General features: G+C 45.6%; 1 protein-coding gene across 1 annotated transcript; it reads left to right on the top strand.

The window, feature by feature from the left end:
* The first annotated feature begins 54,200 nt into the window (after positions 1-54,200).
* On the top strand, positions 54,201-130,120 carry TNC (tenascin C). Its single transcript, XM_066562851.1, has 24 exons — positions 54,201-54,229; positions 79,639-80,232; positions 81,184-82,404; positions 83,683-83,946; positions 84,954-85,069; positions 85,150-85,306; positions 85,880-86,149; positions 87,191-87,376; positions 88,130-88,219; positions 89,875-90,138; positions 99,183-99,455; positions 101,713-101,985; positions 109,380-109,652; positions 114,051-114,173; positions 115,367-115,510; positions 116,695-116,814; positions 117,847-117,990; positions 119,594-119,724; positions 120,652-120,784; positions 122,775-122,926; positions 124,728-124,824; positions 126,129-126,290; positions 128,247-128,410; positions 130,010-130,120. The coding sequence occupies exons 2-24, from the start codon at positions 79,770-79,772 to the stop codon at positions 130,118-130,120; spliced, it is 5,331 nt and encodes a 1,776-aa protein (XP_066418948.1). The 5' UTR covers positions 54,201-54,229; positions 79,639-79,769.
* The last annotated feature ends 13,556 nt before the right edge of the window (positions 130,121-143,676 follow it).

The raw sequence follows: 143,676 nt of genomic DNA, 5'->3' as shown, positions 1-143,676 counted from the left end.
TTCCTGAACTCCACACAGATCCTGGCCTGTGTCCCAGAATCCCAGAATGGTTTGGGCTGGGAGGGACCTTGAAGCTCATCCCATCCCACCCCTGCCATGGCAGGGACACCTCCCACTGTCCCAGGTGCTCCCAGCCCTGTCCAGCCTGGCCTTGGGCACTGCCAGGGATCCAGGGGCAGCCCCAGCTGCTCTGGGCACCCTGTGCCAGGGCCTGCCCACCCTCAAAGGGAACAATTCCTTCCAATATCCCATCCATCCCTGCTCTCTGGCAGTTTGAAGCCATTCCATATAAGCAAATCTCCCATCTATGTGTGATTCTTGTCACTTGAGGGACCCCATGGAAACCCCAGCTGAAAGTGGTTGGTAGGGACACAGAAGTGTCTGATGACATTTGTGATCTTGCAAAGGTTAATGTGGTAATTATTTTAGGAGCTGCCAAAAGGAACAGGTTTGCACCATCTCTGCTACTGCCTTTGGGAATAAATTCCACCCTTCTGACACTTCAAGCCTGGGTTTGAGCTTTGTCTAAACACAGATTTTTGCCCTTTTGTTAAATCCTTTAACAACTTTTGCTGAACTCCCTCGAGGCTGTGTCTGATGTGCAGTAATCTACTGATGCTGAGCATGACCATGGATGGTTACAGTGCAGCTCTGTGGGAGATTTTTCTTCTATGCATTCTTTGGCTTAATTCACAGGGCATGTCTTGGGGAAGATTTTAATTTCCACTGAATAGGAGGCATTCTCTCAATGCTTTTCACTGTGCTAAAAATCCTTGAGCTTTAATATCATGTTTAGCTTCTGCTTTTAACACTGAACAATATTTTGATTTGGGAGAACTTGTTGACCTCTGAGGGGAAAATGTGCAACTGTTGAACTCGGCCACATTTGCTGAATATGCTCAAATTATATGAGGGATTATAAAGCCCTTGAAGAGAAAAATGGCAGGGGTCTCTAGAAGGGCTATTTCCTTTCTCCCCCCTGGCAAAATAGAAATAGATCTTTCTGAAGAGAAGCAGAGTCTGTCTCTATGGCTTTATGGCTGGTTTTCAGTGCCTGCTGAAGTCACCTGAGTATGAATTGGCCTCTGTCTAGGAGCTGAGCAGCCCTGCTGAGGTGGCAGCAAGCCTGGGGCTTGGAGGGGCATGGAAAAGGCTCTGCAGGGTAATATTAGTAGGCTCAGGTCTAGCCAGCCTTAAACTTAGAATTATAGAATTACAAAATTGTTTGGGTTGGAAGGCACCTAAAGATCATCTCGTTCATTGGCAGGGACATTTTCCAATGGACCAGGGTGCTCCAAGCACCACCCAACATCCAGGTTGAGAATGGGCAGGAGCCTGTAGCAGCTTGGAAAGAGTTTAATGAGCCTGCAGAGAATGCAGAGGGTGAGCACTCGTCCTGTGTGTGGGATAAAATCCCAGAGCTTCTCTGGGTGACTCTGCTGAGCCCCAGCACTGAGAGATGCCCAAGACACAGTCAGAGAGCTCCAAGCAATCCTTCCACTGCAGCCTGCTGGGAATGAAAGAGGGAGGAAAGTGGATCCCAGGTTTCAGCAATCCATTAGTGAGGAAGTGTCACATAATTCAGGCTTAGGGTTTTAGCTCGAATTTTAACTGCCTGTGTCGTCAGCTCTGGGGTTGCTCTCTGGAAGAGTGATTTAAGTGGTATTTTTTCAGGCAGCTGCTTGTGAGGAGCTGATTCCCCTGCAAAGGTGAAAATATGAACCTGGCAAACCCCAAATATCAGACTCTGCTGTAGACAACTGGGGTACCACTGATTTTGCTCTGTTCATCCAATGTAAGTAAATGTTCCTGGCTCCTGCAAGCTCAGGGAGGAATGCCACTGGCTAACAGCTGCCTAATGTTTGGCTGATAAATTCATTTAAACAGAATCCCAAATGGCAAAGCTTGTAAATGTTGGGTTCACATTTTTGATTCACGTGTAAAGAGTGGGGGCGGAGGAGAAGCTGTTGTTTTCTGCTCTTCTCGTCTGCTTTTAACCTCAAAACCACTTGGCATGGAAAAACAATTCCACAAAGACTCTGGAAATAGCAAATCTGAATAAGCAGAATATTTCGCAAGTGAGATAGCCCAGCACGGTCTCAGCAACAGCGCTGGGAGAGGAGGAACATCAGCAGTCACCTCCGAGGAACGAGGCATTAATCTGGGAGCAGAGAACAAAGAGGAAACTCAAGCAGACACCTAAACGTGACTCATTACTGCCATTTGTCTCAATTAACACACCGGGACAATGGCCTGATTATCTCGGGAGCACTGGGTCATGTTATAGCCACCCGCGAGTGTCAAGGAGGAATTAGCCCCTTGTCCCCGAGTAGGATATAATGCCCTCCTTACAGCAGCTGAGGTATCATCGGCCAAGAGAGGCAAAATAAATCCTGGGGAGGAGAAGTGGTTAATTGATCAGAGCAGAGGAAATCCTGGAGAGGAGAAATGGTTAATTGATAAGAACAGAGGAAATCCTGGAGAGGAGAAATGGTTAATTGATTAGAGCAGAGGAACAAGGGGCTCCCAGTCCAACCTCCGGCTTTGCAATGACTCACTGGAGCCTCTGCTGCCCAAAAGGACACAAATTCCATCTGCCCCCGCCCAGGGCTGCCCTTGGCTCCCCTGAACAGTGTCCCAGTCATCACTGGGCATGTGGGGATGTTCCTGGGAGGATTCTGAATTTCTGATTTCCAGCTGCAAACCCCACAGATGAGTTTGGTGTCTGCCCTAAAGGGCAATGAAAGGAGATGGAGTGAGACACAAAGAACATGAGAGAGGGGAGGGAGGGCTCAGCCAGGAAGGCAACGAGAGCCTGACCTTTTGGGGTTTTCTCTTTGTTTCACAGGGATTGATACAAGGATGCTGAATGGGTGCTGGGTGAGAAAAAATGTTTCTCTTAATGAGCCATTGATGTTGCACTACTATTGTAAAATGCAGGCAACCCCAACGAGGGGAGAGAATGATGAGGAGGACTCCATCTTATCAGAAGGCTAATTTATTACTTTATTATACTATATTATATTAAAGAATATTATACTATACTAAAGAATACAGATAGGATCCAGACAGAAGGTTTAACAAGATACTAATTAAAAACTTCTAACTCTTTCCAGAGTCCTGACACAGCTTGGCCCTGATTGGCCAAAGAGTGAAAACAACTCCCAGCAGAATGCAATGGAACAATCACCTGTGGGTGAACAATCTCCAAACACATTCCACATGAGCACAACACAGGAGAAGCAAATGAGATGAGAATTGTTTTCCTTTTCTCTGAGGCTCCTCAGCTTCCCAGGAGAAAAACCCTGGGTGAAGGAATCATGTTCAGGGAATGTGAATGCCACATACTACAATATTTAATGTTGTTGACTTGTGATCTTTATAAAAAACTTTTTCATTTCCAATTCCTGTTCTGTCTCCTAGAAACTGGAAAGGCAGGGATTTATGAGCTTGACTGGTTTTCTGTTTAGCAGAAATCGATTTTATTTTTCTGCATGGAGGCAATTCTCAAGCTGAGAAATGAGATGCTGCTCCCCTGGCTCACTTGCATAGATAGGAAAATGGGTGAATGTATTTCAGCTGAGATCACCAGTGCTTTGGGGAAGGATTTTATTGATGGAACAGATTTGCAGGGACAGCAAGGTGGCAGAAAGTCTTTGTTTTAATACTTAATGAAGGTGGGCAGTTATTTATAGTATTGCTTCTCTAGTGGAGACATTTAAAGAGTGTGGTTTATTCTCTTTCTGTATCTGTCCTCTGGCTGTTTTGGATTTCAAGAGCTAGCAGAACCTTGAATTCTGACTTGTGTTACATGATGAAGTGTTTTGAATTACAAGCTGGTCACTGGTGTTGGCACTGAAGTGATTTATCTCAAAGGCTGGGCTGCTTGCTGGATGTGTGGTGCAGCTCCAAGGCTTGAGGGGAGTTGGGATGTTGCAGGGAGGAGCAGCTCTCCTGCAGCCCAGTTCTACCAAAGGACGGTGAACATGAATGGAAATACTAAAAAGTGAACACAGAATTTACACTTCACTGCTTGTTCCCACACAGCCTTTTTCATATGTAAATTACATAAGAACAGACTTGGGAGTAAAGATTTGTTGTTGGCCTTTCTGCCAATTCTGTGCCTCACCTTGAACCTCTCTAGTTCTGTCTTCTGATGAGCAATGGTTACTCTGCCCCTCAGCTCTCAAACCTGCTCAAAGACACAAGATGGTTTGAAACTGAAAGAAGACAGGTTTAGATTGGATATTGAGAAGAAATTCTTTACTCAGGAGGAGGTGAGGCCCTGGCACAGGGTGCCCAGAGCAGCTGTGGCTGCCCCTGGATCCCTGGCAGTGCCCAAGGCCAGGCTGGGCAGGGCTGGGAGCACCTGGGACAGTGGGAGGTGTCCCTGCCATGGCAGGGCTGGGATGGGATGAGCTTTGAGGTTCCTTCCAATCTTTACCATTCTGTGATTTTAAGTGCATATGACAAAATCCAAAATATTTACATGTGTGAATGAAGGAATGAATGAAGAATATTTATTGACACATTTGTGATCCACCAAGCTCAGTCTGGTTTTCAGATTCTCCCCTCTTCGTTTTTGTGTAGGAAATGACTGAGTTGGTTACAGGCCATGTTGCTGCCATGGATAGGGAGCTGCATTTTGTTCTCAGTACTTTCTTTGTCATAGTTTAGGCAGTCACAATACAAAGCAATACTCCATTTTCAGAAGGTTCAAAACTGTTTTCATTCTAGCCTGCATGCTTTTTATACATTCTTACAAACCCATCAGTTTACACTTTACTCATTGATTAGAAAAGACAAAGTGCTCATTGGAACAGGCAGTTGCAAGTTTCTCTTATTTCTCCTTCTTTCTTCCTTGGTTTCTGTGTCAACGACCTTGGTAGGAAATTCTTTCTGTGTGGGAGCATCAGGGGGTAGGATGGTCGGGACAGATGGAGATGAGAGATCTCTGGAGCCAGGGCTGGAACTTGGGGTTTATTGCAAAGGGCCTGGGGGCAGGGCCCTGCTGGGAGCTGCCAGGCACAGCTCAGAGCAGGCCTGAGAGAAGAGAGGGGGAGAGAGGATGAGAGGGTAAAAAAGGTAAGAGAGTAAAAGGGGTAAGAGAGCAAGGTTCCCATTACAATACCATAAATCTTCTTCTGTGTTGAATAGTCTGATTCTCACCAACCAATCCAGTACAATATACAAATTTTATAGCATTTACATAAAGTTTATAAGAATCATTCCATTACCATCCTGTGTTACATTTTAAACCCTACAAACTCCTCTTTGGGCCCCTTCTGCCAAGCTGGCAGGGTCTGCTCTGACCCTTGGAGCTGTCTGCAAGCAGAGGGTGTTGTTCCATCAAAAGGGGATCACCTTCAGCTGGCCACACCATTGTTTTCCAGTTGTTCAGTAACTGAGGGATCTCAAAGCTTGCTTTCATTTCAATCTCACTTATAGTTTCCATATTCTCAAAATCTTTTTCCAGGCAATCATATTTATAAGGCTTTCCTGTTTCACCTTCCCCAACATTTCAGGGGTGAACGTGGATCCTCTAATCAAGCTTCTCTCTGGCTCTCAGAAGTTTCTGTAAAACCTCTCCCACATTTCTTCACCACTCCCCTGCCAAGAAGTGCAGTGGGTAAGGAGGGGAAGCAGAGCAGCTGTGCTGGCCAGGACAGGCAGTGCAGGTGAAGCTGCTGTGCCCTGCAGGTTCCAGGTGTGCTCAGCCTCCTCTGGGCTCCCTCAGGTTAATCCTGGACACCTCTGCTGCTTTTCCTGCTGGGAACAGGGGAATTTCATCCCTTGCTGCCCAAACCTAAGGTAGCTTTCAGAATGAAATGGAGATGTTAGCAGGTAATCCAAAGGAAGGGGGCACAAAATGCTCCGATTTCCTCGGTATTTCCCTCGAATGAAGGAGCCCTTTATTCCAGCCTATTTTTAAAGGAAATAAGGAAGTTCCAGTATGTTTGCATTTTCCAGGGGGATGTCTCTGTGTGGTCGTGCATGAATATGGTACCTTGCCTGTACAAACAGGTAATGGCCATCCCAGTTTAGGCATAATTTTGAGTTTAGCTTTTGATAGTAACGTGACCAAAAAGTATGAGGTAGGTAGTGTATGGATGAAAGGTAATGATTTCCTGTGAGACAGTAATGTCTTTAACAGAAAAACATCTCAGGAGGGAGCAGGATCACTGCAGATACTTGATAGCTTTTGCAGGGATTTGTGTTATTAATGCAAACACCACAGAGTCTTCCTTGGAATAATAATTTAATTGTTGAAATTGTGTGTTGTGTAGAAAATAATTATGGGTGCAACAATGCTGAGCAGTTCTAGAAAATACTGGGTAATTTACTCTTAAGGGCAGGGAGATGTTTAACTTCCAAGTGTGACAAAAGGTGGCAAAGCCTAAACAAATTTGCAGGGAATGTGATTGTAACAAAAAGCCAGGGCATGGCAAAGCTGAAGGGGTTAGAACTGTTATAAATGATCAACCAGAAAGCCAAATTAATAAATGCAAAAGATTTTATTTTAGCAACCAAAATACAGCCCTCAAAAACCCACAGCCAAAGGAACAGCGTGGAGCCCGGGATCGGCGCTGGGTGAACCTGGATCCGACCTCTGTAGCATCGGATCCCCCTCTGCTCATGAATGCCATTCCAGGGCTGGTTTATACAGATTTTTATGCCTGAGGCAGAGGTGCCCCCATTTCTTTTGTAACCCTGCATATGTATGAAGTTTCTTTTTACTGCACAGGGTTGGACAATTGCTGTTTCTGAATAGTGGCAGGTGCTGATCATGTCAGGGGAAGTCATGTCTTCAGATCTAAGTTTCTCAATGACTTTGGTTGTCTTGATTGATGGTATCTACAAAGGGATGATCACCCTTGGGTGTTCCCTGATGGTTCCAGGGGAAGCCCATCTCAGGGCCAGCCACGTTCTTTTATTAGTAAATTAGGCATTCTTCTCCTGCTGCCATCAGGAGTTCCATAATTCCAATGTGGTAATCTGTCTCTGGGTTGTTCATGGTCAGAGGCTCGTTGGAGGTTAAGTTCATTTTACAATTTTTATTTTATACATTTTCCCCTTAAGCATTAATTACTTTATATCACAGAACTCAATCATTTAGGTTGGAAAAGTGCTCTGAGGTCATCGAGTGCAACCATCAACCCACCCCTGCCAATCCAAGAGAATCAGAGAGGCACAGGATGATTTGGGTCAAAAGGGACCTTGAAGCTCTTCCCATCCCAGCCCTGCCATGGCAGGGACACCTCCCACTGTCCCAGGTGCTCCCAGCCCCATCCAGCCTGGCCTTGGGCACTGCCAGGGATCCAGGGGCAGCCCCAGCTGCTCTGGGCACCCTGTGCCAGGGCCTGCCCACCCTCATGATGTGAGGGATGTAAATGGTACCTGAGTTTGAGGCCACTGCTCTGGAGAGCAGGGCATGGTGAAACTCTGCTCTCCCTGGCTGGATTTGTCAGATGCCCCTAGATTGTTCTGATTGTTTAAAGCACACTGGGCAGGACCAGGAAGATTGTGAGAAAATCGATTTCTGCTAAACAGAAAAGCAGTAAAGCTCATAAATCCCTGCCTTTGCAGTTTCTAGGAGACAGAACAGGAACTGGACATGAAACAATTTCTTATAAAGATCACAAGTCTTCCTGGTCTTGCCCAGTGTGCTTTGTGCAAGCAAAGGAGCTGCTGCCTGTGGCCTTTTCACCAAACACAGCTGTGGACCAACCCAAAAACCAGACAACTAAAAGGCTCCACAATCTGTCCTGAGGAGGTAAAAGACAGTATAAAATTAATTACCCTCTGAGTTTCCAAGGAAAAAACTCTCTCATGCTTAGCATCACTTAGATTTCTGGGTTTAGCAGGAAAGCTGTGGTTTCTTGCCTGCCTGCTCCAAGGACAAGTGAGCACTTTAGGGCTGTGTTCCCCAAAAGCTGCCCTGGCTTGCCTGGGCTGGTTCCTGCTCTCTGATTTTAAATAATCAGCTGAAGAGGAGGCAGTGCTGAGACCATCCAAGTTCCTGTCCTCTCTGCTCTGCTGGTTCATTCCCACCCAACCCCAAAGCTCCAGCTGGTTCTCCTGACATCAGTCACCACCTACCCCATTATCAACCTCACAGCCTGCCCCAGGTTCCCTCAGTCACTCTAATGGGAAAAGAGCTGAGAAATAGTAACAGAAACACTCTGGGGTGAATGAGTTCCCCTCTCTTCCCCAAAAATCTTCAAGAAGGAGCTGCTGTGGCCTTTGGGGGAGGTTGGGGAAGTCCTTGGTGTTCCCAGGGAGGCTCTGTGAGCACAGTTGGCCAAACAGAACTGTGCTTTGGATTGTCACTTCAGACTGTCTTTGACAGAAATGTGAGAAACGCAGCAGCCTTAGTGATGGGCGAGATTTGGGGAGAGATAATGCTCGACCATCTGCCAGGGTATTTTTCAATTCAGTATGCTGAAACAGTGGATTTTTGAGAAAAGTCCTCCATTAAAGTCTGTGGAAGAGGTTTTACAGTGATTTCTGAGAGCCAGAGGGAAGTTTGATCAGAGGATCCACATTCACCTCTGGAATTCACCTGGAATTTCCTACCAAGGTCATTGACACAGAAACCAAGAAAGAAAGAAGGAGAAATAAGAGAAACCTGCAACTGCCTGTTCCAATGAGCACTTTGTTTGTGACCAATGAGTAAAGTGCAAACTGATGAGTTTGTAAGAATGTATAAAAAGCGTGCAGGCTAGAATAAAAACAGTTTGAAGCCTTCTGAAAATGGAGTGTGTTGCTTTCTATTGTCTCCATCTCTACTACAACAAAAGTCCACTTTCGGCTGGGCTTAGCAGTTCTTGCTGTGGTAACAACCAAATTCTAAAATGTGAACCTTCCCCAGTAATATCTGTGCCTCAGGTGTTTGCTGACAGAGGTATTAATGGCCTGAGGGGTGAGCATGGATCTGTTTATGTTTTCAGTGAGGTTTTTTTGTGCAGCAGATGATGATGCACTTAAGCATTCATTTATTTTACTGTGGTGCAAACAACTGCAGTCAGAACTTGTTTATTTACAAACCAAAATGTTTAGAGAGAAAACGTTCCTGGGGAGGCACTCTAAATCCAGGCAGTGACAAAGAACCATGGATTTCAGCCTCCTCTTTTAATAGAAATAAGAAAATGAAACAACTCTGATCAGGTGGTGTGTCAGAGCTTGTTGCTGGATTTAGACATTGGGACCAACTTTGCTCTTGGGTACAAATAAGACTCATGTTTTCTTCCCTGCTAATGAAGAAAAATGATCAGTGTAACACAGCAATTAAGAGCACTGAATTTCCAGGGGAAGATGCTGTACAAATGGCTTCTGATTGCTTTTTGTGGTTTTTTTTTTTTTTTTTTTGTTTTGGTAATGAGCTGTTTCCCAGAGACTTTAATATATTTATTAAGTGACAAATGAGACTTGGTTCTTCTAAAGACAGTAAAATAAACTAAACCTGAAATCATAATAAAGCAGCTTGATAGCCTTCAGATGGGAAGCTTGCAGCAATTATGTTTTAGCCTCCTGAACCCAGATTTGTCCAAATGCAGGGATTTGCTGGGCAGTGTGAACTGCTGCCCTTGCTGCAGGCACACTCTGAAGACCTTCAGAGGAAAGACAGCTCCATTCCAGCAGCTGCTTTTTGAGCTTTAAAAAGGTACTTTAACACCAAACAAACCATCCAAGCCACCTCCAAACAAACAACCAATGAAAACCCAGACCCAAAGGGAAATTGTAAGAAAAACTTCTACTAATCTTCAGATGTGGAAATAGCCACAGTTGTTCTTTGTCCTCCTGCAATGGGATTTTCCAAGTGATCTGTTTTGCCTTATGATTTCTTCCTGTTGGCAGCAACATCTTCAAAAATTCCCCTTCAAATACATCCAGTGCTGCTGGTGTTAGCAGGAAGTGTCAGTGCTCAGATTCCCAGAGTCAGGCTGCAAACTCTGCTGGGATTCTCCAATAAACATTTAGCTCAGTTTGAAGCAGGGAGTTATTTTACCAAGAAAAGAAGGCTAAGGGGGTGATTGGGAGATTTTTAAAACCTTGGTAGATTTCCAAAGCTGTTCTTGGAAATGGAGGAATTTCAATTAAATATATCTGGAAGAGTTCTTTGTCCCTAACCAGAGCCAGTGGTGGAAGTCAGGGAAGGGAAGTGTCACAGGCTGGACTGGATGAAGTCACATTCAAGCCTTCCTCTTCTTGGAGAGATGAACTGTGGTAACTCAGTCCCATTTGGGAGGGTGACCAGGTCAGGTTCAACTCCTTATCTAAAAGTGGTGCAGCTCTGATAAGAAAGATTTACTGTCTTGCAGATTAAAATGTTCTCCTGACATGGGACGTTTAAGCAGTGAATTGAACCCACTTTAGCACAATTCTTGGTAGTGCAATATAATTTCTTAGTGATGTCTTGGGCTTATATGTCATTGTCTGAACAGGATGAAAATTGTCTGATTTCATTGTCTGAATGGAACTAAAATGGTTTGATTTCATCCTGATGGGGCATGAAATAAAAATCCCTTTGAAGCTGTACCTTTTCTCTAAGATGGATCATTAATTTCTTTTTTTTTTTTTTTTTTTTTTGGGGGGGGGGGTGGTTCAGTCAGCTTTTGAATGTTCTGGTGAAGCTGCAAGTTCCAGAACATGTTACAGAGCACAGGTGAAGTTGTGAGATGTGGTGATCAATGCAGGTCAGCCCCCAGCCCTTACTGGTGAGTGGGGTTGTTTTTCCCCAGCTGCTGATGCCCTGTGCAGGCTGCCCTAGAGCAGAGGCTGGACAGAGCTAAAGAATAAAGCAGGGATTTATTAAAAGCCTCCATGGATCCACCTTGGGCAGCACAAGAGCCCAGCCAGGGCTGCACCCAAGATGAACCAAAATGGTCCCAAAATGCACGAGCGCTCCCAGGGTCTCTCACTTTGATCAATGCTTCCCCATTTGCCTCTTGCAAATTGTCCAATTGCAGCTTTAGCCCCTGCAGTCCCACCCTGCTTGTTTTTCTCTCTCCAGCCCACGGTGTTTGTGCTCTTGGGCTGAGATTTGGGTCATTTGTCCTTGGTGCCCAGCTGGAGCAGGAATTGTTTTGTCTCCCTGCTCTGTGCACAGAGCTCAGCATCCCCTGATGTGAAGCCCAGACCCACACACTAAAGCATCACAGAATGTGAAAAATAGAAAAGCTAAACCTGAGGCATCACTGCAAGACCCTTTATTTGCTCTCACTGAAGTTCAGACAGTTTTTCTCTGTCCCTCTCAACCTGCTGAGGTCCCTCTGAGGGGCTGCTCAGCAGTGGGGTATCGGCCACTCCTCCCAGATTTGTGGCATCACTGAGCTGCTGAGAAGGCACCAACCTCTCATCCAAGCCATTGATAAATTAAATAAGCAATACTGGGCCCAGTATTGAACCCTGGGTGGCAGCAGCAGTGACAGGCCTCCAACCCCACCCTGTGCCACTGATTCCAACCCTCTGGGATCTGCTGTTCAGCCACTTCTCACTGTCCAAAATAACAGCTCTGACAGTCACTGCACTGGTGTCATTCTCAGACAATCACAGACTGTCCCGAGCTGGGAGGGACTGAAGGGATCCCCCAGCCCAGCCCCTGTCCCTGCCCAGCCCCCCCAGCAGCCCCAGCCTGGGCATCCCTGGCAGCGCTGCCCAAAGGCTCCTGGAGCTCTGGCAGCCTCGGGGCCGTGCCCATTCCCTGGGCAGCCTGGGCAGTGCCAGCACCCTCTGGGGGAAGAACCTTGCCCTGAGCTCAGCCTGAGCTGCCCTGGCCCAGCCCCAGCCGTGCCCTGGCTCCTGTCCCTGGCCCAGAGCTGCCCCTCGGGAGGAGCTGCAGATCACGGTGAGATGTTCCCCTGATTCAGACCTCGTGTTCCTCTTCCCTCTGTGTCAGGATTGCCTCACATTTCTGCTTTGGGCACAGATGGCAGACATGAATTTCCCTCCTCCCAAGGCCCCACTCACACTCCCAGAGACATTTCCATGTCCGTGGGATCCATGCCCTGTGCAGATGCAGCCCTGACTTGGTTTAGCCCCGATGCTCTCATGTGTTAAACATCCTGGTGTTGGCCTGGCTTTCACACTGAGTTGGACTCTCAGAAATTTGCAGTGACGTTCGTTGCCCTTGCAAATCATTCCTGTCTGCCTCCCATGGAAACATGGGCCAGAGCTCTGCTCGGCACTAGAATGGAGCAGAGCGTTTTGGGGAATTAATGCTGGACTACTTTGGTTTAGAGATTTGTAAGTTCTGAGGTATTTGGCAGAATATTCTCTGAGTGTTGCAACAGCCTAGTTGGTTTTAGCAGCGTTTTTATGAAATAGGAAAAATTTTCAAGTATCTTACAGAAAGGAAGTCAAAGGAAACTGAGTTTTTCTGCTCAAAATTTTTCTTCTAGACTACCCCAGTGAACAAGGTAGAAACAGGCTGTAAGGAGAAGGAAATTCAGAAGGAGCAGGATTCCTCCAGAAGGCAAAAATCATCAGGTCTGAGGCATGGTTTGGGGGAAAAGAGGACCTTTTAAATGTGTGGATCCAATTAAAATCACAATGGACTGTGCATCCCTTGCTGGAAAGTTGCACACACCTGACTAACAGTGGGCATGAAGGTGAATGATTAAGGCAAGACTCTTTTTTTTGTTTTAACAACCAATAATATTCCATTTAGGAGAAGAAGATATGTTGTGTAGGCACACCAGAGCTTTCCTGCATTTTCACTCCTCTGTAAAATCAAAACTGGCAGAAGTACTAGCAGCCACATGGGACAATATGAGATGATTGATGAAACTGTTGTAAAAATAGAGACAAAAACCTTATTTCAGAAAAGTTTTAGGATTGTCCCCCTCATAGCAAAACACAGCATTGGTTACAGTCGCTCTAAATGTCATTGCTGTTTAGAGCTCTTCCATGGGCTCAGCAGTGAAGGAAGATGAGTTCTGCTTTCCTGAGCTCTAATGGGGCCACTCTAATGGGCTCAACCAACAGCAGACAAACCTCAGGCTCCAGAAATGACAAAAAGTCACAGAAGGGGCAGCCTTTCAGTAGTCCTCACCAAAGTGACTTTGACAACCAGCCTTTTAATGGAAAACCTTACTGGAAGTCATTTTTTCTGTCTCAATGAAAAGAGAAATCAGGCTAAATGTGCACACTGCTGTACCCCTTGGGCTCAGGGTTTAATTTAGGAGTGCTAAAGATCTCTTTGTCTCTCTGTTTCCTGAAATCCATGTTTTCCTGCATGTCTTTGCTCCATTCCCTCCAGCAGTTTGTTCTGCCCAATTACCCTGAGTGTCAGAGCCCGAGCAGGTGGTGAGTGCTGCACAGAGCTGTGTTATCCATTCCCCTAACCAGGAGATGCTTCTGGTGGCATTAAGATTTCCACAAGGTTTGTTTTGCAATGTGCTCATTCTTTCAGAACTAACAGTTTCTCCCCAAAATGCTGATTTTTCTTTCTGTCAGCCCTTCAGTTCAAGTGTAATAGCAGCTTACAGGAAACTCAACCCAGTTTTCAGAGCCCTTCCAGAGGTTTTGCTGAGGCCTTTTGCACAATTTGCAGATTTTCATCTTTACATTGTAAATGACTTGGTTTGCTGCACTCAGCTGCTGAAGGCAGGTGGATGTTTACACCTCATTATAAACCTTCATGGTATATCTTAAAATCATGGCATGCCAGGCTGCTTTGGATTGGAAGGGACCTTAAAATTCATCTCATTCCACCCCTGCCATGGCAGGGACACCTCCCACTGTCCCAGGTGCTCCCAGCCCTGTCCAGCCTGGCCTTGGGCACTGCCAGGGACCCGGGGCAGCCCCAGCTGCTCTGGGCACCCTGTGCCAGGGCCTGCCCACCCTCTGAGTAAAGAATTTCTTGTTGACATCTGATCTAAACCTCTTATCTTTCAGATGAAAACCATTTTGCATCTTTGAGCAGCTTTGCAGTCCTGCTGCAGCTCAGCCTTGCAGCTGTGCAGGGTCAGAACCCAGGGAGAAAAGCCTGCAGCAGGTTCTGGATAAGGCACTTGGGCTCATGCCTGAAGCATGAGGCTGCTTTCTCTGGGAAATAAGGATTGGTGGCTGACCCCAGGGATTGTGCCTGATGTGGTTGTCTCTCCTTTTTTTTCCTCTGACTGTACAAGCCAACCTAAGTCTGTGCAGATTTTTGGGGTGTGAGGGGGTGGTGTGGGTTAACCCAACAGGCAATGAGCATCACACAGACATTCACTCCCTTCCCCTCTTTGGGATGGGGGAGAGAATTGGGGAAAAGAGCAAAACTTACATACTGTATTTGCAGGGATCCCTGTGGCAGGTAGGAATGATGAATCTGACTCCATGTTTTCAGAAAGCTAATTTATTACTTTATTAAAGAATACTATACTATACTAAAGAATACAGAAAGGATGCTTACAGAAGGCTAAAAAGATAATAATGAAAACTCCTGACTCTCTCCAGAGTCCTGACACAGCTTGGCCCTGATTGGCCAAAGAGTGAAAACAACTCCCAGCAGAATGCAATGGAACAATCACCTGTGGGTGAACAATCTCCAAACACATTCCACATGAGCACAGCACAGGAGAAGCAAATGAGATGAGAATTGTTTTCCTTTTCTCTGAGGCCTCTCAGCTTCCCAGGAGAAAAACCCTGGGCAAAGGGATTTTTTCAGAGAATGTGAATGCCACACTTACAGGGTGAGATAAGGGCAGTTTACCTGGACAGGAAAGGAAGAGAAAATCAAATAAATAAAATAATAATAACAAAAGAGTGCACAAACAATAAAAGAACACACCAAGCAAGTGACACTCTGCAATTGCTCCCTGCTCTCCTGAGGGATGCCCAGGGAGCAGGCTGGCACCCCCAGCAGCTGGCCCAGCTCTAGATGCTGAGCAGGGCAGATGGCATGGAACATCCCTGGGGTCAGCTGGGGTCAGTTTGGGTCAGTTCTGGTCAGTTTGGGTCAGTTCTGGTCAGTTTGTGTCATCTGGGGTCAGTTGGCCTGGCCGTGTCCCCTCCCAGCCCTGGCTCCTGTGGGAAGCTGAGGAGTGCTGGACTTGGTGTAAGCACTGCTGAGCAACAACTGGAACAGCAGTGAGTTATCAACATCATCCCATCCTCAGCCCAGAGCAGACTGCCATACCAGCTTCTAGGATGAAAATTGACTCTGCCCAGCAGAAGCCAGGAGAGTTTTGTGGTTGGTGTGGAACTCGTATGAGTAACACAACTACAACGGAAAGAATCACCTCTTTGCTGTCCTAAATTCAAACCAAATCCTGGCTTTTCATTTTGCTGAAATACATATTGTTTGTATTTGATTTGTATGTTCTTGGCATACTTGTGATATGCTGGGACCAAAAAAAAATAAAAATCCCAACCCTCAGACAAAACAACTTCTAACTGAAAGAGGATCTCCTCTCCTGCTAAGTGAGCCACTATTTAATTTTCTCAATTTGAAATTTGATTGATGTGTAAAAGGAGGTTACACAACAAACTATGTTCTTAATTTACAGATGAATCAACATCTTGTTAAGAAATAAACCTCATAAAAATCCAGCCAGCATATTGTTATCCACCAGCTTTTATTGTTTCTTTGCTAATACTGAAGAAGTGCCCAGACTGGGAACTCCAGAGAAGTTCACTGCCCTTTTCTAGATTTGAGGAGCAACATAAAAGTGGGACCTTCATGACAAGTGAATTTTCCTGCTCCTTTTTTTACCTGCTCAGTCTTGGATGTTGTCAAGGACACACTTTTCACACTTAGACTCTCATCTGAATAAAGAATTTTAAATGTGTACACATTGTCTTTTAGAATCCTGGTATGGTTAAATTAGGACAGATGATTCCTCTGCTCTCACAATACTGTAATGAGGAAATCTGAGAAAACTGATTTTGCACGCCCAAGAGAACTTGATTTTACAATTCCAGGCAGGAGAGGAAGGTTTTCTGTAGGACCTTGTGTGCCACTCTGTCACTCTGAACACAGGAATCTACTGCAGTTATTCCTTATGCTCCCACTCAGCTGCCAGCTTGCCCTGATCCACCTCAAATCTCTGAACTTTTTTAACTCCTCAAAGTTAAAATGTGATTAAATTTCTGCTCATTTCTGCTCCTCCATGACCACATTAATGAAGCTGGCAGTTCTCTCACTGCTAAGTTCAGGCACTTTCCACACAGAGGTTTTGCTTTCTCTTGTATGTCTGATTCAACAGCTGAAATTTGAGAGTGCTTTGACCTGCTGGGAAAAGGCTCAGGCGAAAGTGTCCCATTTTACCCAGAGGCTCTGTGGCAAATTCCTCTGCCTGGCTTAAAGACTTGGATGGAGTCTGGTCTAGCAGCTCATCTGGGGTGAGCTGTTCTCCCATTCCAAATGCTCCTCTTGATATGAAATATGATAAAAATATGGGAACAGCTTCCTGTCCCTGCTCCAATAAATATTTAGCCAGTGACACAAAGCAGAGCAAGTTCATGAGGAGAAGCTGAGAGGCTGCCAGCTGATAATTAGTGGCTGCTGTGGGAGCTTGGGCTCCAGGGTTCCCATCCTTGCTCCAAATCCAGCAGCTCTGGGTCTTGGTCCTGAGTCTCCTTCACCCTGAATGGCTTTGGCTGTCGGCCTTGAGTGGAAGAGGACAGCACAACTTGTCTCCTCGGATTTGTTGGAGATGGGATTCACCTGCACTGATGGCCTCTGAGAAATAAGCATCTCTTTTCAGTCCAGAAATTTTTTAAAAAAATAAAATTAAAAATAAAAGTTAAATAAAATAAAAAGTTAAATAAAATAAAATAAAAATAAAAGTTTCAGTTCAGAAATTAAAAAAAAAAATTAAAATAATTTTCAGTCCATATTTAAACGCTGGGTTTTTTTCATGCTCTACCTCTCTCTTGTAGTTTTTAATATCTCACTGATCTGCTGCTTGATAGAGTTGGTGTCCTCCTGCAAAACCTTATGAGAGGCCCCCTTTGTTACAGTGATAATTAATGGAGTGTTTGCATTACTCAATGATCCCAACTGGCTGGGCATAGGATCAAGAACCTGTCCTTATTTACTCAGTTCTTTGAGGGTTTTATTTATTTATTTATTTATTCTAAATGTGCAGGTTCTCACCTCAGCTGCAGCTCAAGACATGAATAGATTAGGGGTAAATGAGGTGTTGACATAAGTGGAATTGAAAAACTATAATTCAGACAGAAGTGGAATTTAAAGGGATATTTTTCAGCTTGTCCAGAAGTTTGTCTGCTTTTCTTGGTCTGAAATCAGGATATACACGCTCAAATTAAAAGAGCATCTCCTAATGTTGAAGACATTTTGCTTTGTGGCACCTCTGTAAGGCAGGATGGAGGTTGGGGGTTCCCAGGTGAGAAAGAGTGGCAGGAAACCACACAGGGTTTCTGGCTGGGGAGAAATTGTTGAATATACATTTTTAGCTAAGTACCTTATTTGTAACCCCTTCATTTCCACAGTGAGGTCTCTATTTGGGAGCAGAGCAATAAGTGAAGGTTCAGCACAGCTGAATCCTGTGCTGTTAATTGTCCTTCTCAGATGAAGTTTTCCACCCCTCCCAGAGTCATCTATTGATATTTCAAGTTGTTACTGGGTTTAGGGTTGGGTTTTCTTTGCTCTTTAATATTTTGTTAGCAATGGGGGTATCACTGAACTGACAACAAATATGAGGTGTGCTCAGCAAGAAAGATGTGACCAAGGCTGACATTAAAATCCCTTTTATTTCTATCCTTGGGCAAGAAGAGTGTGAAAGGTCTTCTTGTGTCTTCAGTGCAATGAAGTGAGAGATTCTGAGGTGCCCTTGAGGGAAAAACTCCATCCTGTGCATCCCAGCAGCATCCCTGGCTCAGGGCTGGGCCCAGGCAGGATGAGCCAGCAGGCCTGGGTGATGGATGGAGGCACAGTGTCTTGGTTTGGAAAGCCAGGTGTCTGCTAAGGAAGGCAGGAGCCTCCCCTGAAATGGAGAATGTAAACCCTCCCCTCCCCTCTGAATTGCTATAAATTTTAAATTAAGGGGCTCTCAGGCAAAAAATATGGGAGCAGGAATAACAGTTCTTTAATAGGGAAGAAAATAAAAAGATAAAATAAACAATGCAGTAAACCAAAACAACACTGCCAGAGTCAGAACCCAACCTGACACCCTGTGGGTCAGGGTGTTGGTGGCAGTCCCATTGGAATTGTGGCTCAGCCCTCCTGCAGTGTCAGGGCTGGTTCTGCTGGAGCAGGGATCCTGGAGAAAGGTGCAGTCTCTGCCTCTGAAGATCCAGGGGAAGAAGAGGCAGCTGCTGTTTCTCTGGGAATCCATGGAGAAGCCGTGCTGGTGTTCCAGAATCTCCAGATTATATCTGGGTAGCAATGCTTGGCTCCTCCCTCTGGGCTCACATCTCCCAATGGGATGCTGTAGTTCTTATCAGCCATGCAGTGACATTCAATAGCTGTTATCAGCAGATGTCTCCTCAGTTGTGGAACAGATAAGGAAAACGGCCCATTTAACAGAAGCCAACTGCCATACAGATGGTGAATAGAATACAATTTGCTTGGCAGTCCAGGACACACAGGAGCTTGCACCACAATGCTCTCACCAGATGCACACTCACGCGAAAACATCACTCAAGCGCTAAAGGAAACCTCAGCTCGTGCCCAAACTCCCCAGTTACGGTGTGACTGGAGCCCCAGCTGTGCTGGGGAGGATTTCCCTGCCTTGCCAGCCCTGGAAGCCAAGCTCCAGCTGAATTTCTGGGCCACAGCTGTCCCGTGTTGCTCCAGGAGTGCCAGGCGGAGGTGGAGGAGGAGGAGGAAGCCAGCGGAGCAAGGGGATCATCCAGAGCAGGGCTTGGCTAAACCCTGCAATGGGATTTGGCCTCTGGCCATGCAGCAGCTCGGGATGACCTTAAAAAGCAGTGGAAGTTGTGTTAGCATGTGCTGCTGGATGCTGACTCACGGGCTGGGAGCTGAGGGGGAAGGAGGATGTTGGGTTACTCATCACCAGCCAGGCCGGGCTGGCACGGGCTGTCCGTGCTCTCCTGCAGGATTCCACACATCCCCAGGGTGTTTCTGTTGAGAGGAATAGTGGATTTGTCTTTCCAAACAAGCTGTGGGACTGCTGGGAGATAAAACCAGCACCAGGAGATAAAAGAAACAATGGGAAGGATTCCACTGATTGATGAATGGAAGAAGATATTTGCTTTTACAAATAAACTTTAGGTTTGCTGGTAAATGAAATTAGACATTGACAGAATCAATGGGGAAGAAAAACCCCTAAATTCTGTATGAATTAAAAATTAAAAGGAGGGTTATACATTAGAGGGAAATCTTTGGTATCAGGTGTTCTGGGAAGTTTGTACATCTCAAGTACCTGAGCCAATGGGGAAAGAGAGAAGGGAAATGTGGCTGGGAAATTGGGATAAAAAGGAGGCTGCATCTTCCAAAAATTGGAGAGACCCCAGGGGAATGCCCCATGGCCTCTCCCTTTATTGGAATAAAGTAAAAGGACTCCTCTGTTTCCTTTTTGGACATAAACTTCTGATGTTTGTGGATTAATTTTCCTGACACTGTGGAAGAGGGAACCTTGGCAGGAGGCAGATTCAGCTGGAATCCAGATCAGGTTCTGGAGGTGCTGCTCGGTGTCGGAGGGGCAGTGTGGAGGTTGTTGTACCCACAGGAAGAGAAAGAGAGGAAGGAAAATAATCCAGTTTCAATGTGACTCAGCCAAAACTGGAGCTAGTTATGGATTCCTCCAGCAATTATTCCAATAAACAACAGCACTTGGGTTTGACCCTCAATGAAACAAATGACAGAATTGTCTCCAGGTACTTCTCCAGCAGCGCCAAGCCTTGACCCCACAGGAGTCATCAGAAGAGAGGGTGAGGACTGCATCAAAACTCATTAAATCATCAGAAAATCTTTCATATTTGTAGGCTTATCTCTGCTCTCAGAGCTCAAGGGCACTTGAATAAAATTCTCATGGCTAGGAGTGAAAAATGAATGAAAAATATTAATGAGGGAGCTTCATGGGCATTTCCATTTGTACAGAATTTTTGTGCTTTGGGGGAAAGACCCAAAATTAAAAAAAAAAAAAGCTCACATTTTAAATAAAGCTTCTAAAAGTGTGTGCTGGGTGTTTAGGGCATGGTTAAGGTTATGATTTAGGTGTGGGGCTCTCTGTAGGGACAGGCCAGGGCTGCCCCATGCCCTGCCCAGCCTTTGCAGCCTCCTCAGAGCAGGGCACTGCTGGGCCTGGGAGTTACCAGGGGGTGCCTTGGTGAAAAATGGGAGTTAAAAAGGGCCAAAATGTCAGCCAGGCAATGAGGGTGAGGAGAAAAGGGTGAGGAAACAGCTCTGCAAACACCCAGGTCAGCAAAGGAGGAGGAGGAGGAAGAGGAGCAGGGATTTTGCTGCAGCCCGGGGAGAGGAGCACAGCAGAGCAGGGACCCTGCAGGGAGCCCAGGCTGTAGCAGGGAAATATTTGGTGTTTCCTGACAGGAATTGTGGCCTCTGGAGGACCCACACTGGAAGAGGTGGGAAATGTAAGGAGGGAAGAGTGTCAGGGGGAGTCATGGACTGACCATCACCCTCCATCCCCTGGCTGCCTGCACTGTGCAGGGCCTGGGGGAGCAGAGGAGCCAGGAGTGAAGCTGAGCCTGTGAATACAGGGGTGGGGTAGGCAAAGACCTTTTAATTCCTCTTTCTCAACCTATTTTAATCAGCAATACATTATATTTTTTCAGCTATCTGTTTTGCCAATGGCTGCAGTTGCTAAGAGATCTCCCTGCCTTTATCTCAACCTACACATTTTCCATCTTGTGTTCTTCCCCTGCCCTGTTGAGGAGGGGGGGGATTTTTTTTCAGTCTCCTGCCATGTAACCAGAATCTCTTGAGGAAGAACTGATGCATCAGCATCTTCCTCAGAAGAGCCACCCCTGCCCACGGCCCTGGCAGCTGCTGGAGCCTGGGAGGTCTGTGGGAAGCACAGCTGGAAGCCTGGTGAGCACCACTACAAACACTCATTTCTGGAGGAGAATTTATTGTTACCTTGGGCTAATAGTTTTAAACCACATCATCTGAATCAGAGACACCTGCCCAGGTAATCACCATGGGGACACCAAAACAAACAGTAACCTTGACATGATCAGCCTGAGGAAAGTGAGGAGCTGGGTTGCAGTTTTGGAGGGGGTTTAAGATGATGCCTGTGTGGTTAAATATGAGCTTGTTCAGCACTGAAGTGACCAAAAGGCACAGGACGGTGCAGGGCTCTGTGCCTGAGCCAGCACAGCCAAATCTCTGCAGACCTCATTAGTTTGGACAAAAGCAGCAGGGATATCAAGATGATCAGAGAGATGGAGAACCTCTCCTGTGGGAAAAGGCTGAGATAATTGGGATTGTTCAGCCTGGAGAAGAGACCAGGGGTGACCTAATTGTGGCCTTCCCATGCCTTAAGGGAACCAAAAGAGAGAGAGAGAGATTGACAGCAGCCTGGAGTGACAGGAAAAGGGCAATGGCTTCAAACTGACAGAAGGCAGGGCTGGATGGGATATTGGGAATTAGGAATTGTTCCCTGTGAGGGTGGGCAGGCCCTGGCACAGGGTGCCCAGAGCAGCTGGGGCTGCCCCTGGATCCCTGGCAGTGCCCAAGGCCAGGCTGGACAGGGCTGGGAGCACCTGGGACAGTGGGAGGTGTCCCTGCCATGGCAGGGCTGGGATGGGATGAATTTTAAGGTCCTTTCCAACCTATGATTCCATGAAAAGTCCACAGCTGCAGAAGCTCTGCCTGACCTGAACACAGGCAGAACAAACTCCTGTCACTGTGACAACACACCCACCCTGAATCAGGCAAGGACAATTGTCACAGACCCATGGCTTAGGAAAGAAAAACAACACCAAACCCAACAAAAATAGAGAGAAAAGAGGAACACCCTGTCTTTAGAACTGCTGGATGCCAAGTTTAACCTGGTTTCAATGGGATCTCTCCTCCATCCATCTAACAAAGCAGGTGGGGGTTATTTTGCATGGGAGAAAATATGAGCTATAAAAAGGAATTAGAAGAATGTTTCTGATTCTACAGATGCTAAAAATCCTGCTCTGTGGTCCATGGGCTGCCCATGGATCACCAGTCCCTGAGCCTCCCTGGTGTCCTCCCTGCTCACTCTGGGCAGGGAGCAGCTCCCTAGCTCTGTGTGTACATACTTTTCCCCCAAACTCACTCAGGCAGCTGGCTGAGGTGCTTGAAAGGATCGTTTGGCTTAAAGAGGAAAACAGTAAGCAGGATTAAATTGGTATTAAAAGGAGTCTGGAGGAAGGAAAAGGGCACGGGCACCCATATATCTCACTCTGGGGTATCTGCACCAACAAGGGCAGGAAAGCAGCTGCTGGGATTGTTTTGGGGAGCTCTGGAGTGATGATGTTTCTGCAGGAAAATGTGCAGTTAGAGCCTGCTGGGGTAGGATCAGCAGAGCTCAGGCTCCACATGCAAAGCAGCTGAGCTCTGTCTGTCCCCATCGAGGGGGGAATACCAGGCCCTTGGACTGCTCCCACTGCTGGAAGCATCTGGAAGAATGATCGAATGATCACAGTTCAGGAATGCTCCCAAGAAACCACAACAAGGGAACCTGAGCAACTGCAGACATGGAAAGTCTGTGAAGCACAGACCGAGCTCCCTGTGGAGAAGCAAAGAAGAAAAGGGAGGTGAGGATGACCCAGAGAAGGAAAACCTCTGGGATTTCTGACACAGCTCCCTTGAGCAGCTGCTCATCTGGAGAATGTGGCACTGCCTGGTGGCATCAGTGCCAGGCTGGGCCAGGTCTGACTCCTCCAGGCCTCCCCTTGGTGTCCATGAGCTGAGCTGGGTGTGGATGCAGCGCTGGAATGGCTCTGGTGGCCTTCAAACACACATAGCAAGGACAATTGTCACAGACCCATGGCTTAGGAAAGAAAAACAACACCAAACCCAGCCAAAAATAGAGAGAAAAGAGGAACACCCTGCCTTTAGAGCTGCTGGATGCCAGTTTAACCTGGTTTCAATGGGATCTGTCCTCCATCCATCTGACAAAGCAGATGGGGGTTATTTTGCATGGGAGAAAATATGAGCTATAAAAAGGAATTAGAAGAATGTTTCTTATTCTACAGATGCTAAAAATCTTGCTCTGAGCATTGGTTATAATATTTCACTTATTTTTATTCTGAAATGATGCCCCAAACTGGTACAGTTGGTGCAGGAGGTCTATACAAAATAAAGCATTCTGTGGAAGTGTTTAAATCAGAGAAGAAAAAAAACAGGGATTTTTACACATAACAGGGATAGTGTATTTTTTCCAATATGTAACAGATAAAAGACAGACCAAACAACAAAAAGCAGCAGCATAAAAGATTTGCAGATATGATTTTAATACCAGCCTCACCGAGCTTTGATTATTGTTTTTCCAGTCAGACGCTCCTAATGGAAAATTACAGTGTAGCATCAAACAGTTCAGAGTAAATTAATGTGAAGAGTAATTCTGGGTAAAACACATGTTTGTAAAGCATGGTAACGATTAACAATTGTAAAAATTGTGGAAATGCTTTCCCTAATGCCTTTTGGCCTAGTACTGTAAGTTCCTCTGAAGGACAGAATCTTTCAGATGGATCATGGGGAAAAATTCTTATTTGGCACCAAATGTTGCTTTGGGTTATAAAATAGTAAACTCTGGGTTATAAAATAGTAAGCTCTGAGTAATAAAATAGCAAACTCTCCTTCCATGGAGAGTTATATTTCTACCACAGGTTTCTGTTGTCACAGTGGGGAAGAACTCTGATAACTCTGAAGGTATCATAAAACACTAATTAGCTTATTTAGATAGATCAATAGCTCTTGTATCATCAAAGGGGTTATCAGGGGCAGCCAAAGGTGATACAGAGACTCCATCATCAGAAGGCATGAAAAGACAATTTATTATTAGAAATCTACAGTTCTTATAGAAACAATGGCGGCCTCAGGCCTGTCGCCACATTTCCCTTCACAGAGAAAAGCAAGGCACAACTTCCCAAGAATATTCCTGGCATTCACATTCTCTGAACCTCAGAGAAAGAAAAAACAATTCTTATCTCATTTACTGCTCCTGTGTTGTTCCACATTGTGGAATGCATCGTGGAACATTGATTACCTGAAGGGAATTGGTGATTGGATTCTCTGTGAGTGTTTTGATTCCCTGACCAACTGGACCCAGGTGTGTGTGTCAGGACTGTCACTGACAGTCATGAGATTCTGGGCACTTCAGTGCAGTTGGGTGCTTGTGCAGATTCAGTTTAGATGTAATGTAATATAGCATAGAATAATATAGTATAATAAAGTAATTAATTAGCCTTCTGATATCCATGGAGTCCTCCTCATCATTTCTCCCTGCCAGGGAGGTTGCTTTGAATACTATAAAGACCTGATTGGCCTTTAGGAATCTCCTCTTACACTCTTGGTGAACTATGGATAGCACACTCTGGAGAACCATATCTATAAACAATGGTTACAGAAAGAGTGATAACAATTGTTTGAATTCTTTCCTCTAAGTTTCCTACAGCTTCTACTGAGCTCCCCAGGATTTTCCTGGGAGAACCATGTCTCTCTCTGTTCAGAGGATATGTAATTACTACAGCTCTTGAATGGAAAAAAATGAATATTTCATTCAAATATCCCACAGGTTTCAACAAGGGCTGTCCCAGCTTGGACAATATTCTTTCCCCAGCATTCCCAACTGCTCTGGGAGTTCCCCAGAGCAGTTCTGGGCCTGCAGGTCATCCTGGGTTCTGATAACCCCGCTGGCTTCCTGTCTGCAAACCCTGCAGGAGGCTCTGCTCCTGCTCACCAGCTCCTGCTGTGGCACTGAGCACTTCCCCAGCCCTGGCTACCTCCACAGCAGTGCCCTCAAAGCCTGATTCTTTTAGGGAAATGCATTCTGCACATTCCTGATTGTCTGACTCACAGCCCTGGTGCCAGCACTCCTCATTTCTATTTATTCACCACGGGAAACCTAAAGTGCAAATACATTGGATGAGAGCCTGGCTCCAGTGGAGTCAAGGACAGAATTCCCATTGATGTCTGTGGGCAGAGAACTTCACTTCTGTGCTTTTGGTTGTTCTTTCCCATTCCTGGCTGTGGGCTAAAGGGACATTTGAAAAGGCTCTGTTGCCCGGAGTGATGCTGAGTCCCAGTGGCGCTTCCAAACGCAGCCCCAGTGCACAAGAAGCATCTGTTTGCATCCTGGAGGCTTTGTAGCTTCTGAACTGAGGCAGACTCGAAGGAGGGCACAGCAAAGGTGGTTTTTTTCCACACACTCAGACTCTGAGTCTGTTTGAAGTTGTCCCTCAGGCGATAAAGGGGATTTGTGGCTGGTGCAGGTGTTGCTCAGCTTTTGGAAACACACAGAGTTCAATAACAAGGTTGGGATGGAGCTTTTGCCCACCTGTCCCACCAGGTCCAAACCTCAATTTTGATGGTTCCCTCAGAGCTGAAACAGCCCCTTGGTGGTGGAAGCAGCACAGAATCCCAGAATGGTTTGGGTTGGAAAGGACCTGAAAGATCCTCTCATTGCAACCCCCCCACCACGAACAGGGATCCATTTCAGCAGAATTAATGTGACTCTAATCTATGCTGCGGTACCTAATGTCCCTTCTTCTCTACAGAAGTGAAAAGAATGATTTTGGATTTTACACTAGTTAGGGAGAGAGACTTGGCTGTAGCCTTATTAACACATTGTAAGGGCTCACTTTGTGCTCCAACAAGTACAAATTCTGATAAAGAACATTTAAGGAATAAAAACCCCACAAAAATAATCCTAAAAAGCAACTAAACCCAGAGCAAACCATGCACTTAGGAGCATAAAATTTCCAGGGGAAAAAAAACCAAATAAATACCTCCAAGTACTTTGCATCTGAGTTGAGGAAAAGTCCGTTGGTTAAAAAAAATAATAAATAATACTGACAGCTCCCCAGTGCTCAATTAATCATTTGCTTTTAACAACAGCCACTCAGAGGCAGCCACAAAAGTGGAGCAGGAAAGCAGGAGAAATGAAATGGGCCTTTGTGCTGGGGCTGAACTTGGTGCCCTTGGCAGGACACGAACAGTTCATCTGGGGAGAGGAACCCACTGGCCCACTTGGCACCCTGCAGCTGCTGGCAGGGCTGAACAGGGCAGTAGGTGGTCTGGCACAGACCTCCTGGACGTGCTTTCTCACCAGGTCCTCTGCACTGCAGGCAGCAGAAACAGCTCCACAGAAAGGGCTGGGCCATAGGATTCGTAAATTGGTTCGTGGTACGTGGAGTTCTGTGTGAAACATGAATTCTGATAGAATATTACAGCTATTGGAGTTGTTTCATGCTGTCCCATAGATTTCCTTTGGAAACCTGTTTGTTTTGTCTCAGTGATCTACACTGTGACCGTGGTCACAAGGGTTTTCAGGATGAAGAAGAGACGAGAATGTTGACTCCATGATCAGAAGGCTTGATTTATTATTTTATGATATATGTTACATTAAGACTATACTAAAAAGAAATAGAAAGGAAAAGGTTTCTTCAGAAGCTAGCTAAGCTAAGAATAGACAAGAATGAATAACAAAGATCTGTGTCTCAGACAGAGCAAGAGCCAGCTCTGCCATGAGTGGTCAGTAAATCCAAACATCCACAGGAAACCAATCCCAGGTCTACCTGTTGCATGCCACAGCAGCAGATAACCATTGGTTACTTTTGGTTGCTGAAACTGCAGCTTCTCACAAGGAAAAATCCTAAGAAAGGATTTTTCATGAAAGATGTCTGCGACATCAAAAGATGTGTGCGACTACACAACCATTTTAGCAGAGAAATTGCAAGCAAAACACAATTGGTGCATTCAGAAATTATTAAAATTATCAGGTGAAATAATGTGGCTGAAACTTTCAGATGAAGTGGTGGAGAATCCCAGTGCTTCTCTTTGCCTTCGTGTCTGACTGTATTTTAGCTCCAAAGGTTGTGACATTTTTCACTTTCTTACTTCAAATCTACTGGGGAGTTGATTGTGCTGGTAGTTACAAGTGTCTTTTAATGTTTTGTTGTTTCATTTATTATTATTATTATTATTATTATTATTATTATTATTATTATTATTATTATTATTATTATTATTATTATTATTATTATTATTATTATTGCTGCAGGAATATATTCATCTTTATATAAAGGACGCCTGACCTGCACTAAACTCTTGGAAGAACATTCAGCTTTTAGTTGAGAAATTCAGATTTTAACTGGGGAATCAGATAGAAAAAGGAGGAAAGAAGAAGAAAATTCAGGACCTGTTGGCTCAATTTGACAAGGTTTTCTGTCAGTTTGATGTTATCTCTTAGAGCTCCTCTGTTCAGGGCTCGTGGAGGGGATGCCAGGCTGTGACTTCTGAGGTTGAGACAGGGACACATTATTTATTTTTATAATAACTCAGCAGAGTTATTTCTTAGCACTTTACTCAGCAAAAAGGAGACCCAGGGAGGAAGATTGTCTTCCACTGGTATTTATTCTGGTGTGCTTTTGTTCATTTTCCTCCAACAGCTTAAATTGGTGCCTTTTCCATGAAACACAGAGGATTTATATGTGCTGATGGCCTCAGAAATGGGGAACTCTTTATACAGGTGCAGTCCTATTTAGTTTGATCGAACTGTCCCAGTTTTTTATTTTAAAAATTTGGATTTACTTCAAAGTTGAGAAAAGCCCTTCCCTGCACATGAGGTACATAAACTTTCCTGTGACATAAAAAACCAGAATTTTAGATATCAAATGGGTTTTGGTGGGAAAAAGTGTCAATAACAACAAAGTTAAATGGGATTTTGAAGCTGTTTGAGATGCCCAAATTCAGTTCACATCCCACTTCAATACACTCAGACCTTAGTTTTCCTTTGTCTTGTACAATTAGTGGAGGCAAGTTGCTTTCTTCCATGAGGAATGTTGGGAGTTTACTCTCTTGGGAGCTGTCAGTGCAGGAAAGGGATTCCTAAAATATATATGAACAACAGCTTTCCATCCAGTCTGTTCTGTCTTCCAAATCAAGAAGCTGAACATGCTGCACAGCAAGATGGAAAAAATTAATTAGATTTCTCTTTGTTTTTAGTAGTGTGAGTGCAGAGTGCTTTTGTCTCACTGTTAAGCACAGTGTCTCCATGAAATCTGTCTTTAAACATTGAAGATTTCAGGAGTTCTATCAGCACATGCCAAGTCAAGTCAGCAGAGGGTTTTTGGGAGATGTTCCCACTCCCTTTCCAGGTAAGTGTGCCCACTTTGTTGGTTTGGAATCACCCAGTGTTTGCATCCACTCCCCATCACTGCCTCCTTTTCCATGTGAATTTCTGCCTGCCTGGTTTGTGTACAAGTTGATAACACACTTTTCCCGCTAAGAATCTGTTCCTCAAGAAGTAAAAAACCAAAAAAAAAAAAAAAAAAAAAGAAAAAGGAAAAGTTACTCTTTTCCAAACAATTGTCAAGAGCTCCTAAGCCTTCTGGAGCATCACACAAAAGCAGCTTAATCCTGCTCTCTCTGCAAATGTCACTTTGCCTTGATCCCTGTGAGCAGGAATTTGTTCAGTTGTTGCCCTGTGTCACCGCCTCGTGCCACAAATCACACGCAGGGAGCTGTCAGGGGTAACAAAAACACACCCAGGATGGAAAGGCTTAGTCCTGTCTGAGGGATGCAGGGTCATAATTCCAGGGCACTCCTTGGTTTGTCTCTGTTTGCTTCTGCTGGAGCCTTTGAGACTGAATTAGGTCATGGATCTGTAGGGGGGGTGGAATTTGCTGCGCAGAGCAGAAAAAAATTCGAGTTGAGTGTAGCTGGGGCTTGATGCCTTCATAAGGATTTACTGAAAGTGCTTTTGTAGTGTGACCTTGTCCAGAGAGGCAGAGGAGAAAGAGTTTGTGGCTGCCTGGCTGCTGGGGCAGAGAAGGGGACAGACCCCAGGGCTGCTCAGTCAGGGTGAAAGTTCTGCTGTTCAAGCTCATTTTCCTTTTATTTCCAGTCAAGTCTCTTGTGGCCATTCTGCTGAGTGCCCCCATGAGTCCCAGCTCACGTGAGGGCAGCCTGGAGGAGGCAAACACAGACCTGGCCAGGGTGAGCTCTGAGCTGGCACTGACATCCCAGGGCATGCAGGCCTGTCACCCTGATTTTTTAAGATTTTCTAAGCCTTCCGAAGTTTGCATTCTTGTAATGAACTTTTTTATACACATTATGTAAATAACTTCTTGTTTTGCATTCTTTTATGGAGGAGGAGAAATTTGATGGGCTGTTGGTTTGTCCAGTGTCATTGGAGAGGTGGCACTGTCACCCTCCAATCCACTGTCACTTTTGGAAATCTGTAAATGTTGGAGTCAGAAATTAAACATATTCTTTTATTCCTTAGAAAGTCCAGTGTCCACGTGGTTTTATTTTATGTCCCAGAGCAACACAGGCCAGGCTGTGTCAGACTGTCCCAGTGAGGATTTGCTGGGTTGCAACCTTTGGGTGGCCTTTGGAGGTAAATTGTTACAATCCTGGAATGGTTTGGGTTGGAAGGGACATTAAATCTCATCCCATCCCACCCCTGCCATGGCAGGGACACCTCCCACTGTCCCAGGTGCTCCCAGCCCTGCCCAGCCTGGCCTTGGGCACTGCCAGGGATCCAGGGGCAGCCCCAGCTGCTCTGGGCACCCTGTGCCAGGGCCTGCCCACCCTCCCAGGGAACAATTCCCAATTCCCAATATCCCATCCAGCCCTGCCTTCTGGCACTGGGAGCCATTCCCTGTGTGCTGTCCCTCCATCCCTTGTCCCCAGTCCCTCCAGCACCTCTGCTTGGAGGAAAGGCTGGGAGGGTTGGGATTGTTCAGCCTGGAGAGGCTTTGGGGTGACCTCATTGTGGCCTTAAGGAGCCTGCAGGAAAGATGGAGAGAGACTAAAGGACAAAACAGGACTAAAAACTTACCCCAGCCCTCAAGTGAATTTGTTGCAGACCTATTCTCCTAGAGTGAGAACTCTACTGAATGTAGGATCCCTCTGCTGCAGCTCTTTTATTTCAGAAATTGCTTTTCACAGGGGAATTCTCTTCACTTGTCAGTGCCTGGGTGACACCAGGTGTGTGGCAGTGGCAGCACACAGCCTCTGGAGGGGACACTTGGCACTGGATGGGGAGGGAGGTGCTGGAGCTGGCCAGGAAAGTGTGTTTGTGTAAGAGCTGAAATGAGAGATGTGGGACTCCAGGCAGCTCTTCAAAATGCAGTTTATTGTATCCAAAATGCAGTTTATTGTATCCAAGGTGTCACAGCAGCCCAGGGTCATGGGTGACAGAGCTGTGCCCACAGCTGTCAGCTCCAGCTGCAGGCAGGCCTGGAGACCCTTTGGGTTTGGTTACAATGCATTCTAGACTTTTCTTTTGGTCACAATGCATTCTATACTTTTCTTTGCTGAGCATCTTCATACAGTAGAACCAATCTATACCTTAACTATTATCTACAGCCTATCATAACTACTGTAATTACCATATTCACGTTACTGTTCTCCAATCACTCAAAGTTAGTACATTACAGTTCAAGCTAGGAGTTGTTTTTCAGTTTTCTTGCAGTGGAAAATTCTGAGACCTTTTTTCTACTTGCAACATTTGCTGCCTTGTCTGCCTGTGCTCTCTTTCTGCTTGGTAAAAACATCTTCTTGTTTGGGGTTGGTTTATCCTTTGCTCTAAGCCATAAAACCCCTTCTAACTAACACAGCCTTTGCCTCCTTGGTTATCCAGTGAGACTGGCTCAGCAATTCTTTTCTTCTAGATCAAAACTTGCTTCCATCTCTATTCCTTCATCAGACATTTAAAAATCTTTCTGCTAAGCACAGATATCTGTGAGACTTTCTTGTCAAACTTTCATCCTTCCCAACAGGTTTGTACATGGAATTATGGCTCATTAGCTGCCACTCAGTGAGTTTATTTTGGTGGTTTAACTTTTCCAGTGAAAGATACACAAAAGGTACAAGAGGAGCCTTCATTTCCATGTCCTGATGAAAGTGTTCTTCATTCCTGGGAGAGTAAGTGGTAAAGGAAGCACATATTTATGTGGGGGGAGATCCAGGTCTTCTAAGGCAGCTTTGACAAAATTGTCAGAGGGGATTTTTCTGTCCATGCTGCCCATTGAGGATTTGTAGAGAGCTTGACTCTTCTGTCAGAGTGGTGTGGATTCCTGCAAAGAATTAATAATGGCCAGATACACCTACTAGATGCAGCAGCACACCAGCACTGCGGGGAAAAAAAATAATTTGTTTTTCGACAGGATTAAAGGAAAACAGTTTGTTCTTTTTCTTATAAGGTAACAGCCAATTTACACTTTAAATAGACCTTTGGAGAGAAGGAATTCCCCATCTGGAGGGAAGATGTGGTGTGTGCATTCAGGTTTGCTGCTGTAAAAACAAGATGAGGAGGGTTCTAGCTGGTTTTTGCAGCTGAATCACTGAGCCAAGTGTTTTGAGCTGGGTGAGGCAAGGCTGATCAAGAATGGTCCATAATGTTCTTACAAGATTTTCTGAGGGCTTGCAAGTAGAAATTATTGTGTCATCACAGCAGAAGGGCAGCCTGGAGGTCAGCTCTGGTATGGGAAACCCCAGGCAGGTCCTTTAAAATAGCAAGGGCAACTCAAAATGATGAAATAATGAGGGAAGACCAGCTTGTTACTCAGCATGGCTTCCCCAAAATCAGCACAGGGCTGTGGCCCTAAATCCCAAAACATGAGCAGTGTATTTAGACTAGAGGATGTCGTATCCTTGAAAAGTTTCAATGCAAGCAGAGTTTTTTCCTACACAAACAATGTAGGAAAATAGAGACTATATAACTGTAACTATTTATAGATGTAAATAGTCTATAAATACAGGACTTATTAATTTGATTGTTCACACAAGTACAGACTGACATTTGCCCCACAATTCCACCTCTGCTCAGTTCCCAGCAGGGCTCTGAGCCGTGGGAAGGGCGACTTTGCCCTGGAGCGTTTGGAGCTGGAGCGTCAGTGCCTGGGACAGCAGCAGATGTTTCTGTGTGGATCCCCACACAGCCTGGGAGCACGGTGTGGCCACTTCATTTGTCTGTGTCCTGTGTGACATGGCAGCAGTGATTCCTCCCTCCCCACGAGGCCAGGACGTGCCTGCAGCCAGCAGAGCAGGACGAGCAGCATCTGGCACGCAGGGCGTGGGATGTTTGGAGAAGAGCAGCACAGGACACTTGAAAGCAAACAAAAGGTTGAAACAATCAGGCTCCAGGCAGCTCCAAGAAGAAGAAGAAGAAGGGCTGAGGCTGTGGAATCCCAGCCAGCACAATGTAAAACAAGAACTCTTTCACACTTCAGTCCCCCCAGCTCTGGGCTGTTGTGCCGGGCTAAGTGTGACTTGACTTTGATGTTCTCCAGACAGGCCCCATATTTGTCCATGTTTACATATTTTGACAGGAAAGGAACAGCTCTGCTTAACATCCCCTGGGCTTCCTCACAGCAGATTTAAACACTGCAGGGCAAATAACAAACCCTGCAGGTCCTGCAGAAACCAAACTGCCACGGGCAGGGGTGTGTGGGGAGGGAATTACTGAGGAGATTTGGGAGCTGTGGCCTCTCCTGCCTGAAGATGTTTGGAAAGCTCTCATTCCCTCCAAACAGGGAGAGGAAAGTCATGTAGAGGCTGTTCTGGGCCAGCCAGGGAGCTGCCTCCTCATCCTCACCCCTGAGAATGCCTGGGGAATTCTCCTCACAGGAGGGGCTGGGCATTGAGGAGTTATTCCAACACCCCCATGGCAGGGACATCTGGAATTCTGTGTGCAGTCAGTGGTGTCCTGCCTTCAACCCAGATGTGAATGTGTCACTGAATCCCAGGGCTGTGGAAAATGGGGGTTTATGGAGTTGATTCTTCCTTTTTGACACTGAACTTAATTCTGATTTGATACCTTGTATATAAGAACTGGGATGGAGCACATTTACTGAGCAATCTTGGTCTAATTTTGGCCTCAATTGCACTGGTTTTGTGCATTGCTTGTCTTACTGCAGGCCCTGCTTTAATCTGTTGTGTTATGGGCAGAGGACCTGAAAAGTTGGAAGAAATATAGGACAGATATCAGTGGATGAGGAAACTCAGGCACAAAGAATATGAATAATTTTTCTGTGTCTTGGGGGTTATCAGGGCATTTATTGCAAGACTGCCTTTCCAGATCCTTCTGAACTTTGATCATATTTAATATATTCTGGTTTATTGATCTGTTTTGCCTTTTGATTTAAGGAGGAAAAGCAACAAAGAAAGCACAAGTAAACCTGCAATGGATAAAATCTGTACACTGAAGATGTAGCATGCCCTCCTCTGAAGGATCTTTCATCTAAATCCTGAGAAGCTGGATTACCACTACAGGGAATAACACAGAAATACTTTTATCTGAAAGTCAAGGCAAGGCTAGGGATAGATACACATGAAAATGAGTGACCCCTTTTAGGGCAAAGCTTTTTCTTGGAGAAGCAGCAGATTTGGTTTAGGAAATTCCAGCACTACTCTTTGTCTTTTTGAGAACTCACTCTTTCCTTGATTTCTCTCCTTTTTTTTCCCCTCTCTGAATATTGTGAAACAGAACATTGTGTCACACTTTCAACTGGAATCCAACAAGCTGAAACTTTATTTACATTGAGGATCAATGAGAATAAATGCAGCAAGCCAAAACCTTCGTTAAATGGCAATTTCAGTGTCCAGCGAGCAGAAACACAAAGAAGCAGCAACTGGAGGAGCTGCTGAAATTACATGACTTAATTTATATTTAATAGCTGTATTTAAAAAAGAAATAATAATCCAGTCTTATCAGTAACTAGAAATATGAGACAAAAATGAGAAGGGTAGAGCCTTGTTGTCTGTAAATTGATATTTTAAGGAAAAAACTGGCTGCTGCTCCTGCAGTAGAGTCAGGGATGAGACCTCAGGTCTGTTTAATTTTCTGTGATGAAGATGAAATGAGAGCAGATTCAGAGCCTTCCTCTTCCCATCCCAAAGTTCCCTTCCATTTATAAATAATCCATTTGTAAATAACCCCTTGTAATAAAGGGGGAAAAAACCTAAAGCCCTGGGCCAAAAATTTAATCCAGAGTTGTGTTTGAGCTGTGCCTTTGGAGAAGCTCCAGCTGTGGCACTCAGAAGGGGTGACTGAGAACCCCCTGAATTCAGGAGAAGCTTTTTAACTAAACCACAAGAAAACCTCAGCAGCTGCAGCAAGACACAGCAGGTTCTGGAGCTCTCACAGGACACCAAGGAAAGAAGTGATGTGGTGAGGTCCTAAATGTAAAATATACACAAACCCTGATCTGCAGCTGAGGAAAATTGGCTGAACTCTCTTTGAGCACAGTTGAAGTGTGCTGCTTTATATTTCATGGAGTTCTGTGCATTTTGGCAGGGCAATAGTTTAGGCTCTCTGACACACTTAAGTGTGGATGGGTGGATGGAACAAAGTATGATTTCATTCAGCCAGTTGTAAATATTTATGAACACAGCCATCATTGGTAGGGAATGCACTGTTACTTGGCATTAATAATAATGGAAAGGGCAAACATGGCTGAGGCTCGCCAGGCACATTGGGGGCCAGTGAAATTCATGTACTTCCCCAGAGTAAATTCATGTACTTCCCCAGAGCTTTCCCCAGAATATTCAGTTTCTGATACTTTTCTGAAGCTCTGGACATCTGAGCAGCTCTGCAGTGATGCAGATGCTCATTTCAGACTGAGGATTACTCCTGTGTTGGTATCAGGATACTGAAGAAATACAGGAAGTGTTTGGGTTTGTTGAGGGCAGAAGTTTGATTTCAGTGATGTGTTTGTTCCCTGCTGGCTCTAATAATCCATAAGCTTTGTTCAGTCCTGTGTTGTGGCCCCAGTGAGCCAATGTGACACCAGTGCAGCAGATTTGCTGAGGTGGTTGTAGCTGAATGTGTGTCTGCAAGTCCAGGCTCTGACAGACACCATGAGTCATTAGGAAAAAGTAACTTTTAAAAGACGGGAAAGGATTGTTAGGTTGGTTTTCCTCCTTTTGGAAAAGCTGAAATGGTTTTTTTCCCCCAGTTATGTCCATTCCAAAGAACGTTTCCTTCCGGTTCTGCCTTGCCCAGAAGCCACATTCCAGTGCAGCCTTGGGAAGTGAGGAAGGGTTTGCTTTGGCTGAGGATGCTCCTGGGTGCTGGCAGATCTGGCTGCTCCTGTGCTGCCTTTTCTGTGTCACAGGGTGGGCACCAGGCAGAGGATTTTGGAAAGACAAGGAATAGATTTATGCACAATTCATTGTTCTTCAAGTACAACTTTCAAACTTAGCCCTGACTTATTGCAGGAAGGATTTTATGCTGTTTGATACACCAGGAAGAACAAGTTTTGTATCCCAGAATATTTATTCTTTCTCCTTTAGGAAAGTACCTCTACAAATATTCCCATCCTTCACTGTATGACTGCAACACTTTGATATCTTTCTGCAGGAAAAAGCTGCCACAGGAGGGGCTTTTTAACTAAGAAAACCTCAGCAGCTGCAGCAGACACAGCAGGTTCTGGAGCTCTCACAGGGCACCAAGGAAACAAGTGATGGGATGAGGTCCTAAAGTAAAATGTAAAATGCTTCTAACCTGAAGGAGAGGAAACCCAAACCAAACATCTGCCCTCACACAGCTCCAGCCAGGCACCTTTGGGGCTGGGTTTGTGGGCACAGCTCCATTTGCCAGGCTCTCCTGACTGTCCACCCTGCAGTTCCAGATGTGTTCAGCTCCTTGGTTTGGTGTCCCTTGGCTGCCAGAATTGCTTCTTGCCCTGAGAGCCCAGGAAGAATGTCACCCAAACCCTGTTGGGGAAGGTGAAACAGGAAAGCCTTATAAATGTGATTGTCTGGCAAAAGATTTTGAGAATATGGAAACTATAAGTGAGATTGAAATGAAAGCAAGCTTTGAGATCCCTCAGTTACTGAACAACTGGAAAACAATGGTGTGGCCAGCTGAAGGTGATCCCCTTTTGATGGAACAACACCCTCTGCTTGCAGACAGGCCCAAGGGTCAGAGCAGACCCTGCCAGCTTGGCAGAAGGGCCCAAAGAGGAGTTTGTAGGGTTTAAAATGTAACACAGGATGGTAATGGAATGATTCTTATAGGCTGCATGGAAATGCTATAGGATTTGTATCCTGTACTGGATTGGTTGGTGAGAATCAGAATATTCAACACAGAAGAAGATTTATGGTATTGTAATGGGAACCTCGCTCTCTTACCCTTTTGCTCTCTCACCCTCTCATCCTCTCTCCCCCTCTCTTCTCTCAGGCCTGCTCTGAGCTGTGCCTGGCAGCTCCCAGCAGGGCCCTGCCCCCAGGCCCTTTGCAATGAACCCCAAGTTCCAGCCCTGGCCCCAGAGATCTCTCATCTCTGTTTGTCCCCACCATCCTACCCCTGACGCTCCTACACCACCCCCCTGCCACCTTTTCCACAGCCACCCCTCACCTCCCAGCCTGTCCTGCAGCACCTTCCTGAGCTGATTCCTGGAAGTCTGGGCTCACTGGATAAAGGCTTGGCCAGAGCCTGGCCTGTGGACATTGGTGGTAAACATTCTCACGAAGGGCTCGCTGTCTGTCACAATAATTTGCTAATCTGTTTATAGCTGGGATTCCTACAAAATGAAATCAGTCCCCCACATAGCCTCTGCATCCAAATGTCTCCAAGAAGTGACTTGATGCCTTTGATGAGATCACTTTGCTTGCTGCTGCTTGGCCCCATGACATTGAGCAACATCCCACAGGATTTATCCTACTTTGGAACTCACAAGGTGCAGGAGCAATTAAATCCTACATCCTGTTTCCTTACTGCAAGGGAACTCTGAACTGAAGATGGCAAAATTGTCTGTCAGATTCTGGTTTGCAGTAAATGCTGGTCAGGCTGTAGATGGGAGCAAAGTCATGTTTGCCAATACATCTGAAATGTGAGTGAGAGTTATGGAATGGGAACCACTGGGAGAGGAAGGGACTGAGAGCAGCCCTGGAGAGGGAGCTGGGGGTGCTGGGGGTGAGAGCTGGAGCTGCCCCAGCCCTGAGCCCCTGCCCTGGGCTGAGCCCAGCGTGGGCAGCAGGGCAGGGGGGGATTGTGCCCTGTGCCCTGTGCTCAGGTGAGACCCCACCTGCAGAGCTGCCCCAGCCCTGGCCCAGCACAGGCAGGAGCTGGAGCTGCTGCAGAGATCCAGAGGAGGCACCAGGGGGATCAGAGGATGGAGCAGCTCTGCTGGGAGGAGAGGCTGGGACAGCTGGGATTGTTCACCTGCACAGGAGAAGCTTTGGGGGGACCTCAGTGTGGCCTTGCAGGGCCTGGAGGGGCTCCAGGAAAGATGGAGAGAGACTGTCCAAGGGCCTGGAGTGCCAGGACAAGGGGGAATGGCTGCAAACTGATATAGAGTAGATTTAGATTGGATATTGGGAAGGAATTCTTGGCTGTGAGGGGTCTGAGGCCCTGGCCCAGGGTGCCCAGAGCAGCTGGGGCTGCCCCTGGATCCCTGGCAGTGCCCAAGGCCAGGCTGGACAGGACCTGGTCTAGGGGAAGGTGTCCCTGCCCGGAGCAGGGGGTGGGATGGGATGACCTTAAGGGTCCCTTCCAACCCAAGCCTGTTATTTTGTGATTCATTACCCACCTAAACAGTGGAATGATTTCTGTTACAGAATCACAGAGCCTCCGTAGGCAGAGTGCCTGTGGATGTCATTTTGTGCCAGAACTTAGGGGATCTTCAACTGCTTTAAAAGGGCTCTGAACTCATCAGAGCCCACCTCTCCTCTCTGCCCTCACATTGGCCTGAAAAACAGAGAGTGGATAAACAAATATCATCAAAGGCAGGATTTCCAAGCTAGCTTCAAAATGGGAGGTTTGAATAGTGAAGACCTTTAAACAAGACCAGATTTTATTACTGGACAGTCACAGTCTCCTGCAGACCCTCAAAGGCAACTTGTTGAAGCCAAATCCCCAGCACCACCTCCTTATCACAGCCTTTATCTGTGTCTCTGCTGTGACAGCAGCATGGGAAGTTTTATCTACATTTTGCTGCATCCCAAAAATATTTTGGGGTGTGTGAACAGGACTCTTTTCATCAGAGATCACACTGCTGCAAGGCAAAGATGCCTTTTATTCCAGGGCAGGGCTCACCTGGGAGCTTCTAAAAAGGAGTTGATGTTACAGATCTCTAAAGAACTCACTAATTGTTAATATAAAAGGTTTCCATATTGCTGCAAATTTTTACACAACAAAGATTCTTAGAAAATTTCTGCTACTCCATTACTTATATTTATATATTTAAAATAATTTATTTTAAATATATAAATTATATATATTTATATAAAATAAATATAAATAATATATAAAATAATATAATATAATATAAATAATAATAAAATGCAAAGTATAAAATAAATATAACATTTATATATTTGTATATTTGTATATTTGTATATTTATATATTTATATATTTATATATTTATATATTTATATATTTATATATTTATATATTTATATTTTATATTTATATATTTATATTTTTCTCTCAGCTGATAAAAAGGGATGAGTTTTACAATCTGTTCAGAGCTTTTAAAAAAAGTCCATATTTACTAGCAGTCCCCAATTCATCTGTCAGGTTCCTTTCTTTTGTGCTTAAAGAAGTGCTCAGGACCTCGAGGGAAGGCAGCCCAGCCAGGCAGGAATGCTCATGGGAAGTGGAAAATCCCTGGAAGTCAGGCAGGGCTGTGCCCAGTGCAGAGCTGTCCTGCCTGCTCTGGCAGGGACCCACACAGAGCTTAAGGTGCAGCCTGAGCCCCTGGAAACAAGGGAAAGCCCAGCCCAAAAGTCACTCCCAAAAAATATTTCACTTGCTGGGAGTCTCTGGTATTTGGCAAGCACCTTGAGCTTTGATTTTTCTCTTTTTATTTGAAAGAGACAGACACTGCTATGGAGCCTTTGGGGATGGCTGTACTGCAGGGCAGTGCTGGGAGGGAAATTTAACCTTGGCTCAAGTGTAGACAAATAAACTCTCCAGTTCTGTGGTGCTCCAAGAGGGCTTGGAACACTCCTGGGATTCTGAAACACACCTGTGATGTGAGGCAAATGTTAGTAAACAATCTGTATAGAAACTTGATTTTCTGTGCCCTCACACCCACCCAAATCCAGACTAAAAGCAATTGGCATCAGCTGCTCTCACAATTTTTAAATTGCATTTTGCCTGGACATCAAACCATGTTACATCTTTTAAAGGGATTGAAGAGGCTGCAGCTGATTGCAAGGGCTCTGTATGGTCATGATGGTTTTGAACACCTTTACAAGCTGTTTCTAACTTTTTCTCTGGATCCCAAATTCAGGTTGAATGAGGAGACAAATGGCCGGGGGGACAGAAGGTGCCAAGGACCTGCTCCTGTACCTCTCATTTCCACTGCAGGCAGGAGGAACCAGAGGGGCTGGTGTGCACAAGGAGTGTAAAATGAAGAAGGAAAGATATTTCTCTGAGCAGATTTTGGCAGCAGTCTGGTGACAGCTGCACATCCTGGACAGGCTTGTCCAGGGCATGAGGGTCCAGGCATTGCTGGGAGAGCTGCTGGTCCTGAGGATGGCAGAGATGTTGAGCTGATTTCTAAAACCTCCTTCCCTCCTCAACCCTGCTGGTTAAGAGAAGAAGAAGAAGAGGAAGAAGAAGAAGAAGAAGAAGAAGAAGAAGAAGAAGAAGAAGAAGAGGAAGCAGAAGAAAGAAAAGAAGTCAAGTCCCAGATGGGAGGGATGGGGATGCCTTGTTCTTGGGGCTGAAATCCTCTTGTAAAGCTATGGAAAAAGGCTCTTTTCCCCTATAATGGATAAAACTATGGGAAGATGAAAGTGTTCAATTTGATATGGAGCAAAGGGCCTCCTTGCCAAACTAAGCAGATAATAAAGTAGTTCTGATCTATGAGAAGTTTGAACAGAGAGAGAGAGAAGAGTGGTGAGACCCTGTGCCCCCAGGGAGAATAAGACCTCTGAGTCTATTCCCAGAGATAAAGATGATTTTAGAGATAGATAATGAGAATGAATGTAGGCTTTTGCTCCTGGAAAATATTATTTCTATGGATAATGATGCTAGGATCTGGTGAGAGGGATAGTTAAGTCCTCTAATATGATATTCCATGATTATCCAGCATTGGGAAGTCACGCTAAGAGCCCAGTGGTTCTAATGGTGGTGTGCACTCAGACTTGCATGACCTTGGGGGTGTCAACTCATCTTTTTCCCACTCTGCAGAATGGAAATGGTTGGTTTTTCCCAAAAAAGAATTTACTTCAGGATGGGTCTGTGACCAAGAACTTTCATCCCTGGAAAAATAAGTCATCATCATATTTATGTAATCCTCAAAACCTCTGGTGCAATTTGCATTTTTCAAGGACAAGAATTGTTCAAATTATGCTCAGCCAGTCTCTGAGGAGAGCTGGGGTCCTGCTGTGGCCAGCCTGCTTTTCAAGCCAAACTGACAGGGGGCATTTGGAGAAAGCTTTGTAGAACAGGCCAGATTGTTGACATTTCTCCAAACAGACCTATTAACCTGTGCAGGAATTTGAGAACAGCCCACCCTGAGTCCTGAGGGTCCCTGAGCCACATTTTCAATGATCGCATTATTCATATTCCTGAGGTGAAAAAACACCCCAGCAAGGAACTCTGTCTGGCCTTGTGTTTCCTCCTTCTGCAGAGGAGGCTCCAGCTCTGCCTTTCTGATGTCAAATTTGACCACATTCAGAAAGTTTCTGTCTCCAGGTGGAATTCAGTCTATTGACACAGTTGGATTTTTACAGCGCGGTGAAACATTAACCACTTCCTCTCCTCCTCCCTAACTCTTGACCTGTCATTTAGGGGCAAAACTCATTTACACCAATCAAAACCTCAGTAATGACATGTTTTTTCAGCGAGGCTATTTTTGATTTACACCCCCTTAAGAGCAGAATTTGCTCCTGAGTGCTCTCCTTCCTCTCAGCCTCTTCCTGCCCAGTTAAAACATTGGAGTTATTGTAGCTCCCACATTAAATCCCAGCAACCTGGAGGTCAGGCAGTCCTAGACCACTGTGGTAAATCTATCAACTCACCCTGAAATAGATCTGCCTTTCATCAGATTCTTCTTTAATGAGGTAAGAGATTTAATTTCACGGTTAAAAAAGTAAAATGAAATAAAGGATATGTGATACATGAGCAACTCCATTAGAGCCCACAAGGAAATGGGAATTGCCAGACCAGGTCTAGACAGCAGCACAGGCAGCGTCTCTGAAATGGTTAATTATGGAACAAATGGCTCACTTTGAGTGCTGCCCTGAGAGAACTCCCTCAGTCCAGGGTCTGGAGAGAAAATTCCCATTGTAGTTAGTGCATCCTATTCATTCTCACCTTGGCAAAGTGCACTGAAAAAAAAATAAAGTGAAAGGACTGAAACCAGAAAGTTTTGGGTTTTCTTTCCTGGGTGTTTTTTATGCTTTCTTTTATTTTTTTTATACATAGTACAGAAAATATTAATTCCCTGGGTTGTTTTCAGAAAAGGAATCCTGAAAGACTCCTGTTGTTCCTCTCAGTATTGCCCTTACACCAACTGCATCCCTTGCAGCCAGCTCCTGGACAGGACATGAGTTAAGGTGGAAAACCCAGAACATTCTGTATGTTCCCTGCTCTCATTACTGGGATGTTTGCTTTTGTCTGTCAGTCGATGCAAAGAATGTAAAATAATCCTTTTCCTCTTTTACTGTGGGTTATTTTATTCATCTGTACCACAGCACTGGAACAGGCACAGGTGCCAAGAGTCACTTCCAAGATTATATTTTAACAACTTCCTTAAGTGTCCATTAGCCTGCAGATGCAAATTGCTTCACTGAGGCACTGCTTGTTACTCTCTCTGTACTTATTAAATCTAATTTCTGGATCTGAGACCCCCTTAATCCAAGTTTCTGCTGTCTGAGCCAGCTGCTGAAAGGAGTAAATTCTATTACACTGTCCTTCCTCAATTGTAATGTCTTTAAACAAACACAGCTCACAACTGAGAGCCCTAGGGAATAAAAAACCCATATTTTTTTCCCCAATTCCTTGTCTGGCTGCTTCCTTGAGGAGCTTCTTACTTTGATGTTTTCCGGTGTTGTAGGAGTGTGGCACCTCCACTAAACAGGACATGGGCTTGCTTATACCTGCTCACACTCTTGACTCATTAAAAACCTTTATTAAACCTCCTGAGTGGGAGTGTTGGAGTGAGCAATGTTGCGCTCACACTGCTGGCTCTGTGCTAGGGGCAGACTGGGAGCACCAAGGGTTAATCTGGCCCTGGAGGTGGGGAGCAGGGGTGGGAGGGGGCACAGGCAGGGAAGATCCCCTCTGGCTCTGGGGGATCCTCTCTGTGCTGCCCCAGCTGAGGAAGAGCAGGGGCTGAACAGGTCCTGTGCTCACTCAGGGGGGCTGAGCATCCTCTGCTCCCCAGGAAAATTTACTGTGGCTGCTCCAAGGATCTGAGATGCTCCAGCTCACTTCCTTATCATGTCCAGATTCCAGAGGTGGGCTCCTAAAGAGGAGGATGCTGCCTTCCCTTGGAAAAGGAAGCCCCCAACCCCATGTGCAGTTCTTTGAGCACACAATATCATTTTAATTGCCAAATGTTTTCCTCCTGGCTTGCCTTGGGATGGGATGGCAGGGGAGCACCAGTGGATGATTGGGAACAGGGATTTGTCTGCAGGATGAGTGGGAACAGGGATTTGACTGAACGGGTCCTGTTGTCACTTGGTGGGGCTGAGCATCCTCTGCTCCATTGACACTGGCATTGTGCCAGTGTCAAACCATGACAAGAGGAAAATTTACTGTGGCTGCTCCAAGGATCTGAGATGCTCCAGCTCACCTCCTTGTCATGTCCAGATTCCAGAGGTGGGCTCCTAAAGAGGAGGATGCTGCCTTCCCTTGGAAAAGGAAGCCCCCAACCCCATGTGCAGTTCTTTGAGCACACAATATCGTTTTAATTGCCAAATGTTTTCCTCCTGGCTTGCCTTGGGATGGCAGGAGAGCACCTGTGGATGATTGGGAACAGGGATTTGTCTGCAGGTAACTGGGCCAGGCAGGAGCAGAGTCCACACCACCCCCAACATCCCAGCCAGCCCAGTTGGGATCAGGATGGATTTTTCACACCTGTTTCTCCAAACTCAATCATAATAAAAAATTCCATGCGAGCCCAAAGAAGGCAACATTCCAGTAACATTTTGCTTTTACTGACTGAAGTTTCCCGTAAGATGGGCCTCTGGCTATGGTGTGGAAAATGTGTCCTCACTCACTTCCCCCAGCCCTCTGTGGAGACTCTGCAGGGCTTTGTCCCTGCCAGGGCTGGTCCTGAAGCCAGAGCCACCAGTGTCCCCAGCAGCAATTCTGCTCCAAAGGATTTCTACACCCTGGGTCACTGCATTGCACAGCAAACTGGGAGCAGCCTCTGCTCGTGTAGACAGAATGGGGAGGGGAAAAGGAAAATGAAATAAAATAAAACCAGAAGTCACAATGCTATCAGAGAAATATGTGTGAAGTCCCCAAGTGCTCCTGACCCTAGGCCAAAAGCCAATTTTGAAGTCCCAGATTCCTGATGTGCTGAATTCCCACCCAAATGCTCCTTTCCTTTGTAGTTTATTTTTATTTAGCAACACACAGTGAGATATAAACTTTTCTGTTGCCACGCTGAGGTTGTGGAAAACTCCAGTAGGAGGCCATGGGCTGAATTTGGCTATAATTGACTGGAATTCATGACATGGGAGTATCTTTTGTTGGCTTTACAGAATGGAATCACTTCCTAACTGTAATGAGCAATCTTGGACAGGATCATTTTGGGATAGTAAAGCCCTGGCTGTTACACAAGAGCTTCCAAAGCTCCTTGCACAACGGGCTCTGTAAAAGGCTTTTAGGAGAGAAATAAAATATTTGGAATTTGATACCTATGGAGGTTCTGACTTCTCTCTGTTCTCCAGACATCAGTCTCAGCCTTGTGGGAGGCACTGCCTTTGCCAGAATAAATGCAGTTTAAAACAACAGCAGTCCTAAAACCCTCATATGCAGACATTAGTCTTAAAAATTATTTTAGATGAAAAAACTTAACTGCAATCTCACAAATCAGGGCTGTTCTGGAGAGGAAAAATTAAATTAGAGATCTTATTCACAACAGCAGAATTTTTTTTAATAATTTTTCTGGGCTAAATAGATGAATGGGGATACAATTCAGCATCATAAAGTCACTCCAGTACAGATCCACATTTTAGTTGCATGCTTCCCATTTGTTCAGGAAAAAACCTCTTGATTTTACCCCTTTACAACAACAAGACTTTTCTGCTCTGTCTTGGTCATTTTGGAAACAAAGGTATTGTTAAATTGACAATATTGAGGTTTATTGGTGTGTAATATCAGCAGGGAAATTAAAAAAAGAGGAAATGTCAGTTCTTTTGTGACAGAGCTCGTGCATTCAGTCAACTTCAATGCTGTAAATGAAGTTTAGGAGGAGTATTTGTACAATACTATCATACCACTGGCACTCAAACAATGTGGGGATAAAAGGATTGTACTCAGAATAAAAGCAGCTTACATGATGTCTATTGTTGCACTGTCATAAAATCAACCTTGTTTTAATGTGCAGTGATTTGGATTATTCTCTCCTGGAGGTTTGCTTTATTTGCTGGCTCTGAAAAAAAGATAAACTTAAATGTGGGCTGAGAAAGATGGTTATGAGCAAGAAAAAAGTTTAAACTAAATTTGCTCTTGTGCTGTTGATGTTGAGAGAGCCCCAGATTTGTGAGGAGGTCACAGGGTGCTGCTGCTGGGGTTTGGAGAACACAGGGAAGGCAGCTGGTATAAGAAGGAGCCATTCCAGCCTTATCCTGGTTTAGTCTGGTGTATATTTTTCTCTTTCTGTGCTATTTGATGGACTCTGCTCTCAGTCTAAGCTGGATGTGAAGAACAAAAGGATTGTTCTGGGCTCAGTTACAACTTCCTTTTTTTTGCTCAATTCATGACAAATTCATGACAAATCCTCTGTCTCATTCTTTTTTTTTTTTTCTTCCCCTCAGAATTCTTGCTGGGCTGGATTTCCAAAGGCCCAGCAGTGACGTCAGCAGTGAGCTCACGCATCCCAACAAGTCTGGGATTACAGCTGTGTTTAATAAAACCTGAGTTAGCTATAGGGAATGTAAGTAAGCTAAATCCCATCTGCTTTGAGGTTTCCCTTTGGTCCCAGAAGAAGCCAAATGCAGGATATGAGCAGAGGTGTCCAGGCTCCTTCCGGAAATGCTGGGGGGAAAGGCAGGGAAAGAGGGGCTCCCTCTGCTCCTCTGCTCTGCCTTGGTGACCTCAGCTGCTGTGGAAGAGGCTTCACAGGGACTTCTGAGAGCCAGAGGGAAGTTTGATCAGAGGATCCACGCTCAGCCCTGGAAGAATTTCCTACCAAGGTCATTGACACAGAAACCAAGGAAGAAAGAAGGAGAAATAAGAGAAACCTGCAACTGCCTGTTCCAATGAGCACTTTGTTTGTGACCAATGAGTAAAGTGCAAACTGATGAGTTTGTAAGGATGTAGAAAAATCATGCAGGCTATAATAAAAGCAGGTTGGAACCTTCTGAAAATGGAGTGTGTTGCTTTGTATTGTGACTGTCTGGACTATGACAAGCTGTGAGCAGAGAGGGGAGGGCAGAAGGAGCTTCATCCAGCTCCCCTCACTGCTGGTTTTTGGCTCCTTTTTTCTACCTCTGTCAAGAGGGATTGAAGCTCTTGAGACAATATTTCCTGTTCAGACTTATTATTTCTTATCTATATTACAAGTGGGGAGTTCTACAGCATTCTACCAACAAGGAAGGGCTTTGGGACACTTGAGCACATCCAGAGGGGGCAGCGAGGCTGGAGAGGGGCTGGGAACACAAACCCTGTGAGGAAGCCCTGAGGGAGCTGGGGGTGCTCAGCCTGGAGCAAAGGAGACTCAGGGCTGCCCCCATCACTCTGCACAGCTCCTGAAAGGTGCCTGTGCTCAGCTGGGGCTGGGCTCTTTCTCCAGCAGCACTGACACAACCAGAGCACACAGCCTCGAGCTGCACCAAGGGAAATTCAGGTTGGGTATCAGGAAAAAGTTTTTTACAGAAGGAGTGATAAAGTTCTGGAATGGCTGCCCAGGGAGGTGGTGGAGTCCCCATCCCTGGGTGTGTTCAACAAAGCCTGGATGTGGCACTGGGTGCCAGGGTTGAGTGGAGGGGTTGGGGCTGGGTTGGACTCGATGGTCTTGAAGGTCTCTTCCAACCCAGTGATTCTGTGATTTCTGTGAACAAGCTACAAAATGGGTAACTAACTCTTGTTGCAAGGTCTTTTAAGGCTAAACTATCCAATTCAGAAATTGCACCTAAATTATTTTCACTTTTAACCCAATAACTAATCACTCAAAGTCTGCAATGCAGACTTTTCTGTCCAATTACAAAATACCACCCAAACCCATGGAGAAGAAGGAAGAAGAAGGTGAAGAAGAAGGTGAAGAAGAAGGACCAGCCTCTGCCCTAAAACCCCCATCTTGTCCCATATATTTTGCTATATTCTAAAACTTTAAACTCTAAATCTTCTACCCGGTGATATCACACACTTCTAATCAAACTCCACACCCACAATCCCAGTGCTATCAATCAATTTTGGAGCCTTCTCCATGGCCCCAGGTCAAATATAGCATTTTCTTGCAGGTTTGTGCCCTTCAGCACAGAGAGTTTAAAATTCTCAGCATCCAGGCCTCCAACACCTCACTGCCAGGGAAATGGAGTCAGAGCTCTGGAACACAAAGCAGCTCCTCTGCCCTTGCTGATTCCCCTGAAATCCCAGATAAATGGGGCAGCAGCAGGATCTGGGCTGTGCTCCCCTCCCTTCACACCTGGACATGAGCAGCTCCTCAGTCCCCACAGCTCTGAGGGCTCCTGTGAGGGACAGGGGATGATCATGAGCTGGATCTTGCCAGTATTTAGCAATTTGGATATGATATTTCAGATGGACAGGGGGAAATTCAGATAAGAAACAGAGGAGAGAGAGAAACTACTTCAAACTTTCCACTCAAAATCAAGATAAAGCTGGGAAATCCAGTGGAAATTCCCACAAGTCTGCTTTTCCTTGACCATAGTTTTGATGTGTTATCAAGCAGTCAGGAAATAATCAGGTAAATTAAGCCATAAAAACCTCCTTGTTGGTAATTGAGGAAGCCAAAATTATGTTTTAATTATATGCATCTGTTGTTCCAACCAGCCCCCTGCCCCTGCTCCTGGGGTTTTGCTCTTGAACAAGAGGTTCTACATCCAGAGTTTGGTTCTTCCTTGGAAAATTACAGGCCAGTTCCAAATTTCACAGAAAACTCCTGTGCCAGTGCTCACACAGCTCTGCTGCCTCCTCCTCTCTGCTCTCTCTGGGACCCCTTCACCTTCTGCTGCCTGCAGAGGTGAGAATTGCACAGCAAATTCCTGACTTCCCCTGGTGGCTTTATCTGCTGCATGGGGAGGTCAAATATCCCTTTTTTCCCTAATCTATGACCATGGTTTAATACTTTAAAACAAGTTTTTTTTTTTAAGATATGCTTTGAAGGCCAGAGACTTCAGTGTCTAAGGCCAAAACAAACAGGTTTTCAGTTCTTTGGGGGATTTTTCTTGTCTTCTCAGCCACACCTAGAGATTCTCAGCATTGCACAGATGGCTTTCTTCTGGGGGAGGTTTTTCTTTTTACTCAAAGGACAGACAGACAGACAAACAAACAGACAGGTCCCTTCTGCTCTTATTGGGAAGAATTGAATAGAAATCATGGGATCCCAGATTGGTTTGGGCTGGAGGGGACCAGGCTGCATAGAGCTCTGGCCTGGTAGAAGGCAGGGAGATGAAATAAAATGAGTTTTAAGGTCCCTCCCAACCCAAACCACTCTGGGATTCTGTGGATTCCCATCAGTTTTTCTATCAAATGGATGCTCAGGTGTGCTGACATCTGTTTGTGCTGTATATTTATCCACTCTCTGCCCTTCCCTAGCAGCAGGAATCCTCTTCCCTGTGGGGCACATGCTGGTTTTCATCATATTGGAACATTTTTCCTCTGGAATGGATAAGAGCTACAGATTTGCCTTGCTGCTTTCCTTACTTTAAGCTTCAGTAGGGAAACTGTGCCTGCAAGACATTTAGGGATATGTTTAACATGATTAGCTGCAATTTTGACACCAACAATCTTAAAAAAACCATGATTGCAGTAAAGTGCATGTAAGTATTTTGGGATGTGAGAAGCACTTGAGCATTTTTATGAAGCCAAGCACTTAGAGGGTACAAATTGCTGTGGCACAGGATAAAACCTTTCCAGCAGCTGAGTTGTTTTCCCTGTGCCATCTCTGGATTAAACACTCTTGGATTGATGCTAACAAGCTGATCAACTTTACACCAGCCCACAGAGTGAGCTTCACTTTCTCCCTCAGTCCTCAGGGGTTTGATGTTCTCTTCTTTGTCAGTTTTCATACCTTGGTGCATAGCCAAAGCCATATTCTGTCATATAAACTCTTAATAAATCTACTGCAAATATGATAAAAGCCAAAGAAGTCACTCTGTCTCACCAAGTCTGACACCAGCAGCTTGCATGGAAAATATTTATGTACCAGCATAGTCGTCATTGTCTATTTATTCTTTTTATTTTGATTTTCCTCGAGGGAGTTTTGCCCAGAGATTATCTTTGTAAATGTTTGTGATATCACTAACAACACATTTTTTTGTCTGGTGATTATCAGTGTGCTGATGCCTCTCTTGCAAAGGACTTTTATTTTTGGATCAGGGAAAAAGAGGATCAAGGTCAGGTCCCACTCTCAGGTGTCCTCAGCTTTGGGACGCTGATGTGACCGGAGAGCTGGAAATAAATTTATTAAACACCAATATTTGCTCAATTCCTGCTTGTTTGTCAATAAGCCTGTGGCTTCCCAGGTTGGCAGACACAGCCAGGACACTCTCAGCTCTTTGGAGAGTCTGTCCCAACCCCAGGCACTGCACAGCCCCTGTGGATCTGTCCCCAGCAGCTGCTTCCTATTTCTTCATTCAGGGAACAAATGCAGCCCTTGGGAAATGCCCTGATACAAACAAACAAAAAAATAAATACAAATAATAGAGGAAATTTCCTTCTCCTTTTTGGAGATCATCTCTTAAAAATTGCAAAATTGTCGAGTATTTTTTCTTTGTGTTTTTTTTTAGTGTTTGGTGTGATATTTAATGTATCATTGACTATTATGGGGCATTGCCTTTACAGTTTTTTATTTCTGCAGCAGTTGCAAACTTGCACCTTCAGTCTCTGCATCTTATTTAGCTCCGACTTCCCCAGGGTTAGCAATGAGCTTCTGCATTCTCTGATCCCAAACCTGTGGGCACCTTTTAACATGGGCTGCAATTGTCAGGATCGATCCCTCCCCAGATTAATTCAGCATGGTAGTCTGACCACTACTCATAGTATTTGGGAAAGCTCTATCAATATAGAATTATATCAATTATAATTATATAAATGAGGGTTTTCACTGGAAAAGTGGCCAAAATCAGCAGTGTTTAGAAGCCCTTTTGAATCATTAGGGAAGGGAGGGAGGGAGGGGAGAATTTTTTGAATCATGAGGGAAAGGAAAATTTTAGTGTAGAAATAACGTGAATTATTGTAAATAGATATTTAAAGCAATAACTGAGATGTTTTCTGGGGAAGTAACCTGAAGTGTCTTGTTTAATTGTGTTGAGTGGCTCTAAGGAAATGCTCTCATAAAAATCAGTTTACAAACAATTGTCAAAGAAGAAGCAGCAAATGATTTTCTGCAAATTCCTGGGAAACCAACAGAAAAGTAGCAGATAATGTGGTAATCCAAGAGCCAGTTTTAGCAGGATTGCTGGAATATTGCTCAATAAACCAGAATGAACTGAGCTGTATTTGGCTACAGTAGTAAAGGAATGAAGGCAATGCAGGTGGAAAGACAAAAGCATTTTGATCTTGGTGCTGTGCCAGGAAAACCTTGTGAATGTGGTCTGGAAAGACAGAAAATTTAGGGAAAGGATACTCAGTGAAAAAGGGTCAAAGGAATTGACCTGAAATCATCAATCTTAAGACTGGAGCACAGAAAGGATCTTAAAGTCTCCTTAAGGACCAGCCCTGTGATATCAGAGTGTCTCTTTAAACCTCGATGTTTCCTCTTTCTCTTGCAGCTAAAGGAGCTGTTTCCAGCAGGATGGATTCCCTGGGACTCACCTGGGGCTGTTCCCTGTTCCTGCTCTGTGCTCCCATCCCCGAGGCTGCTGAGCTCCAGGAGCTCCCAGGGATGCCCAGGCTGGGATTGCTGGGGTGCCAGGAACTGCACTGGGTGATCTTTGTGGGTCCCTTCCCACTCAGGATATTCTGTAATCCTATCCCAACATGAATTTTCTCTGTTAAATGCATTTCCTTCCAGCCACAAGCACTGAATGCTCCTGAAATTGTTCAAATCTTGTCATTTATGTTTCGGACGTTGCATTCCAGTGCTCACTGCATTCCCATCTCTGTGCTCCTGGAGCTGGCTGCGCTCTGTGCATGGCAAAAGATTCTCAGGCTCCACTAAGGCTGCTCTTAATTCACATTCAGGGCAGCTTTCACTCTCAAAAATGCTGCTACAAAGCAGATTATTCCCAGGGCTGAGTGAACCAGCACAGGTATTAAATTGGAACTAAATCTAATTACCTGTGTTGTAACAATATTGTCCCAAGGTAATAATGAGGAGCATTATTTTTGCATTTCACTAATATTTCCCCAAACAATTAGTTGCTCTCTTTTAGGCTTTCATAAATATCAAACTATTCCTAGATTTGTTTATAATTTATGACTTTCCGTAGATCTTTGAATTTCATCCTTAACACTGACTTGCAAGCCCATAAAACCACAGCAACAAACTCCAGCATATTCAGCTTGGTGTGTTCATTTAATTTCTCCCTGTTCCTTTCATTTAAAAAAAAAATCAATTTCTATCCACATTCATCTAATGAAAGAGGGCACCTCAGGGCACAGAATCCAGTGCTGGTCCTGCTCGTTAGAGATCACAACCTGGAGCTAACTTTCTGATTAAAATACATTTTCCCTGTTCTTTCATGTTATCATTTGTTTCTGACTCAGCCAATGGTTCAATGTTTGCCACAGACTGTGATTAAGGATGGGTGAGCCCAAAAAAGATAAAACAAGAACAAGCCTGAACTCTTACCTGGAACTTATCTCCTGTGGCATTTTTTTTTTAAAGTCAGGTAAGTGGGTGGTGAATTATTGGAGAAAAAATTAGTTTAACTTTTGATTCAGCAGCTGTTGGTGGAAAAAATGGCATTAGCAAAAGCTTCCAAAATAAACCCCACTAGTTTCTTCCCTCAGTTTGACTTTGTCTTGTGTAGACTTGTGTGTATGGACAGGGAAATAAAGTGTTTTGTCAAACAACTACTGGAATAAAAGACAGGAATTGGTTCATTGTAAGGAGAATTGTCATTTCCAGAGTCCCATCTCCCATGCAGGTTTTGGTCTTGAGCACACACTTCATTGAATTAGAAATCAGCCTTAAATCACAGAATATTCTGAGCTGGAGGTGACACTCAAGGATTGAGTCCAGCTCTGAAGTGAAGGATCCAAGAAGCTCAGGGTTATTTCACACCCTGAATTGAAGCAGAGCTGGCCCAGGCTGGCTGCAGGACCAGCTGGAGAAGATTCTGAGAATTGCACACAGAAATTGGAGACCTGCTGATGACTGTATCCAACAACCCCACTGCCTTTGGGGCTGCTGGAGATGCCCAGAACAAGAAGTTCTTCTAAGAAATCAGTGCTCAAGGAGGGTCCAATGCCTTTACCAGGAATTAAGTAACATTTCTGACCCTCTTTTCATCACAGGCTCATTTCTTCTCAGAGGGCATGACTGTTATGAAACACAGCATTTCACAAAATTAACGCAGAAATTGGAAATGGGTGTTGATATTCGGAAAAACTAAAATTTATGCCGTGCATAAAGACTACAATTTATGGGGAGTTTGGGGTGAGCTCAGTGATATAATCAGAATAAGAGGAGGCACACAGGGGGTCAATGTTATACAGAAAAGCCACAGCAAGGAAAATTTAGGTAGTTCAGTGGGCAAAAAAGCTCTGCATTTGATGGTCTCCTAAAATAGTCAGAATTTCAGCATCAGGGATTCCCCCATCCTTTTCTACATGTGTAGGATTGGTAGTGCTGTGGAGCAAAAAGGAAAAAAATCCTGAACCACACAATCATGGAATATCCTGAGCTGGAGGGACCCACCAGGATCCCCCAGCCCAGCCCCTGTCCCTGCCCAGAGCCCCAACAACCCCACCCTGGTGCCCCAGTGCTGGCAGGGAGGAACAGGAGCACAGCCTGGGGTTCAATCACTGCCTGTGGGGGACAGGGGCTGCCCTTGCTGAAAAGGGATGGGAAACTCAACTGGTGCTGCATGGACTGAGGGAATCAGAGCAGCACAGAATGTCCTGAGCTGGGAGGGACTGAAGGGATCCCCCAGCCCAGCCCCTGTCCCTGCCCAGCCCCTGTCCCAGCAACCCCAGCCTGGGCATCCCTGGCAGCGCTGCCCAAAGGCTCCTGGAGCTCTGGCAGCCTCGGGGCCGTGCCCATTCCCTGGGCAGCCTGGGCAGTGCCAGCACCCTCTGGGGGAAGAACCTTGCCCTGAGCTCCAGCCTGAGCCTGCCTGACACAGATTCACACCCTTCCCTCATAGAGCGATGTGCCCGTGGAGCCAGGGAAGGGCCAGCTGGGAGGGGGCGTGTTCAGAGAGGAATATCACCCAAAATTCCCAGGCAATCTGTTTTTATCCTTATGAGCATCTTTGCTCCTGAGGGGGATGCCAGGAGCAGAGGTTTGTGCTTTCACGGCCCTCAGACATGTTTGGGTAAATCTTGCTTTCTAAACCATCCAACAGAAGAGTGATTTCATCTTTTATCCTGCAAGACAGACCTGAAATTTCAAGATTAATCTTCCTCCTTCCTCCTCTGCCACAACCTCCCCAACAGCAGAACCCAAGGGAAACAGAAACCCAGAACACAGAGGGCTGGGGCACAGGATTTTAGTGTTAGGGGAGGGAAATCCATGCTAATGAGAATTCTTTAACTGTGATCTTCTCTTTTTTGCCACAAGCTTCAGGTTCCAGGGTACTGAGAGACAACAAAGAGCCCTGGAAAGGTCCCAGCTGAGCTCTCTGTGTGTCACTGATAGCCCCAGGATGGGAAGCAGGGAAGCCCTGAGCCTCACACAAGTGCCTGGGTTATCTGTACACACAGACAGCCATGTAATCTCCTTTTATCTGATCTGAGAAGAAAAGGGAATCCCTCTTGTGTTGTCCTCTTCGGGCTTTTATCTCTCCTATTTTAGTTTGGGGTTTTTTTTGTTTGTGTTTTTTTTACAAAGACTTAGGCAAGGACTCTGCTCACTTTTCTCATTAATTCCCCACACTTCTGCCTGCAGCTCTTCAGAGCAGGAGGGCAAAAGGATGAAAAAGAGATGACAGCTTGAAAAAATGGGAATATGCCAGATCCTCTCTTTGTAAATCTGAATTTTGCAGTTGATTCCAGTAGAGTAGGGTCTATTTACACTGACATTAAACCCATTAATTTCTGTAGAAGTCCCTGGAATTTAAACCCTCCTTGTGATTCCCCCGATTTCAAGTAAGCTCGCTCCTATTTCACAACGTTCAAATAATGGGGGTGAGGGGATTAAAACTCCTGATAACACACTCCGCTGATGCTGTAGGGAAAATATTCTGCTTTCTGAGTCATTTGCCCTGAGCTGACTTTCTTTTTGAATGGTTCAGGGGGTTTCCTTCTTTAGCCATAAATCGCATGCAAATTCTTTTTGTGTGTGTGTGTGTGTGTGCCTGTGGATGACAGCGTGAGTGTGTGAGTGTGTGCGCGCCAGAGAGAGACAGAGAGAGAGGCTGTTCCTTTAAAGCAAAACTGAAAAAAAAAATGCCTTCAGGCGTCCTATTACAGTGGAACGAGCCAAGGATCAGGATTTGCAGCTCAGCTATATAAACCCAGCAGAATCTGGCTGCTCTGACCAGTTTGCCTTGCTGTCAAAGCTCGCTGCCTTGCGCTCGCACACGGCACCGGACAACGCAACTTCGCCGAGTTTTGACAGGACGGCAACGAAAGTCAGGAGAGCCCAGCTGGCTTTGAACAGAGTATTTATTTCATGGAGGCTGCTCACAGCGGGATCTAAGCTCTGGCAGAGTCTCTAAGGTAAGTCTGCTTCCCCCCTGAATTAAAAAGTCCTCTCACACACGAGTTTGTGGCGACCCCGTGCCCCGGCATCGCCCTGGTGGCTGCGGCTGCCAGGTCAATGGGCAGGGATGCTGGTAGGGAATCACTGGGGATCGGAGCACGCCTGTCCCAAAATCTGTCTGCATTGTCCTGTGCAGGAATGTCAGAAATGTCTCAATGGGCAGGGATGCTGTTAGGGAATCATTTGGGATTGGAGCATGCCTGCCTCAAACTCTGTCTTGCAAATTGTCCTGTGCGATAATGTCAGAAATGTCTCGATGACATCCACCCGACCCAATGAATGAATGGAGCAGGAGCTGGCTGGGTGCTGGACATCCTCACAGAGCCCAGATTGACAGGCAGGGCAGGAAAGCAGATTTGGGATTTCCTCTTGGCTCCTGGAGTGCTGTAAATGTTTCCCCCAACCTCACCTCCCAAACCAGACTAAATCCACTCGCAGGTTTTAACCCTCCCAAGCACAACTCTTCTTGTGCTCCTGTCTGTGACCTGATGAGAGCTGGGCCTTTCCCACTGGTCATTGCTGTCCCCACACTTTTTTTCTTTGCACCAAAGCCTTTGTCACCTTCCTCCCTGCCCCCACTGGGCTCCAGTTTCTTTTCAAAGTTCTGTAATATTAACCTGCAGTGGGGAGCAAAGCACAAAGGAAGATCCAACTGGTATTTTATTACCTCTGCTTTGCTGGGTGGGTTCTGGGAGCGGGAGGGTGAAATTCTCCATCCTCATGGAAAAACAGAGGCACTTGCTCCCTGTCTCAGCTCCTTGCTCCCTGGTGCACTGAGATTTTCTGCATGACTGTGTCTGCGCTTACCAGCGAGGCACAAATTGGCTTAAAAAGGAGAAGCTGGCTGGGAGAAGGTGAACACACTCACACTTAGATTCATTTAGGAGCAAAACTCACTCACTCAAGACTTTGTGTTACACCACCTTTGCAGAGTTTTCCCTGCCTGATTTTGTGTCTGGCTACCAGGACAGAGAAGTTTTTGGCAGTTAATCTAAACTTCTGAAAAGTCTGTCTCATACTATGGAAAGGAATGTTCAGACTGAAATGATGGTGATGTGTGGTGCTGCACAGTGGAAATATAAAATTAAAAAGCAAAATAAAAACATTTATGAAAGTTTTTCTTCACGACAAAACAGAAAACAATGAGGTGGATGTGATTCTATGGTCTGGGTAACAGCCTTGCTGTCCAGCTCTTGGGTTTGGTTTTCTCTCCTGGTTTAATTTTTTAAGATCATATTAAATATTGGGAATTCATTTTACACACTTTCTGATTAATGTTCCATGTGGGGGTTGTTTTATTGTGCTGGGTTTGTGCATTTGCCTTTTAAAGCTGTGAAATCATGGAATGGTTTGGGTTGGATGGGACCATGGAGATCATCCAGCTCCAGCCATGGGCAGGGACACCTTCCACTAGACCAGGTTGCTCAGTTTAGGGGTGCTGGAGTCCAAAACTGAGGTGGACAATGGGGATTAGGGACCATCCTTTGAATCCTAGGGGAACTTGCAGAAATGTGATGGCTTTTGGGTTGTTGGGAACACAGGGGCAAACTGAATCTGAAGAAGTTTGACCAGATGAAAGTGTTTAGCCAAGAGAAGATAACTCGTCTGTCTGTCTGCAGCCCAGCTTCCCTGGCAGGGAATTTGGGGAGCAGCTGGAAGAGCTGTCAGGGTGCTCCCAGTGCAGCTCCTGTCCTGTGCTCAGGGGAGGATTTGCACCTGAGCTGAGCAGAGCAATGGGACAGGAGTGACCAGGGCTGTGCCTCCCATCACTGACCCAGTCACACTCTCCCAAATATCAAACCTGCATTCACATCCCATATTTTTTGCTCATTAATTTTATCCTCTGGCTGCTTTCAGCCTAGAGAAATTTCTTTACAAGTCCCAGCCCTTAATCCTGTCACTACAGTTACTTTATCAGTGTTTCCAAAGCTCTGGAAGAGCCAAAGGATCTGCTGCAAAGCCCCCAGCCTGCAGATGAGAATGTCAGGTCTCATCTGGAGGGAAAGCAGAAATTCTGCTACAGAAATCACTGATGGTGGTCATGGGCACATGGAAAAGACAAACAACCAGACCCAAATCTCCTGTTGAAATAGTGATGCTTAATGGTGTTAGAACTTCCTGGGAAAATCCCAAAGCACAGGCTAAAATGTGCTCCACAAATTCTGAGTAAGTGTTAGCTGGAGACTTTTTGAAAGCCATCCTCTTTTATTATCCCAGCTCTTTAAAACTGAATCATTTCTCCTCAGTATTCACTCAAACTTAACTATCATGTTGCTCTAACATAATTTCTAAAGGTGTTTGACATTCAGCTTTTTTTCATATTAGTGCTTTTTATAAAATATCTAAAAAAAGCCAAAGACTATTCATGGGTGAAGACGTTCTGACTTGCTATAAAGAGACTGTCAAAGTTTGTTCTTGAGCATTGTCTCACTTTTTGATAAGAAAATGAGATTAAATGGTAGGGTCTGTGCCTTTTGGGACTCTCATCCTTTTCAAGAGTCAGGCAGAACTAAAAAGCAGAAGTGTCTGTGAAACAGTGATGCTGCTTTGGAGCCAGAGCTTTAACCCTTTCATCCCTCCTGGCAGAACCATTTGGAAAACCAGCTTGTCCAGTTCTGTGCTGCTTTCCTGGTGCAACACCACAGTGCCTCTGTCTACCCAGCCTTGCAGGATGTGCCTAAAGGTTTAAGTGGTGCTGATGGCATTAATTGTCCTGGTCAATGGGTCAATTGGACAATGGGTGTCTGGTGGAAGTGGATGTAAGGGAGAAAGAGTTTCCATCCAGTCCTGCATCACTTAGAGAGCCCTGGTGAATGGATGAATATTACCTTTGGAAGGAAGATTAATGCACAGGGTGGTGTCTGTCTGGTTATCAGCTACACATCCACCTGTCCTACCTCTGTGCCACGAGAAATCCACAGGGCTTAAATAATTACTCTCACTTGAAGCCTGTGACTTGATAAATTCCTCCTTGGCCTCGTGCCATCACAGTCTGCTAAGCTGAAGGGCCACTGACAGTTTTAAGGTCTAGTGGCTCATAAAACTCCAGCTTAGGAGTGGATGATTTACATCCCTGGAAAGTTCAAAATCTCAGCTTTCCAATAATAAAAGGAATTTGTTTTGAACTGTGTCAGTTTGAGATGCAGGGCTTTGAAACTGGGCTCTGATTTACCAACGTGTGCTTTCTCAGACTTAATTACTGGTGTGAGTTTAGCACACCCTGCTCAAAGACTGAGCTCTGATCTAACCCTGTGGTTATAAACTGCAGATGTCTGAAACTACTGTAAAATGTAATAGCTGCCCTTAGTGGTTTTCAGGAAGCTGCTGAAGTCATATTGCAGAAAAAATCATTGTTGCTGAAGTGGGAAACTAAGGAAGACAGCAATCTAAGTGAAATAAGTTAATGTTTTGTCACCTACCAAGCTCAGAAATCTTCAAAACTGCAAGCAATTATAGGATTAGTAACTAATGAGTTCTGGACAGGAAACACCATAACCTGAGGTCATGAGCTCAAAATTAGGAATGTGTACAGATTGCTTATGAGTTTTTAAGATGCAATTTAGTTCATTAAACTGCTTCATATTAAAGAGGTTTTGTTGTCCATGTCTTTGGTTGGTTGATGTTGTAATAATTGCTCCAGCATTTTAGAGCCTCACTGTATTAGGAACGAAGAGGTTTAATAAATTATGCTCTCTGCCACAAAGAACTTGCAATTCCTATTATTAGCTATTCCCCAAAAAATTCTTTGTATAGTGAAGAGAAAAAGGAAATAAGAAGGCAGTTCTTTGAGGAAGGAGGCTGCTGGAAAGCAGAGAAATGAAGAACCCTGAGGGACAATCTTGAGTGGTCGCAGTTTCCACCAAGCTCAGGGTTTCCACAAGTGTGAAACCTCAGTGCTCACTGTCCACTCGTGTGTCTGACCCTCTGGCCAGTCAGAGCTGGAGTTAAAAGCTTTTCACATGTGGGAAAAGTTAGAGACTGGGCATGGTTCCAGCCCCTGAAATCCCTGAGTGCATGATGTAACCCCACGGTGTGGAATGGGCAGACTGGGAGGAGGAGCCAGCGGGATCCTGCCTGACAAGAGGTGGCTCTGGAGCCTGCAGGAAATGTCTGGGCATTGAAAAGAGGAATAGATGGGGATCCTTCTGCTAAAAGGGAAAAGTTTGAATAATTTTGTGTCACTTTTTAGCATTGAATGTATGATAGATGTGCCCTTATAACTAGAATTGTCCTTAATATAAGATTTTCCTGGGTTTCTAAATCCATCATTTCTCTCTCCTATATGCTGCCCATGCTGTTGTTGACCAAATAACATCAAAAAACCTCTACCTATAACTTCAGAGAGCATATCCAGATGTAGAATTTAAATAATACTTACTAATATAAATTATACCTCCCAACACACCCCTCCTAAACAAAAGTGAGATTTGGCTGTGGAGTTAATGGGAAATAACTCCCCATTTATGTCCTTGTTTGCCTTATACATGAGCCAATCACCCAAGACAAATCCATCCCGAGCTGATCTCGTCGCAAGAAATTTCTCCAAGCTCCCATCCTTAATTGTCTGCAGTTTCAATTAAACCAAGGTGGGCTGGTGCCAAGTTTTCAGCACTTCCAAGGGGAGAGCCCCGGTGCCCGAATAGGCAGTGGCATTTTGTATTCTTTGGGGAGCGGAGGGCAACGTTGCCAAGTTTGCATTCAGTCATCCATCACATATTAGCCCACTGGAGGTCCATTCTTCCCAAGCAATGGGGGAGCTCTGCTTCCTACTTTGAAAGATTACTCCCACAGAAAGGCCTTTCCCCAAACCCAGCAGAGAAAGGAAGCTTTTCTTCGATTCATACAAGCGCTCCCTTTCCAAACTCCCCACAAAAATGATATTGTTTCATGCTCAGAAAAACATATTCTCTTCAGCAATTGAGGAGAAAGTGCAGGGTGGTAGGACAGAAACCTTAAATACAGATTTTTCCTAAAGTGCTTGCTTGAATCCTAAGCTCAACAAAGGTCTATTGTAGTGGCTGTCTCTTCCCATGGCAGGCTGGAGCATTGACTATGTGTGGATAGATATTGGCCAGGAGCCTCCCAGGAGGCTGAAACTGAGAGCCTGGGGAAATTCCATTATAATGATTTTGGCTTTAACTCGTGCACCAGAACTTGCCAAACTCATAAGCCTAAAATTGCAAATGGTGATTTTGTTATGGAATTAGGATATTTACCAGAATATTCATCTAAACAGTCTTGATTCTTCTTTAAATTTATCTTCTCTTCCACCATGCTGGCAGCACAAAGCTTAAAGGGAATATAAATTACTTCTTATACATGAAAATCAAACTGTGAGATCCTTTCCCTGTGTGCCCAGCAGAACTGGCTAAAGAGTTATTTCCACCATTAAGGAAAGGCTGGAAAAGGGCTAAAAAAAGCTTTATTTCCAAGACACAAGTTCACTTTCCCTTGCCAAGAAATCAAAAGACTTGGAAAGAGGGCAGATTTTGTTGGTCAGTTTGGGGTTTTGTCAGGCACAGGATGCAGGTGAGAGAGGCTGTGGGCTGAGGACTCTGGGGACAGTGGTTCTGTGCCCCTTTGCTGTGATGAAAAACCTTTATTTGGACAGGAAAGGGTCACTCTCAGTGTGTGCTGAGCACTTCAGCACCAGCCCTTGGTGGTTATCTCCCTCCTCAGGATTTCATCTTGTCAGGAGCTGTTTGTTGGCCTCTCAAAAGGAGCTCAGTGCCCACTTTGCACTGGCTCTTTGTCTCTCCTGGTTCCTTTGGAAGGCCAGCCTCTTTTGGGTCTGCTGAATCCTCCTAAATAGCTCCTCTGTGCTGTGGGACAAAGGTCTATGCCAAGAAAGATATAAAGGTAGCTTGTGATCTGCAGGCAGCCCATTCCTCTTGGCCAGAGCCAGTGTAATGCATATTTTCCCTTTGCTTGTGGCTTGTACTTCCCTCCTGCATTGCTTGTAGCACAGTAATTCAGGGCTGACTCCTGATGAATGCTGCACACTGTGGGCCACAAGGCACTGGAGAACAGGATACATATGAAGGGAAAGTTCTCAGATCATTTTTCTTACTGAAGGATTTTGGCCATGTAAACAGTTTCCAGGAAAAAAAAAAAACAAAAACCCTCTGGCATTTCCCATGGTGAGGGCTCCTTATGAATGTCCTATCTATTTTTCCAGTTTGGTGGCCAAGTGGAGTGTTTAGAGGAGGATATACCACCTACAAGCCAGGGAATTTATATTTCCACTGCCAAGTGTTAATTATGATGTCGACTTAGCCACTTTACAGGTTAGCAAGTCAATCACAGGGAGCCAGCACTCCAAGGGCTGCAGCTCCAGGCTTGATGGGAAGCCTGCAGCACCCAGAGAGTGCCATTCTCAAACACATCAGCATTATTTGTGGCTTTATTTGTCATTCTCTGGCTCTTACCTCATATGTTGTTTATTTGCCTTAGCAAGAGCAAAATAAATTGTAAGGTTACCAAAACCCACAGGGAAAGACACCAGAGAATTGGAGAAAAATCTGCAACTGACCCAAATGCACGGATCCAGCTCATTCTCTTACATCAACTGAAGGTCCATTCATTGGGATTTGCCAGAGTTGCTGTCAGAAACAAGGAAATTCAGTTTATTACCACCAGCCATGTGGCAGGGACACCTTTTTGGTTGTTCTGATCCCTGATCTTGAACAATTCCAGGGATTGGGAATCCCCAGCCTCTCTGTGTTATTTATGCCCTAAATACCCTGTAATCCTGTACCCTAATATCCCAGTAATAAACTGAACAAATTTAACTAAAAAATTTAACTAAAAATTTAACTAAAATTTGACTAAAAATTGAATTTAACTAAATTTTAAACTAAATTTGAATTTAACTAAAAATTGAATTAATTAATTCAACCAAAATTAAATTAATTAACTTAAAATCGAGTTTGTGATGTCAAGCTCCACCTGGGAGAGAGTTCTCCTGCTGACAGGAGCAATATTGAATTCCCTTTGGTGTGGGGTGTTGGATGTCCATGGAACACCCATTGCCTTAGTGCTATCTTTGTGCAGAGGATGCCTTGGGCTGCTCCAGTTTGCTCTGTGCTCATATAGGTCATGGAGCATCACAGGGCCAAACCCAGGCTGCCAGAGGGGAAATTAAAACCCATGGAGCATTTTCCATGCCCTTCTTTGCCTGCATTGTCCCCTGGCCCCTCCAGCCTGCCCTGCTGAGAGGATGGGTTTCTCCTGGGCAGACTACGGGGGCTGCCAGCCAAATTCTCATGTGACACAATGGCATTGATTTCACTGGGGATCTGGTGCTGGATAATTGAGCTCCATGTCCCTCCTTTCACCATGCCACAGCTCAAATTGCTGCCAGCCAAGGCTTCAGCACAGGCAGGGCTCAAGTCACTGTGGGTTAAGAGAACGAGGTCAGAGCTGGTGGAGGTCTCTCAAGCCTCCCATTAATGTGGCAGTGGCCAATTTGTTGACATTTGAGGCAGCAGTGCAGATTTTTGTCCGAGTTCAGTCACTAATGACTGCTCAGGGCTGTGTTTATGGCTGTAATTTCCATCACATTACATAAGTGCCTCTGCTTTACATCAGAGCACTGCAAAACATCCCCAGACTGGACTTTTCAGAAGCAGCCTCCTCTCTTTTTCCAAACGCCTCGCACTCAATTTGTCTCATATCTTGTGCCTCTCATTTATCTTTCATTTTGCCTTGCCAAGCCATGGTTGATTTCATTCCATCTTCTCTTCATGAAGTGTTTTGCTCTGCTCAGGAGTTTGCTACCCTTCCCTGGGTTGCCAAAGATGCAAATTCTTGATGCTACCACATGTGACAGAACTAGGCCAGGCAGATCTGCAGCCCGGGGGCGATTACTGGAAGTCAGATTTCAAGGAACTCCTTCTGTGGTCTTGTGAGTTAAAAAAATGTGCACATTCCTGTGTGTTTGAGGTGCTAGTACCAAGGACAGAGGAGCTCCAGCAGGGAGGAAAAGCTGCCCAGGGAAACTTGTAATTGGTTTAAAAGCAAGGAGCTGCCTGGTGAAGGGTTACCCATCTGTTCCCTCAGCTTCTTTTAAAACCATGCCTGAAGTCTGCTAATGACAAGAATGATAATTCTGGTCCCCAAGAACAGTAGCAGGCTTTTATGGCTGAGTCCCGAGTAATTTTTAGTGCTTGAATAAGTATATAGTTAAATCAAAGTAAAATTATAAAGCACATGCAAATATTCATAATGGATTCTGAAAGTACCCTGCTGCCTGCTGACCAATATCATCTGCAGCAATCCATACAATTAAATACTTTCCATTATTCCAGACCAATATAAATGTAAATTGTTCATGCTCTTACTTACAGCAAAGCTGTTAGAAGTATTCCACCTCTCTTGCTTCTGTATGTGACATTCCTTCAGCTAAAATGATTTTAAATGTGGAAAAGTGTGGGGATGGGTGTGTGGAGCAGAATTCTGGCTCATCTCTTGCTCCTGACCTCCGGGAGAAATTTGAAAAACAGCTTCCTCAGAGGTGCTGTACAAAGCAGTGCTGTCTCAGTGCTTATTCACTGTGTATTTGTTTAATATGCCAATAGTTTATGATTCTTGTAAATGATCCTTATTTCTATTGCACAGATTTCACCAATATTTTTGGGTAATATATTAATTGGGCATCTGGTTTTCTTTATCAGACCAGCTATTCCTTCACTTATTGTTATTATATTTATCAAAAGTATTGATGGCTTATTTGCTACCTCTCATTATCAGTAAAAAATATGATGTTTAATACCTAAATCATGAACTTGTGAGACAAATCACACTGGCCATATTCCCATCTCCAGGACTGGCTGCTCCTTTGTTCTCAGCGACTCCTGCTTGTCACGAAAGGAGTGGGAAGAAAATTCAGAAGTCTTGAATTTCTGCTCTTCCCATCTCATCCCAAAACCTCCTAGAACTTTGTGAAATGGGCTCTGGAAAATTTATAGGTGGTTTTGGAAGCAGGAGCGTGGAGAAGGGCCTGGAAACGAAGCAGAGCTGTGTGTGTGGAAGGAACACGAGTTGCCGTGATTCATGCGAGCGAGCACACCAACCTCATGCTCTGAAACTGCATCAGCAAAGCCCTCAAAGTATTTCAAAGCAAAGCCTCCAGAAAATAATGAGTTCCTGACAAAGTGTAACTTGGCAGAGAAACTTTCCAAAGACAAGTTTAGAAAACTGTAGATCTTTTCCAGCTCCGCGTCTTTGCTGCGAGCAGGGAAAAGCCAAGAGCCCGAGCGAATGCTTTTGCTATTAGCAAAGGATTTATTAAAAGGTACAGGACGTACTTGAGAGGCAGCAGTGGTTTCTGCTGGGAGGTTATGCACAGGAGCTGCTTTTGCTGTGAAAGGATTTTTTTTTTTTAATATTGGAAAAGGCTTCTAATTGAGGCTTCTGTGTCTGTGGCAGCTCTGCCATGGCCTGCGTACAATTGCCTGTTCAGCAGCCCAGAGTTCTGCTGGTGTCCTCAGAGAGGGATGGGGAAAAGTCACTCCTGGGCTGGAAATGCATACAAGGGGATCAGGCAGGCACCAGGTGTTTCTGCAACCCTGGTTTTGAAAATGCTCAGCTCATAACTTCGTATGAAGGAAAAGGAAGATGCAGCACACTCTCCTTTTATAAATGTGGCCTTGATATGCTCCTGGCTTATTTACCCAGCTATGAAATTAGTAGTATACACATTTCATAGAACAATGTAGGATTAAGTAATTCTTTCTATTTGTAAATCAGTCCTAGAGGGGAAAACATTTTCAGCAGAAGTGCCAAGAATTGCTGCTCTGAACTCAAACCCACATGCAAAGGTATGAGAAGGATATTCCCTTTTCAGTATCTGCATTTAGAATATGTGTCTGGCCATGATAGCCAGGTGATTCAAACCCAGGCAAAAGGAAGGTGTGACCCATCCACTCTGCTTTCCCCAAGTCCCTTGGATGTGACCCATTTCCACAGCTCTGCTTCTGTTTTTAGAACAGCACCAGTTTTTGTGAATCCATTGCTGCCTTTGCTGCTCCCATCTCTGCTGTGCCCTGCTGTTTCTAACCCACAGCTTTTGTCCAGGCTGTATCTGCCATGGCCTTTTTCTTCCCCTCTGACAGCTACAGCAAGAACAGAGGTTTCTTTGCAGATGTGAGAGAAAAGCATTTAGCAGATGGCTTTTTTTTCCCCCTCTCCCGACTTTGTAGCAAATTGCTCCACTTGGCTGATTGCTGTGCCCCCTGCCAGGAGCCTGAATGCAGCTCCAGAGCACCCCACCGACCTCCTTGTTTTGTTTCTCTTTTCTGAGCTCCCGTTTCCAGAAATCGATGCTCAAGCGTCCGAGCCCTTAACAAAAAACCAAGTTCCAAGGGCAGACTGGGTTCCCTGTTAACTTGTGCTTCATCCCAGTCCCTGTGAGTTAGACCAGCTGGGTTTGGTGTGAGCTCTCCCATGGTTACCTCTTGTAATGCTGCTTCTCTTTTTCTTTTTTACTTTATATGCAACACATTTGAGTGATTTGCTCTATAAAACAACCAGGCTGTTTCTTGTGGCTGCTGTAAAATTCCTTCTGTGGTCAGAGCTCGATGAAGGATTCTCCTGCACTTCCCATGCACAGGGATGAATCACCTGGGTTGTGTAACAGCAGCAAACATTGGCACACCAAGGTGCAGGAGGATCGTGCTCGTGTGGGAATGATCCCTCAGATCCCATAAAACTTCCAGAGATGAAAGGACCTCCAGTTGATGTAAGAGAATGAGCTGGATATGTTCATTTTGGGTCAGTTGCAGCTTTTTCTCAAATTCTCTGGTGTCTTTCCCTGTGGGTTTTGGTAACCTTACAATTTATTTCCATGGATTCATCTTCTCATTCTGGTAATTGGCCTGGCACAACCTCTTGGCTTCAGAGTAAGGCTGCAGTTTTCTATTATTACCCCAGAATTTCAGGCAGTCCTGTGGCTCTGTGCATTTGTGCTGCACATCTGGTCAGACTTTCTTCTTCAGAGCAAAAGATTTCTGAGAAAGAAAAAAAAAAAAAAAAGAGGAAAAGAAAAAAATCAAACAATGACAGAATGGCTTGGTTTGAAATGGGCATTAAAACTCATCCCATCCCACCCCTGCCATGGCAGGGACACCTCCCACTGTCCCAGGTGCTCCCAGCCCTGTCCAGCCTGGCCTTGGGCACTGCCAGGGATCCAGGGGCAGCCCCAGCTGCTCTGGGCACCCTGTGCCAGGGCCTGCCCACCCTCACAGGGAACATTTCCCAATTCCCAATATCCCATCCAGCCCTGCCCTCTGGCAGGCTAAACCCATTCCCCCTTGTCCTGTCACTCCAAGCCCTTGTAGAAAGTCTCTCTCCATCTTTTTGTTGGCTCCTTCAGGTCATGGAAAGCTACAATTACCCAAAGCTTCTCCTGTGCAGGTGAACAATCCCAGCTGTCCCAGCCTCTCCTCCCAGCAGAGCTACTCCATCCTCTGATCCCCCTGGTGCCTCCTCTGGATCTCTGCAGCAGCTCCAGCTCCTGCCTGTGCTGGGCCAGGGCTGGGGCAGCTCTGCAGGTTTCCCTTTCTCTCCCACATTGCAGGGATAACATTCCAGCTCTTTGCTCTTTAATGGTGTGTTTTCTGACAATTTTACAGCACTCTTCAGGAAGATGTTTAATTATGGAAATGAGGATTTAACAGCACCTTTCCTGTGAGGTCCTTGCAATAGTTAATTCACAGGGACACACATTGCCCCTGTGAGGTTTTACCAGAGGTTCAACAGAGGCACAGCAGATGATTTCTGACATCATTTCAGAGCAGGATTCCTGAGTTTCAGGCCTCAGTCCTAACCATGGGACCACACCTTTAACCCCAAGGTTCTGGCCACTTTCTGGAATCTCTGCTGAGAGCTCAAGGTTTTATGGCAATTCCATGGCTCCATTTCTCCTGTCATGGAAAAGACTTGGGGATGGCAGACCCCCAGTCAGGAAGGTTTTATCTCAACCCTTATTGCTGAGATGTAGTTTTTCCAAGCTTGGGAATCCATTCATTGGGAGATCTGTTCATTCCCACTCTGAAAAGACACCCTAATTCTGTTCCTCACCATTCCACTAAACTCTAATTCTTTGGCCAGCCCTATTGGTTCACCTCAGACTTTATTCCAGTTTAGATTTCCCCATCATTCAAGAGACTCCCTGATAAGCCAATCTGGCAATTTATATTCCCAGATTCCATGAAGGAGATTTTGTCCTCTCCAGAAAGGTCACAGCACCACAAACCAAGGCTCTGTGGTAAAGCACAGGTGAGCCCTGTGCCCCCTTTCCTGTCCATCACCTTCCACAGGACAAATCCAGGAGGAATTTGCTCTTTTCCTTATGCTGCATGAGAACCAGGATCAAAATCACACCCACACGTGTGCCACTGTTGGAAATGTTAGCTGAAATATATTCTAAGAAATAAGATTACTCCAAATGAGCATTTTTTTGGCTTTTCCAGCTCAGCATTCAGAGTTTCATCTCCTCACATCCTAAAGGGAATAGATCTCATTTGAAAGAAAAACCCTTTGCTTTTTATAGATGCAGCTTTTTCATTTCCTGGGCTTTGCACCTCTGAGAAAGAGCAACATAAACCATGAGTGAGACATTACTTCAGCCAGCCTACTCCAGGCTGCATGATTCCCTTGCACTCATTCAGCAGCATCCTTTTTGCATGGTCTTATCCTTTTTTTTTTTTTTTTATTTTTTTGCCTCCAACAAAACCAGGATGTTTAAAACCATAATACACAGACATATTTTTAGCTGCAGTGCCAAGGGGTCAAACCCACCAGCTGGTCTAACATGTTGTGGAAGGCAGAGGGGAAGTGGAGCTGTCTAAGACACCAGAGCAGCACCATCAAATCCCAAACCTGAGAAATCTCAGTGTCTGTCTCCTCTGCTGCCCCTCTCTCCCCAGCTCTGCTCTCTTCTCTTTCCCCACTCTCCCAAGCTGTTTGTTTTGCATCCCCAGCCAAGCTGACTCCCAGCCAAACATCCCGGGGGCAGGAGAATGTTATTTATCCCTAGTTACAACCCTTTGGTGGATAACAAGCAGAATTTGTCTTGGGAAAAGGAGAATCCCTGTGCTTGGAGATGGTAACAAGCTGAAGGTAATTGGGCAGAGCAGCCAGCAATAAGGAGCCCTCTGGCTCCTGGACCAGTATTTTTGTAGTATTTTGCTGCCTGAAAATTCAGTTTGGCGTTTGAAGATGCACTGACATGTTTTAATCCCCAATGGGCACAACTCTGAGCTTTTAGAGGTGGGAGTGAACATGAAATTAATTCTCTTTCTTCTGTCCTGGGGTGCAGGAGAGCACAAGCACTGTGGCTTCACTTTGATAAATTTTCACTTAGTAATTGAAGGCCAGGCTGCTCCAGCTTTTATTAGAAAAAGGAGCAGGAATCCTTTGAAGAAATGATTGAGGTTGGTATTCTTTCCAACAGGCCATTTGGTTCAAAGCAAGCCATTACTGGTTTCAAACATTTACAAAAAAAAGATTTGTCAAGGAATTTTTTCTCAAGAATAGGAACTCCTGCAATGCTGCTGACTCCCTCTTAGTTTCCTTCTTGCTGAGTCTTCAGAATCAAATGAAAAATGGCACCTTTCAATGACCAAATATGTGTTGTGAAAAACTTTCAAGCAGTTGTACTTGTTAATTTACCATCACTTGGCTCCAGTTCTTTTATGGAGGCAACTTTTACACCTTTTTTCTTTTCTGGACATCCAATGGAGAGGACAATGGAGGGAAATACTGAATAAAATTATACAAAATGAGGGGAACAAAAAGAAATATTTTCTTCTAATATAGGGGACCACTGATGTCACCAAATAACTGATTTGAAATACTGTCATTCTAAGAAGTACAGTAGATATAATTTATAAATATTTAAATATCCTTGAGTGCTTACGGAGAGATCGGTGCAAATCAGCCAAGTCTTTCTTCAAGTCAAATAAAAATTGGAGTCCAATTTCGGTTTACCTCCTCCAAAATGGATCAAAAGCCCAGTTTGGTGAAGGGTTTCACTGCTGCAGAGGGTGGGTGCTGGGTCACTCCACAGGGAGAGGTCTGAGATGGTTTGTGCTCTTTGGGCTCTGCTCTGTGACCCTCCCAGGTGGCATTTGCCACATGGATGGGTGCAACTGGTGTCTGCCACAGGGCTGCCTCTGTAGAAATCTTGAGAATAGATGAAGATCTTTGTTCTGTCATCTCAGAACAAGGAATCAGTGTCTTATCCCCCTTTCCCATCTTATTCCTCTCTGCTTTTTCTGTTGGGCAAAAAAAAAAAAATTAAAAAAAAAAAAAAAAACAAAAAAACAACCAAATTCAATTTATTTATTCACTTCTCAATTCTGCCTGAGCCTGTTTTTTAAAGACCCTTCTTTTGTGAGTTTAATCAGATGCTTGATAAGAGCAAAAGCGTTGCTAACTAACACAGGCTACAAAGCAGCCCCTTCAGGGAACACATGACCTCATCCCCAGGATTACTCCAGCACAGGAATTCAGCCTCCAGCATGCCCAAAATAAACCTTTGCAGGGAAATGCTTGATCCACCTCCCCTTGGCCAGGCATATGCTTTGCCAATGTCTTCCTCAGTGGCTGGGACGAAACCCGTATGGAAATTCAGATTTTGTGCTCCCAAGCAGCCTGCCCTGCTGGCTGGAGCTGCCTTTGGGCCGCTGCCCTGCAGGAGCAGCCAGCCCTGGCACAGGGATGCACTCATGGAGCTGGATTTCACTCCCAGCTCCCTTTGTGTGTTGGGTTTTGTTGGATGCTCGGAGCCCTGGCAGCCGGGAGCGGCTCTGTGGGGTCGCACACAGCGCTCCCCAAACCCCCCCTCTGCCAAAAGGTGGCACAAATCCCTCCCTGATGGATGAGAAGTGACACCATTGTGGTGTCTTGGAGCTCTCAAGGCCTTTAGCACCCAATATTGGACAGCACCAATATGCCAAGGATATCAAGGATACCATCCCTGCTGGTGGTTTCCAGCCAGCTGCTTTGGGATCTCAGTCTGGGTTCAAGACCGAGCTCCTGTTGCCTCTGTGATGAAGAGGAGGATGTCGTGAGCAGCTCCCCACCCCAGAACATTTTGCTGAACAAGGTCTCCAAGGAAATGCAGGACAGACTCCTGCCGTTCTTGAAGTAAAATGAACTAAAAGGCAAAATCCTGTTTATGCCTTGGGAAGGCTGTTCTAGAGCAGAGACTTGACAGAGCTAAAGAATAAAACAGGGATTTATTAAAATGCTTCAATGTGTAGCCATGATATTTTATGAAAAATCTTTTCCTTGGGATTTTTCCTCCTGAGAAGCTGAGAGGCCTCAGGAACAAAATGTAACCAATGGTTATCTGCTGCTGTGGGATGCAACAGGTGCATCTGGGATTGGTCTCATGTGGTTGTTTCTAATTCATGGCCAATCACAGCCCAGCTGTCCAGACTGTCTCAGTCAGACACAAGCCTTTGTTATCATTCCTTTTCTATTCTTAGCCAGCCTTCTGATGAAATCCTTTCTTCTATTCTTTTAGTATAGTTTTAATATAATATATATCATAAAATAATAAATCAAGCCTTCTGAAACATGGAGTCAACATTCTCATCTCTTCCCTCATCCTCAGACCCCTGTGAACACCACCACTTCAATGGAGCCACCTTGGGCAGCACAAGAGCCCAGCCAGGGCTGCACCCAAGATGAACCAAAATGGCCCCAAAATGCACGGCCGGGCACGGGGTCTCTCCCTGGGATCAGTTCTGCTCCATTTGCATCTTGCAGTTCATTGTCCCATTCCAGCTTTAGCCCCTGCAGTCCCACCCTGCTTGTTTTTCTCTCTCCAGTCCATGGTGTTTGTGCTCCTGGGCTGAGATTTGGGTCATTTGTCCTTGGTGCCCAGCTGGAGCAGGAATTGTTTTGTCTCCCTGCTCTGTGCACAGAGCTCAGCATCCCCTGATGTGAAGCTCAGACCCACCCACTAAAGCAGCACAGAATGTGAAAAATAGAAAAGCTGAACCTGAGGCATCAATGTCAAGTCCCAAGCTGGAGACCTGCTTTAAGCCCCATTATCCCTAGTCAGGAGCTCATAACCATGCTGGAAAGCAGCACATCTGTGGCTCACACTGAGATGTATCATTTATTTGTTTCTAATTATGCACATTTAGCAGCAAATTACACGAAAGATTAAACACCACATTATGAGTGTGGTCTGATTAATTCTGCACCATGCTTTTAAGTCACTCAGCAATTACCTTCACTCATTTTTAACACAGATAATTTTATTAAATCTGGTGGTACCAAAAATGAGTTAAGAGCTTTGGATTCCTGTTTTTAGTGTGGTGTCTTCCCAAGGCTGGCTGCCTATATATAATTATTACATAATGCCACATTGGATGCTTCTCATTTAAACAACAGCTGAAATAGCTGCAAGGCTCTGACACGAGCCAAGGCAAGCTGGATATCACAGGGTTCAGCAGATGCCACTTCCTTGGCTCTGCTCCTGAAAATGTGAATTCTTCATTGTGCTTGGGATACCTGTTGGAGGGAGATGTTGCAAAGCCTCGAGGTTTGAGTTTATTCTACAAATAATTGGCCTGAAGAGAAAGTACTGCCCTAAACACCATGGTGGTGGTGAGAGCAGCTCTGCTTCTGCCAGACTGTGCCATTTCCAAAGTTCTCCTTTGCCCTTTTCACCATCAATCTTGTGCCCACGTGTGACCTATTTTTGTCAGAATTCAGGACATCCCTCTGCCTGTCCTGGATTGCTCCAGCCCCTGCCAGGGGGCTCAGACACCTATGCCTTTGATTATGACCCATGGAAAAAATTACCAACCTTATATGAGGATCTGCAAGCCACAACAGTTTAAGTAGAATAATAGTTTGTCAGGGGGTGAAAAATAGATTTTTTTGGTTTTTTAGAATGGGGGTTCAGGAGGCAAGATGGAGGAATCTGGGCATGTCCAGCCTTTCTCCTTCTTCTTCTTGGCCTCCATTTTCTGCTGTGATGGTGGCACTTTGGGATTGGTTTGGAGTAGAAGCTCACTGTCTAACACAGGTGATAGGTATTGGGAAGTTATTGTAAATAATGTACACATAGTTTTTAGTATAAAAACATAACCCCACCCTGGGGGCACCCAGAGTGCCTCTGTCTGTCCTGCTGGATGGACCTTGACAGGCCAGAGAAAGAATTTTATAGATAAGAAACAATAAATAACCTTGAGAATGAGAATAGAAGAGTTCTGACTCCTTCAACTGCTGGGCTGGGAAAAAAGAATTTCTAAACTTCTCGGGGTCATCCTGACCAGCAGAAGCCCCAAGATATTTAGAGGGTGGCTGTGATTAAACCTTATTAAGAGCTGTAGGCACTTGGATCCTCTTATTTAACACCCTTGGTGCTACCTTTAATCCAGGTGATATATTAAAAGAATTAAGAATTCTAGTATGAAGAGCATAATAGACTTTGTGCAGAAAAACTGAGAGCAGAGGAAGCCTTTTTGTAGGGGTAAACTGAGGAATATTTCTAGAGCAGTTGGAAACACAGAATTAGGACGTTTAGTTATTTGTACTTTGTTTAGACTTATTAGAAATCAGGGTGAGAACTGACTGGGCTGAAATGGCAGAGCTGAGAGATGATCTCAGCTCTCCCAAGTCCCAGCTCGCTGCCATTCCCACATTCCTGGCTCTCCCCTGAGCTCTTGCTGCTTTGTCCTGATGGAATAGAAACAGCAATGGATGTTCAGGCAGCAATTCTTTGCTCTTCTCATCATCAGCCAGGTCATTCCTAACAAACATAAATCAGCAAAGTCTATAGGGCCCAGTAACTGGAAGGCACCTCTTGATTCCTGGGTTCCATATCCTGTTATTGCAGGCATCTCATCCCATAATCTGTTTTTCACTTCTCTTTAATTATTGCATGTTTTCAGCAGTCATTTTCTCCCAGCTGTATCTCTGCTTTTCATTGAATTCATGAGATTTGCTCAATATATTCAATATTTCATTGATCAAAGGTGTCACTGGAATAAGACCACCTCCAGTCCCTGAATTTTTACTCTGCTTTGAAAAAGAGCCAAACTTATTGTTTGGTTTGGAAAATTCTGTTCTCTCTCTGAGATCCTGAACAAGGATAGACCTGGGGAGATTTTCCATGGCTAAGAGGACAAAACATCTGAAACAAAAGTAGTTTATAATGGAATAATCATGGTAATTTACCTCAAAATAGTCACTGTACAACAGAAGGTTTAGTCTCTCATGGGTCTCCTTTTGTGCTTATCATTCAGAATTTACCAGAGCTCTTTCACATTTTATGGATGTTGGCTTCAGTGGATTATTTCTCCTTCCTCTTTGTGGGACTGTCATGCTGATGGCTTTGAAATATGAGCCTTTGCTAAATTCTAAATTGTACACAAAGCAATTAATTAAAATTCCTTCCAAAACAGCCCTGGCAAAGCCCTGGCAGTGCTGCTTTCCAGCCAAGGTGGAATGGGTGGAGGCTAAAATGCATCCAAGTTGATTTATTTCATGATGGTGTGCAGTAGGATCTGTGAAGCAGTGACCCTACAGCTTCCCCAAAACAGCAACATCACCTCAGAGCTGTAGCCAAAGGTGAAAACTGAGCTGGAGTGAAGAGTTCAGGCTTAGCTCAGTGATATTTAATGCAGTACCCATGAATTGTTTAAATTGTTTAATTGCAGTTCTTTGAAAGAGTCTGAGGCATAAATGTGATCACAGGACCTCTCATAGGATTTCAGATAATCTAAAATTCCTGTTGTTTTCATGACTAATTCCAGTGGCATGGGCAAAGCCCTTGGGATGGGTGATGGATGCATTGATGGACATCATTTGTGACAGCTCAGGAGCCAATCCTGAATGAACTGCAGAGCAGCTCCCATCTCTGCACTCAGAGCGTTCTGGGCCGTGTCTGTGCTCAGTCCCAGAGCTGCACTGCTCTGAAATGTGCAGTGCCAGCAGCAGATGGGACACAGGTGGCATCCAGAGCCCTGAGCTGTGGCTGCTCACCCACATCAAACACAAACTGCTGGTTTGTCCTGGAATGAGAAGGATTCAAGTCACAAAGGCAGGCACATCCAGAGGAAAATGTGCTTTTATAAGCCACAAATGCCTTCTGGGAGGTGTTTGAACCACTGTGGTGGGACTCAGCAAAGCTGCATCAGCTTCCTCTGGCTTGCAGTGGGTAAAATACCTCAGCAAAAAGGCAGAGGCTCCTGGGGAGCTTGGGATTCTCAGTGCCAGCCTCTCCATGTCCCAGTTTTCTGTATTTAAAGTGGAGGAGTGTGCTTTGTTTATCCATTATAATTCAAAAAGCTTTCAAAGAGGCTCTTTGCCTTTCTCCAGCACATGTGGATGCCATGAGGCTCCTCTTGTGGGGCTGTGGACATCACTGAGTCCCTTCTGTGGCAGAAAAAGTGGGTTTGTGTCACTTGTATCCCTACACTTCAACTCCTCTAGTTGAACAACTTTTAAAACTTCCTTCCAGTTGTTTCCTCTCTGCCCCTTTCTCCATGGAGTTTTTCCAGAGGATACTTTCTTGCTTTTTCCCTCTTTTTCACTCTCATTGCACTCCCACAACCATTTTAGTTAATGCTTATCTCCCTTTGTCGTTTCCAGGAAGAGCTTTAGTCTGAAATATGGCATAGGTGGGGTGGCAAAGGCTTTTTATTCAGGGCTTTCACATTTTGCTATTTATTAAAGGGAGGTCACCAAGCCTGGGTCTATAATTTTGTGTGGGCTTCCCAGATGTGGGATTTCTCATCTAGAAAACTGTAGAGCATTTGCAGGGTGTTTATTCTTTGTAACCTGGCCATGGAGGAAGAAGTGAAGTTGTTTGACTATAAATCCAAGGTAAGTCCTCAACCTAGAGCCTGGATGGATTCCTGCCTATCACTCTGCCCTTTATCTGTTAAAGGCAAACAGCTTCCTCCTGTCCCCTTTGAAAGTTATGATTCTCTTCTCACCTCTTTGTGCAGCTGATTTAAGGCTTTGAAGAAAATTCCTGAATTATGAAAATTTCCCTTTGGAGCTTCACACCCTCAGGGCTTGCTCATATCTGTGGGGTCTAATTGGGGTTGAAACAATTGCCACATTCTCTGCACACACATTCTCTGGGAGCCTTGGGGAACACAGTGGTTTTTCTGAATCACTCTAAATTCAGCTGCCTTAAAATTCCTCTCCTTAGAATGGATAAAATGTGAATAAACATTCCTCTCCTTAGAATGGATAAAATGTGCATAAAGAAGAGGGGAAAAAAAAAAAAAAAAAGGAGGGGTGACAATTTGGCTTTGATCATTTCTGCTGAAAAGATTCAGGCCTGATGGCTTAGGACTGTTATGAATTTCTGCTCTCTACTGTGATTTAATGGAGTTTGACCTGCACTGAGTATCCCTGCTGATTCCTTCACCCTGTTGGAATTGGGAATGGAAAGAAAATTATTTTCTGCAGTTATGAATGTGTGGAACCAGCAGTGAATGATGAAGTCAGAGCTGTTCATGTTTTGCCCTGACGCATCAAAACTTCCAGGTCCCCCCAGCCCCTTGCTTTGAGAACATTTCAATTGACTTCAGATTTAATCCACTTTTTCTGGAGAAGATTCCCAGAGCCTCAGGAATCACAGAGTCTTGGTAAAACCAGCCCAGCACTCTGGCTTGGAGGGGTTGCACCTTTTGAGGCCTTGCCTTGTTAAAATGCCCTCTGGTCTCAATTTCAGCGTCCTGTGGAGCAGCACTGCTTGCATTCCTCGCAGAAAATGCCCCAATTGCCCGTGTCTGCAGACAGGCAATGGTATCAATATCCCCAGGAGATAACTCTTTTTTTGTCCTGGTGGCAGTAGCTGAGGAGGGGGCAGTGGTAGCTCCACACGTGCCCTGCTGGGCACTCCAGGCTGCAGGGAACACACAGCTCACACCTTGCTGGTAACCCTGGAACCTTGAACTCCCTACAGGTAACAGAACACAGAGAACTCTTTGGGGTTAGCAATTTACAGACCTCAAAATGCCCCTTGGTGTCTTCCCTGGAGAGGGCTTTGGCTCTTCTCCAGCTGACTCTTCCTCCCTGTCACAATCCAGCCTGCTGCTATTTCACCCAGATTTTAACAAGATGTGCTTGAATCCAGTATGGTGCTGACAATATTTGATCCCCTCCCACTGAAATGTAGGAAATATCTGCTTAGACAGGAATTATTTCCTTCCCCCCCCCCCAACCTCTCTTTTTTCCCTGCCATTTTCATGTCTAATTTCCAAGTCATGACATGTAGAGGGTGTCTGAGCAAATCTAATCAGCCTTCTGCCTTCGTTAGGAAGGACAGCTGAGATGGAGCTTTTAACACCTCCATTCCTTCCTTGCTGCAATCTGTTTTGATTAAAATTGCACAGGGCTCTCATCTGCATATTTATCATTCCACATACCCACAAATCATCTCACAATTCTGCCACTCCTGAACGTTCAGGAGAGACTGGAGTGCTACAGCAGGACTTTAAAGTATGCAGACATTAATTTAGTTTCTCACACCTGCTGCTTTCCAGCAAATATGGCTTTGGGGAAGGGAAATATTCATGCATTACCTTTGCTTAGTATTCCCCAGGAGTCAGGATCCCTGGGGGTTTTTTCAAGATTGATTGAAAATTTCCTATTAAGAAACAAATTTCTAATTAAATGGAAAGGTCCTGAAAAAGTTCTGATGCTGAGAGGGGGGCAAGGGGAAGGGGGATGTCTAAACAAAGAAATAACCCTTTTTAATAACATTTTTTCAGTTTTTTATAGCTAGACTGTGACATGCTTTCAAATCTTCAGATGAAAGGGCTGCAGTGGAAATGAAAATTATTCCTTCCCTTTGTGCTATTGACAGTCCACCTTACCTCCACCACATATTATTAAATGTATCACCAGGCAGTGATCAAGTTTTTAAGGAGAGTTTTCTAGAAATAGCCCTTTTCTGCTCTTTGGTTAAAATCTAACTTTTAAAGTTAACGTTCATGTAAGAAAATTCTTACCTGAATCTCCTTTTGCCCCAGCTGGCACTGCAGAGATGCTACAATTTGCTTCTCAATTCATAATCTCTATTTTTTAATCAGATATTTAAGATGTGTGAGAGGCCACAACACATTTTTTTCGTATTTAAATCGAGGTGGTGCCTCAGAGAGCAGGAGAGCAGGAGATAACTCTTGCCCAAGGAGGGTGGGAAGGTGCCTGTGACCAGATGGGGAGAACACAAGCTCTGGATTTCTTGTCCTGCATGACGAGCAGAAAGTTTTGCAGATCATCCACATCATCATGTCTGGGATTTTCATAGTCAGAGTGGCAGGAAGATCTGAGGGCACAGCTCATTAGGATGATAGGTGTTCCCTATTAGGCAAAATATTTGTAAAACTAGACACCCTCTGGGTCATACAAACCTCTCAAAGTACCTGAGAGACATCACCCAGCTCCTCTTACAGACCACAAGGCCAAACTCATGCTGGGAGGGGTCATTTTCTGCCAGCCTTTGCTGCAAGACTTTTACGTGCCCCTAAATAATCCAGCAGCTGATGTCTGCAAAGAAAATATCAAGAGGATTTCTCCAAGAGGCAGGTTTAAAATGCAATCCACACAAGCTGCTCTGAGGGGAAGAGGAGGGAAAATGAAGGTTCAGCAGAGCCTGGCAGTCACTGTGGCTTCATTTCTCTCCTGCTCCTGGGTGGTCAATTGTGGTCAGAGCTGTTGTGTCTGAGGAGCTGGGGCTGGAGAGAAGGATGTCCTCTTTGTTCCCCAGCCAAAACCATGGCTAATGTATAAAGAACTGCAGGAAGGTGTCTTGTTCTGTAGGTGTCAGATGCAGGAGTGGAGCTCAGCTGACCACACTGGGCCCGTGGCAGATGGGATGAGAAACACCTGATGGGGATGAATTAGCTCAGACATCACACGAGGTGCCAAAGCACAGGGGGCACGGAGCAGGCAAGCAATGCTTCTCCTAGACCACCGTGATGTTTCTCCAGAAACTTCAAAAGGATGCCAGCCCAGACATGTTAATTCTTCCAGTTTCATCTGTGAGCTGAGAAGTTTCGCTGCTTCTAATGCAGCAAGTGTCCTCTCAGAGTCCTGCTGTTCATGTGGCTTTCCCCAGGAGTGAAGGTGACAGTGACAGTGGCTCTTGCCAGAAGAGGTTTTTAATTTTCCAGGCATATTAAAGAAATCACAGTCTATGCCATGATTAAGTGATTTGTCAACTCACATTGGTCAGCAGAAAAAAAGCGCGACTTCCTTGGTTTGGGCAAGGCCCTCATTCCTGTGGGTTGGGATTTACAGAAGCCATAAGGGAATGGATGCTCAACTTTCACTAAAATTCAGTGAGAATGAGATGCAGAGCTGCCTCCAGTTTGTTCCATTTTCCATTGGTGATCCATCTGTCAAGCAGCCTGTCCCTTCAGTGACTACTTGAGGGTTAGGCACCAGTTTTGGCTGTATGACCTTGTCCTGGGGCAAAAAGTGCACAGCAGCACATGGAATTGCATGGGAAGCACTTTGCAAAGCCCAAGTGGGAGTGCTAGAGACTAAAATCCCACTTTAAATACAATCCTGAACACATTTCATGAACTGGCACCCCAGTTTAGGCACTGAGTCAGAAATGAGACCTGGACCATGTCTGTCTCTGTTATTCTTTATTAATAATCTTGTGATCTCTTCTGGTGCAGACAGGGCTTGCAGAAATACTTGAGCAAATGGGGTAAGTGTTAGAAATGCCTTAAAGCTGAATGGTTTTCCGTAACAAGGAAAAAACCTTCCCTGCTGCTTGTTTACTTCTGATTTATTCCCCAGTAAAAAGGGGTGAAGTTTGCCCATTCCCTAAAAAACCCACTAAACTCCAGTGAAGTGTCTGATGTGTTATTGTCATTCCCTCACAAAAGCAGCTGGGATAGCATGGGAAAAACAATCCCTCCACTTTGGGGGAATCAGAAGGGTGGAAGAGGCTGGTCTCTCATCTGACAAATAAATTAGCATCAAAACCATGATGTTTAGAGAATAAATTGCTGTTTCCTCCATTACTGGCATTTCATAGCTTGCAACCACTGAAAGCACAGTCACTGATCTAACCATTAAACCAAGATCTGGGAGAGGGAAGGAAAACAAATGCTGAGATGACATTTATTAGGTGTGCTTGTTCAGGCAGTCCATTACTGCTCTGGCTCCTCACTCTACGTGCTCAGGGGCTGATCCTGCATGGAAGTCAATGGATGGCTTTGCACTCCCCTGGCTCACTCCACTGAAAAGGAACAGGCACAGACTGAGGAGGAAGAGGAAATAGTGGAGCTAATTGAAAGGAATGAGTTTCAGGAGGAGCTGTAGAGCCCAGCCAGGTGCTTGTAACTGTACACGAGTTATTGTGCTATAGCTGAGGAAAGATCAGGCAGTGGGAAATGCTGCCTGATAGAAAGGGATTTTGGCTGCTAAAAAGGCATTTTTACACATGTAGTTTTATTGCTGTCTCTGTTGTTGGAGTCTCTGCTTCTCTTGTGCCTCACTACTTTTATACTAAAATATCTCTGTGATACAAGCACTGACACCAGAACCTTCCACCCAGAGAGTTCCATTTATCTTCATGCTCTTGATAAATCATCATATAATGGAACTTACTATGGAGCTACAAGCCCTGGAGTTCAGATTCTACAGCAATCTTGGAGTAATTTAAAACATATAGAAAAGGGATGGAATGAGCTTGGTGGTGTTGATGCACCTTTTGACAATGTCTTGAGTTTCTTACATGGTCCAAACCTGAGCAGCCTTCAAGCATTGGAGGGATGAAGGAAATACAGAATTTAACATTGGTTAAATCATAACAGAACACATGTTTATTTCATCTACCTCTGTTTTCAGTTGAGCTGAGACTCAGTAAGCATCTTTTCCCCAGTCTTCTGCTTGAGGCAGTTAAACTTTCTACAACCCACTGTATTTGCTCTAACCGGGAAATAACAGCAGCTTTCTTCCTGCCTGGTGGCATTTCCTTCAGAATCACAATGAGATCCTGGAAAACCACTGTTATTATACATCAAGCAAGCTCAGCATCTTGGGTGAAGTGTGATGGTCCTGTGGTAAAAATTCAGCATTCTGATGTAAAATAAAAAACCTAAAATAGACAAAAAATAACAAGTGGAAGCAAAACACAAAAGAAAAGTAAAGAACAAAAGAAATAAGCATTTAAATTATTATTACTGTACTGTTCATTATCAATTTGAATTAGATCTGGAGTTCAGCTGCGTAAAACCTGAATGTGTTGTAGAGCCAAATGTGTTGTTCTCTGAGGATGCAGCACACAAGCAGTGTCACACCTTTGCTGGGTGGTGTAGCTGCTGTTAATCCCTTACACTGTTCCTTCTTCTTTTAGGGAACAAACACACCAGGAAAAAAAAAGGCTCTCCAGCTTGGTTTGGCCTGGCTCTCCAATTTCTGCTGCAGATTACAAAGGCCAAGCAGAACTAAGACTCTCTCAGCCTCAAAAGGGAACCAGGCACCACAATGGGACTCCCCAGCCGGGTCTTGGCCTGTGCCATCCTCGCCTTGCTGTCCCAGCACGTCACTGGGGGACTCATCAAGAGAATTATCCGGCAGAAGAGGGAGACTGGGCTGAACGTGACCTTGCCAGAGGATAACCAGCCTGTGGTTTTCAACCATGTCTACAACATTAAGCTGCCCGTTGGCTCCCTCTGCTCCGTGGACCTGGACTCGGCGAGCGGCGACGCTGACCTGAAGGCAGAAATAGAGCCCGTCAAGAACTACGAGGAGCACACGGTGAATGAGGGGAACCAGATTGTCTTCACACACAGGATTAACATTCCCCGGCGGGCCTGTGGCTGTGCAGCTGCCCCAGACATTAAGGATCTGCTGAGCAGACTAGAGGAGCTGGAGGGGCTGGTCTCCTCCCTGCGGGAGCAGTGTGCCAGCGGGGCTGGATGCTGTCCTAATTCCCAGGCAGTAGAAGGTAAGGCGGGATGGGGAGCTGCTCCTAGGGGAAATTCTTGTGCTGGCTGTAGATGTTGTTTAGAGTGATATTCCAATCTCTTTCAAGAATGAGCTCAAGTCAACCTTTTAAATTTGAATCATAATCAAAACTGGGAATGTGTTTGGCCAGTATGCAAGGTACATTCATTCACATTTCCACGGCTTTATGGATCTGTGGGTCAGGAGGTGGCCTGGGACCCCTTGTAGATGCGGCACTGAGCACGGACAGCACTTGGACATGGTAAATCTGTGTCAGAGTTAAGATTAAAACTCACAGTCCAAGCTCTTGGCTCCACTTTTTGTCCCCTTGAGGAAGCTGCCAATGTAACCATTTTCGCTTCCAAGTTTTCTTTAGCAGAGACCAATAAAAATACAGCAGGACATAAGGCAATAGACAAGCACAAATAGTTATAGAAGAGGGAAAAATGTGTCTGTCTGGTTGATTTTTAAGTTGAGGGAAGCAGTTGGTCATATAAGAGAAGAAATACAAGTCTGCAGAGTGATGTGTCCCTCTGAGCTCAGAGCAGCCTCCTGGTTGCTGATACAGCTGATGACACAACACAATGTGCTGCCTGACTTTTGTGTTCTGGGGTGAATGGATGAATGATGTTCCACAGTGATGCCCTAATGAAGCAGTCAGGAAAGCTGCTCAGTCAGTGGGAGAGGATTTTGAGAAGGAAGGAGGAATCCAGCATGCTCAATTACCAAGTCACTGGCAGGGGCTCCTCACTGGCATTAGAGTGAATTAAAGCTTTTCTGGCAAAGTAAATCTAGCTAGAGAAAGAAACAAAGATTCTCATTTAAAAACTTTAAAAACTGATATCCTGAAGGGAACTAGGAAAATCAGAGCCCTTTTGGGTCATGAGTGCCACGCTGGCCTAAAGCATCCTAGTGCCACTGGCAGTAATGAACTTTGGGCTCGTTGGTGCAGGTCGCCTGGACACCACACCCTACTGCAGCGGGCACGGCAACTACAGCATCGACATCTGCGGCTGCATCTGTGAGCCCGGCTGGAAGGGCCCCAACTGCAGCCAGGCCTCGTGTCCCAACGACTGCAACGACCAGGGCAAGTGCGTGGACGGGCTGTGCGTGTGCTTTGAGGGCTACACAGGCCCAGACTGCAGCCAGGAGCTCTGTGCCCAGGGCTGCGGTGCCCACGGGCGCTGCGTGGGCGGGCAGTGCCTGTGCCACGAGGGCTTTGTGGGTGATGACTGCAGCGTGCCCCTGTGCCCCCACAACTGCCATGGCCGCGGGCGCTGCGTGGACAGCGAGTGTGTGTGTGATGAGGGCTACACTGGGGAGGACTGCAGCGAGCTCATCTGCCCCAACGACTGCTTCGACCGCGGGCGCTGCGTGAACGGCACCTGCTTCTGTGAGGAGGGCTTCACCGGCGAGGACTGCGGCGAGCTCGCCTGCCCCAACGACTGCCACGGCAACGGGCGCTGCGAGAACGGGCTGTGCGTGTGCCACGAGGGCTTTGTGGGCGACGACTGCAGTGAGAGGAGGTGCCCCAGCGACTGCCACAACCGCGGGCGCTGCGTGGGCGGGCGCTGCGTGTGCCACGAGGGGTACCTGGGCGAGGACTGCGCGGAGCTGCGGTGCCCCAACGACTGCCACGACCGCGGGCACTGTGAGAACGGGCAGTGCGTGTGCCACGAGGGCTTCATCGGGGAGGACTGTGGGGAGCTGCGCTGCCCCAGTGACTGCCACAACCGCGGGCGCTGTGAGAACGGGCAGTGCGTGTGCCATGAGGGTTTCACTGGGGATGACTGTGGCCAGCTGCGGTGTCCCAACGACTGCCAGAACCACGGGCTGTGCGTCAACGGGCAGTGTGTGTGTGATGAGGGGTACACGGGTGAGGACTGCGCCGAGCTGCGCTGCCCCAACGACTGCCACAACCGCGGGCACTGCGTGGAGGGGCGCTGTGAGTGTGACAATGGCTTCACAGGGGACGACTGTGGTGAGCTCTCCTGCCCCAATGACTGCCACGGGCGTGGGCGCTGCATCAACGGGCGCTGCGTGTGCCACGAGGGCTTCATGGGTGAGGACTGCCGGGAGCGCTCCTGCCCCAGCGACTGCAACAACGCAGGGCGCTGCGTGGATGGGCGCTGTGTCTGCGAGGATGGCTACATTGGGGATGATTGCTCTGATGGTAGGTGCAGCGTCCCTCTGAACTGCTCCCTGTGGGCCAGCCAACAGCCTTGGATGCTTTGTGAAGGTTTTCCATAGAGCTGGGCCTTGTTGGTGCTTTTCCAACATAGTCCAAGCATCAGGATCGGGGATGCAGCAAGACCAGTAGCTCTTGGCATCCTGAAATATCAGGGATAAGTAGTGTAGCGGTTTCTGGTGGCTTTTGGTGGTCACCAATACAACAGGCTGCTGATGGTGTTGCAGTGCCTTTGTCACCTCCATTTCTGCTCCCACCACAATGTCTCTGGTGCTGTAGCCAGCACTGGCTGGGATTCGTCACCATGACCCTTCAGTTCCTCACAGTACCTCTTGATGCTAGGAAAAGAAGCTGAAGAAAGCTCTTCTAACTAAGGAGAAAAGGGAAATGGTCCAGAGTCTTCTCCACATGTGTTTATGTATTCATATATATACATATATATATATATATAAAAATACACAATACATATGTATATGGATGTATGTATATTAGATCTCACAGAAGATTACAGGAAAATCGTGGGATCAGCTGGAGTGGAAACTTAGCTATAAAGTCATATGCTTGGTTTCCCAAGACCAGTGACTCTATGGAAATTGATAGAAAATTTTGGCAGCCTGATAATGACAGGCAATGCACCATAAATGAGGTCGTTTTCTTTAGTAGATCCTGGGGGAGAAATTGTGAAACTAAATTTTGGTAATGAAAGAGTACTTTGGGGCTGGGAACACTATAAAAGACAATGAATACCCTTTAAAAGAAATTCCCATCGTTCATCTCCTCCTCCTGGAAGGTGCCTAAGCCCACACTTTGTGATCTTGCACAGGCAGATCTATTGCAAGTATTTACTCAAATAATAATGTTTTATTTTACTTTGGAAAAGCTGTGCAAATCCCAGGACTTCTAGCTCTACAATCACGTGTTGCTGGCAGTTGAATTAAACATCTGAATCCCTCGGGACCCAGCTATAGCACTCTTGTGCTGCAGCCATGAGAGGAGCAGCTGGAACACAGTCAGCCAGAGGTTGTGAGCAAGTGTGAGAGCAGAAATTGGCTTCTGGAAATGTCTGTAGTCTCCATCAGCTGAGCATTCCTTTCCTCAGCAGCTAATTTGTGAGACATGCCTTCCCCATTCCCTCCATGTGAGATGAGCCTTAGGAACTGCTCCTGGGAAAATGTGAAACTGGGCAAGTCATTATTTCCTGAGCCTTGAGAACTTCTTATAACTTTGGCTTGGCTTTTTTTTTTTTCCCCCTCCCATTCCCAGTGTCTCCTCCAACTGAGCTGACTGTGACCAACGTGACAGATAAAACCGTCAATCTGGAGTGGAAGCACGAGAACCTCGTCAACGAGTACCTCGTCACCTACGTGCCCACCAGCAGTGGGGGCTTGGACATGCAGTTCACCGTGCCAGGAAACCACACAGCTGCCACCATCCACGAGCTGGAGCCGGGGGTGGAGTACTTCATCCGTGTCTTTGCAATCCTGAAAAACAAAAAGAGTATTCCAGTCAGTGCCAGGGTAGCCACATGTGAGTTTAATGTTCCCTGTATTCATCCTTTTGTCTACTCCAGTTGCATCCCTCTTTTGGGGTGTTGCTTATTTTGTATTTTCTGTTTTCACTTTGTATGTGTTTGCTTGCATCCCTTTCTTGGAGGTATTTATTTTGAAGTCTTTATTTTCAGTTCAGATATATTGATTTACATTCTGGTTTTGGGATATTATTTCTTTTGTATTTTCTACTTCCAATTCAAATGTTGGCCTGGAAAAAACAGCCTTCTTCACTTCCATTTTCTACTTTTTTCCAGTACCAGGGACTGTGTTAGAAGCACAGTTCACAAGCTCTTCTGCTCTCCATGTCGCCCAGTATGGTGTCTTTGTGAATTAAGAACCTTGGCTTCTTTATAAAAATGCACATTTCTTTATTATAATGTACATTTCTTTATGATTATGTTCTTTTCTATTATAAAATTTTAAAAATTCTGGTAATTCTTCCTGAGAAAAAAATTGAAGATGCAACAGCATATAAAAGAGCAATATGAAATCACTTGAATTCAAACTATTTTGGCTAAAGTAGAGATTATATTTGTTTTATATCTTTGCTATGATTTACTACATCTTACCTTTTTTCTGCCTGTCTGTACTTCTGTTGTTCATCTTTTTGTTTTGTGCACATCACTGTCATATCTAAACATCCCAATATCAAAAGGTGCTCTTTACTTCTGTCACTGAGCTCATTTCTGGAGATCTGGGGCAGGATTCAGCTCTCCTGACTTCCAAAGTTAGCACCAGGCTTCTTTCAAGAGGGCACAAAAAAGAGAATTTGAGGGTAAAATTCTTTTTATTCTAAGGTGACATTTAACCAGCTCAGGAAAGTCTCTCCAAAGCCACAATAACTGGATCTGAGAAGAGTTTAACCACCTCAGCTGCAGATCCCCACCTGGCAGATATGTCTAGAAATGGAAAGATGCCCCACCCCAGTGCCCTATTTATGGGAATTTGACACTCATGTGAGAATATCCCTTTCTTCTGCCACAGATCTGCCTGCTCCAGAAGGACTGAAATTCAAATCTGTTCGGGAAACATCCGTCCAGGTGGAGTGGGACCCTCTGAACTTTTCTTTTGATGGCTGGGAGCTGGTCTTCCATAATATGGTGAGGAAGCAGTTTCACGTATAGAATGAAAAATCCTGGATTTTTATGTTTGTACTCACTGATTGTCCCATGTGTTCCAGAAAAAGGATGATAATGGTGACATAACCAGCAGCTTGAAAAGGCCAGAGACATCCTACATGCAGCCAGGTTTGGCACCTGGGCAGCAGTACAATGTGTCCATCCATATCGTGAAGAACAATACCAGAGGACCAGGACTGTCCAAAGTCATCACCACAAGTAGGCACAACCTGTGTTTGGTCTGGTTTTAGTTGGCCACCAACAAAACATCTGCTGTTTGGAGGTTTTGAAACAAGAGAAAGTCAGGCTCTACACTCTGAGTTACTGGGGGTGGAAAGGAAATAGTGGAGTTGCTAATGAATACAAGAGGAAAAAAATAATTCCTCTCCACTTCACCTGTTTGAAGCAGAATGGAAATGTATGTCCAGCTTAGCAATGCACTTTTATTCCTTTTTCAAGATGAACATCGGCAGGAACTAGAATTCCTTCCTAGAATTTGTTTCATCCTGGTGATATTTGCATGAAGAGCGTGTGAAGGTGGGGAACCTCTTAGGGTTCCTGCTTGACTTTCTTTTGGCATCTCCAGCTTTGAAGGAGTTTTGATGGATTTGCTTCTGATGGATTGATTCCATCTGGAGTCCAAAACTATAGGAACCAAAGGAAGAGCATAAATGAGGATACTAATTTTAACTTTGTTTCGAATCATCAATTAAAAGCATAAGAATATGGGTGATTTTCATGGCAATATTTCTTTTTAAAGCCCCTTTTCCCCTCTCTTTTGCTTGGTAACAGAGCTTGATGCCCCCAGCCAGGTGGAGGCCAAGGACGTCACCGACACCACGGCTCTCATCACGTGGTCCAAACCCTTGGCTGAAGTTGAAGGTGTAGAGCTCACTTATGGCCCCAAGGACATTCCAGGGGACAGGACAACCATTGACCTCTCTGAAGATGAGAACCAATACTCCATTGGCAACCTGAGGCCACACACAGAGTACGAGGTGACACTGGTCTCTCGTCGAGGGGACATGGAGAGTGACCCTGTGAAGGAAGTCTTTGTCACAGGTGAGGGGCTGGGAAGGTGCCACAGGGACCACCCATCTCCCTGTGCTGTTTGTGTCTTGTTGCTGGAGTTGGCAGCTACTGATCAACACAAAATCAGCCCAGTTTTAGAGGTACATGAAAGTAGAGAATAATTTCCTGTGCCTTTTATGCCTTGTTGGCTCACCAAAATATTTAGAGCCCTCCACAAGATTCTAAATGTATTTTAAAAATGGGAATTAGGTTATTGTGTCTTTTACCCTAAATCCCTATTTCAAAAAGCAAATTCCTCTAAATCATTTGTCTGTTCAATGAGCTAAATATCTTCCATAGTTCCTGTTCCATCTTATTTCTTTTTCCAAATTAGTTTAGAAGCAGAGATCTGGTTGGTTTTTTTTTTCATCTTCAGTTCTGCAAATATGTCCTGCCATTCTTTTATAAATTTACTATGCTCTTCAGTGATTCTGGGAATGTTTTTAGAAAGTGTGGGTCCTTTAGCAGGTTATCAAGGCTTGATGCATTAAGAGAGCTGTGAATTAGATCCCTTTTCATCTTTAAATACAGTTATTTTGGGGAAGGATTTGAGGCTACTGTAGGTGTGAAAAATGAAAGCTCATTGAATTTCTCCATAATATTCACCTTTTTTTTGAGACTTAGAGTTCCTTCTAGCCATGAATGCAAGATGTTACTGAACACAAATTCTAGAGATGACCAGTTCTTTGCTCTTTTTTTCTTTTGAAAGCTAACGTATTTGTAAAGGAAAACTATTCTCATCCAAGTATGTTTTCCACAAACACATTTTGTAATAAAAACTTGTAATAAAAACTTGTAATTATTACAAGCAAAAATGTTATTTTTGTCTCAGGAGATAGAAGTTAAATTTCTTGAACTGAAGCTGGTGAAATCTGCTTTTCATGCTAGAAGACCTCTGGTTTTTGTAGTTAAGACATAACAGGATCATGTGAGAGGAAGCTTTATTTCACCTTCTCAAAAGCACTGTCACAAGAGACTGCTGTCAGAAGAGAAATATTCCTAATTATTTATTTATTGCTTGGTTGGTTCCAGACCTGGATGCTCCAAGGAACCTGAAGAGGGTGTCCCAGACTGACAGCAGCATCACCCTGGAGTGGAAGAACAGCCACGCCAATGTCGATAATTACCGAATCAAGTTTGCCCCCATCTCTGGTGGGGACCACGTGGAGATCACAGTGCCCAAGGGCAGCCAGGCCACAACCAGAGCTACACTCACAGGTAGGGGGATGGAGAGATTGTCACTAGTGTCACATTGTTTTTGTCACCCCAGGGCACAGGACACGGAGAAAAAAATGTCCTTGTGGTGACCATACATTAGAGGTACAAACAAGTTTTGAGTGATCTCAAGCACATTTTTTTTGAGACAAGAGGTTACAAATTTGAAATTAGATGAGATGTTAGGAAGGAATTGTTCTCTGGCAGGGTGGGCAGGCCCTGGCACAGGTGCCCAGAGCAGCTGGGGCTGCCCCTGGATCCCTGGCAGTGCCCAAGGCCAGGCTGGACAGGGCTGGGAGCACCTGGGACAGTGGGAGGTGTCCCTGCCATGGCAGGGGTGGAACAAGATGATCTTTAATGTCCCTTCCAACTCAAACTACTGCATAATTCTATAATTGGAGTAGACCAAACTGAATTGAAAGCCACGTGAAATGAATTTACCAGCCAGCAGAAGACATGAAACCATTTCACCTCCACATGCATCCCTGAATCCAACAAATCAGTTCCCCTAATTCCAAGCAGTTCTGTGGAAGTGGCTTCACATCCCAAGCTCAAGAGGGATTTTCATGTGCTAGGGGTGGGATTCACTGGTGCCAGTCTGCAGCTTGTCAGCTGGAGGGTCAACAGAAACCTTAATTCTTGCATAGAGGAAAGCAGATCTCTCACTTCGCATCCATTAAGCCTTCCTTATTCCAGAAATGCCTGCAGGCATATTCATATGGACAGGAACTTATATTTCTTCTCCTCATCTTGTAGGTTTGAGACCTGGAACTGAATATGGCATTGGAGTGACAGCAGTGAGGAACGACAGGGAAAGTGCTCCTGCTACCATCAATGCTGGCACTGGTGAGTGTCCTGATCCCATCACAGCTCTGGAGGAGGCAACTCAGGTGGAGCCACTCTTCCATTTCTAAGAGATGCTGGAAGAGATATTTTAGAAAGTTCTTGATTTCATTTTGCTACTTTTCTCCTCAAGGAAAATAAAAAAATTCTGACAAAGGTCATGACCTCTCAATCTGACTTCTTTTTCCTGCTCCTCTTAATGTTCTGGGAGTTTCATCTCCAGGTGAGCTCCTTAATGATAATTATACTTGCACTGATCATTCTGGCCATCCTCTAAGCCTGTGAGGGATTCTGGCAGGAATGGTGGTGGCCAAAATGTGGATGTGACAAAGAGAGGTTGCAGTACTCCTGGCTGACCTTCCAATCCAGAATTTTTCACACTATGTGAAATTATCTGAAGGCTTTATTTCTGCCTCTCAAGTATAGGGGCAGGAAATTTGTTCTGGTTTTGTCTGTAAAGGAGAACATCATCATTATCTGTGGTGTTTGTGAGGTCCCCAGGACAAGGTGAGAGATGAGAATTTGACTCCATGTTCTCAGAAGGCTGATTTATTATTTTATGATATTATATTATATTAGAAGAAAACGCTATACTAAAACTATACTAAAGAAAGAGAAAGGAGACATCAGAAGGCTTCACAAGAATGAGAATGAAAGCTTGTGACTGACTCCTCAGTCAGACACAGCTGATGATGATTGGTGATTAATTAAAAACAATTCACATGGAACCAATCAAACATTCACCTGTTGGTAAACAAGTCCAAGCCACATTCCAAAGCAGCAAACACAGGAGCAGCAATCAGATAATTATTGTTTTTATTCCTCTCTGAGGCTTCTCAGCTTCCCAAGAGAAGAAATGCTGGGCAAAGAGGATTTTTCAGAAAATATCATGGTGACAATTCTCTACCCATTTCAAAGGGTCCCAAAGGTGGGCAGACCCTGAGCTGCTGCCAGACCCCCAGTGAGATATTTGTTGGGGAAGATGAAACAGGAAAGCCTTATAAATATGATTGTCTGGAAAAAGATTTTGAGAATATGGAAACTATAAGTGAGATTGAAATGAAAGCAAGCTTTGAGATCCCTCAGTTACTGAACAACTGGAAAACAATGGTGTGGCCAGCTGAAGGTGATCCCCTTTTGATGGAACAACACCCTCTGCTTGCAGACAGGCCCAAGGGTCAGAGCAGACCCTGCCAGCTTGGCAGAAGGGCCCAAAGAGGAGTTTGTAGGGTTTAAAATGTAACACAGGATGGTAATGTAATGATTCCTATAGGCTGTATGGAAATGCTGTAGGATTTGTATCTTGTACTGGATTGGTTAGTGAGAATCAGAATATTCAACACAGAAGAAGATTTATTGTATTGTAACGGGAACTTCGCTCTCTTACCCTTTTACTCTCTCACCCTCTCATCCTCTCTCCCCCTCTCTTCTCTCAGGCCTGCTCTGAGCTGTGCCTGGCAGCTCCCAGCAGGGCCCTGCCCCCAGGCCCTTTGCAACGAACCCCAAGTTCCAGCCCTGGCTCCAGAGATCTCTCATCTCCATCCATCCCAACCATCCTACCCCCCAACACTCCAACAGATATTCCTCGACAGATGCCTGAAAAAAATCTCTCAGGCCACTTCAGTGACACCTCAACTTTGTTTGTTTTTCACCTGTAGATCTTGATAACCCCAAGGACCTGGAAGTCAGCGAGCCCACTGAGACCACCTTGTCCCTGCGCTGGAGAAGGCCAGTGGCCAAGTTTGACCACTACCGCCTGGTTTACACCAATCCCTCTGGGAAGAGAAGCGAGGTGGAGATCCCAGTGGACAGCAGCTCCTTCCTGCTGCGGGGGCTGGAGCCAGGCACCGAGTACACCATCAGCCTGCTGGCAGAGAAGGGACGGCACAAGAGCAAACCCACCACTGTCAAGGGCTCCACGGGTGAGTAACAGCCTCTGGTGGTCACTAGCCCAGGGATAACTGCACCTGATTTCCTAATCCATGTCTGGGGGTCGTCCTGCAGAGCAGACAGCTCTGCCAGCATGAGAGAGTGAAGGATAGATGGATTTACCAGCCAGCAGAAGACATGAAACCATTTCACTTCCACATGCATCCCTGAATCCAATGAATCAGTTCCCCTAATTCTAAGCGGTTCTGTGGAAGTGGCTTCACATCCCAAGCTCAAGAGGGATTTTCATGTGCTAGGGGTGGGATTCACTGGTGCTAAATCCATCTCTGTGTGTCCCTCCCTGCTGTGTTCACCTCCATGTTCCCAATGATTTCTTGCTCATCCCTTCAGAGGCCTCATAAAGAGCTCATCCACTGGTCCTGCATGGATGTAGAACTCATTCTTTGTCTTAGGCTAGGCTGGGTATTTTTGTACATCATGTCTTCTAACATGTTTTGCTTTCTACAGCCAAAAACCCAAGAGGAAGAGCAAGCAGAATGTGTTTAACTTTGTTTGTTCCTGACTAATTTATTCTCTTCACAGCAGGCCATCATCCCTCAGCAGGGCCAGTGGGGCTCTGATGTTGCCCTATTTCAGTTTTCTCATCCAAAAGAGGGAAAGGCTCCTGCCCCAATCTGGTCCAAGCCACGATTTCCACTGACTACTGTGACTTATATTTGTCTGTTTCTGCCATCTCCATTTGTGCAAACCACTCCCACTGACCACTATCAGATGACTTGCTGAACAAGGTTTTATCCTTTGTGAAACATTTTGAGCCAAGGTTTGTTGCATAGACAATTCTATCTCAGTATAGAACACAAGTCCTGAATCTTTAGGTTTCTCAGCCTAAATCCCGTGAGGCAAAGCCTCAACTGCTCTAAGCAAGCAGAGGTGGGGAGATCACAATCAGCTGGGCTACAGTTATTGTCCTTAGCAGACACCAAGGTGTTTATCTTTTTCTCCCCAGTGACCATCTGTGAGGTAAGCACTTGTCAGACGTTGTGGATTTTACAAATTAATAATTACACAGTTTTAATTAATAATTTACATAGATCAAAGCTGGGTTCACATTCCCTGGCAGTGCTCACGCCAGCACAACCTCTGAATGCTTTATAGAGACAGCAATCCATCCATCAGAGAGTTACATGGTCTGGAAACCCTCAGTCCTGATGAGTTGTTTGATGCCTAAGTCAGGCCTGTGTCCAGTGCAGGGAAAAATTAGGAAGCTTTGAGGCACATGCAGAAGAAAGGAAGATACAGGATTGTGTGCCAGGGGTGAGCAAGCTTCCATTTTCCAGCTTTCTCTGTTGGAAGACTGAGAGGTTTCAAGGAAGTGTGCAGAGATGGTGAAGAGGCAGAAACAATGTGCTGTGGAATCTCACAGCCTGGTCTTTGCAGCACCAGCTTCCAAAGCTTCACAAGGTGGCTTCTTTTTCCTAGTTTGCCTTTTATTTATTTTTTTTTCTTTAGAAATACCTTCTCTGGCTGCTGTATTTGTTTTGTGTCTTTACTCAGAGCAGCAGTAAACAGAGAGGGCTCTGCAGTGGGCTCCAGGGAGGAGCAGTTGACATAACCTGGCTCTGTGACCTTTCTGCTGAGCAGGAATGGACAAATCCAAACACAGAGCACAGGGAGCAGAAATTCTCTGGAAGCCTGGACAGTACAAGACAAGCGGTCTCTTCAGTTTGCTTTTCCATCTACCCTCAGGACACTCCTCTTTATCCATGTTCCAGCACTTGGGAGGTCCCAAGTCCTCAGGCTGAAGCCAAAGAATCTTGTTTTGCCCTCTCTTGTGGAGGCAAGCCGAAACATTCAGAACTCATGGACCTCTAGCAAAGGACACATCACAAAATACATAATACAGGATGGAAGCCATTGTTGCTTCTGTCCCTTCACAGGGATGAAGTGCAGCTCAAGTGACAAAGTCTTTTTTAACTGATATCCCTGATCCTGCACTCAAGGGATGGCAAAGATTACAGAGTGACATTTGCTAAATTTTGCTGAAAAGGAAAGGCTGAATATTTCACATTTCCATTTGCTTGTTTGTCTCTTGTAGCTCCATGTAGTGTAACCCTAATGCAAGCATTGAGTCCTGACCCAGAGGAGCTCCCTGAAATGAGTTTTTTTTGCTCCAGAGAGAATGCAGGAGAATTCCATGAGGGACCTGTTCCTGAGGGGAGCAGACCACACAGCTTTAGTGTTTTGTGGTGAGTGAATAGAGGAACCCACAGCAGTTTTGTGCTGGAGTAATGGAAGTGTCACAGCAGAGCCCTTCCTGCCCAGAGAACCCCTGGGAGCTGGGATGGACAGCCTCCAAACCAACACTTCCTATAGAATTGAGGTGTGTGGATGGGCTGGAGAGCAGCACTCTGCTCCTCTGGAAGCTGAGTTACCACAGGAAACTCCTTTCTGTTATTAGTGAAGGTGTCAGGAGGGTCCCACCTGCCATTGCACCAAGGTTTGACTCAGAAATTAAAGAAAATTACCCATTTTACCCCTTGGAGGGCCCTTGCCTTGAGCATGCCCCAGCAGATGAGCAGCTCATCTGCAGGGTGAGCGCGTCCCCAGCGCTCAGACTGCAGCTTTGTCCTGTCCTGCTCTGCCTCTGGAGCCCTGCCTGCAGAGCACAATGTGGGGCCTGGAGCAGGAGGGGTGGCAATACATCAGGCATGAGAGGCCTGGGGAGATAAATGAGTGAGCATTAGAGAAACCAAGAGCCAAGCTCAAATTCCTCTGCTGAAGGACCCAGATTATGCAGCAACTGTTGATGGATCGTGGATGTGATGCTGTCTTGCCTCTGGGAGTGAGCTTGTACAGCAGAGCATGGCTTGGAGAAGTGACTTTTCCATTCTGCTGAATGTTTTCCACAAGATTTATGCTGTTTACCCAAGGCCCTTGTCCGCGGTGTGCGTCAGCCCCTCTTCCTCTCCTGGCTTCTCCAAGGCTCAGATTGCTCCACCCTTTTTTGTACAAACTCAAAGAAACATCAGCAGGAATGATTAGGTGAGCCAGCTCCATGGGAAAGTGCAGTGCTGAGCACTGGGAAACTGAATTTGCCAGGGAAGATTGTCCAGTTTGTTCAGCTGGCTCCCCCTCTGAGAGCACCTGGAGTCTGAGTTCAAGATGGGGGTTTTTAGAGGTAACTACTCAATTTCTGGAGTATTGCTGGCTTGTGATGTGCTGCAGTGGTTTCTTTGTGAAATTCAGAGGTGCACAGGCACTGCAAGCCCAGTTTAATCAGCTGATTAAGAGAGGGGAAAGTGGTTTAGCCAAAGGGGGCTGAAAAGAAAACCTTGCTGGGTCATCAAGAGATTGGGAAAGTGGCTGAGAGCCCCTCCTGGGGAATAATTTAAAATCCCAGATTCAGAAGCAAGAAATAACCCAGAATCCTTCTTGGTCTATCCCAAGGAGTTGGGGAAATGTCCTGGCAGCACATGAGCATCCATTTTAGTAAAACCACCAGAGAAACATTCCAGTGGAATTCCTCAAAAGGCCAACACCACTCCACAGCCTGGAGATTTTACCAAGAGATATTGAGCTCTCTCCTAAGCTGACAGTAAGAAGTGTTCCAGCCTGGGAAGGAGTGTATGTTTGTTATCCATCCAGTTTCCCTCTTCAGCTTCTATCTCTGTTCATTCATCTCACCACTGTGAATCATTCTCTGGCTGTCACCCACCCACCTAAAGCTCCCAGAGCTCTCTGTTTTTTCTGCCCATCTCTTGTTAAATCAAGTGTTTGAGCTCCACTGTTCTTCAGTGGATTGTCTTTGATTGTCTTCCAGATTTTCCATTATCTGTTACAGCATTCTGCCTGCTAAACAAAGAACACTGATATTTCTGTGGTATCAGAGTATTTTCCATGTATTCACATCATTTTCATTTGTCCATCTTCTGTTTGTTTGTACACAAAGCCACATATTCCCCTGATCCACATGGATTCACTGTGGGATATATGAGTGTTAATATCTGTGGTAGTGGAAAACCATTCTTACTCACACACAAGTTAATTTGTGGAGTCATTAAGTCCAAGGTAATATTCAGAATTACATTCCCTCCATGTAGCTGCCAAAGTTGGTAGAATAAAATAAATCCACTTGTGAATCCAGCAAATTTCTGGATTCAAATCTCACACAGGTGGTTGGACCCTCAGGTTTTTTATAATAGCCTTGAACTGCTGCTGCATTTTCCATCTAAATTGGAGTCACCAAATCCTTGTGTGGCTGTGCTAGAACAGGCAGGGATGTGGGAGAAATGTGGGGTGGTCAGGGAAAATGAGGAGCCAGTTTTGACTGATCTTACACAGGGTCCTCTCACACACCCTCAGTGCATCAGGAGTGTAATGCCACCCTAATTTTATGTTGCCTCTTGCATTTTTGAAGGCTTTATCTTCAGTTTCCAGCTCAGGGTTCAGTTTCCCAGGGGGAGCTGCCCCTGTGGGATGCACTGCTGCCCTCTCCTCCCCACAGGGCTGCCCACTCTTGTCTTCAGCAGAAACCCTTCCAGCAAAGCCCAGCCCAGCAAAGCCCAGCCCAGCAAAGCCCAGCCACCTCTGTGCCTGCTAAAGGAACAACTTTGAGACTAAACAAGTGCCAGTGCTCTTGATGCTGTAATTTTTTGCCTGTTCCCAGAACAGGAAAGACCTGCTTGGCACCTGCTGATGCACAAGCAACTGGGAGTTGCAGAACGGTTCCAAACCTTCCTGCTTTGTTCCACGAGCAGCCCTGGAGCAGGCAGATAACAATTCTGACAGGGATTTACTGGGAAAGAGGGGATGATGGCAGTGGTGAGCATTGTAGCTGTGCTGCTGTGATGGAAACATGCTTATCTCCAGGATGCAGCATAGGCAGAGCCTGTTCAAATCATGTCTGGGGTGATTTAGAGGCAGTTCTTACCTAAATCAAGACTATTAATGTCATATGTAAATATAAATATTCGTGTTATATATAAATATAAATCAATGCTTGCCTTACAGGCTTCTCTCCTTCCCAGAGGTGAGCAGAAAACAATGTTTTCACACCTGTAGTTAACCTGAGAGAATATTTACAAGCTAACATTTCTGCATCTATTTGAAAACATTTCTAATTGATTTTGCTCCTCTGGAAATGTATTTCTTTGTGAGGGATGTGTGAATTTGGAGACACGTAATGAATCCTGAGCAGATATTTGTGCTGAGCTGATGGATGGTGCTCCAGGACTTGCTCTCTCTTATTGAATGCAAGTGGAGCATGAAAGCAAGGAAGTCACCGAGGTGTGAAATGATGTGGCTTCCCACTAATGAGGAGATAATTCTGCATGTCAGAGAAATGCCCTGCCTGGTGCCTTGTGCCTGGCATCAGAAACACGTTGCCTGTGACCTCCACAGCTCTCAGATTTCCAGAATCTCGCTGTTCCACAGGACATATCCACAGATCATTCAGCATGTTGAAAGCCAGGCCTCTCCCCTTCCCATTCCTGGCAATGTCCTGTAAGAAATATTCTTTAAGTTCTTTCTCTCCTAGTTTTTAGGCAAGAATGTGTGTCCCCTCCACTTTCTTCTGCCTGTATCACAATGGGTAACTCTTCCAAGCCTGTTTTTGGTAGGATATGAGGAGCTTTAGCATGTTTCTGCTGTGATTTCTCAGCCTGGGTTTGGATGTGTTTGTGATTTTTGGCATGAATTCCCTTCATGGCTTGTGTCAGGAGCATTCACTGATGGGTGTAGGAAGGACAAAGGACCTGTTTGGATACTGAGGGTTCCAATGTGATGTAAATGAGCAAAGTTCTTTGGAAGTAATCAAAGAGAACTGATTTCCATCAGCTGAGGATGTGCCAGCTCCCTGCTGGAAGCATTCCAGCTCATCTCTGGTTCTTACAGAGCTCAGGGTGCCTCTGTGAGAACCAGGCTGTGTGTGCTGCTGCTCCCTTTGCTCCAGGCCTGGTTTCAGTCTCCAAAACCAGGAGAACTCCTCTGTTTGCTTTGTTTTCAGAGCTCCCAATGCACAGCACACAGAGTGTGTTGGAGCAGGTGTTGTTGTTTGGGGGGTTATTATCAGGAATTTTTAGCACATTTTAGCACTTCTGGAGCATCAGTCAGTGAAACACCATTTGATCCTCCCAGCCCTGCTCCTCCCCAGCTCAGTTATTTAACATCCCCCAGCCCTGAGCCTCCTGCTCTGCTTTTATTCCCCCCTCACTCACCCAGCTCAGAATCACTGGGGCTCTTCATGACCTTAACATAACCCCCAGGACTTCCAGTAGTTCCACCCTGTCCTGGGCAGCACGGGATGAGGTATTTGATCAGTTCCCTCCCACTCTGAAAGGCCTGTCCATTTTAAACAGAACACAGGGAATGTTTCTGCTGGGAAATCTTTGAGAAACAGAAGTTCCCAATCTCCCAGCTGCCACACAATTCCAGATTAACCTCAGTGGAAGTACCCAATGCCAGCTCTCTTGGTCCCTGGAAGCTCTACCTGCTACAGGTATTTGCCATGGATTCACAGCCACGTGTTCCTTTTCTGCTTCAAAATACAGAACTTCATTTCCATATGGCTTTGGTACAGACTTTAGGCTTTGTGAGTGAAGCTTTTCCTCCTGGCTGGTTTATTCTTCCTTTTGCATGGGATGAAACTCTTACAGCTATGGAATGAGAGCCTGGGGTGGTGCAGCATGGACAATGGAAGGTGATGCAGCATCAAATCTCTCTTTTCAAACTGCATGCAGAGAGAGATGTTGGTGCATCTGCTGCTGCTAAGGGATATGGAAACAGAGAGATGCTGCACGTGCTTGTCTGGGTTGTGCTCAAACACAGCAGGAGTTTGGCATGGAAGTGGTGATGTCAGAGAGAAAAACATTGTGATACCTTTCCAAAAACTCCCACCTCTTACCCTTGTCCCATCAATTCCATGAGGTGCCAGGGCTGAGTTCAGTAAGGACCAAAGCACCAGGGTGGGAGCTCAGATCTGGGGACTGCACTTGTCCAGCCCTCAGAACCAAACTCCCAACACGAGGTAAACTACTTATGTAGAGACACAAAGATTATTTCACAGAGCCAGAACAGCCTCACCTCTCCATGGTTTGTTCTCTCTGATTATGGTTTTGGTTTTGGGTTTTTTTTTGTTTGATTTTTTTAATAAGAAACATCATCCCTTGATCTTTACCATGGCACTGTGGTTGCTTTGTCATCAGTTCTGGATGGCTGAGGATTTTGGAGCTGCCCAGCAATCCTGTTTGGTTCATGATTCCACACAGAACCCTTTGGTCCCTGGAGAGCATGAGAGGTTGTTTGCTTTTCTGTCAGACATGCATGAGCAACAAATGGCAGGGAAAGGGGCTCTGCATCATGGAGGAGAATGCAACTGATCATTTGCAGAGAAATCAGAATTGCTTTCAACCTGTGATGGTTCCTGCATTACTTATTATAATCAGGCTTCTATTTTAAAGATTTAACGTCACTGTAACTTTAGTCTCACTTTCATTTTAAGGAAATGTATTTGTTTTATTTGTTTCTGTTGCCACCCACAGATTGTGATCTCTGATACAGCAGTTCCCTTGCTGTCCTGCTCTCTCTTTTCCAGATAACAGCCCTGTTTTGACAGAATTCATATTTTACCTCGATGAATCTCCTTTCTGTCCCTGATAAGGGAAGACTGCTCTGGATCAATGCATTTCTTTTATTGTTGTTGAACATTGTCATCATGTCATAAACAATCTCTTTCCTTCTAACAGGATGGGAAAAGCTCAACAGAACTTCTGCTCCTGAATAGTAGCAATTTACTGATTTGTTAATGAATTTTACTGAAGGTTAAAATGATCTATGAGTGCTCAACCTCTGAAAATCCAGCCCCAGCTGCCTGCCTAAGGCTTTGAGCGGTCATGCAAAAATCACTCTGGTTTTACAGGGAGAAACTCCATAGGAGTGATGCTGCTGAGCCTAAATTTCATTTATTCCAGGGCCCCCTTAACTTCTGCATTACAATATGCATAAATTTGATGTCCACAATTGACAAATCAGATCCATTTCCCTGCATGCAGCATCTCTTATGAATTCTCAGTCATGCAGAATGGGATTATTCAGAGACACTCTGCGCTTACTGTAACACTTATGTGCAACAATTCAAATAAATCAGAAGGGTGCTAGAAAATCAGCAGAGGCCACAGGTCAGTGACAGAGCACACAGGAGTTTCCAGGTAGAAAAACCAAGCAGTGCTCTCTCATTTTCCCCTCTGACTGTTAATGTTAAGGAATCAGTTGTATTCCCTTTGTAACAAAGAACTTTCCATTCTTGCTGAGCAAATGGCCTCAGCTTTCAGATTTAACAGCAGCAGAGTTACCTCTGATGGCTCCCAGCTTCCTTGGCCACCCTTGTGGGGCTTTGCGAGAATCTGAATTTCTGTGAATGAACATTTTGATTTTTAGACAAATATCACTAACTCTGAAAGTCCTGTCTCCACCCACAGAAAGGTTTTGTGGGTAGAATAATGAGCTAAAAGACAAATCCATTAAAGACATGCAGACATGGAGGCATTTTCCTCTTTGTTGTTTTGTATTAGAAATAGTTTAGAAGCATAAGCAGCATCCTTCAGGTGGATGCAACTAAAATCATAAATATCTGAATCCCAACTACTCTAAACCATCCCCTTTCCTGCCCTTACAACACAGTTACTTCAGAATGGCACTGAAGTAAGGTTGTTTCACAACTCAGTGTATCACACTGAGTAAAGTTGTCACAGTAATACCTATTTATCTCATAGGGAGTTTAATTAATGCTGATAAAGCACTCACAGCTGTAAGATTCTCTATGAGCTGCTTTCTGTGGGCAGCCTCCCAATATTTGTTAATTATTACAATTCTTCTCTCACTGTTGTGTTTTGCCATGTCCCCAAAGAGACTTTATTGGAGTTATCTGAGGCAGCTGATAATGTAAATGCAGGGGGGCAGGGGGGCATCTCTGTGGCCCTGATTAAATGTGAAATTCATTAACACAGAACCTCATTAAATAATCCGACATCAGCCCCGCTCTGCAACCCGAGTAACAGATTGCCTCTCTGTCCTTATCCAGAGGAGGAACCCGAGCTGGGGAAGCTGTCAGTGTCAGAGCCTGGCTGGGATGGTTTCCAGCTCACCTGGACAGCAGCAGACGGGGCCTTTGAGAGCTTTGTGCTGCAGGTGCAGGAGGCTGGCAGCCCTGAGGAGAGCCACAATGTCACAGTGCCGGGGACACTGAGCTCTGTGAATGTCACCGGCCTCAAGGCCAGCACTCCTTACACCATCACCCTGCAGGGGCTCACTCGGGGCTACAGGAGCAAGCCCCTTTCTCTTGAGACCACCACAGGTACCTTCCCTGCAGCTCTTTCTGACAGAGATGTGAGCTCCTGGGAGTGCTGGCCTGGTCCTGCTGGCTGGGACAGCCTTGCATGAGCTCCTTAAAGCTTGGCTGAACATCTCTGCCATGGAAATGCCTCATGGCCAGGCTTCTCAATGCCCTGGTGCAGCCCTTCCCTGCCTGCTTTCCCCTTTTTGTGTTCCCTTTCCTCATTCACCTGGCTGACAATAACAGCAAAACCCAGCTGGATGTTGTACCTGCCTGGGAAAGGCCAGGTTGCCTGGTAAAGTTATAAAAATCATTCCTCTATCAACCTGGATAATCAAAGCCTGGGAGTGTTCAGTTTTTACCCTTCAGAAGCTGCCTCTGAAATTCCGCAGTAGCTTCTGTGGGACAGCCTTGCATGGCCAGCCCTGAGCTCCTTAAAGCTTGGCTGAACATCTCTGCCATGGAAATGCCTCATGGCCAGGCTTCCCAGCCAGAGCTGCTCAATGCCCTGGTGCAGCCCTTCCCTGCCTGCTTTCCCATGTTTTTGTTCCCTTTCCTCATTCACCTGGCTGACACTAACAGCAAAACCCAGCTGGATGTTGTACCTGCCTGGGAAAGGCCAGGTTGCTGGGTAAAGTTATAAAAATCATTCCTCTATCAGCCCAGATAATCAAAGCCTGGGAGTGTTCAGTTTTTACCCTTCAGAAGCTGCCTCTGAAATCCTGTGTGAATTCAGGCTCAGTAAAGTTGTGTGTACCTGACTCAGGACAAGGACAAACACCTTCCATATGTTCTCATATGGGAAAGGACACAAATTAATAGTTAATAAGACTAATAAAAGGCATTAAGCCATCTAAGATCATGAAACAATCTGGCCTGTAAAAGATATAGTGCAAAAAATCAAATTCAGCAGAACTACCCTGGCACAAAACTGGCCTGAAGGGAGGCAGGTGAGCTCTGTGATATCAGGAGCTTGCATGAAGCTCATCAGGGCCCCAAAATAATTTTCTGGCTCATCATGCGAAAGGCAACAGTTTGAAATAAGAGCTTATCACAGGCTTTGACCATGAGAGATAAATGTATATTTACATCTCTGCTGTGTGGCTCTCTGATCCTCCCAGGTGTCATGATAACTGTAATGAACAGTGTGAATTAATTGGCATTAAAGGGGCACCAGTGGCCTTTCCTTCAGATAATTTCTACAAGAAATTATTACAATTAGACAATTTCTGCTGCCTCTGGGCCCCCCTCAGCCCTTTGCAACCCCCTGTCTCTGTGAGATAGCCAGAGCTGGCTGGTGCCAGGCTGCCCCAAGCACATGGTACCCTGCCCAGAAAGGGATGAAAGCACCTGTGAGAACTAATCAGAATTAAAACACGAAGTGCAGCAGAGCTTGCTTGTTTCTGTAGAGCTTAGAGCAGCCTGGCTTGGGCAGGAATGGCTGTGCTGGGTCCCAGGAAAATGCTGAGCTTTGAGAGTCCTCACCAGGAGCTGGGAGCAGATGCCCATGGAGAGCAGAGCAATGTGCTGGACAAAGAGACAAAGCAGGAAACACATCATGGGTGTCCTGCCTCAATATGCAATGTGCTCCCTTCTTTTGCCCTGGTGAAAACAGCAGAAAATGCCCTGCTGAGGTTTTCCCTTCCCTTTCTGGGTCAAGCTCAGCAGCCAGCTTTTCAAAATCTTCCCTTCTGGGGACTTGCAATTGTTAAAAAATATCTGAACCTTCCTGTAACGCTGTGGGGATGTCTGCAGAGAGGAAAAAACCCCCAAGGCATCTCTCCCTGTTTTGCATTTTGGCTCCAGCTCCAAAATTACAAGCCAGCTTTCACAGACTTAAGATTTCACTGAAAGGGAAAGTAGAAGAGTAAACAAAACACAAGATTTTCTTTTGGATAAAGCAGCAGCTTTGGTTTTAGCTTCTCCTGAAACTGGAAGCTGTCTTTTCCAAATGCCCCGGGGGTATTCAAGACAGTCCTTTTGCATCTGCTTTCACGCTCAGACCTCAAAGACACGGCTGCTCCTGCAGGGAAAGGGAAATAACCATAGTTTTAAATGTTATTGTAATTTTTTTCCTTATCTAACATTTTGCGACGCTTTCGTTTTTCCTTATCTAACATTTGCGACGATTTCCTCCCCTTAGCACCTGTCTGCTCATAACAAGCTTTTACTCACATGCCCTTCCCCAGCTGGCAGTGCTGCCAGCATGGCAGAGAGGAGCCTTTGAGAGCAGGAGGAGGTCGGGGGCCCTTCTGACGGGTGTTGTTTCCCTCCCCAGGAGAGCAGCCCGGCGTTGCTGAGCTCACGGTTTCCGACATTACCCCCGAAAGCTTCAACCTCTCCTGGACAGCCTCCAACGGCGACTTCGACGTCTTTACCATTGAAATTATTGATTCTAACAGGTTGCTGGAGCCCATGGAGTTCAACTTCTCAGGCAACTCAAGGACTGCTCATATCTCAGGGCTTTCTCCCAGCACTGATTTCATTGTCTACCTCTCCGGGATCTCTCGCGGGTTCCGCACACAGGCAATCAGTGCTGCAGCTACCACAGGTACACAAAACCTACCTCAGTGCTAACTCTGCTTTTTTGAACTCTTCCTTACAGGTTATGCCCCCTTCCCTGCCCTCAGCTACCCCACAGCCCACCCATTTCCCAACCTTCTGCCTTCCGAGGAAGACCGGCCGGGGACACTGTGAGCTGTGACTGTTGGAATTTGAGCCACCATCCCATCCAGCACAGCCAGGCAATCCCATCATGCTGGGATTTCATCCACACCATGAGTCTAGACATCAAGGTTGGGGCAGCTTCTGAGGCAGAAGAGAAGCAAAGCAAATATCCCAAGAAGCAAGTGGGAGATGATTCCTTACATTCACCTTTCAGCCTGTGTGTGCATCTGTCCCACAGCTCAGAGGGGACACAGTTTCTCTCAGAAAAGCTGATTTCTAGACACAGATTTACCCAAAAGATGTCAGGCACATTTCAGTCTGTGCCAGCACAATCTTGCAAGGCACATTCACTGCTTGAATTCCACTTCAATTATTCAGGTTGTGTTGGGTGAGAGATTGAAAAGTCCATTTGAGTTGATGTCAGAGAAGGGAATAGGCAGGCACTGAGTTGTTGGCATGTTGAACATTTCAAGGTTTTACAGTTGACAGCTTTCCCAGAAAAGACAGGAAAGTCAAATGTTCAGGATGAGAGTGGGAAGTGAGGACTGGACTACAGAAACAGAACATTGTTATTGTAGGCAGATAATGACTCATGTTATGATTGTTAAATACCTCCACCAAATTTTGCCCCTCTAGGAAAAGTTGCTGTAGTGATTTGTCATAGGAATGGAGTAAATGTGGTCAGTGAAAGCAAAATATCAAATCTCAGCTATCAGATAATATAATATCAATTTCCAGCAGCAACAGAATGTGAATATCCTCATGTGATGAGGGGTGGCAGGGTCAGGGTGGCAGCAGGGGTATGGGAAACATAGAGAAACACAAGGCTGGGTCACCTTTATGACCCGTGGTCATGTGAATTCAAACTTCTCTATTAATTTATTTTATTGCTTTGGCTTTTAATAACTGTGATACATTTCCATTTGTTTTTTCTTCCCATAGTAGAAGAACTTCTCCTTAGCAAACTCAGTGTATCAAACGCTACCTCAGCCAGCCTGTCACTCACCTGGGAGGCACAGGACAAGGCCTTTGACCACTTTATTCTGGAAGTCAGGAACTCTGACTTCCCCTTGGACTCCCTGGTGCTCACAGTGCCAGGGGACTCCCGGCACTCTGTAGTGAGCAACCTCAAAGCTGCCACTAATTACACAGTCCAGCTCCATGGGGTAATTGATGGGCAAGGTGGGCAGACCTTGACAGCCATGGCAACCACAGGTATTTCACTGTTTCACCTTCCAGGTTTGCTTTTTATTCTCCTGTCTCTTGCTGTCCAGCACACTGCTCTAAAACGTGGCTCCAACTCATCGTCATTCCCTTGGGGAATTATAGTATGGATCCTTCCAACCATGAGGGGAGGCTGAAATGTACTGAGAGGGCTTGGAAAAAGATCTGTGGCAATGGAAAAGGCTGAAAAAGTGCCCCCAGCATTAAGAGAGGCAGTAGTAAACCATGATGGTTTCCTTATATATACACACCCCTCTGCAAGTTCAGTGTATATATAATTGCCTTGCTCCAGATGGTTGATGTGTTTCACTCAGCATCTTTGTGCTTGATCTTGAATGAAGTTGTTCATCCCACCCTCAGTTGCTTTGCTGGGGGTGGGAGAGAGGCCTTCATGTGGTTCTCAGCCTGGAGAGGCTCCTGCATGTCAGTTTTGTCCTCCTTAAACCCAAATGTCTCCCAAGGCATTTGCATCTCTGGTGGGCGTTCCGTGCCGCATGTGAAATGATCAACCCAAACTGCATGGAATGGTCTGGTCACCTTCTGCTGGTTCTGATATTTTCTCTGCCCAGGATTTTTATGTTCTCAGCACAGAGCAGGGCTCAAAAAACAAATTCCCCCCTTCTTGGTGGTCAGCCCACCACTCTGTCCCTTGCATTGCTCCCTTTGAGTCTCCACAGCCTGTCTTGTTTCCCTGGGTGGTGGTGGTGATTCCAGGATGGCAGGAGATCACTAAGACTTGCCTGAGGATGTGATTCCAGCTCATTTTGCATGTAACATTCCTGGGAGTCAGGCTGTCATGACGGGAATGTGCCTGACCATGGATGCAGGTGGCATGTGAAGGAATGTGGCCATGCCAGGTTGAGGTTGGAAAGGCCCAGTTTGCCCTCTCTGAGCTGCATGTGAGGCTGAGGGCTCAGTTTTCCTGGGTTTTCCACCCAAGCCTCTTTGCTTTGTGGATGTTTTCTCCTCTCCTTGCCTGTCTTCAAGAGCACCGTGGTTGTACCTTCCCTGCTGGCCATGAAGGCATCCATGGTCACTGGTTGATAGCATGACATCTGTGACATCTGTGTCCTTAATCGGGGCCACTTCCATTCACCTCTTCCCAGACAGTTCCAGAGAAGGAGGTGGATTATTATTTAAAAGTCTTGCAATGAGGGACATGAGTAAAAGTTGGAACATCTTGCAGCAGTAGTTGTTTTTACCAAAGAAAAAGATTTCACTCTTTCACCACTCTCTGTCAGTGGGATCCTCTCTCTGACTTTTCTCCCAGCATGGATCACTCTTCCATCATTATTTTTCTGTGTCTCACTGGCTACATTTCCCAAGTTGTTCTTGGTTCCTACACAATTGACAACATAAAAATTAGAAAATCAGCCCAGAGAGCAAGCACAGGATTCTCTGACCCTCTGACTGCTGGGTCGTGTTTGTTCTCTCTCTGGGCTTTAATGAAACTTTAATGATTTTTGTGCTAAGTGTAAGTTTAAAAAGAGAATGAGTAAGGAGCTCTCCCTCTCCTGAAGGACAAGTTTCTCTCCTGGCAAGGCAAGGATGTGAATTTGAATTTTCTCCAGCAGAAAAGGAACGTTTTGGCTTCTTAAGGAGGTGCCCTGACCACTGAACAGTGAGGAAGGAGAGCAAGAGCAGGGTTGTGGGGTTTATGGTTTATTAGACATTCTCTGATTGTGCCTAATCAGAGGATGAGGAACATCTTATCTGTGGAGTCCAGGGAGGTTTTGGCCTGAGATTAGTGCTGAGATAATCCCTGAAATCCCTCATAAACCTCTGAGTCAAAAAACAGAAGTATCTACAACTCCAGGCAACAGAAACACCAAACAGAACCTGGACTGTGATTTCAAGGATTCCTGCCTGAATCCAGCTTTCTCTATTTTGGAATTGCTGTGGGTCTGTATTGCCATCAAATTCCCAGTGTGGAATTCCCACAATTTGCATGTGCATGTTGTTGGTGCTTCTGTAAACCAGGCCCAGATATCATTCAGCAAGTTGAATTTATTTTAAAAAATTTAATGAAAAAATATAAAAGTCAGCACTAATTTCAGTGGCTTCTTTCCAAAACATGAGAAAACAGCTCTTGCAACACTGCTTTTTTAAAAAATAATATTTTTTTTTAATTCAACCACAGCAAAACAAGGCTAAACCATTATTTCTGAGCACCTCCAACCCCCCCTGTGCTGATTCCCCACCCCCTTGAGTAAAGCTGCCTGCTCACCTTTGTTCCTTTCTCCCCCAGAGGCTGAGCCACAGCTGGGCACCCTCGCCCTCACAAACGTTACCCCTGACAGCTTCAACCTGTCCTGGACCACCCGAGCTGGGCCCTTTGCCACGTTTGTTATCAAAATCCAAGATTCCCTGGCGGCACAGGAGGCCCAGGAGCTGACGGTGCCGGGGGGCACCCGCAGCGCCCACATCTCAGGGCTCACAGACCACACTGCCTATGACATTCACATTCAGGGCACCACCAGGGCAGGGGTCCACACAGAGCCCCTCACTGCTTTTGTCACCACAGGTACCTGCTCCAAGCTTTGGAGTCCCTTTCTTGGCTCAGGGAAACGCGTGTCCCAAAAAGCATCTCCCCAGCATGAAGTGTCTTGCCAGCAGCAATGGGTTTGTTTGAAAACCTGCTGCAAGGAGGGGTCAGAACAGGAATGTTGACCTTAAAAAAAATTCCTAGGAGCAGGATTAGTTTAAAGGGAGTTAAAAGGTCAGGTTGGATGGGGCTCTGAGCAAGCTGGGATAGTGGAAAGTGTCCCTGCCCATGGAACTGTATGAGTTTAGGGTACCTTCCAACCCAAATTAATCTGTGATTCCATGATTCTGTCATTAAGACCCCTCTGGAGCCTTTCTTCCATGTCTAATAATCTTTTATAACTCCTGAAGTTTGAGGGAGAACTTTGCCTGCTGTTTAGACATGACTGGCCCATGGAACACCTCCTGTCCCAGGATGTTCCCTTCCAGAGACCTACCCAAAATGTGAATCTTGGGGATTGCTTCATTAGAAGCAAATAAGATGCAAAAAATATCTCTAAAATGAGTACTCAAATGTGTAAATATAAATAGATAAGGAATTCTGAATGATAGCTCTTCAGGGGGGATTTTTTATGGCAAGTTCTAACAAAATCCATTTCAGTGTTTGTGAAATGTCAAAAGCAAACCCTTTTCAGGAGAAGGTTCAGCCTTTAACTAACTGGTGTTTTCTGAAGTGAGTGGAGTTTTGAGTGGTTGGAAGATTGGCTGAATCAGCTCCTGAGCCAACAGATCAAGGCTGGACAAATCCTGTGCAGAAATACAAGCAGTGCCTGGGCTCCAGGATCAAGGCCAGGGCTTAGCAGAGCCACCTGATCTTCCTACTTGACTTGTCAGATTTTGAGTGAGCAAAATACACTGAGACCCTTGTGGCCTTTTTTTTTTTTTTTTTTTTTTTTTGATGAGTCTTAGTGGATAAATTTTGAAGTGTTTTCCACATCTTTTCACTTTGACAAATGTCACACTGATGTGGAAAAGGAGCCCTCAGTGGAATTTAAGTTGTCAACAGAGCCCAGCAACAGCTGATTTGCACTAGCTGTGACTCTGATTGATTCATGTTCCTGTTCTGGCTCCTCTGACCTCTCCAGCACTGAAAACTAACACTGGAGATATTCACATGCAATAGGTAAAGAAACAAAATACAGAAGCTGTGAATGCCCAAACCGAGCTTGTCCCTAAATCACTGATGGTGGAGGGAAGTAGAAATAAGTAAAAAAGTAAAAGAATTGAAAGCTTTATGTGCAGCATTTCTAAAGCAGTTTTGGTTATAACTTTCTTACAGTGTAAGGGTAGCAGCAGAGATTTCCTTACAGAGGGAGCTCGGGAGGGGTTCCAGTGGATCTTGTGAGAGGAGGTGCTCAGACATCCTTGAGAAAAATTCAAAATTGAGCTCCATTGAAAATCCTCATCTTGTGGTCCTGACTATTAGATCCACACTAGGGGGCAAAATGTGATTTTTGTTTGATGGAATCTGTGACACTTTCTAATTTGCAATGTTTTTCACTTTTTTTTTCTTTTTTTTTCTTTTTTTTTTTTTTTTTTTGTGTGTGTGTGTTTTTGCACCTTCCCTTCTTTTAGAGGCAATGCCCCCACTGGAAAACCTTACAGTGTCAGATATGAACCCCTATGGGTTCACAGTGTCCTGGATGGCATCGGAGAATGCCTTTGACAACTTTCTAGTAGTCGTGGTGGATTCTGGCAAGCTGCTGGACCCACAGGAGTTCCTCCTTTCGGGAGCCCAGAGGGAGCTGAAGCTTAAAGGCCTAATTACTGGCATTGGCTATGAGGTTTTGCTTTATGGGTTTGCCAAGGGGCACCAAACAAAGCCCCTGAGCGCTCTGGCTGTTACAGGTATTTCAATGTGAGCAAATTTTGTTCCCTTCCACCCTCTTCTCTCTCACTTTCCTTCTCACATGGAAGATGTTTCGTGCAAACCTTGGCTTTTGCATCCTTCTCTGCATCGTGGCTCCACGTAACTCCATCATGACCAGTGGAATTCTGTTCCCTTTAACTGGATGCTTCCCTCTGAGGGATCCTGTGGAGGAGCATGTGGGGGCCTGAGGGGTGAAAGTTCCTTCTGGTCTTGCAGGTACCTCTAACAAAGTCTTGAAAGAAGAATGGCTGCATGCAGAGCTCATCTTGTTAACAGCTGGGCACATCAGCATTCTCCAACAGCAGCATCCTCCCACGTTCCAGCCACCAGGAGCTTCAGGAAGAGCCATGGACTTCTTCCCATGGCCTCCTCTCTTTCCCTCTCTGTGTGGTTCCACCCACAGTGGGATCATTGCCACCCCAAAGTTGGCACCTCTCTCCTCAAACCAGCTCACGCTTCCAACCCCATCAGAGCTGCTGTGTTCCAGCAGCACTTGAGCTTTCTTGGGAAAGGATTGCAGGCTGATTCTCCAGCCCCAGAACCATCAGCTCTCTTCTGAACATTCCTGGCTGGGCAGCAGTGAAGCTGGGAAGGGGAATTTGGTGGGAGGTTTGAGAGGAAATAAATAGGATTGGCTGTGTGTGGAAGGAAGAACTGCATTTGGTGGGAGGTTTGAGGGGAAATAAAGAGGATTGGCTGTGTGTGGAAGGAAGGATTGCACTGGAGGCGGGAGGTTTGAGAAGAAATAAATAGGAATGGCTCTGTTTGTGGAAGGAAGGATTGCACTGGAGGTAGGAGGTTTGAGGGGAAATAAATAGGATTGGCTGTGTGTGGAAGGAAAAGCTGCATTTGGTGGGAGGTTTGAGGGGAAATAAATAGGAATGGCTGTGTGTGGAAGGAAGGATTGCACTGGAGGTGCTGTAGGACATAACCACTCCAGCAGCATTTCTCTAGCTAATGGTGCCTGACCATATGAGTTAGAGGTGTTTTGCAGGTAATTAATAACTTACAGCCCTTGGGATCCTTTTGAATGGGTTCATTAACCAAAGGCAGCAGCTCTTGCATTTAGATTGAAGGGTGCTGTTGAAGAGAGGAATTTTCATGGTTCCCCTTTGCTGTTTAAGAGCACAGTAAAGGATTCATCAGATCAGAATCATCACAGATGCCAGAAGTGCATGAAATAAGGGGTTTGCATGGAGAAAAAGAATTTTCAGTGGCTTCTATGTTGTCCTCCTAGCAGAGAGAGGTCTGACAACGTTCCAGACATGCAGTTCTGTAACAAGATCTTGTTTTTGTTTGCCATAAATGTGTCACACAGGTAGGGAGGGATAAATGCCCAGGAAACTCACCTTTAGCATGTGTAACTCTGCATGTGGGAGACAAACCTGTGTGTCCATGCAGTGGTTTGCTGTTCAAGAGTGAAAGTTAGAATGGGCCTGCACACACTCACATTTATCCTCTTCTGTATAACACTAATATTTTATTTTGTTTTTTTTAATAGCTGGCAGATTGTTCCCCTTGCTTTGAACTGTGGTTGGATTCTTGCCGTGTGCTATAGCCAGACCTCAGGCAGGTCTCTGATCAACTGATTTAAAAATCTTTTTTTTTTTTTCCCCCACTGCTATCTTCTCCTTTTTTAGAAGCAGAACCCGAGGTCGACAACCTCCTGGTTTCAGACGCAACCCCGGATGGATTCCGTCTCTCCTGGACTGCAGATGAAGGGGTTTTCAACAGCTTTGTTCTAAAAATCAGGGACACCAAAAGGAAATCTGACCCACTGGAGCTGATAGTGCCAGGCCATGAGCGCACCCAGGACATAACAGGGCTGAAAGAGGGCACTGAATATGAGATTGAGCTCTATGGAATTAGCAGTGGACAGCGTTCCCAGCCTGTAAACACAGTAGCATCCACAGGTATTGTCTTTGCAGAGGGAAAAGGGTGACATTCCCTGCTCCTCTTCACAGCCAGCTGGTGCTGTTCCAGAGGTGTCCTGAAGTGTCTCCTGCATGTCCCTTGTCCAAGTCACTCTTTCAGTGTGGTGTGGTTGTTTGTAACCAGTCCCAGCTTCCCAAGCTTCATCACTGTCTATTTAATATGGTTTAATTAAATTACTTTAATGGTCAGGAATTAGGCAGCAGAGTGTGGCAATTAAAACAGTGTCTTTGAGGGCCAAGAAATATTGTCTGTGCATCAGCCTTTTCAGTGATTTTCTGTGACTAATTACATCTCAGCTCTGCACAACAGTTTACCTCCCAAGGAAAGAGTTATGACAAAATGAATTTACCAGGGCCATTGAGAAGTTTATTTATGGCTTGATCAGCAAAGGCCTAAGCACCATTAATTTAGACTGATCTTACCAGGAGCAACATGTGCTGGGTAATTCAAATTGACTTGAGTTTCTTTGCAAAATCAAAGCTTTGATTTAGGTTCATAATTGAAGCGTTTAATTTTGGCGCTTTTGAATGAAGCGTTTCAATCTTTTTTTTCCACACCAAAATCGTGGTTTCATTCTGAAACACATTCAAACCTGAAGCATATGATGCAAAGTCTCATGAGCTAAATTTGGTCTTTAAAAAATGTTGAGCTTGTGAAAATGTGGTAATTTGAAATCAAATTAATTATGGGAGGAAAGGAAAAGGATGAGACAGGAGAGATCTCCCCAGGGCTGCAGCTCCTCCCGAGGGGCAGCTCCCATCTCTGCTCTGGGCCAGGGACAGGAGCCAGGGCACGGCTGGGGCTGGGCCAGGGCAGCTCAGGCTGAGCTCAGGGCAAGGTTCTTCCCCCAGAGGGTGCTGGCACTGCCCAGGCTCCCCAGGGAATGGGCACGGCCCCGAGGCTGCCAGAGCTCCAGGAGCCTTTGGGCAGCGCTGCCAGGGATGCCCAGGCTGGGGGTGCTGGGACAGGGGCTGGGCAGGGACAGGGGCTGGGCTGGGGGATCCCTTCAGTCCCTCCCAGCTCAGGATATGATTCTAAAGCTCCATGAGTGAGCAAAGCAGCAGGAATGCCCAAAGGAGGCATTTGCCAGGCAGCAACACCTCAGTGTTGAACAGCTTCTCCTCCTCTCCTTCCTCATCCTCCACCCTGCTGCCTGTGGGCTCAGCTGCACTCCTGCCATCCCATCCCTGCCATAAACAGCCAGGCCACCCTCACCATCCCCCAGACACTTCCATGAAGCAGAATCTGCACCAGCAGCCCCCCTTGGCCAGCACTACCCCCTGAACCTGACCAATAAATGAACTTAAACTTCTTTGGCCAGTTTTCAAGCCCATCCTTCCTAGGAATCCCACTAATCCTCATCTCAATAACATTCCCAGCTCTCTTACTACCCTCCCTAGACAATTGAAGAATTACTAACCAACTCTCAACCCTCCAGCCATGGTTTATCAACCTAGTCACAAAACAACTAATAATACCCCTAGACAAAAAAGGACACAAATGAGCCCTAAGCAGTGGACTCCTAATGGAGAGGGGTGTTTAAAGCCCCCTGCATTTCTCAGCAGCAGTTCCCCATCCTCAGTGACTCCAGGATATTTATGGAAGTCACTGAGAGTTGTCATTTTCCTCATGATAATGTCCCTGTGCAGCCCTTGCAGGGAGATTTAGCACTTGTCACCTACTGGAGCCAATAGCCCAAGAGATGTTTGTCAGCTGTAAATAGCCCATGAATAATGGACAATAAAGCCACAAAAACCCAGCTAAATAATTTGGGCTGCAGGTTACACCACATTGGGTGGGTGGCTGCCAAAGCAGACAACTAATTTCTTTTTTAGGAGTGGATTATTGCACAAACATATGGATATTTATAGCATTTCCAATGTGGTTGCAAGGAAATATTTCTATTCCTGAAGATGGAATTTATCCACTGCTGCTCTCAGAGTTGGTGTCTTTTAGAATTTTATCTGTAAAATCTGTTAAGGTGCAATTTAACCCCCACAGGGAGATCACGACACATCTATGGTCCAATTAATATCCTTGTGGGAAGTGTGAGTCTCATGCTGCTCCTTTCCTCTTCTTCCAGTGCTGTTTTGCCAAGCTGTGACAGCATTTTTTTTTTCCCTGAGATGATCACAAAACACTTCACATGCTCTTGATTTGTGATTAATGCAACCTGCTGCTTCCTGTTGAGTGGGAGAAGAAAGCCAGGGAACATCCTCCTCCAGCCTGCTAGGAGTGAAAGAACAATTAGCAAAAAAATCCCTAAAAACCAGCCTGCCTCAGGTACCTTGGGTGCTTTAGCTGCCTCTCAGGAGAGCTCCCTCTCTCTCATGCACCTCTTGGAGGATGATGCTGGAGGTTAAAGATAATTCACCTGGGCCTGCCCCACAGATGCCCTGAGGTTCTCTGTGAGTGCCAGGTCAGGATCTCACTGGCTGCTTTCCATGCCTGCTTCATTCTGGCTTTCAGGTAGCCCAAGAAGATGATTTAATTCATTTCTTTTTCATTTCCCTGTGCTCCAAGGTGCAAATCTCTCCCATCTCTGGGACTCATTCCAGGACAGATGCTCTGATGGTCCATTATATTTCCTGCCAGGTTCTCTCCCAGGAAAGCTGCAGCTGGGCGACTTGGGGATGTGGAAAATTCACATCAAAGCTCTTCTTACTGCTCTTTGTCATGCAGCTCACCTGGTGCAGAAAACAGGCCTGAGGCCCACGGAAATGTGCACAGCAGAGTCCAAGTGGGACAGATTGGGGATTTTATTTTCTGGGAAAGGCTGAAATTCTCCATGTGTATGCAAACCAAGTGCTGGTCCATCTGTTTGGTCTCCAAAATCACCACTTCCCTTTTTCTTCAGCCTCTCAGGCCACCTATAATGTAAAGCAAAACCAATCTAATTTTAATTTCTCTATCTTTCCTACCTTTTCTTTATTTCCTCTGATTTCCTTCAGCCTGTACCCAAACCAGCAGCACCTTTTTGTGCCACGTAGCTTTTCCAACCCCACCTCTCTTTCTTTCTTATCTGTAATTCTTTTCTTCCCTTGGCTTGTCCACGTGAGCAAACCCCACCAACACAACACTTCTAGTGAGCTCCAGAGACATAATTTACATTTCTCTTGAGAGCTCAGTTGTTTTTCTTTCCTTGCCTTTCAGTTGATTTAGTACCCTGCTGCTTTGGGGACACGTGGAACAAACAGCCTCTGACTCCTTTGCTGCACAAATGTTCTTTCCAAGCTATTTCAAGCCCTGTCCCTATTTTTTTCCCCTCCTCTTGCCCCCCTTTCCCTGCTCTCAGCCTGTCTCCACTCCTCTTCATGGGGCTGATGTTTGGGATCTCTCCTCTTTGTACTCATGGCCTGCTCTGTGTATGCTGTTTATTTTTTAATACCTCAGGGTTGTTTTGGTTACAGCCAAAGAAAAGCTGGAAAAATTGGAAATGGGATGCTCGACGTAAACCTGGAAGTGGCAGCTCTCTTTACCACATCCTTCCAAAGCCCTTTCCATGCTTGTTCTGCAGGATATTAATTAAGCCTCCAACCGGAATGTTTCAGATATATGTTGGGTTTAAGTTTGGGTTATTTTTGGTAAAATTTGGGCCTTGTTTGCCCAGCTTACTGATTTAATTTATGTGAGCAAGTGCAATGCTCAGGTTTTGACAGGGAAAGGCTGAGTTTTGTGACAAAGAGCTGCAGGTGCCTTCCCCATGACGGCTGTACTTGGATGTTCTCTGGATGGATGTGCTTGAAAGAAAAATCATGAGCTCAGAGAGAGATTCCAGGAGGAAAATCTTGTTTTGAAGAAGGAAAATCTGGTTTAAAGCCGACAGAAGTTCCAGGAGTGAGTCCTTGAGCAGAGCCTTGAGGGGCTCCCACACCTGATCCGGGTCTCCTTGGAGCACCCTGCATGAGGAACTTTATGCTCAGGAAGAGAGATCTGTCCATGGCTGTCACTGCTGTGTGTCACAGAGGGCTCTGGGGCTCAGTGGAAGGTTAGAAATCCTCCAAGTGAAACTGGGATAGAAAAAAAAATCTTAAATGCAGCATACCATGGATAGCAGAATGTCATTGGGCATGTTCCTCATGCTTTTCTGCAGCACTGAAACCTCTGTTATTTTTTATGTAGAAACATGTTGGTTATTTTTAACCTCTGCAATACTGGACTGGTCCTAAAAAAAAGGAAAATTTGGACCAATAGGTTGTTTCTGTAATAAAACCCTTCAGTTTTGTACCCCCTGCATTAATGTTGTTCACAGCAGAACACTGACAGCACCAGCTCGTGCTTTAGGGTGATAAATCAATTTTCCAGCACTAAGGACTGACAAACAAACAATTCACCTTTTCCTCCTGTGTGCTGTGTTCTCTGATCTCCCCTGACAGTGGTTGGCTCTCCCAAGGGAATTTCCTTCTCTGACATCACAGAAAATGCTGCCACAGTCAGCTGGACCCCCCCTCGCTCCCGCGTGGAAAACTTCCGGATCTCCTACGTCCCTGTCACAGGAGGTGAGCTGGGGGCCAGGGACAGCAGGAAGGGTTTGCTGGGCTGCCAGCCCTCCTTTCAGGGCATCCCCCAGGTGATCTTGCACAGATCATCTCTTTTTCTTCCTCAGGAATGAGGGAGTGCAGCCAACCTCTGTCTGGACACGGTGCGCACATCCCATGGGCAGGGCTCAGAGGTGGACGCTGGAGTGGTTGTGCTCCTAAGAAGTCTCTGTCTGAACCTCCTCAGCAGGGATTAGTTTCCAAATTGTCATTATTTTGTAGGCACTTCATGAGCTGAACACACTGGAAAAGATGGCCCTTGGAAACAATAATCAGAATCCATGGTTATAACAATTTTTCAAGGCAGTGTTTTACTCAGTGCTCCCCAACGTTGTCTCATTCTGCTTCAGTGTCCAACTTCAAAAGCTTCCTCTACTTCAACAGATTTTTAACCTAATTTAGGGACATCTCTGAAGGGAGAAAGCTAAAGGACAAACACTAAGACATCAGCACCAAAAAGCTGCTGCTGTTGACTGAGACAAGGAAAGATTTAGATCTTTAGAAAATATAGCCTGGAAGCACACATGCAGCTTTAAATACAGTGGTCCCACAGAAGAACAGGAATCCAGTCATAAAGTTAGGCACTTGTCTAAGTGCTTTCCTGGAATAAACCCAGAATTTGCAGTAAATATGGGTGCTAAGTCCTCAGCCACACACAGAGCATCTTTTAAAATAAAATATACTGTATCTTTATTCTAAATAAGGGGGATAAAGGAGAATCTTCCAGCCCTCACCATAAACAAGGCAGATCTAAACTGCAAGTCCTGTCCTCAAGGTGTTTGTACTCCCATGTAGAGACTGCTGGGGTTTCTGCTTACACCTTGCCTGGGAAATTGTATTTTTCTGAACAGAAATGACAGAATGGTTTGCATAGGAAGGGACCTTAAAGCTGATCTCATTCCAAATCCCTGTCACAGACAGGGACACTTCCACTAAAAATGTTAATTTTTCTTACTGAATACAAACCAATGGTTTAGATTTAGGTGTTATGGCAACAATATTTGACACCAGTGGTTGTAACTAACTGGGAAAATTCCTCTCCTGCTGTAGAAGCACATCCATGGTGGCCAAAATATCTTTAACTTGAACAACACCCTTCAAGCATTTCCTGGGGTATTGTGTCACTCATCCCTTGGCATTTGGCCTCCTCCTAGGTACTCCAAATGTTGTCACAGTCGAAGGGAGCAAGACAAGGACCAAGCTGGTGAAGCTGGTCCCAGGTGTGGACTACAATGTCAGCGTCATCTCTGTGAAAGGCTTTGAAGAAAGCGAGCCCGTCTCTGGCATCCTGAAAACAGGTAATAATATAAAAGCAAGAAATAGCAGCTCTTTAAATGGCTCATCTGACTCAGGGACTGGAGCTGCAGACCCACCAAGATCCCATTTTTGCTGCCCACACAAAGTGTTGGAAGCTCTTTGTCCCCCCTCCTTCTTTGTCTTTGGATTTTACATGAAGATGGAACTTGTAAATTTGGTCAGGCTCCCATTTGCTAAATGCTAAATAAACCTGTGAGATGGAGACAATTCATGTATTTACAGTTCTAATTCACCAGAAAATAAAATCAGAAGTTTGTTTGGTTCTTTTTTTAATTAATGCTGGTTTTGAGATGAGAGAGCAAAGGGCCAGCTCAGCTGAGCAGTTCAGGCCAGTTTCTGTTGTGGACTTCACATGTCCCAGGCTCCAGACTGTCCTAAGCATAAAAACATTCTCTTCGATTTTCTCTCAGTATTTTTCTCTGTATTCTGTCTCCTGATTTTTTCTTTAAATATCCCTGCAGGAAATGAGGGCTCACTCTGCTCCTGCTGACCCCTCCTTGTATTCTTTTGGGGGCTAACAAACATTCAGAGAGCTGAGGCAAAGAACAAGATGATGAGTACTGATAATGACAGGAGATTTATAGCCCATTCCAGCTGCTCTGGAGGCAAAGATCCCATCTTAATTCAGGGAGAGCATAAACCTGTGTGAAAAGTGGAGTCCTGAGAGGAGGCAAAGCAGGACATGGGGGGATTTTGGATGCCTGGCTGGCTGTGGGATTGGTTTGTTCCAAACATGCTGCTGGAAGGTCACAGTAGCCATCAGCTGCTGTCATTTTTGTTATTTTCCCCAGCTCTGTCTCCTGAAATTGTTCTAAAAAACAACCCAGATTTGAGGGTGTTGAGAGAAATATGTCAGCTTTGACAGAGCTGTTGAGATCGATGGTATCGAGAGTGATCTGAGAACATGGTTAGCTCTGTTTGTTCCCAGAATTTCATCTCTTCCAGCACTGACCTCCCTTTCCAGGGGAGGTTTTAGTGTCTCTTCATAGGCACTGACATCTTTCCTGCAGAACTCCACTATTCCAAAGGGAGCCATAAAAGCTGTGCTGAGTTTTGGGCATTTTCTCTCATGAATTTACAGCAGAGCATTGCACGGAGCTGAGAGTGTTTGTCAAATTCCTTCAATCTGTTTTTGTCAAATTCCTTCAATCTGTTTTTCTTCCAGCTCTGGACAGCCCATCAGGCCTGGTAGTGGTGAACATCACAGACTCTGAGGCTCTGGCAACCTGGCAGCCAGCAATTGCTGCTGTGGATAACTACGTGGTGTCCTACTCTTCTGAGAAAGGTGAGAGGAGCTGGGAACGGTTTGAGGAGCTGAAGGGTTAAAGCTCTCAAGAGGTGCTGATTGTAACGCCAGGAAAATCACAGAATATTCAGAGTTGGAGGGACCCATTAGGATCATCCAGTGCCACCCCTGTCCCTGCCCAGAGCCCCCAGCAACCCCAGCCTGGGCATCCCTGGCAGCGCTGCCCAAAGGCTCCTGGAGCTCTGGCAGCCTCGGGGCTGTTATTTGGAGAAGGGGCTTTGCTGGAAGCATTTAAAAATTGATGCTTTAAATTCAGCACTCTAGATTCAGCTGTGAGCAGACCCAGGGGAGATTCCTGGGAAGCAGAGGCGGTGTTATAATCCCTGTGAACACTAGAGAGAGCTCACAGTTTTACAGAAAGGGCTCTGGTGGAACCCAGACTCAGCAGAGGTGCCAGCACAGCCATGGGCTTTTACCATTCTGCATTTGCACCAACTAGGAATAAAAGAAATCAGTGAGTGGAACACAGAGTTGAGCACATCATATCTTCTGGAAAAATCTTTTTGCCAGGATTTCTCTCCTAGGAAACTGAGAAGCCTTAGAGAAAAAAAGAAAAAAATATTTTATCTCATTTGCTTCTCCTGTGTTTTGCTGCTTTGGAATGTGGTTGGAGATTGTTTATCCAACATGTGAATTGTTTTGACTTAATGACCAATCACAGTCAGGCTGGGTTGGGACTCTGGAGAGTCATGAGTTTTTCATCAGTATCTTGTTAAGCCTTCTGTAAGTATCCTTTCTCTATTTTTTAGTATAGTTTAGTATGGCATAATACAATATAATACAATATAATAAAATACAACATAATACAACGTAATACAATACAGCATAATGTAATACAACATAATACAATACAACATAATACAATACAACATAATACAATATATTAGCCTTCTAAGAACATGGAGTCAGATTCATCATTTCCTTCCTGCTGTGGGGAACCCTGACACTACCACACACCATGATGTGTCTGAATGCAACCAAGATCTCTTTTGTGCTGTGTTCTGTTCTCAGAGCCAGAGGTGACCCAGCTGGTGTCAGGGAACACGGTGGAGTTCGACCTGCAGGGGCTGCAGCCCGCCACCGAGTACAGGCTGAGCGTCCATGCACAGAAGGACACGCAGAGGAGCGAGAGCCTCTCCACACACTTCACCACAGGTGCCACCCCACCCACAGCCAGCCCTTCCAGTCCCATCTGCTCTGTGTCCCTCTGGTGCCTTTTTCACTGGAAACCTGAATTTTGTCAGTGTTTGCATCACCTTTCTCCACTGGGGCTGACCAAAGGTGGTTTTCTGTCAGTGATGCCTCAGGTTTCAGCTTTTCTATTTTTCACATTCTGTGATGCTTTAGTGTGTGGGTCTGGGCTTCACATCAGGGGATGGTGAGCTCTGTGCACAGAGCAGGGAGACAAAACAATTCCTGCTCCAGCTGGGCACCAAGGACAAATGACCCAAATCTCAGCCCAAGAGCACAAACCCCGTGGGCTGGAGAGAGAAAAACAAGCAGGGTGGGACTGCAGGGGCTAAAGCTGGAATGGGACAATGAACTGCAAGATGCAAATGGAGCAGAACTGATCCAAGGGAGAGACCCCGTGCCCGGCCGTGCATTTTGGGACCATTTTGGTTCATCTTGGGTGCAGCCCTGGCTGGGCTCTTGTGCTGCTCAGGGTGGATATTCTCAGTTCAGCTGAAGAAAGAACAGAGATAATTTCTCGCAGGCTGAGCCTGAGAATCTTAGAGGAAAGAATTAAAGCAATTATTATCTCTCCTTCTATAGCCGTTGTTTATAAATATAGCTCTCCAGAGTGTGCTGATTCATAGTTCACCAATAGCCTGAGATGTTTCTACTTTGAAACCAATCAAGTCTCTCCTTAGCAAGTCACATTATAAAAAGATCCACTACTTTTATTAAACACTTTTGCCTTCTGATCCACCAAAAGACTGAAGGCTTTCTTCTTGTCCCTGACTCAACAGTGTCAGGGACCAAGAACAAATGATCCAAATCTCAGGCCCAAGAGCACAAACAATGGTGGAATGAAGAGAGAAAAACAAGAAGGATGGGACTGCATGCACTAAAGCTGTAATTGGTCAATTAACTCCAATATGCAAATGAACCAAAACTTACAAAAATATGAGATCATCAGTTCTGCAGAGTCTCAGAGCAGGAGCTCATTTTTTGGCTACTGAAGGCATCCAGCTGGTTTCACACTCGTGGCTTTCCATGAGCTTCAATGGGATCAGGGATGGTTTTCATTTTCCTACCTTGGCTTGTCCCAAAGTATTAATTAGGGAGCCACACCAATCCAGTCCTGTAACCACAGAGGGAAACTGAAGCTGGAGATTGGAGCCAGAACAAGCAGGAAAAGTTTTCCTATTCTATAAAAGTTTCCTATTCTATAAAGTTTTCCTATTCTAAAAAAAGCATAATTGGAACCAGAGTTTTATTTCCTGGGAATATGTAAATACCAATCTGTCTTCATGTGAGAAATAATGAGATGCATAATTTTCTCTCAAAAGACATTTCAGTGCAACTGTTCATAAAATAAGGTGCCTGGAACAAGCCAATATTTTAACTTCGGTAAAGTTAACACCTTTATTTTTAACTACCAATGGGAAAATTAATTCTTAACCACAAAAGTTAAGGTTGAAGTGTTTTTTCACACCCAAGTTTTCCTGGCTTGTTTTAATACATGGCCCACAAGATAACCTGTGGAATTGACTTTGTATGGAAGTGATTGTAATTGCTGTGGTGTCTCCTGCAGGGCTGGATGCTCCAAGGGATTTGAGTGCCACTGAGGTGCAGTCAGAAGCAGCTGTGATGAGCTGGAGGCCTCCCCGTGCTCCAGTCACTGGGTATCTCCTGATCTATGAAGCCATCGATGGCACAGTCAAGGTAAATAAACCTCAGGGGCTGTGCCTCAAATCTGGGCACTGGAGATGCTCTGAAGAGTCCAGCAATGCCACATAATCATGTGTCTTAATTTAAACACTACATTTAAAAATATTCACTGCCTCTTTCAGTGATAGGCTGAACACAAATGCATTTAAAACCTGTTAAAGGACTTTTTTACATTATACTCTGAAACAGAAGCTCCATTGCAGCCTGAATTTTGCCTTTCACTCCCTCCACAATAGATAAAAGCACAAACATTTTCCTTCATTCCAAACAAATATCATGGAGTAAACTCAAACCCCTAAAGGATGTGATTCACTTTTCTAAACTCGGGGAATCCTGTGCAAAGAGGTGTCTAAGGAAGGATGAACTTGCCTCTTATTCTCTTATAATTTTATTTTGTTCCTACATAATTAGATTACACAAAATATTTAAATATTAATCAGGTGAATCCCAGAAAAAATAAAATTTTGGATGCCCAGCCTGGATCATTGGACAGGATTCTAATTATCAGGAAGGCAAATTCCCCAAGCACACTGAAAATCAGTCTTTTAATGTCACACTAAAACAGCCTTTCAAAGCCTGGAGTGCATTTCCTTGTCCTAAAGGATGAGTTTCCCAATTTTTTATGAATTTCACAATCTGTACATTCAGGACATGTCAACATTTATGCTGCCTTGCTTTCAAACCTCCCAGTTTGTACATTATAATGGCAAACACTCATTTCCAGGCAGGCTTTATTGAACTTTTAAAGATTAGCTTGGTAAAAATCTTAGAGGAGTAGCTTTATACTAATTAATCTAGATGGTTAAAGATACCATCAATAATTATGACAAAAACCAATGTGACAGACTAAAATACGTAACCATTCTGGTCATTATGATTTATTTCTCTGAGATTTCCCTGTATTATTTCTTTTCTCCATAGGAAGTCATCCTAAACCCTGAGACAACTTCCTACAGCCTGACAGAGCTGAGCCCCTCCACGCAGTACACGGTGAAACTGCAGGCCCTGAGCGGGGCCCTGAGGAGCAAAACCATCCAGACCATACTCACCACCAGTAAGGACATTAGAATAATCTAAATCATCTAAAATAATACTGAATACTGATCTAAAATAATCTAAATACTGCTGAGCTCTGCTGTGAGGACACACAGACCCCACACAAGATTTTAATCCATTTGCAGGGTTGGTGCAAAGTCTCTGTTCTCCCAGACCTGTTTTCCCTTGGCAGGGTGAAATTCCAATATCCATCCACATCACCCTCACAGTGGTGATGTGGATGGATATTGGAATTTCATCCTGGTCTGGTGAAACATCCTGCCTTGCCCATGTGAAGTATCAGCAGGAATTCTTTAAAATCCAGCTGACACTTTGATTTCTCCCTGTATCGATCCCAGTGAGCGGGGGAAACAAAATCAGAGTTTGGAGCTGAAATAAAGCAAACCACAAAGGCACACCCACAGATCAGAGCTGGGGGCTGAGCAGATGGATTTCTGGGCAGGTTTTTCTCCTCTCTCTGAGATGGGCTGTCTCAAAGCCCCTCTGCATATCAGCTCCAGCCCAACAGGACAGCTCTGCAAGGATAAATTGGCTTCTCTGAAGGTCACCTCACAGCTGACATTAAAAAAAGGAGTTGTTCTGTATTAGCTGTGACACTTTGCCTGTCATTTGTCTCACTTTTCCCAGTTTTCAGCCTTTCAGGCCCAGCAGGACCTTCAGTCATCCCCATTCCCTGTCCTGCTGCTGGCACCAACTCCAGCCCAAGGACTGCCAGAAGTCACCCAGCCCCGAGTCTGCCCTGCCACTGCTTGTGCAGAGCAGGATGAACTCACCAACACATCCAGAAACAGGAGAGGAATTAAATCTGGGTGTGTTTGGGTGATGTTTGGCAAATTGACCATGACCACATCTGACCAGGTGCCTTCAGCCATGTGAACAGTGTCAGACTCATTCGGGCAGAGGCTTAAGCTTGGGCTTAACCTAAAAATACATTTGTGTCTATTTATTGACAGGGACTATTTAGGGACTGAAGAAGCCCCCTGTAGAGCCACTTTTCTCCAAATCTGATGGAAACTTGCATGGCCTTAAGTCACACCAGGGAAGGTTTACATTCAATATCAGGAAAAATTTCTCCATTGAAAGAGTTGTAAAGAATTGCAATAAGCAGTGTTAGAGTCCCCATCCCTGGAAGTATTCAAAATACCTGTGGAGGTGGCACTTGGGAAGATGGTAGTGAGCATGATGGTGGGACTGTGTTAATGGTTGGACTTGATCTTAAAGGTCTTTTCCAACCTTAACAATGCCATGATTCTGTGAAATTCTCTGGAGCTGAAGCACAGGCAGGGATAACACTGGCAAGGACCAGCAGCCACTCTCTGAGAAGCTGCAAGTAAAAACTCTCCTTTGGATACACCTAGAACACTTAATTGGCTGAAAAAGTGAACGACCTGAGTGAATAAAACAAAAAAAAAAAAAGAAAAGGTTTTCTAGAGGGGTTAGAAATTGTTCTGACTGCAATGACTTTATTGCCTTGTTGTCAGAAAGAAAAGCTTAACAACATTTTCCTGTAGTTTCAACTGTTGCTGTTTGCTTTGTTTTTTAGGAGTGTAGTTTTGTAACACATTGTCCTTGCTAGGAAAACACTCACAATTAATTTATTTTTGATTGAAGTCCTGATTGCATCCCCCTTCCATCTTCTGTCACATGAGCAGAGATTGGTAGATTTGTTTTCCCCAAAAATTGCTGTAACACAAGGTCCTGAATTTCAGCCTTTAGCTGGAGGGTGCACTCCCATCCTGGCAGGGAGTAGTTATCTCCCATTCCCAGCACTTCCAGAAGTGTAGACAGATGTGAAAAACCACATTCAAAAGAAGAATTCACCTCACCAGCTGTATCCTGTGGATGTTCTGTATGCAGGATGCAATTACAAACCTGTTCCTGGGATCTGCAGCTGTCCCACAAGGGATTTTCCTGAGCCATCTGCATTGGGCACATTCCTTGTAACTGCTGATTTCTTAAGGAATGCTTTCTCTTCCCTGTGTGTGCAGCTGGGCTCCTCTATCCCTACCCCAAGGACTGCTCCCAAGCCCTGCTGAATGGTGAAGCCACCTCTGGGCTCTACACAATTTACCTGAATGGGGACAAGGCTCAGCCTCTGCAAGTGTTCTGTGACATGGGCGAGGACGGCGGCGGCTGGATCGTGAGTATGGGGCAAGGGCAGCACATCCCCTCCTGCTCATCCCAGGCACCCTCACAGTGCTATTATCACACTAGGGCTGCCCTGTCTATAAATTTGGGGAGTTTTATCCTAGGTAGGTGTAGAGCTTTTGGCTCACTAATTTGAGATTTCATCAATTTTGAGGTTTCCCGGCCAATGCACCAATGAGTGTGGCGGGTTCTTACCACAGTAGAATAGTAGTGTTATTACTAAAGTAGGGCTGTCCTGTCTATAAATTTGGTAGTTTTATCCTGGGTAAGTGTAGGGGTTTTGGTTTGCCAATTTTTCACCAGTTTTGAGGTTTCCCAGCCTACACACCAATGAGTGTGGCGGGTTATTTTCACAGTAGGATAACAGTGTTATTATCACAGTAGGGCTGTCCTCTCTATAAATTTGGAAGTTTTATCCTATGTAGGTGCAGTGGTTTTGGCTCACCAATTTGAGATTTCACCAATTTTGAGGTTTCATGGCCAACACAACAATTAGTGTGGCGGGTTATTATCACAGCAGGATAATAGTGTTAGGATAATAGTATCACACTAGGGCTGTCCTGTCTATAAATTTGGGGAGGTTTATCCTAGGTAGGTGTAGTGGTTTTGGTTTGCCAATTTTTCACCAATTTTGAGGCTTCCCAGCCAACACACCAATGAGTGTGGAGGGGTCAGTGCTGGCCAATGCACTCACTTCCTGCTGTGAGATAGGAATAGGAGAAAGGCAAGGCAGGCTCAAAACCTTAAAAGGGTATCAAGAAAATTTTATTAACAGTTGCTAAAAGAAAAAAAAAAGTAAGAATAAAAACAAACCCTTCAGAACACTTCTCCTCCCCCCACAACCTTTCCTTTTCCACTGACAATGCAAAGAAATAAAATTTAAAATTTCCAGTTAGTTTACCACCTCTAAAATAGTCTTTTTTCAGTTCACTTAGGGACAGAAGTCCCTCTTTTAAAACTCTGACAGCAGGACACTGCAGTGCCCAGAACAGGGTTGCCAGCTCTTTCTGTAGCTGGAGGAAAAAGAGGTGCCTCTAAAGGATGGGTCACAGCCCTGGTTTCAGCCCTGATCCCTCTCCACTGATGGAAGGGCTGCTGAAATACCATATTGGATAACACATCTAATAAATATATAAATTAAATTAAAAATAAAAATAAATAAAAATAAATAAATAAATAATACATTAAATATATAAATTAAATAAATAATAAATTAATAAATAATCACCAGGGAGAGGGGAGGGTGAACTGACTCTGAATGAGAGAGGGACTGGGGGAGGTTAAAGCATGGCCCAGGGGAAGCATTTGTTCAGTAGCCACAGGGTGCAGCGGCTTCCAAAGCCACTGTGCAAGGGACACATCCCACCCAGCCAATGGCAGTGAATGCCACCTCTCCACACTGACATCCCCAAATCTGAACTTGCCAAAGGGACCCAGGGCACAGAAAGGCAGGAGGAGCTGGAGGAATGCTTGGCTGGGAGATGAGGCGTGGAAAAACCCTTGGCTGAGAAACCCAGAGCTGCAGGATGGGTTTAAAAGAGCAGAGAGCAGGGACTGAGAGGCCATGTCATGCAGAGGAGCCTGGGAACCAAACAGAGAAATTGGAGACTTAGAAAATACATGGAGCATCCAAAAACCTGTGTGCAACTCAGTCCTTGCAGTGAGGCTCTGCTGGGAGGGATAAAGGCAGGGCAGGAGCAATGCTGGGCTTTGATTGTAAAAAAGTTTGAGAGTTTGTAAAAGCTCTTCCCCTCTGGCCAGAGCAGTCTGTCCATAACATTTCCTGCTTTTAGGTGTTCCTGAGGCGTCAGAATGGAAAGCAAGATTTCTACAAGAACTGGAATTCTTATGTGGCAGGGTTTGGAGATCCTAAGGATGAATTCTGGATAGGTAAGCGCTAAAAATTTGTATTTTTGGAAAAAAAATAAGAGCAGAAACACAGCCCAAAAGTCCAGGAGCTACATTTGGGTGGCAGGAGAATTTGTAAAGGAGAACAGGAGAAAAGGAGCCAGGGACAGCCGATGTGAGGGAGACTGAAAGGGCCAGGCTCAGCCTGCAGTTCAAGGGTGCCATGCTGGTGTCACCAAAAGAAGCCATCCAATGCTCACTGGGGCTCTGGGAGCAGTCAGATCCTGCAGGTTCTGCTTCCTGTCGTCCTGGAACACTCCCAGCAGCAAAGGCCAATGATCCAGAGAGGAAAAGCAGGGCAAAAGGAAGTCATAAACTCACATTTTGGTTAAACAGAAGAAAATCCTCCACATTTTCAAAGGCTGTGCTGCATTTTTCTGGCTGTAAATTAAAGATGATGATGATGTTGATGATGATGATCACACAGCACAGCTTTGGTTGTTTTGCCCAACCTGTTTCTATTATTTGAAGGGAAGATGCCTCCCAGTCAACCTGGGACTATTTATTTGGTTTTGTGCTGACATTACCCTAGAGCTGATCCAGCTCAGTGTCCTCACCAGTGCTGGTGTCCTGCTCTGCTTGTACAGTCCAGTATGGCCCCATTTAGGGAATAATGACATGGCAAATGTCCTGGGTTTGCATGGGAGGGAGAGCTTTGGCCACTTCTCTCTTTCAGAAATGTCCAGGGCCAGTTGAATGGCTTTGGGTTCAGTGACCAACACTGAACAACAAATAAAAAAACATGGAGAGACTGATGCCTTAAGGAACCTGGGAATCAAACAACATGCTTTTGAGATAACATTAGTATAGGAGTAATGTAAAGGTTGATCTTTATTGGAGGCCTCTAGAGGTAAATATGGAAAATGTCCACAAAAGCCAATCCCCCATGAGGTGAACACAGTTTTTGTAAATTTAGCCAATTAGCATAATTGACAAAATCACCAATTAGGAGCAAAAGTGGTGATGCAATCTCCCCCCTGTTCAAGCCCCTTCTAAATCCCAGCCCCTCAGATGGAACTGAATTTTATAGATGAAAATGGGTCTCAAAGAGCTTTTTTTTTTTTGTCCTTGGTTCCCAGGGAGAGCCAAGATGGGATAGGGGCTTTGGAATGTGTTTTGTCCTTCTGCCTATCAGGGCAGGGAAAAGCACTGGGAAAATCAAGTAGGAATGCAGCCACAGGCTACAGAGCTCCAAATATGTGTGTAAAGGGTACAGAGAATACAGAAGAGAAAAAAAGGCAAAAAAACCATTCCGTATCAAGACAAACATTCCTTCCTGCCCACAGGTCTGGAGAACCTGCACAAAATCACTTCTCAGGGCCAGTACGAGCTGCGGGTGGACCTGAGGGACAAGGGGGACACGGCCTACGCCGTGTACGAGCGCTTCAGTGTGGGCGACGCCAAGAGCCGCTACCGCCTGCGCGTGGACGGCTACAGCGGCACCGCAGGTGAGAGCAAAACTGACTGTCCCTCCTCCCAGGGACCCACTGCCTGCCAGGGAAACCCTGTGAGTATTGCAGATCAGCAGGTGCCTCTCCTGTGGGAGTGTCTTGCTTTGAAAAGCCAGGTGTGTGCTAGGGAAGGCAGGAGCCACCCCTGAAATGGAAAAGGTAAACCCCCTCTCCATGAATGATGATGATCTCTATGTTGATGATGATGATCACACTCTCTCTGAATTATTATAATTTTATTAATTATTATAATTTTGAAATTAAGGGGCTCTCAGGCAAAGATATGGGAGCAGGAATAACAGTTCTCTACTAGGAAAATTAAAAATACAAATGTAATAGTACAAAAAAACCCCAGCATTCCCTGCCCCCTGTGTGTCAGGGTGGTGGCACAACCCCATCCCATGGGGGCTCAGCCCTCCTGCAGTGCCAGCTGTGGTTCTGCTGGAGCAGGGATCCTGCACAAGGGGGGAGTTTTCCTCTGCAGCTCCAGGGCTGCTGGAGATGGGCCTGGGCTCCCTCTGGCCATGCAGGGCAGCAGAAGCTGCTCCTCTGGCAATGCACTGGGCAAAGGCTGCTGTGCTGTGCCAGGCTCACATTGGATCCAGGTAGGAATGCTTGGCTCCTGCCCTGGGCGCAGCATCTCCCCATGGGATGCTGGAATTGGATCAGCCCTGCAGGGACACTCAGTGGCCATGGACAGCAGAGATCTCCTGCAGGGAGGATTGGCTGGGGGAGAGATCAAGAAAAAACTGCCCATGGACAGCAGAGAACTGCCCCAGCTCTGACAGATGGGAAATACACCCTCACAAACCATATCTTACAAGCCAGGACAGTGAGGTGTTCAAAAATCAAACATATCAATATATTTATGTTTCTGTTTTATATCCTCCAGGCATTTGGGTGCCATATTTTATGGCCTGATTATGGCAGCATTGAAACAAGTGCATTAAACCACAATATATCTCATTTGGCCAATGTTGGCTGTCATTTATATAGCCAATAATAGCCTGCCACAGCTTCTTCTCTTGTCAGTAGAATTTGTAGCAAAGCCCTGCTGTAATGTGATTTATGATTTTGCTGAACAAATCATCTGCCTTTTGTAATCACACTGGGGCAAACCCTGCAGCTCTTGGTGAATCTTTTCAGGGCTTCACAGGATTAAGAGATAAACCCAGTTTAACAATATGTCTTAAAAGGGGATAATTTCACACTGCTGGGTGCATAAACCAGAGCAGAGGTGTGGGTGTGGGCTCTGCCCTGTGACCAGCACAGGAGCTTTTACCCAGACTACAGAGATACAAAGGAAATGCAGCCGCAGAATTAATGTCTATTTAATTTAGATGGGATATTGGGAATAAATCCTTCCCTGTGAGGGTGGGCAGGCCCTGGCACAGGGTGCCCAGAGCAGCTGGGGCTGCCCCTGGATCCCTGGCAGTGCCCAAGGCCAGGCTGGACAGGGCTGGGAGCACCTGGGACAGTGGGAGGTGTCCCTGCCATGGCAGGGGTGGGATGGGATGAGTTTTAAGGTCCCTTCCAGCCCAAACCATTCCATGAGTCTGTGATTTAAAGCAAATTGTCTAGTGCAGAGTAGTAGTAACTGCTACCACGAGTAGGATTCAGTCAGTGTGGAGACTCCTTTGGTCTTGGTTCCTTCCTTGTGAACACCTCTTTGATCTTGGCTTGTCCACACTGTAAAATCCAGCTTTTAGCAAGAAATTCAGAAATTTACCTGCATGGAAAAAAACCACTTCATATACTGGGGATTAGAGACCACCTGAAGAAATATTTTGACCTGCCTGCAAAACCAAAAATTGTGCATTTCTTTCTGTATTAAAAAAAAGTCAATTTTAAAAAATTTAGATGCAGACAGGACATGGCACAGTCCAAATATTTTCATGAAATCTAAACCAGGCAACCCACTGACCTTGCTCTTCCTTTTGTCCCCCCATGCAGGTGACTCCATGACCTACCACAATGGAAGGTCCTTCTCCACCTTTGACAAGGACCACGACTCTGCCATCACCAACTGTGCTCTGTCATACAAAGGAGCTTTCTGGTACAAGAACTGCCACCGAGTCAACCTGATGGGCAGATATGGTGACAACAGCCACAGTCAGGTGAGTTTGGCCCTGAAGGCTTCTCTAATGCATGAGAGAAAGGGGAATTGTAATTATGGGTTTTTCTGATGGTTCAGCCAGCCAAAAATCACAGCATTCCCTCCTCCCACTCTCCAGGAAGACAGGGAAATGTCTGGGCTCACAAAACAAGAATTTAACATCAGCTGGGGAAGTCTTGTTGGCTTTGTCGGATTTTCCAAGGGAATTTCCCAAGTGTGCAGGGAATAATTGTCATTTTCAACGTGTGAAACAAAAATATTTTTCCTGCCATGAAAGCCAGGCAAGGAGGGACAGCTCTGAGGGACAGAGGTTTAACAAGACCAAGCTCAAGATGCTGCACCTGGGTTGGGACAACCCCTGGGACCAATCCAGGCTGGGATGAGCAGCTGGAGCAGCCTGAGAGGGAGCTGGGGGTGCTGGGGGTGAGAGCTGGAGCTGCCCCAGCCCTGAGCCCCTGCCCTGGGCTGAGCCCAGCGTGGGCAGCAGGGCAGGGGGGATTGTGCCCTGTGCCCTGTGCTCAGGTGAGACCCCACCTGCAGAGCTGCCCCAGCCCTGGCCCAGCACAGGCAGGAGCTGGAGCTGCTGCAGAGATCCAGAGGAGGCACCAGGGGGATCAGAGGATGGAGCAGCTCTGCTGGGAGGAGAGGCTGGGACAGCTGGGATTGTTCACCTGCACAGGAGAAGCTTTGGGGGGACCTCAGTGTGGCCTTGCAGGGCCTGAAGGGGCTGACAGGAAAGATGGAGAAAGACTGGCCAAGGGTCTGGAGCGCCAGGACAAGGGGGAATGGTTTCACACTGACAGAGAATAGGTTTAGATGAGATACTGGGAGGAAATTCTTCCCTGGGAGCCTGGGCAGGCCCTGGCACAGGGTGCCCACAGCAGCTGTGGCTGCCCCTGGATCCTTGGAAGAGTCCAAGACCAGGCTGGAGCAAACTGGGACAGTGGGAGGTGTTTTTTCCCTCAGCAGGGGTGGAACAAGATGATCTTTAAGGTCCCCTCAGCCCATCCAGTGTGTGTTTCCATGATTCTGTGACCTCATGTGGGTGGGTTTGTACAGGTTGGACATCCCACAGCCCCTGTGCTTCCCAAAGCTCCTCCACTTTGTGGTGCTTCTGTGCCCAAACCAGAAACACCCCCATGTGGTGCTGTTTGCAGGGGTCCCAGGACGAGGGAAGAGACGAGAATCTTGACTCCATGTTTCAGAAGGCTGATTTATTATTTTATGAGATATATTATATTTTAAAAATTATATATTAAAACTATACTGCAAGAAAAGAAGAAAGGATTTCATCAGAAGGCTAGTAAGGAATAGAAAGGAATGAATAACAAAAGCTCGTGTCTCTCAGAGAGTCTGAGCCAGCTGACTGTGATTGGCGATTAATTAGAAACAACCACATGAGACCAATCCCAGATGCACCTGTTGCATTCCACAGCAGCAGATAATCATTGTTTTTCTTTTCCTCTGAGGTTTCTCAGCTTCTCAGGAGAAAAATCCTGGCAAAGGGATTTTTCAGAAAATATCACGGCGACACCCCCGGTCTGAACCAGGGGCAGCAAATGCAAGTGTGACCCCCAACCTCTCCCCTTTGCCTTCACAGGGCGTCAACTGGTTCCACTGGAAGGGCCACGAGTATTCCATCCAGTTTGCAGAGATGAAGCTGAGACCCTCCAGCTTCCGGAACCTGGAGGGGCGGCGGAAGCGAGCGTAGGGCCCGGGGGGCTGCGGGCAGGGGTGGGGAGGGGATGGAGAGGGGGTGTGGGGAGACCCTCTGGCATCGCTGGCCTGGGGGTGCGAGGAGCTGGGAGCGGCACCAAAGCATCGGTGAGCCCCGGCAGAGGCTTTGCAGCATTCCAAACACACAAAAAAAGCCTTAAAGTATCCCAGATTTTCCAGCAGAGCAGCTCCAGCTGCCCACCAGGAACGTCCTCCACACCAAAGACAACGATCTCAAGGGTTCTGTGTTGTTTTATTAATTTTTTTTTAATTTTAATTTTTTTTTTGCCAGAAAGCGTCTGGGATAAAGTTCTTCTGACATCTGACGATCTCTTGGGTGGCCCAGGGGAGGGGAGGGAGAACAGCTTTGTACATTGGTAGTTTGTTTTAGAACCAGCCATATTTTACAGACAGAAATGTGTAAGATTAATTATCATTATTATTATTATTATTAGTTATAAGTGAAAAGAATTGGTGGTTTGAATGCCTTTTTATATATATATATCAAGTACCACAGAGAAGGAGGGAACGGGAAGGGAAAGCAGTATGTTTTTAAACTTAAGCATAAGATTAATATTATTAATATAAAGACAAAGTAATAATAATAATAATAATAATGATGATAATAATAATAAGCTACATTTTGTCATTTTTAAGAGAACCATGCTTTTGGAAACACAGCAGGACAGTGTCTGATTGTAAATTTTTTTTTTATAAATAAAAGCACAATTACTTTTAAATAAATTTCTACCTTTTTTTTTATCTATGTGGAGTTTGTGCATGTCCAGGATATATTAACTTAGATGGGGAGATAAAGACAGACTGAGATTAATTAGGCTGCTGAACCCCTACTGAAAACTGTTCCTTTTGTTAGTGACTGGTTGTAATTATTCTGGTGGGCCTGTTACAGTGAAATGCCCGTGAGGATTTGGGTTCTTTCAGAACAGAATTATTTTTTTTTCTGCCCAAAATCTTCTTCCATGTTTTTCTAAGTGCTACTGACCAATGCTTGCTCCATCTAGGTGGGAATAACTAACAAAGCAAAACAAAGAGAACCCAGAGTTGTTGTTAGGCACCATGGGCAGTTTGAACACTTGTGTAAATAAAGGGCTCTCTCTTTTTTTTTTTAATATGAATGAAATTCCATGTAGTTCCTCTGTATCACACCCTGCAGTTCAAGACAATAAAAGATCTCTTGTTTTAATCCAGTCTCTCTGCCCTACTTCAAGGTTGCATTTTGCAAAAGTTTTGCAGACATTTTGTAAATGTTTCTTGCCTCCCTCCTGACTGAAGTTACACTCCTGAGCATTGTTTGTGTTGCACGGGGAACAGAAATCTCCTTTGACCCTCCAGAGCACTGGCAGCACTATATTAAATTAATTCTCTGTAATTGATCTCCCTTCCTAGGTGTTTATCACAGTAAATGATAGGCAGCATAAAGGAGAACAAATCCAGTAATGAAGAAATATGCTCTGCTCTCCAGATGCTTTCCAGCTATGAGGAAATGGCACTGGATCCGTGTTTCTGGGTGCTGGAAAGCTCTGGCAGTCTGTTTGCAGACAGTCGGGGGAAGAAGTGACATTTATGGAATGAGTTCCTCATTTCTGGTAACATCCCAGAGCTGCCTGGCTCTGCCTCTGGTGTCATTTACCTTGGCAGCTCCAAGGAGCTCCTGGAGACAGGCTCAGCTTTGTGCCTCACCCCAGACAAGACTCAAACACGCTGCACAAAAGGAAGCTGATATTTCCTGTAATTACTCACTGACAGATGCCCTGCTTGGTATTCTCTGTGATCTCCACTGAGAGAGGGAAGCTGGCAAATCCTTGGAGTCAGAGCTGCCAAAACACCCTTCAGAGCTGACACAAGCTTGATTTGGGACCAGCAGCTCCACCACGGGCTCCTGGAAGGGAAATTCACTGGCTTTTCCTCCTTTCCTGTTTGTAACTCGTGAGAAGAGTTTAAAAACACGCTCAGATTTTAAATCTGTTCATGAACCTGCCAAGCCTCTCTGCTGGGGTTCATCCTTAACGTGATGAAGCAGTTTGGGAGCCTCAAGGGGGCAGGAGAGGAAGGGCTTCAAAATTATTTCCTCAGTCGGATTTAAGGTCCTAAAGGCACTGATGGGGATATCTGGGGGCATGAGAGGGGTTTATGGGGTTAGGACTGTATCCATGAGGTATTTTTGAGACAAGTGGATGGAAAACTCCTTTTCCAGGGTCAGTGTCCTAACCTTAACCACAGTCTGAGCAAGATTTCAAGCTTGGGTTTCTTACTTAAGTGAGGTTTGAGCTTCAAGCCAGGTGGGCAGAAGTCAGCTGGATGCATAATTTGAGGGAGTGAGGCTGATGGCAGCTTTCAAGTTATTCAATCCCCTGAGACTTGGACTGCTAAGTGATGTGGTTGTTTCTGACTCCAGGCATGAGTGTGCAGTGATTAGAGCACTCCAGGGCGATGTGGGAGATGACAAATACCTTAAATTCTTCCCTCTGCCACTTGATGTCAGCTGAGCTGGAGCACCCACACGTGCTGCATCACCTCTGGGTGCAGCTCCCTCACCTCCTGTCCTGATGCAATTCCAGCCAAGGGAACTGATCTCACCCATTCTGGGCAGAATGTCAGCAGAAAGCCAGGGAATCTCACCTGAGCCTGCAGCAGTGAATAAATAGCCCAGTGATTTGTGACAGAAAACACAAATTTTCCATCTTTCCTGCCCAAGGATGTCCCTTCAATCAAATGACAAGTTTGGCTTGGTTTGATTTAAAAGCGTTTGAGCGTAACTGAGGGTCAGAGAGCATGAAAAACAAGAAATTGAGTACACACTGATCCAGTGGCTGCCCCTGCTACTCATTTGGTCTCAGGCTTCACTATCTGAATCCAAAACTGCAGCCTTGAAAAACTTTCTTGAAGCTGCCATGTTAATCCTGGGGGCTGGTAAAGGCGCAGTATGTTTTTTCCTTTATTTTTTTTTTTCTCTTCTCCTTCTCCTTTTATTTCCTTCTCCCTCTCCTTCTCCTTCTTCTCAGCACCCTTTGTGCTTGAGCCACTGAACATTTTCTAGAACTTGATTAGAAAGGAAAGCAGAATAGAAATGTTCAGATGTCATCAACAAGCAGCAGCTTGATCCCAGAAAATGGCAAGGAGGTGACATCAGCCTCGCAGGTACCTTGCCACTTTTTATTTCTGACTTCCAGGGATGAGGACAAGATGAGCCAGGAATAGAGCTGGGATTGCTGAGGTGGTGTTTGGCTGGTTGCTGTTGGTTCTCTGCACTCCATCAGGAGCTCTAGGCAGAGTGGAATTCTTCACAGAATGTTACAAACACAGGGGATTGATAAAATGATACCATTTATTTAATGGGATGTGGGAAAAAAATAATGTAAAATGAAAATACAGAAGTAGACATGAAACCCCCCCAGCAGCTTTGGAGCCCCTGTTCAGCACAGCCTTCACATTTTCACATTTTCTTTGAAAAAAGTCTGCTCCAGCCTTTGTTCCTCCACCTTTCCCCCGGTGATTTCCCCAGCAGGTACAGAAATCTCAGCCCTCAGAGCTCCAGCAGCTCTGTGTGTGTTCAACAAATGTTAGTCCTGATAAACAAGGTGTGGTTTGTCAGCAGGAGAGTGCGAGCAAAGCTCAGCCAGAACTGCACGGATGATCTTTATTCTTGGAGGGCCCTGAAAAAACACACACCTTAATCAGGCCTTCAATCTAAAGATGAAGGAGTTGGTGTAGGTGAGAGGGAAAGACGATTCTCAGCAAAAAAAAATCAAAAAAAAGCAAAAAAAAAAAGCAAAAACCAAAAGACAAAACCAGAACAGAATACAAGATGATGTAAGAGCCGCTCTGGCTTTCTGGGTCACCCTCGCCTGCTCACAAGCTGTTCCTGGCTCCATCCCAAAAGGTTTAGGAGTAGAAACACAACCTGATGATTCTACAGTGAGGTTTTCACTTGACTTGCAGCCTTGCTGAGGAATTTCCAGAGGGCTGAGAATGAGTCTCCATCCGGGCTTGCATCAATCATGTTCCTGCTGCAAAATGAATCAGGCCTGTTGCACTTTGCAGTGGCAATGAGATCCTGAGTGGAGGCCATAGAAGGAAAATTTTACCCCACACATGCATTTCAACAGCTCTGTAAGCTAAAGGAAAGTTTCCTGGAGGGGGCAGGAGTTCTTGGACAGGAGAAGTTATTGCAAAATAAAGAGGCTGGTGCTGTACCCATCTCTGTATCCCTTCCACTCCTACATTTAGGCCCACTCAGCTGAAAAATGCACTTCAGCTTTAGTCACTTGTGAAGTGTGGGGAGCTCATGGTCTCTCTGAGATGCTATCTGCAGGGTTACTCACTTGTGCCCTTTCAGATGACACTGAGGAGAAGGGTTTGGGTATTTTTAGGGCAAAAGTCCCCTTTCCAGACCTCTGAAATTTCATAAGTCTGGGCTGAGCTTTTCCAAGGGCTCTTGCAATGGAAGGGGGCCCAGGTCTCCTTTCTTAGTGGTGCTGTTTGGTTTTCCCAGCTCAGCTCCTTGGGGAAGGACAGGTTTGGAATGGCAGCTAAAAATGTGTCTGTCCCTCCCTAGCTGTGTTCTTTGTCCCTCCCCAGGGCCATCTCACGTTCCCTGGAGGCACAGAGGGGCCTCCACACCACTGTGGGCAGAGTAACTGTGGTTAAGTGGTTTTTTGGTGCACAACGTGCAGCATGACTAATAAATAAATAAATAAATATCTGCTGTTATTCACGAGTCACCAACCGCTACTCACAAATTCAGGACTCCCTTTTTTGGGATTGCCACAGGAAAAAAAAAAAAACAATTTTCCTGTGCCAGCCTGCAAAAACCACCTGCAAGGTGTCTCGTTCCAAGGCAGCAGCTCCTGAAAGCATCAGTGGCTGCATGGGCAGGGATGGATCAAAGGGTCTGCTGATGACTCTGCTCCTTCACCTCTCCGTCAGGTACTTTCCTCAGAGGAAATCATTCAGCTTCCTGTGTTTTTACTGTAAATTCTGTGCTGCAAAGAGGAAAGAGAGAAAGAGACCAACACAGATAGAGAGACTGGGGTGGGGGGAAAACCAACACACGGTGGTTTCGGTGCAGATAATCCCTTTCACTCCCACTTTTGAGGCATCCCCCTGGTTTAGAGCAGCAGAGAGGGTCAAAAGCAACATCTAACCTGAGAACTGGTCCCCTGCTTAAACTGAAACTACTTTCAGGACTCAAAGTGCTCATTTCCTCCCCGCCCTTCCTCTGCCTCTTTACTTTTACTTTACTTCGTGCCTTGTCCTTCTAGTTCTGTGATTCTGTGAAAGTGAGAGGAGAAATAATGTGAAAAAGGCTGGGTTTTGTCCAAGTGAAAGAAAAAATGCCTGGCTGTGTCACTAGAGAGCACAAGCATTCAGATTTAGTCTGAGAGATAATTTCCACTTTGTCATCACACCGATTGCAAAAGTCACAGCTTCAGGAAGAGCTGGGACTTTTTTATTAACGAGATATTCTAGGCTTTCATGCAAATAGAATGCTGCTTGCAAAGAAGGTACTCAGCAAAAATAAACCCACCAGGTCTTCCCTAGAAAAAGGTTTTAAAAGATAATTTTGAATGTCTCAACTCCATTATGACCAACCAAAGTGTAAATGGCTGAGAGAAATTGGAACAAAAGTAAAAAATTCATATTCTGAGTTGCCTTATATGAACTATTTGACTTTTCCCAAGGAAATAAATAGTAAAAATTAGATTGGACCCCTGAGATTATAATTTATTTGTTTTCAGTGTAATCTATGTGTATCCTCTGCTTTTTGGTAACCAGACTACCTGGAAATTACCCCCACACACAGTGCAGCACTGGCTCAGCAGTCAAATTAATTGCAATTTTTTCATGATAAAAAGTACATACAGGTGGCAGCTCTGTTTTGGCAGTCTCCCATCAGCCCTGAGGAGTCTCCTCTGAAGCCCTTTGTGTAAAGATATCCCAACTGTGGAAACCCCCAGGGGAGCACTGACTTTGACCCTCATTCATGGGGAAAGTTTCCCAGACTTCAAGATAGGCTAGAATCCACAAAAGTGTGAAATTTGTTATAGAGAGTAGTGTAGGTGTATCACTTGGTGAGAAATTTAGGGTTTGGGAGTTCTGGATGGAAGCAAGATGGAGGGCACAGGGTGTTGTCCTGGGTTTCTTCTTCATGCTTCTTCTTCCTTCTTCTCCATGGGTTTGGGTGGCATTTTGTAATTGGGCAGGAAAGTCCCCATTGCAGCTCTTTGGGATCAGTTATGGGGTTAAAAGGGAAATAATTCAGGTGTCAGTTCTTAATTGGATGGTTCAGTCTTAAAAGCCCTTGTACCAAGAGATTGTTGGCCATTTTGTGCCTTCTAATGAAAAGCTGCTGAACTCACAGCAGTGAGACTGTTTTACTGATGAGAAATAATAAACACCTGAGTCTGAACATGAACTACCTCAAGTGTCTTCAGTCCAGACCCAGAGAAACCAACAACTGGAACCACCACACCCAAGCCTAGCTATGCCTGGGTTCGTGGGTTCTGCTCTTGCCTTTCCACGAGGCTTTCCAAGCACTCACAGCTCCAGCCACTGCTCTAACTCTTCTCACTGAAATGGGGAAAAGCCTCTCAACCACCCAAATTTCAGTGTCCCTGAGCAATTCTGAGCCCAAACCATTTCCCCCATGCCAAACCCTTCTCATCTCACTTGGCCTTGAAGGGAAAAGCAGCTCCTGGATGTGATGATGCCTTTGTGGGGCTACCTAAAAATAAAGGCCAGACAAAATGAAGGGAATAAAAAGCAGTTAGCAGTTCTGTTTATTGAAGGACCTGTAACCCTGCAGTTCTTTAGTGTGTAACTCCAAACTCCACACACAGTGGGAGCTGCTGCTGCTTCCCCATTTGGGGCAGACACAACAATTCCTCTCCAGGCCTGGCAATCAAGGACACCTCACTGCCTCAGGCCCTGAGAGATGGAAACAAAAGGGAGTTGTGGGGAGCAAACCTGGGATGAATGACTTCATTAGCTGAAGCTGTAATTGGAAGATGAACCCCCAATATGCAAATGGCCCAAACTTATAAAAGTGTGAAACCTGTGACCCCTCATCCATTTTGGGTGTAGGCCCTGGGGGCTTTGTCTGCCTGAAATGGGACCTAAAGGACCTTCAATAAATAGAACTGATTTTTATTGCCTTCATTGTCTCTGGCCTCTGTTTTTAGGTAGCCCCCAAAAGGCATCACTGGGGCTGTACCAGGGCAAATGCATCTCCTGGGGCTGGGTTCCACCTGCTCCCTGCCAGCCTTTGCCTCCTGGGGTTTCAGTGATGCCCCAGGAGCAGGGTTCTGGTGGTGTTGGCAGGGGTCCCAGGATGAAGGAAGAGATGAAAATCTTAACTCCATGTTCCAGAAAACTAATTTATTATTTTATTATTTTATGATATATATTATATTTTAAAAAATAATATATTAAAACTATACTATAAAATAGAAGAAAAGACATCAAAAAGAGCTTAAAAAGAAAATAATAAAAGAATAATAAAATCTTTTGAGTGACTAAAAGTCTAAGACAGCTAAACTGTGATCAGCCATTAATTAAAAACAACCACATGAGACTAATCAAAGATGCACTTGTTGCATTCTACAGCAGCAGATAATTATTGTTTTCCTTTTTCTCTGAAGCTTCTAGGTTCTCAAGAGAAAAAATCTTGTCAAAAAGATTTTTCATAAAATAGGTCTGTGACAGAGGGGGGCACTGATGTGATCTGCCAAACAGGTTCAGCCTCCAGAGGGATGTGAACAATGCCTTAGGGTTTTAGGTTTTATATTTTTGATGCAATTGTAATCCAGCAAGTATTTAGTGCATAACTCTAAAGGATTTATGTGTGTAAAGGTGTGTACATACATGTAAAAACCATCCATGTCTTTGTTTGCCCACAAACACCCAGACAGAACTATAAAACTAAATATGAGTATATACAAGAACTATAAAAACACAATGATTTCCAGGCTGGGAGCATCACTGGGACTCAGACCCCTGGGTGCTGCCAGCTCAGCAGAAATGTCAGCTTAGAAAGCAAGAGGAAACCACGGAGGTTTCAGGTGGCAGCAGGTGCTGATCTCAGAGCTGACAGCACTGCCTGGGGCTGCTGTGGCCTCAGCCCCACACTGAGGCACTCAGGGACCACCAGCACTCCCAAATATTCTGATGGATTCCCCCTCTTCCACCCCATCCTAGTGAGTGAATAATGTTCTTTCTTGTTAAGGTGTGATTATGAGTAGGAGTTCTGTGATTCCTGTAAAATCACTGATGTCTGGGCTTCAAAGGACATGAGAGGAAAAGGAAGGGAGGGCCAAAGGGTGTCTGTGTCCTGGGAGGGATTCAGCCCAGACAGGAGCTTGTGTGCTGTGCCTCAGGTTCAAGCAGGTGGTGAACAAAATTAAAGTAAAGGCACAGTAATGGTCTACTCCCAGCTTTAGTGCTCCTATCTGGAAAGTTCTGCATCTCCCACAGAAAAATTTCATCAATCTGTGCCTCAGAGCTTCTTTCCTTGCTACAGCTTGGCACTTCTCAACAGATTTCCCACCTCAACAGAGCATTGGTTTTGGAGGCTTTGTGACACCCAGGCTGCTGGAAGAAAATCTGTTTTCTTTCTCTGAAATAATCACCACCTGATCAGGGTGCCTCTGTGGGTACCCAGGTCTTGTGAGCTTAGTTGTTAATTGCTGCCCCAAGATGTGCAGGATGTCTCTGCTTCAGCCCACACGTCCGAAGAACGAGTCAGAGCTCTTCAGTTTTCCGTCTTGAGGTTGTTTATTAATTCTTATCTATAAAATTTTCTTCCTGCCCAGCCGAGATCTGCTCAGCAGGGCAGCCACAGGCACTGTGACCGCCTCCGAGGCGGTGTTGTCCTTTTATACTACAAACTACATAGAACATATTGACACTGAATTCCAATACCTATCACCTATGTTAGACAGTGCACTTCTATTCTAAATATAACATATTTACATTTAATTCCCAATACCTATCACCTATGTTAGACAGTGCACTTCTATTCTAAATATAACATATTTACATTTGATTCCCAATACCTATCACCTATGTTAGACAGTGTACTTCTATTCTAAATATAACATATTGACACTTAATTCCCAATACCCATCAACTATGGTAGACAGTGCACTTCTACTCTAAACCAATCCCAAAGTGCCAGCATCACTGCAGAAGATGGAGGTAGAGAAGAAGAAGGACTGGACACGCCCAAGTTCCTCCATCTTGTCCCCAAAACCCCCATTCCAAAAATCCTAAAATCTACCTTTTCGCCCAATGATAATTTTATTATTACACTATTTAAACTTCTGTGACTTTCAGGTCCTCATACAAAGCTGGTAACTTGCTCCAGGGGTCAAAATCAAATCCCCAGGTGCTCTGGGCTGTGTGCCAGGGTCTCTGAGCCCCCCAGCAGGGTCCTCAGCAACTCTGGGCACCCAGAGGGATGCACTGAGCTCTGACACCCAGAGGGATGCACTGAGTTCTGACACCCAGGGAATGCTGCAGTGCAGCAAAACTGGGGGCACACAGCACCTCTGGGACAGGAAAAGAGCCATTTTCATCTGCAGTAAAAATGAGGATTTTGCCTCAGCTCCCTCCCAAAGGCACCACAAGCAGAGGCAGCTGCCAGGCCTGGGCTGTGCGGAGCTGGAGCAGAGCAGGACAGCAAATGGTGAGCACAGCCAGCTCTGTGAGCAAAAGGGGCTCATATGGGAGGGGGTAACTCTGTGCACACCTTTCTAGGCCATGATCTGGAGAAGAAACAGCAGCAGTGCCTGGCAAGGGGCTTTTATTCAACTGCAAAGTGACAATGCATGGAGAGACTTCAGTGTTTTTGCAGCAGAAAAGCTCTAAGCTTTGCATCTGTCCTTGGCCAAAGAAACTCCAGCTGCTTTGTTTTCCATGTCAAGGCTGCATGACCAGCTCCAAACCAAGGCCTTTGCCAGGGCTTTGCTCCCTGCCAGGGGGTACCACTGGTACAGCTGATTTTTGGGGGCTGCTCTGCACGTGGCATTTCTGCACAAAAGTCACCCTGTTACGTGGCCATAAGGAGATTTGAAAACCCTCACTGAGAGTCTTGCTTTGTGTTAGCTCACAGAAACCCAGAACCACAGATCCCAGCGTGGGTCAGCTGGAGGGGACCACAGTGGGGTCATGGTGCCACCCCAGGGCACAGGGCTGATGGTTCTGGAATGTTCCTGGTCAGGGAGACCCCAGAGCCTCCCTGGGCTCTGCTCAGGGCTGGCACTGCCCAGGGCAGCAGTTCTGCCTCCTGGGCAGGGGAATTGCTGAGCTCAGACCCTGCCCGTGGCTCTGGGGCCATCGCTGGGCCTGGAGCAGAGCCTGGGCCTGCTCTGACCTCTGCACACAGGGACAGACAGGGGGACACAGGGACAGACAGGGACACCCAGGGATGAACAGGGACAGACAGGGATGGACGGGGACACCCAGGAACACACAGAGACACACAGGGATGGACAGGGATGGACAGGGACAGATAGGGAAACACAAGAACAGACAGACATATCCAGGGACAGCCAGGGACACAGAGGGACACCCAGGAACACTCAGGGACCCCCAGGGACACTCAGGAACACTTAGGGATCCCCAGGGACACAGAGGGACACAGAGGGACACCCAGGGCTGAGGGCCCCCCAGACATCTCCCGAGATAGGTGTAGATGTGCACACAGACACAGACTCAGGTTAAGAGTGTCTATGAAGTGAATATATCATAATAGTGTTTTGCTTGGTCTCATAAATAATTTCTGTTTCAAACAAGTGAGTTTCTAAGGATGGGGTTTAGATCTTTTATTGTGACATGACTACGTGGGTATGTGTGGGTATACAATTTTGTGTGTATATATATATATATATATATATATATATATATATATATATATATGAGAGACTACAAAAGCAAGTAGTGACAGGACAAAGGGGAATGGTTTTACACTGGCAGAAGGGAAATTTAAGTCGAATATTAGGAAGAAATTCTTCCCTGTGAGGGTGGGCAGGCCCTGGCACAGGGTGCCCAGAGCAGCTGTGGCTGTACCTGGATCCCTGGCAGTGCCTAAGGCCAGGTTGGAGCAGCCTGGGGCAGTGGGAGGTGTCTCTGCTCGTGGCAGGGGTGGGATGGGATGATCCTTACTGTCCCTGCTCCCCCAGGCCATTGTGGGACTGTAAGGATGTCACAGAGAGCTGTTCTGTATCTCTTGTGAGCAGCCCAAGAAATGCCCCATCAGCACAAACACGAGCAGCACCAGCAGCAGCCAGGAACCGAGGACATGGCGTGGAGAGCAAACATTTCACAGAAGGCTTTGCTGGTGATTGTTGCTATTTGCCCTGCAGAGCTTCCTAGAAGCACTTGCCATCAAGAAGATGAAGCTGCTTGCAGGGCTGCTGTGGAGCTCCTCACACCCCACCTGGCACTGGGCCCGGCTGCTCTTTTCTCAGAACAACAACTCCCAAAAAGGATCTGAGAGCTCCATCCTTCAGTGGCCAAGGCCATCTGTGCCCAGGTGTTTTTCCACTGACAAACCACCCCAATGTCAGGGCTGGTGTGGTACTGCCACGTTTCTTTGGAAAACAACCTCTCCTCCTTCAAAGCTCAGCGATGTCAGGGGTCAAACACGCCAGAAAACCCAATGGGCCAAGGTTGTTTGTGGGATCCGAGTGGAGAAACCTTTTGTGGTCATCCCCGCTGACCCCAGGAGGAAACAGCAGAGGAGCTGGCAGGTGTTGGCATCTGCAGTGGGCAGAGTGAGAAAATAATAAAGGAAGGCAGGCTGTCAAAGAGGATTTTTAGCACCCAGCACTCACGTTAATCCCCTGACCTACTTTCTGAAAGACCTATATAAGGAAAAATATTCTCCACTGAGCAAGCAGCTAATAAGCAGTGCCAGCGTCAAAGAGTTGGGAGTGCATCAGTTCTGAGATTCAGTTATCTCTTCCTGGAAAAAATTAAAGCACAGAAAACAAACACTCTTCAAGTAGAAAAAAAATTCACTGGCCCATTTATTTCTAACGAAAACTTTGCACCTCCTCTGGGGAGTGATGGGCCTTTCCAGAAGGCTCCAACAACTGTGGACTGTAAATTCTGAGCTTTTCTCTCAAACCCCCAAAACAAGTAACTGACACTCATTTATTAGACCTCCACCACAGAGATAAGGCATTCTGGTTCCCTAGGGGAAATCAGGCATTTTTGGACCACCAACCCTTCCAGCAGAGGAGTTTTACTGGACCATCCCCAGCAGCAGCTCCCAGATTCAGTTTCCAGCACTGAGGTCCTTCCTTAGCATTTTTGGGACTTTTAAAAATCTGTTAATAGCAAGGAATCACCAACACTGCAGTCAAGGAGAGGAACACCCCAGCAGGATGTTCTTAAGCACAGTCACATCCCTGTGTTGGTTATCAGGAATTTGAGCAGGGCTGGGCCTGGTGTAAAGCTCTCAGCCCCTCCTGGCTCTGGGAAGAACCAGATCCCTTGGATATTTTATGTTAATGCCTTGGTCTTTCTGTGGTTTTGATTAGGAATCCCAGTGATCCCAGGAATCCCAGTGATCCACACCCAAGAGTTGTGAGTTGGCACCATGGTCCCAAGGGCTGTGTTTGAGGGTGAGCTGCCCAATGGGCCTCACCAGAGGGGGCCTCACCCTGCCCTCAAATTGCCCCAGCTTGTTTTACTGGAGGTGCTGCAAACATCCCTTGAGGCACAGGCAGCCATGGTGCAGTCTTGGCACCAAAATCTTCAAATTCCCTCATGGGCATGGAGCAGGTGCAGAGGAGGGTGTGACATTGGTGAGGGGACTGGAGCACCTCCCCAGCGGGGACAAGCTGGGAGAGCTGGGAATGTCCATCCTGGAGAAGAGAAGGTTGTGTGGGCACCTCACAGCAGCTGGAAACCAGAGAGAGACCCTTCATGAGGACCTGCAGAGATGGGACAAGGGAGAATGGGCTCAAACTGAAAAAGGAGAAATTTAAGTTAGATGTTTGGGAGGAAGTTCCTCACTGTGAGGGTGGGCAGGCCCTGGCACAGGGTGCCCAGAGCAGCTGGGGCTGCCCCTGGATCTGCCCCTGGCAGTGCCCAAGGCCAGGCTGGATGGGGCTGGGAGCAGCCTGGGACAGTGGAGGATGTCCCTGCCCATGGTGGTGGTGGATGGTCTTTAATGTCCCTTCCAACCCAAACCATTCTGGATTTTATGATTCTATTATTCTACTGTTCCATTACTCTTTCCTTTTTTTATGGTTTCAAACAGCTCTGAGCCTACAGACTTCAGGGGGAGGCCCCAAGGCTGGCACAAAGGGCTCTCATTCAGCCCCTGTGACCACACCTGGCATTTTGGCAGCCTTCATTTCCACCTAGCCAAGGGGAGATGTTTCAAGGGCTCTTTCTTAGATACAGGATCTCCATTCTGACTACCAGTGGGGCTGAAGGTAGTCAGCACATTATTCTGAGGTTTATTGGACTTCAACCAGCAGGATACATAGAGCTGTTGTCAAAATCAGATCATTTTGG

Source organism: Molothrus aeneus, chromosome 19, assembly GCF_037042795.1.
Source record: "Molothrus aeneus isolate 106 chromosome 19, BPBGC_Maene_1.0, whole genome shotgun sequence".
NCBI classification, from domain to species: Eukaryota; Metazoa; Chordata; class Aves; order Passeriformes; family Icteridae; genus Molothrus; species Molothrus aeneus.
This window is presented reverse-complemented; position numbering and strand designations above follow the sequence as displayed.

Bases quoted from the DNA above. Each gene is read 5' to 3' on its own strand.
- TNC (XM_066562851.1), top strand. From the start codon at position 79,770: ATGGGACTCCCCAGCCGGGTCTTGGCCTGTGCCATCCTCGCCTTGCTG. The intron at 101,986-109,379 runs GTACACAAAACC...CTCCTTTTTTAG, and splicing joins CAGTGCTGCAGCTACCACAG to AAGCAGAACCCGAGGTCGAC. The intron at 115,511-116,694 runs GTAATAATATAA...TTTTTCTTCCAG, and splicing joins CTCTGGCATCCTGAAAACAG to CTCTGGACAGCCCATCAGGC.